The 144,179-nt window shown below is 39.5% G+C and overlaps 1 protein-coding gene and 1 long non-coding RNA gene across 2 annotated transcripts; one reads left to right on the top strand and one right to left on the bottom strand.

Moving 5' to 3' along the window:
* Positions 1–40,422: 40,422 nt before the first annotated feature.
* Positions 40,423–60,324, bottom strand: LOC107973777 (uncharacterized). The gene is made up of 3 exons (XR_001716208.3): positions 60,191–60,324; positions 42,291–42,413; positions 40,423–40,665 (listed from the first exon to the last, which is right to left on the bottom strand). It is a non-coding gene; the product is annotated as an uncharacterized LOC107973777 (long non-coding RNA).
* On the top strand, positions 60,095–143,008 carry DARS1 (aspartyl-tRNA synthetase 1). The gene is made up of 16 exons (XM_001155169.7): positions 60,095–60,304; positions 62,252–62,309; positions 66,346–66,438; positions 84,196–84,298; positions 102,188–102,290; positions 115,648–115,728; positions 116,759–116,818; positions 125,165–125,276; positions 126,741–126,875; positions 129,059–129,206; positions 133,288–133,434; positions 135,176–135,218; positions 137,123–137,203; positions 138,196–138,307; positions 138,479–138,550; positions 142,280–143,008. The coding sequence occupies exons 1-16, from the start codon at positions 60,239–60,241 to the stop codon at positions 142,369–142,371; spliced, it is 1,506 nt and encodes a 501-aa protein (XP_001155169.1). The 5' UTR covers positions 60,095–60,238; the 3' UTR covers positions 142,372–143,008.
* The last annotated feature ends 1,171 nt before the right edge of the window (positions 143,009–144,179 follow it).

Genomic DNA, 144,179 nt, shown 5'->3' with positions numbered 1-144,179 from the left:
GAAAATCCAAAAGAAACTTAAATTGGCTACAACCCTAAAAGCAAGACAAATTAGAAGTCTGGCTTGATTATGCAGATGGGTTAGAATACAGGCTGGTGAGAAAGGTCGTTTAGCCTGAATGGTCCAGATTGATCACTTGTGTGAAGTTGAGTTAATGTGTGCTGATAGACGTTTTCCATTTATGTATAGACAAGGCCTGAGAGGAAGTGAACAACACTCAACAAATTTGTTGAATGTCTGTATGTGGTAGGCTGTGTGCTAAAGGCTACAAATACAGAAATGAAAAAAAGACAAACATCTACCAAAACTACTCTGTAAAATGAACCTAAGAAGGATAGACCAAAAATAAATTAAATATTCAAAAAGATTATGAGTTTTGAGGATGATGAAGCATTTCGAGTTTCATGGACTTTCAACTCCCACCTCCCACCCCACGGACCAGCCTACTTGAAACCAATCCAATCGCCTTAAATGGAATTGAAGACCTTCTACAATTTGAGCTCAGAAAGTACTTTTGCACTCTATCCCCAACCAGACATCTCCAGCCCCACGCCATACCCTCTAGGGTCAGCTCAACTGTTTTCTAATGTACTGTCACTCTGTGGATTCAGTCAAGCCATTCTCTCCCCCCGAAATATCCTCCCCTCCTTCATTCCTCATAACCCCCATTCTTCCTCCCACCAGTCCTTCCTGCCCTGCCATATCTGACTGTTGAAGCCCACTTTTTTAAGCCTAATTAAATGCAAAAGCCTCCATGAAGAACATCAGTGATTCTTCTTAGTCTACAATTACCACGCACTCTCTGGGCTCCTATGACATTTTGTTTATAGCTCCTGCTGGGAGCACATTATTTTTACCTGTCTTTGCAGTCATATACGTATTTCCATCTCCTACTAGTTTGTTATTCTGAAGAGAGTCGTGGTCATATTCATTTCCTTAGTCATGCTAGATATGCACAGAGTAGATATTCAACACGTTCATTACTATATTGAACTGTTGAAGAAGGACAAAGCAAGATGCATGACTGTGTTCTCCTTCCAGAAGCAGAGCCAACAGTAAAGACTAAATAGCCTGCAAAAATTAGTTTGTGAGGTTTCTTTGTATCTTTCGTTATTTTCTATATCAACATGTTGCTTTGACCATGAGTTTCCCCTCCAGACTTCTGTAATTCTTGATATTTTTTGTTTTGAAAACTTATTTTTGTTCTGAGGCACTCTTCCTTTGTGTGTCTATCTGTGCTAGGGAGTTGGGCTACTTCAGGAAAGCATGGACCAATATATGGCTGACAGAACTTCCTTATCATCAGAACACGCCCACATCCAGACTTTTCAAGGAAATGTACGTTTTGCAGGAATGTTCACCACACTTTCAGCTAGAGGGTTCTCTTTTTCTCAACTTTTATTTTAGATCCAGGAGAAACATGTGCATGTCTGTTACAAAGGTATGTTGTGTGATGCTGAGGTTTGGGATACAAATACCCTTCACCCAGGTAGTGAGTATAGTACCCAATAGGTAGTGTTTCAACCCTTGCCCCCTTCACTCCCTCCCTACTCTGTGGTAGTCCCCAGCATCTATTGTTCCCATCTTTGTGGTCATGAGTACCCAGTGTTTAGCTTCCACTTACAGGTGAAAACATGCAGTATTTGTATTTCTTTTTCTTTTCTTTGTTTTTTTTTTTTTTTTTTGAGACAGTCTCTCTCTCACCCAGGTTGGAGTGCAGTGGCCCACTCTCGGCTCATTGCAAGCTCTGCCTCCAGGGTTCACGCCATTCTCCTGCCTCAGCCTCCTGAGTAGCTGGGACTACAGGCGCCCGCCACCATGCCTGGCTAATTTTTTGTATTTTTTAGTAGAGACAGGGTTTCACCGTGTTAGCCAGGATGGTCTTGATCTCCTGACCTCATGATCCGCCCGCCTCGGCCTCCCAGAGTGCTGGGATTACAGGCGTGAGCCACCACGCCTGGCCTTTTTTTTTTTTTTGAGTTGGAGTCTCTCTCTGTTGCCCAGGCTGAAGTGCAGTGGCACAATCTTGGCTCACTGCAACCTCTGCCTCCCAGGTTCAAGTGATTCTCCTGCCTCAGCCTCCAGAGTAGCTGGGACTACATGCATGTGCCACCACATCTGGCTAATTTTTGTATTTTTAGTAGAGACAGGGTCTTGAACTTCTGACCTCAAGTGATCTGCCTGTCTTGGCCTCCCAAAGTGCTGGGATTACAGGCGTGAGCCAGTGCACCCAGCCAAGAATGGATTATTCTATGTCAACAATTAGAGAAATTCAGAATAGAGAGATCAAGAAAAGAGGTCAAGGCAACAAGGAAGGTATTTTTTACATGAACTAAGCTGCTTTTGACCTCATGGACTTCTGAGGTTTCAAGGAAAGGATGGTCATCATTACTAATGACAGTCCAGACAGAGTCATTCATTCAGTCATTCAATAAACATTTATTGAATGTCTAACACATAGCAGGACTGTTCACAGGACAAGGCAAGGCATGATCCCTGTCCTCAGTCTAGTGAGGTGACCAGATCTTAAACTACACAATCAATTGTGAAAAGTCTGACTATGGAAAAATATATGGTGCTGTGAGAATGAATGATGGGTGTGTGCAACCTAGGCTGGAGGTCAAGGAAAGCCTCTCTGTGGAAATGACATTGAAGTTGGGCCCCAAAGGACAAGAGGATGTTTCCCACGTTAGAAGGAAAAAGAGTGTGTTTCAGGCAGAGATAATGTGAACATGGACACAACTAGGCCTGGAAGTCACAACAGGAAGAAAGATGGGAGACAAGAAAGTTAGGATGTGAATTTATATGTAGGGACCCAACCCTGACTGTCCCACTAGGCCTCCTTATTATGTGTTCTTGTAGCACCCGGTCTCTGTCTTCCAGAGTTCATAATTGTGTCTGTGTGTGTTTGCCCAAAGAGACTATCACTCAGTCTCTACCACCTAACTGTAAGACCCACGAGGGTGGAAACATTTTCCATTCCATTCACTATTGCAAACCCAGTGCCTACCCCAGAACCTGGAACATCATATGCACTCAATAAATCTTTGTGGAATTAAGGAATGACTAGGTGACATTCCCTCCATATTGTTTTATCCTACATTGTTATAGTATTTTAAAAAACACTGCAAGGAGTTGGGTTTAATTCTGGTTCCAGCCTTAACTCCCTAGTGATCTTGGATATCTCCTTTAACCTCTTTGGGACCCATATTCATTCATGACCAAAATTAAAATATTGAATGTGATTATCTCTGAACTCTTCACCAGCTCAAAACTCAAATGTGTTCTATTCCTACGGGTTATACTTTTTGTTTCTTTTCTTGTGTTTATATTTCCCACTGGGTCTTGTGTTTTTTCCCTATCATTTATTATTTGCCTCCTCACAGGAAAACCCCAGTATTCCAGGTGCTGCTGTATAAAGTTAGAATTTGTAAGTTTATCAAGCCTCAGTCAAAGGAAGCAAATCCTGAAGAACTGTCCTTTCCTCTATGCACACCCGTGGGGGTTATCAAAAGACTAACATCAAAGCCGATTACTTTACCAAGAGGTTCCCAGCCAAGTAGCCCTTTGACTTGCTTTCATACCTATACACTAAGATGAAGCTAGTTAAAAAACAAAATTCAAAAACACTTCTCATTTATATTTTTGTCTCTTCCAGTGAAACAGATTACTTAAAACTAATTGACCATCAATGGGGTACAATTACCCCTTCTACATCTTGCACTGAAACACACAAATACACACACACACACACACACACACACACAGGATGGATTTCCAGCAAGGTGCATTTTTTCCTGAAAAATTCTTAGAATTATTCTATTTCATTGGTTTATTAATATGTGCTCTTTAATATGCTTGTCTTAAAAATGAATATGGATACAATAACGGCCAGGCATGGTGGCTCACGCCTGTAATCCCAGCACTTTGGGAGGCCGAGGCGGGTGGATCATGATGTCAGGAGCTCGAGACCAGCCTGGCCAACATGGTGAAACCCCATCTCTACTAAAAATACAAAAATTAGCTGGGCGTGGTGGTGCATGCCTGTAATCCCAGCTACTAGGGAGGCTGAAGCAGGAGAATGGCTTGAACCCAGGAGGCAGAGGTTGCAGTGAGCCAAGATCGTGCCATTGCACTCCAGCCTGGGGGACAGAGCAAGACTCCGTCTCAAAAAAAAAAAAAACGAATATGGATAAGATAACATTTATTTTTGTATCTGAAAAAAATCACAATTCATAATTTATTGCCAGTGGCAAGAGTTAAAAATAGCTGATTTTTTTTTACGCTACTGATTATAACAGGAGGAGAAAAGAGGTTAAATGCCTAGTAGTTTGCACTAATCTAGATCACAATAATATCACAAGTAGATTTACAATATATTAAATAACCAATTGACTCTACCTTTTTTGTGAATATAAAGTTTTTTTCAGCAGGTAACAGGCATGATTTTTAAAATCGGTTTAGAATTCCCCAAAACATTGTTCCTATTTCTCTGAGTGTCTCCACCCATGAAACAAAACATAAATCTACTCTAGTTTGCACAAAGACATCTAACAGATAACAATGTATCGGAAGGGGTACGTATTTATATTCAGGAGTGCCTGTCTGGAAAACAGAGGGGACTATATCAGGTCTGATCTTCAAGTCTGTCTTTTAATTAGTTTGCCTCAAGTACTTGTTCTCTGTGTGAGAATCCACCTTATTTAGCTCAGGATGATCACGTTATGAATGCAGGAAGTAATGGCTATTCTGGCTATTTGCAAAGACAAGGCTTGGATAGATATTCTAATAACACAGTATGAAATAGAGTAAAGGAGTGTTCTTAGGTGGGACCTTTATCAGTGTTGTCACAAATGGTAATGAGTCAAAGCTTAATAACGATGTGCCAAAAAGGTTGTCTTAGCAAAAATAGCAAAAACCCATCCTAGTAGAATTCATCTGTTACTCTACAGGCAGATTTGTGAAAGCTTCAGCAATTTTCTGCTTGCCAAGAGAACTGGCTTTGCTGTCCAATTGTTTTCTCATAGAAAGGGATTTTTGTTTTTTATCAACATTTTTTAATATATTGATCATATGTTAAATATTACATATTTCTCTTTGGAATCTTAATTAAAGATATGCCTTGTAAAAAGAGCTTTATTGAGATATTATTCACATGCCACACAACTCACCCATTTAAAGTAGACAATTCAATGGCTTTTAGTATATTCACAGAATTGTGCATCCATCACCATGATCAGTTTTAGAACACTCATTACTCCCAAAAAGAAATACCATACCCCACAGCCACCCTCCCATAGTCTTCCCATCCTTCAAGTTTTAGGCAACCACAAATCTGATTTCCATGTCTATAGATTTGCCTACTCTAGGCATTTCAATAAAATGAAATTCTACAATTTGTGACCCTTTGTGACTGGTTCCGCTCACTTAGCATAATACTTTCAAGGTTCATTCACATTGTAGCAGATATCAGTACCTATTTCTTTTTGTTGGCTAATAACATGCCATTGTATGAATATATCACCTTTTATGTATTCCTTAATCAGTTGATGGATTTGCATTGTTTTCATTTTGTGAATATTATGAATAATGCTGCTATGAATATTTGTATGCAAGTTTTTGTGTGGACACAAATTTCATTTCTCTTGGGTCTGTCTATAGTTAGGAGTGGAATTGCTACAACATATAGTAACTATATTTCACCATTTGAGAAACTGCCAGACTGTCTACCAAAGAATTTACCAAAGCATTTATGTTCCTGCCAGAAGTGTATGAGAATTCTGATTTCTCCACATACTTGCCAACACTTGATATTAACTGTCTTTTTTATTATAGCCATCCTAGTGGATGTGCAGTGGTATCTCATGGTGGTTTTGATTTGCATTTCCCTAATAACTAATTATGTTGAACATCTTTTTTATGTGCTTATTGACTATTTGTAGATCTTCTTTGGAGAAATATCTATTCAGATCCTTTGCCCATTTTAAATTGGGTTGTCTTTTATTATTGAATGGTAGCAGATTTATATTTTAAAAGGAACCTCAATATGTAAAAACTAAAAATTCAGTTAATATATATTGAGCACCTGTTATGTGCAGTGAAGGGCAGTACCATGTGTGCAAAAGGCACAATACGTGTGCAGAAGGGAAAATATGCATTAAGAAGCTTACCATTACTAAGGTGGATGGGGGTGTGAGACAAATAAACTAGTAGAGGAAAATCATATCAGCTTAGAAAATCAAAAGGGCTTTGTAGAAAATTTGGTATTTTTGGTGGGTCTTTAAAGTGGGGAGAATTTTGACAGAGAGATGGGAGAGGACATTTTGGGCAGAGAGAACAGCACAAAAGGGGCACAGGGACACTGGTGTTTAAGGCATGATAGGAGAACAGCAAGTAGTTTTTTGGCTAGAGAATGGAATGAGCAAAAGTCTAGGTGATGAGACTGGGAAAGGTTAGACAGGAACATATTAGGGAGGCGTGTCAGGTTGAAGAGTCTGTGTTCAAATCTCGAAATCAGTAGTTCTCAACTGGGCATAATTTTGGCCCCCAGAGAATACTTCACAACATCTGGGGATATTCTTGATTGTCACAACTGAGGATGCTACTATTAGTGGGTAGAGACCAAGGATGGTGCTAAGCACCCTACAATGCACTTCAGCCCCCTATAGCAAAGAATTATCTGTCCCCAAATATCAATAGTGCCAAAGTGAGTCTGACAACAACCTCAGCTTGCCACTTGGAGAGAATTTCCATGCTGCAGCACATAGAGAGGGACCCAGGCAGTGCCCAGGGCCCTTTTAAAGAAAGTATATTGACATGTTTAGAGAGAAGAGAGGATGGAATCATATAAGATGCTCAATTAATAACAGAGAAAGCAGAAAGGGAAGGGAAGATAAATGGGATGGAAAAAGATACACCATGCTAACACAAACCAAAATAAAGCTGGAGTAACTGTACTAATTTCAGACAAGCCAGAATTTAGAACAAGGAAAGTTTTCAGGAATGAAGAAGGACACTGTGTAATGATAAAGGGGCTAATTCTCCAAGAAGATGTAACAATGCTTAAAGGTATATACCTAACAACACGGCATCAAAATACATGAGGTAAAAACTGATAGCACTGCAAGGAGAAATAGACAAATATTATAATTGGAGACTTTAACACCCTTCTTTCAGTAATTGATAGATCCAGCAGGCAGAAAAACCAGTAAGGACATATTGTAGTTGAACTGAATAGTACCATCAATCAACTGTATCTAATTAACACTTACAGAGTACTGCATCCAACCATAGCAGAGTACTCATTCTTCCCAAATTCACATGGAACATTCAATACAGACCACATTCTGGGCCATAAGATGTGCCTAAGCAAATTTAAAAGAATAGAAATCATACAAAGTATGTTCTCAGACCACAATGGAATTAAACTAGAAATCCATAATAGAAAGATGGTTGAAAATCCCAAAATATTTGGAGACTAAACAACACACTTCTAAAAAGACAAATTGAGAAGAATGAGATCATGTCCTTCGCAACAAGATGGATGCAATTGGAGGCCATTATCCTAAGCAAATTAACACAGAAACAGAAAACCAAATACCACACGTTCGCTTATAAGTGAGAGCCAAACATCAAGTACTCATGAACACAAAGATGACAACAATAGACACTGGGGACTACCAGAGCCAGGAGAGAGAGGGGCAAGGGTTGAAAAGCTAAATGTTGGGTACCATGCTCAGTGTCTGAGTGACGGGATCAATCAGACTCCAAACCTCAGCATCATGCAATATACCCAGGTAACAAACGTGCATGTATACTACCTAAATCTAAAATAAAAGTTGAAAAAGAAAAAAAAATTATACCAATAACTCACAAAAAATAAAAATAAAAAGACAAATCATACCAAATATTAGTAAAGATGCTTAAAACCGGACCTCTGATACCCTGCTAATGAGAATGTAAAATAGTACAACCAGCTTGGAAAACCGTTTCATGGTATCTTAAAAAGTTAGACATGCCAGGCGCGGTGGCTCATGCCTGTAATACCAGCACTTTGGGAGGCCAAGACACTTGAATCATTTGAGGCCAGGAGTTCAAGACCAGCCTGGCCAACATGGAGAAGCCCCAACTCTACTAAAAATACAAAAATGAGCTGGGTGTGGTATCATACACCTGTAATCCCAGCTACTCAGGAGACTGAGGCACAAGAGTCCCTTGAATCCTGAAGACAGAGGTTGCAGTAAACCAAGATTGCACCACTGTACTCCAGCCTGGGTAACAGAGAGAGACTGTGTCTCAAAAAAAAAAAAGAAAAAAGAAAAAAAAAGTTAGACATAAACCTACCACGTGATCTAGCCATTCTAATCCTATGTATTTACCTGGAGAAATAAAAGCATATATCTATATAAAGACTTAGCCGTAAATGGTCATGCAGTTTTATTATAATAGCCAAAAACTGGACACAACCAAATGTCCTTCAATGGGTATACGGACAAACAATTGTGATATGTCCATACAATGGAATACTACTCAGCAATAATGAGGAATGAACTGTTAACGAATGCTACAATCTGGGCGTGTCTCAAAATAATTCCTGAGTGAAAAAAAAGCCAGACAAAACAAGAATGCATGTTGTATGGTTACTTTCATATAAAATTCTAGGGAATGCAAACTAATCAACAGTGACAGAAAGAAAATCAGAGAATGCCTAGAGATTGTTGGGAGGAGGAGGGGATGCAGTAGGGTAGGAGGCAGGGATTAGAAAGGGGAACAAGACAGTGCAGGGCTGTAATGCATATGTCCTTTATCTTGATTGCAGCAGTGGTTTCATGGGTGTATACATGTGTTGAAATTTATCAAATTGTACACCTAAATATATGCACTTTATTGCATGTCATTTATACTTTAAGAAAGCAATTTTAAAATACATATAATGCAAATATTCAAGAAAATTGAATTTTATGTAATACAAATATTTCTTTTGCATGGAGGCAGATTAAGGCATTTTTCAATCTAAGCTTATTTTACTGGTTAGTTCCATTGTTTATCACAGACCACCGAAATGCTAAAAGTATAGTGAAAAACTAACTCAGCACCTTATCTCATTTTGTTTTGTTCCATGAATTATTCCTTTGGTAAATGTGTGTTTTGTTATGAGGGTAGCTGGGTAAGAGTATGTAGACAGAAAAGAGGCTCAAAATAAATGATGATAGGTCATTTAACATTATCTTCTTATACAAAAGACAGCATATTGTATTTCTACAAATACGTATTTTATATCTACACTTTTACCAGGCATCTTCTTGCAAATGTCAGCTTCTAGAGACAGAAATCACATTATTTATGAGTGCTTCATAGAGCATCTGGGGCCTAAACATGCTATTTGATGAGAAAGATGTTTCAACCAAATCTTAATTTTGCTCTCAAAATCTATTTACTTATTTTGCAGCTGCTTAAAACAAGTGTGGACTTTTAGGGCTCTAAAAAAGGCAAACGAGCAAATAGAACCCATTCTTTTATACACCATCTGAATATCATGAGGTTCATTTTGCGTGACTACGTTTTAGATTCTGGCCATGTGGACCTTTATTTACTTTCTTGGAAGCCTTAAGTACTCTCACCTTTGCAGGCTTTCCCTGGAGATCTGTTGATGGCCACTTTAGTTATGAGTTTCTCAACCAAAGGGTACTTTACTCAGGAATTAACGTGCCTCAGCCTGTCACCTCTAGATATCATTAGCTTAGTCACATTTTAAGCTTATTTCACTACATTGAAAGGAAGAGAGGAAGATTAATATGTTTTATAAAGCCCAAGTTAGGTGAATATATTAAACAAAGCAATGCTTCCAAAGGTTTCCATTTTAACAGGTCACATAAATAACTTTTCTCCAATGAACCGGCTTCTTTGTTTCCCTCTTTTATGAGTTGGCTTTTCTTTCTTGACATCTTTGAAATAATCACCCATTGAGAGGTGCATTTGGAGGAGTGCAGACTCTGTTCAGGACAGCAAACACTCTTCACTCTGAACATGGATTTAACACACTGTGTGAACTTCTCATATGGACCTTAGCACCGTCTACTGAGCACTGTTGTTTTTATTTTCCATATATTGAGCCAAAAAATGTAGGTTCCTGGGCCTTTTCTATGATGCAACAAGTCAGAATCTTAGGGGGAGGGGCCTCAGGAAACTAGCTTTGTAAAAACTTCCCAAGTATTTCTAATACACACTGATTTTTGAGAAACTTCAACTAGAGCCAAATTTTTCAGTCTATGGGTAGACCCATTATAGCATATAAAATCAATGCATTCAGTTATAACAAGCATTTTTTGAAATGAAATACAAAAATAGAATAGACTAGAATATATCAGAATGCACCCAAGTTATAAAGATATGGAACTAGGGAAAATACACTTTAGGGTAAATTTTGTGAATACATACATATTATAATATGAAATACATATAACAACATAAAAAAAGTGTATGTGTGAGCACATATATCACATAGTGATTATCAGATATACATGACATCATGAGATTATATATTATAAATATATATTATTATATATAATAAATATAATATATAACATTATATAATAAAATTATATATTAGATCTATAATCTCATGATGTCATATACATATATATATATGAGAAATCTCATGTATTTTTTTCCCATGAAAACCACTAGCTAGAGGAATTCTTCAGATAACCCTCCCATTGGGCTGCTTCTCTGAACTCCAAGCAACAGTGAGTCTGAGGTCATACCTGTGAGAAGAACTCTGTAGCCAGGTAGATGTCATGTGTCCTAAACCATCAGCCCAAGTGGGGCAAAAGTGAGTCACATTTGTGAAGAGCTGAAGAGCTAAACCAAAATCAGAAACTGAACGTGAGACCAGAGATCTCAACAAACTCCCTGAAGACTGGCCCAAGAGTCCCCTCAAGGCAGAATTTGGGCTCTCCCTAGCACAAAGGTAGAATGAACAAGTCTAGGTTCGTCTCTGTGACTGAACAGCACCTCCCCAATCTAACCACTTTCTCTCCCTCTTCTTACATATGACCTCTTCTCCTGCTCAGGAAAAATCTAATCTATATGAGTCTAGGGCTTACAGTTGAGACATCTATTCCCTGCCTTCTCCATCTGAGAAATGCCCATATTACAATTCCAAGCTTAATTTCTATCTCCTTGGTAAAAATTTTCCAAGCCACAGTCAAAGTTCCCTTCTCTGAAGTTCTACATTTTTTAATTCATTATGATGATTTTACTTCTATGAATGTATGCATTCATTCAAAACAAATATTTATTAAGTACCTGCTGTATGTCAGATACTGTGTTGGTAGGAAATTCATCACTCAGGCAAATGACGTACATTGTTTGACTATAAATAAGTCAAACAGAAATTGTTAACTAATTGACTATTAATATGCATTTTTGCTTCCTACCTACGTTTTTTTCGTTTTTTCTCTCCTGTCCTTTTCTTAGTTTTTAAACTGGGTAATAATAGATGCAGTGAAAGAACATCAAAGTTCAGAGCCAATTGAGTGGCAGGTAGTTGTGCTGATTTTCTCATAGCTTTACAATATAGGGCTGCTTTTGTGTAGATGTGATCATATTTAATCAAACTAAAAACACTTATCAGGAATGTATCTGAATATATTCCAAGCATATCTATCCTAAAAAAGCAAGTCCGCTGAATGCATAATATACTTTTTCATTTGTTTCAATTTGATCAACTTGGGATGCTTAAATGAATACATAATACACTCACATCTCCCTAGGAATATCCTAAACCAAAAGCTAAGAACGACTTGCTCCTTTCTTTGCTGCATAAGCTTTAGGAGTAAAAATATTGCCTTTTGCAGTTTTAAACAAGGAACTAAAATAAAATATATTTTGAAAAAAAGGGATAAAAAAGTATACTATATTTCTGTAATTGAGTAGTTTGAAATAGCTATGAAGCTGAATCCACAAACCCTCTTACAATAAAGCTTTTGAAATACACAACAATATATATCAATTACAGAAAAATTTGAAAACAGATAAGTACAAAGAAAAATAGTTTTTAAAATCACCCGTAATCCTACCACCTATGGAATAACACTTGGACTATATCAATAGGTCTTACTGAAGAAGTCTTTAGGTTTTTCTTTTTAATACTGATTTGAAATCTTTGGATTTGCTAGCTCTAAGAATAGAACTATGTCATCCAGCCTTTGACATAATGTTAGAATCAGATAGAAAAAAACCAATATGGAACAGGCAGTATGTTCCAAGAAACTTCCTATGCACCGTTCTTAATGCAGCTATTAAAATGGGGGAGAAAAACTGTTAACAAAAGGTAAATTTATCACCAGGACAAGATATGCTATTATTGCCTTAATAGCCAAATTACTCTGTGATATTACTTTCACTCAAGAATGTTCTATGCTTAATAAGAAGTGTCAGGATGGGATGTGCTTGGCATTTTCACGCTCATTGATTGCAGTGCCTCTGAGCATTATAGAATGTTCAATGGAAATGTAATTTTCCAGCTAAGTTACAGCTCTGCAAAGGATTAGGGAAACTCAAACCCTAGATTTCATCCTACAGATTTTGAAGTTAATGTTATTATGACTATCTCACATGCCAGGGTAAACCCAATAGTGTTAAGTTACACTCATGAGAATAGAGTGAAACTACAATCACCAACTTACAACAGACTTACAAAAAAGAAAAAATTTACACAGACTAACTTCTGCTTTAAAGGAAACTTAACTAATGACAGTACTGCAAAGATGAAAGCAACTTGATCTCTACATATTAATGTCAATATGTCCATGCGTATCCCACTATAATGACAATATAAAAATGGAAAGATGTCAGGATATCTAAGCATGGTGTTAATGTCTAGACAAAATTAAATTTGATCAAAGAACAAAGATATTGTCACTATCAATCTTAACTTCCTTCTGTTAAGTTTAATTATGAGCGTACCCATAATTTATTTCCAAGATCCCCGAGACATTCTGACTAGTACTCTGGAACTTTTTACTTGGCAGTTCAGAGATTGAGATATTTTAAGAACATAAGCCTATAATAGCATATTTATAGATAATTATATGTATAACATGATTCCCTGATCTTTTGATAATGCTAGGACCCGTTGAATAAGAGCTTGAGTGAAAGCAGTAATTCAAATTTCCTTCCTTTGTGATTTTTTTCATCTAAATCTCACCATGGCTTTTTCATTGTTTGGGCCTTATTGTATAAAGGGCAGAGCGAGCCTGATAAGAGCAAAGGAAAGGCTTAACACAGTTTGGAGAAAGCAGTGTGGATTTCCTCCAAAATCAGCACAGGGACCCGCCCTGGGGGCCTGGAACCATGGGAATTTCCTACTGAAGGATGTACCAGACTATAACATAATTTTCACCATAAGATTAATGGGACTTGGACTATGGAACATTCTCTGACTCTGGGTAAAATCAAATACCACAAATTAGAAGTTGAATTTTTCTTTTTTATGGATACCAGCATATTGTCGAGGAGAACCACAGACTACATACAGGGAGAAAAAAAGATTTCTCCTGCATCTCCTATGAACTGTGAAAAATTAAAATTCTATGCTTGAAGACAGCAACCACACAAAGCTTCAGAAGAAGAAAAAACTTTAAAGCCACTTCTGAAAACCGATGAATGTCACATATTATGCTCACAGGATATCCTATCCAAAAGGATTTGCTCCTTTCCACTGTCAGCTTGCAGCTGTGACTGTCACATTCTTGGGGTGAAACTATGCTCCACATCCACTTAAGCCTGATCTGTCCATGAAAGTTACCAAACACAAAAATGCAGCCACTGGAACATCCTGCCCTCCCATCGCTACCGTAAATACTTTGGATACTGCTTGATTTATTAACGTGGTAAGTGATTCTACTAGAACAGTCGTTCTCAACACGGGGCAATTTGCCCTTCAGAGGACATTTGGCAATGTTTGGAAACATTTTTGATAGTCACAACCAGAAGGTGTTTGGGGCTGCTACTGGCATCCTGTGGATAGAGGCCAGAGCTATTGCTAAACATCCTACAACTCATAGAAGAGCCCCCACAGCAAAGAATTATTTTGCCTGACGTGTCAATAGTGGCAAGGTTGAGATATGCTGAACTGGAGTTTTTTATTTTAATTTTTTGTACCACTGCTCCGTGGAAATGATTATGTAGGTGGATGTGTAGGAATGAAATAAGAGTATATTTATTCACTCTGGTATTTCTCCACCCATCAACACCCTACTGTCTACCTTTATATAAGTGGTCACCATTCTGCTTTCACCTAAAGCCATGGCTTCCTACTGAAAGACACAAAGAGTCACTTTTAGCACAAAACAAATGTTTCTCTCTTCTAGGAGCCAAATGGTAAATGCTAACTTTTCCAGTGACTTCAACTATTTTGATGATGAATTGAGCTTCTTCTCTAGCCGGTGATGAAAAACAACATAGATAATAGTCTCTGCAGCTGTTGGGAGGCCTGTCTCTCTCTCTCTCTCTCTCTCTCTCTCTCTCTCTCTGTGTGTGTGTGTGTGTGTGTGTTTTGTCTAGATTAGCTGTCCCGGCTACATCAATTCATGCGCTTTACCAAGCAAAATGTCTCCTTCCTAAAATAGGGTAGTCAAAGAAACCAGATCAACCTGGAAGGAAACATGAAACCATGGGAAAGAAGATAAGGCTGACCACACCACGTAATCATCTGTTTTCAGAAGAATCAAAGGCTTGCAATGCCAAGGCCACCTGTTGAAGTCCAGGAAAAGAAACATTGGAAGAAGACAAAAATGCCCATGAGGATGCAATGACAGGGCAAAGCATAAATAGAGGTTGGGGGACAGAGAGGGCCACATTCTTTTACCAGAACTACCTCAGAACCATGCCCCAAAATCTAGGCATTGCCTGCCTTCTTTTAAAAGTGCCAAAGGATAATATACATCCTCCCTTGATTGCACATCGCAGAGTTTACAGCCCTATTCTGATAAAAGCAGATATCTCTATTTCCTGAGATGTTTGAGTCTGAAAAGCAGAGTGGCCTGATAAGCCCTTATCTGGTATCATCTTTTGACATGGAGCACATTTTTATTCCATGTGCATGGATTATAGAAACTATGATGTGAAGGAAAAGGCCAAGTCCTTGCCAAAAACCAGAGCCCCTTATCGGAGAGAGAACTTGAACTTATAATGAGGCAAGAGCGACATAAAGAAATATCCCTTGCTCAGAATGAGTTTTCCACTGTCTATCACAGTGCTTGAAAGTCACCATCAGTGATTCATTCCTCCTTTCTCCTTACGCTCCAGCTACAGAAGGAAATGTGGGTTTCTCCTTACACTCCAGCTACAGAAAGACACTTCGGGATTCTGTGTCCTGCCCCCATTCCCTGTATCACTCTGTCCCTCACCCTCATCCCCACCCTTGTCTTCTCTTTCATTAAAATAGGCTTAGGTGTCATTTTGATTCTTCTTTTTTTTTTTTTTTTTGAGACGAGTCTCGCTCGGTCACCCAGGCTGGAGTGCAGTGGCGCGATTTCGGCTCACTGCAAGCTCTGCCTCCCGGGTTCACGTCATTCTCCTGCCTCAGCATCCTGAGTAGCTGGGACTACAGGCGCCCGCCACCACGCCTGGCTAATTTTTTCGTATTTTTAGTAGAAACGAGGTTTCACCGTGTTAGCCAGTATGGTCCTGATCTCCTGACCTCGTGATCCGCCCACCTCAGCCTCCCAAAGTGTTGGGATTACAGGTGTGAGCCACTGCGCCCGGCCCCAGGTATCATTTTTAGGTAACTTCCCTTTTGATCCTACCCCACCACCCCCTTCTATGCTTCTATAATAATCAGTTCATAACATCATCATTATACCTAAGATATTTCACATCCATTCACAAATTCCAGTGGATCTCAATTGTTTAGTGAGCAAAATATTCACTTGAGGGAGTTGTTAAAATACAGATTCCCTTGCCCTGTGCAGATTTTGATTTAGCAATTGTGGGGTGGGCCCAGCAGGCAACATTTGTAAATAAAACATTCCTCAGCGATTCCTTTTTTTAAAATGATTTGTTAATCTTTATTGAAGTATAATAACACATTTTAAAAATGTATATATTTAAGGCATTCAAGGTAGTGTTTTGACATAAGCATACCTTTATAACGATTTCCACAATCAAGCTACTTTTGTGTGTATGGTGAGAACACTTGAGGTCTACTCCCTTAGCAAACTTCCAGTATCTAATACATGATTATTAACTAGAGTTACCATGCTGTACATTAGGTCTTCAGAACTTATTCATCTTATAACTGAAAGCTCGTGCCTTTTGACCAACATCTTCCCATTTCCCCCACCCCCTGGCAACCGCTATTTCTCCGTTTCTCTCAGTTCAACTTTTTAGATTTCACATGTAAGTGCCATCATGCACTATTTGTCTTTCTGTGATCCCTAGTGATTCTGGTGCTGGTGTTCGTCAACCACACTGAAGAACCTGACCTTGTCTACACTCCAAGCCCCTTGACCCTCAAGGCTACAAGCCATGTTTAATTTATCTTCATATCCCTGGTGCTAGCCCAGGACCTGACACAAGGAAAGTCCATGCTTGATAATAGCTGTTGAAGGAATGAATCCTGAAACATCTCCAACTGAAAAGGCCAATTAAGGCCAGGCATGGTGGCTCACGCCTGTAATCCCAGCACTTTGGGAGGCTGAGGTGGGAAGATTGCTTAAGCTCAGGAGTTTAAGACCAATCTGAGCAACATAGTGAGACTCCCCTCTTCTCTATTAAATATTTTTTAAAAATTAGCCAGGTGGGTTGGGCTCAGTGGCTCACACCTGTAATCCCAGCACTTTGGGAGGCTGAGGCGGGTGGATCACGAGGTCAAGAGATCAAGACCATCCTGATCAACATGGTGAAACCCCGTCTCTACTAAAAATACAAAAATCAGCTGGGTATGGTGGTGCACACCTGTAATCCCAGCTACTCAGGAAGCTGAGGCAGGAGAATCGCTTAAACCCGGGAGGTGAAAGTTGCGGTGAGCCAAGATGGCGCCACTGCACTCAGCCTGGCGACACAGTGAGACTCTGTCTAAAAAAAAAAATTAGCCAGGTGTAGTGGCATGCACCTGTGGTCCCAGCTACTTGGGAGGCTGGGGTGGGAGGACTGCTTGACCCCAGGAGGTCAAGACTGAAGTGAGCCATGATTGCACCACTGCACTCCAGCCCAGGCGACAGACTGAGACCTTGTCTCCAAAAAAAAAAAAAATGTTGATTGAGATGTCAAAGTCTTAAATGTGGAGTTGCTGAGAGTGTGAGAATAGGAAGGAAACTAGAAAGCAGGGGTGATGGAAAATTCCTAAAATCAAATTTCCATTTGCTTCACATTTTGTCAAGGAACACTGCACCAGTCCCTCCTTCACTTTCAGCATCAACCCACTACTGAGCTTCCCTCGGCCCACCATGCCCACGGTTACACCAGTTAGCTACCCGTGAGATTTTATATCATCTTTCTACCGTAGCCCACACCCTCCTAGTATTGCAGTCGGGAAGTAGGAGCGCTTTAAGCGCCCCCGTGTACTGTCTCAGCATCCTTTTTTTTTTTTTAGCTTTATTGAAGTATAATTGATATACCGAAGTGTGCACACATTGAATGTATACATCTTGATGCGTTTGGACATATGTGTATACCCATGATATTATCATCGAAACCAAAGCATGTAATAGTTCCATCATCTCCAAAAATTTCCTTGTGTTTATTTGTTATTATTATTATTTTGTAAGAACACTTGCAATGAGATCTGTCCTATTAACATATTTTAAAGTGCACAATATAGTGTTGTTAGCTATAGTTACTAAATTGTATAGCAGGTCTCTAGATCTTAATCATCATCCATTCTTAATAACTGGTAGTGCCCAGCCTAAGATATAATGTTTAAGAGCTCAATTTGAAGGAAAGCAAGGAGTAGGTCTCATATCATACTATTTTTGGACAAACATAAAGGAAAGTTTGTATTCACACAACTAGTAAAATCTGGAAAAGGATATAGATCCTGGTTTGTAAATCAAAGTCTTGTGTATGCTGTTTGGCACAGATGTTAGCCAGATTAGAAAACAAAAAGGGAAGTGTGTGTGTGTGTGTGTGTGTGTTTGTGTGTGTCTGTGTGTGTGTGTGCGCGCGCGCGCGCACGTGCAGTTAAAAATAAGCTGGCCAACAATTTTCTAGTTTCCTATTGGAGCAAAAAGTTTAATTCTTTGTTCCAGTGTTCCCATCCTGGTTCATTGTGAGCTGAAACTGTTCGCCTAACCCTCAGGGTCAAAGAGTTCTGTGTAATTGGAACGCTATTTTGTTTTCAGGCTGTTTGATGTTAATGGCTTGATTACCAATACAGTGGTGTAGCAAGGAGTTTCATTTTGGGAGGTCTTAGTACCATATGTCAACAAATAACAAGAAAAACATTCCTTCGTGTCTCCAAAACACACACACACACACACACACACCCCAAATCCTGATTTACTCCCCCAACAACAAATCTCTTTCTAAACATTCCATCTAAAAAGCTTTCCAATTAAATACTTTTTTAAAACCAGCTTTTTATTTTGGAATAACCTTAGATGAACAGGAAGTTGCAAGGAGAGTACAGAGAGTTTTTGTATACCCTTCATCAATTTCTCCTAATGTTAACATTTAACATAACTTTGGTTCATTTGTTCAAACCAGGGAATAACAAACTGCAGCAGCCTGTAGGCCAAATCCAGCCCACTGTCTGTTTTTGTAGGGCCTGAGAGCAAAGAGTATTAAATGTTTAATGGTTAAACAATCAAAAGAAGACTAATACTTCATGGCATGTAAAATTTATATGAAACTGAAATTTCAGTGCTCATACATAAAATTTTAGTCAAACAAGTTGGCTCACATCTGTAATCCCACCACTTTGGGAGGCTGAGGCAGGAGGATCACTTGAGGCCAGGAGTTTGAGACCAGCCTGGGCAACATAGTGAGACTCTATCTTTACCAAAAAAAAATTTTTTTTAATTAGCCAGGCAGTGAAGTGTGCCTGTAGTCCTACCTATTTTGGAGGCTGAGGCAGGAGGATTGCTGGCACCCAGGAGTTCAAGACTGCAGTGAGCTCTGCCATTGCACTCCAGCCTGGGCAACAGGCTGGGCAACAGAGCAAGACTCTGTCTCAAAAAAATAATAATGATAAATTTAAAAATAAACTTTTACTAAAATAGAGCCATGCTCATTCCTTTATATATTTGTCTGGTTGCTTTAGCTCTACAGTGACCGAGTTGAGTAGTGGCACACAGACCATCTGGACCACAAGCCCCAGAGTATCTCCTCTGCTCCTTTACAGAAAAAGCTTGCTGACTCGGGGTCTAAACTAAGAAATTAATGTTGTTACATTACTATTAACCAAAGGACAGGCTTTATAGCACCAATGTTTCCAATTTCACGATGCAATCCAGGAACCACACTACATTTAACAAATGTATTTTCGTATGGTGAGCCTCCATCTATTTATCCACCAGGTGCATGGTAGGTTCTACTTTGGAAAATTTTCCTGACTCACAAATGAATTTCAGCTGGCCACTTGAACAAGGTTTGTTTTTGTTGTTTGTCTGGGGTTATTTATGTCTTTCACACAATAGGCAGACAATGGAATACAACATCTGGGCTAGGAATGCTGTGCGAACTTGAAGATGGAGGAAGAGCTGTATTTGTTCAAGCAGTTCACGCGCTGGGCTAAGATAGAGCACCAATTCAGGGCCTTGAGAAAAGGGGGTTCCCAATGTCCCCCCTCGCACGGTGTGAGGCCTTCTCCTGATCCCACGCAATCCCTGCCTCAGCTCCCTGTCCTTTGTTTCCTGTTCCCCGGGACCGGCCTGTGAACCACGCGGCTCTGCCTTTCAACCCGGCTGCGGCGGCTTTCAGTGCGCTCTGCAGGCGCGATCGGGCGGCGTCCAGTTGCCGGGCAACGGCCTGACAGGCAGCTCAAGTTGCCGCCAGGGCCAAGACATCCGCACCAGCCAGTCTGCACCGCGAGCCTGTGGCCTGATTTCTCCCCCTCCATTGTTGTCGCTAACACAAAAGGCTACAACTCCAGTGTGGTCACTGGGCCTGCATTGAATTACACGCCAGGCCATTCTTCGGGCCGGAGCCTTTGTAGGCTGGGATGCGTTTCCTCCCAGGGCCAGAACTCTGGGCCTCGCCAGCCTTTACGAGTTGTCTGCCTCCCTCCGCCACTTCCACCCACCTACCGCCTTTGTTCCTTTCAGCTGGCAGCCAGGCCCTCGCTTGCCTTTTGGTTGGTATGAGATCACTGGCGGCGGGCTTGAGCAGTCCTTCCCACCCGCTCCCCTCACTCTCAATTAAGCACTGCGCGTAAAATCCCAGGCCTATTCAGTCATCTCTTCTTATCTCTTTCTCAACCATCCCCCCAACACCCATCCCTCTCTCTCAAGTTTCTAAGGCTGCCGTTGCTAGGGAACTCAAACCTGAGGGCTGAAGGGAGGTTTTCTAAGGTGTCTGCCAAACTCCCAAAACTCAGAGGGCGGAGGCAGCACAAAGTCTTTGGGATTCCCCAAACGCTGAAGAGAGTTACATGTAACTCACCACCCTCTACCCCATATCCTTGTGTTCAGCATCATGTTTGGATTCCGGGAAATTCAGTGGTGACGTGGGAAAAGAGATTTCAAATCACACTAAGAAGCAATTGCTCCTAATGTAAAAGCTGGAAGGGGTCTCCTCTCAAAGGAAAAACATCCCAAGGTATGAGTTTATTTTTCTTCAACAGTGTAACATGGACAAAGAGTGTTCTTACATCAGCTATTTGATAGAAATCCTTACTTAATGAGGGAGGAATGCGTGACGATAACAATATGCTATCTGGCTTTTTAAATACCAATACCAGGCTTTACATGGTGGCTCACGCCTGTAATCCCAGCACTTTGAGAGGCCCAGGTGGGAAGATTGCTTGAGTCTAGGAGTTCGAGACCAGCCTGAGCAACAAAGTGAGACCCCTGTGTCTACAGAAAATAAAAATAAAATTAGCCAGTTATGGTGGCCTGAGCCTGTAGTCCCAGCCACTATGGAGGCTGAGGCGGGAGGATGGCTTGAGCCCAGGAGTTTGAGGCTGCAGTGAGCCTTGATCTCTGCAGTGAGCCGTGATCATGCACTCTAGCCTAGGTGACAGAATAAGACCTTCTCTAAAAAAATAAATAAATACTATTACCATTGTGAAATGCCTCCTCAGCTGGGGTCCCCAAGTGTGGGCTCCACTCACAGCGCCATCCGCAGGCCAGGGGCAGGAGTGCATGCTGGCTACAACCAGTGTGGGAATCCAGGTCTACCTTGCTCCTGCAGCCTTCTGCCATCTCTTTGTGTTTCTCCGATTATTCCCTCTACCCTCTGTGTAATATTCTGTTAAAACCTAGGCATAAGGCTGGGCATGGTGGCTCACACCTGTAATTCCAGCACTTTGGGAGGCTGAGGCAGGTGGATCACCTAAAGTCAGGAGTTCGAGATCAGTATGGCCAACATGGCAAAACCCTGTCACTACTAAAAATACAAAAATTAGCCAGGCGTGATGGTGGGCGGCTGTAATCCCAGCTACTTGGAGGCGGAGGTGGGAGAATTGCTTGAACCCGGGAGGCAGAGGTTGCAGTGAACCGAGATCATGCCACTGCACTCCAGCCTGGGTAACAGAGCAAGACTGTAAAAAAAAAAAAAAAAAAAACACCTAGTCACAATGAAGTAAGGTAGGCCATGAGAGGGATTCAAACCATACATTGTAACTTATTCTTAATACACAATTCATATTATGAGGGTGGCAGGGAGAAAGTCAAAGCCTGTATACGTTTCCTCTATTTTAACTTTTTCAGTTGGTCAAGGCTAAACTCCAGTTACCATAAATCAGTCAAGCAGGGGTGATGTGCAAATATTTGTCAACCAACGTGGCACAAGCACTGACCTATCAGAACAGATGCCTTACGGAGGGGCCTGGACCCTGGCTGGTAGCCAGCATGAGCACAACCCAGATGAACAACACTCCTGATACCCACTGAGATCACAGCCCCATACTAGGCAATTGCTGGGCTTCAAAGGGAAGCCCAACAGGCAACACATTGTCTTCTCCTCAAGATATTTACCTTTTGGTTAAAAAATAACTAAAACTAGCATACATGAAATGATACCAAATATTAGAAGAAAATAAAATTTACTTCATAGCTTGGCATTTTCTCATTAATAATAATAGCTAAACTTTCACAACAACCCTAAGAAATTATTAGTATTATTATTACCCCCAATTTACATATATGGAAACTGAATCACTACAGACTTCTTCCCCCAGCTTTGGTATATGTAGGATAGAAGGAAAAAGAAGAGGAAGACACTTATTAACTACTGCGGTGTTTCAGGTGCAGTTCCAGGCAAGATGGGCCATGTCTGCAAATGACCACATTGTAGAAACATAGATTTAGCAGGTATGTGTAGGACAAATAGGAGGAAGAAAAGCTGTGATCAAGAGCACTAATTAGGAGACGATTGGAAGAGTCTAGATCAAAAAGTATAGGAAGGAAACTAAGGGAATCATAGTAAACTAGTTTCAGTTATCTAGCAAACTCAGGGCAGCAAAAACAGAATGCTTTGAGGGAAAAGAGAAAAGAATGTCAGGGCTATAGGGGATCCCTGGGAGGAGGGGCTCCAAGCCTCAACCACAGAGTGGCAGTTGGGTAATAAGGCCTTCCTTCAAGACAAGCAGATGAAGAAAGGAAAGAAGTGATGTAAGAGGCACTTGGGAAAGAATCTTAGCCACTGATTTGTGAGGGGGATGAGACAGAAGAGTAAAAGTGGTGGAGGTTTTAAACATGCAGAAGTTTGTTATAATAAACAGCTAAAGTGCCTAACTCATCTCTGAGTAGCTTACCAGCAGAAAAACTGAACTAATGAATAAATATTAAATTACTTTATGTTATGCAAAACAGTGCTAGGCACACAGTAGTAGCTAATTGAGTATTTATTAATTGCTTAAATAAATTGAGGAACAAAGATATGTGCCAATCCTAAACTTTTCTTCAAATTGATGTGCTTTCAGCTTCTGCCCTGGGTGCAAGGCATGGAGGTACAATAGAAAGAAGCAGAAGACTGGTTTGTATCCTGGTTCTGGCTGTAACTTGTATGTCACACCTTAAGGTCATTTCATTCCTCTGTTCTTGGGTGTCCTTGCCTGTCGAATGCTGAGGCTGGACTAAATAAACTACGAAAATCCAAATTTTACAAACATATATCCACCCAAAGTACTTGAAGAAAAATGAAGCATTTTGCACTGAACAGAGCTTGGCAATTTTCTCCAAAGGCAATAGAAATGCATCTGACTAAATGGTGAAGGAGATGATCATAGGCTCTTTTCCTATAAGAATCCTGGCAATTTTCACACTCTTGGAGGGACTTTCCCATCAATTTTGATTCCCATGATTTCACACTCATGGAAATTTCCTCAGAGAAGCAGTTTCTTTGGCAACTTCATGCTCATGATCATCATAACATCAATAGGAGTGACGCAGACATGTCAGCAGGAGAATAGGCCTCTTCTGAGCAGTGGGAAAAGGCGCTGTCTCCTTTTGTTACCAAAAAAATAAATACACAAGACACAAAAGATTTTTACCACACTTGTCACATACAGTGGCATAAGTGGAAGATAAAGCTAAAATAATCTCCATAAAACAAAGGCTTTGTGTGTGTTTCAAAGACATTTTATGTTGCATAACATGGAATTAACTCTAGCTCTTTGAGCATTACATATATATATGAGCATTACATATATATGAGTATTAATGCTCATATATGAGCATTATATATATATATGTGTGTGTGTGTGTGTGTATAATGCTCAAAGAGCTGGAGCTAATATATTCTGAAATGCAAGTATATTGAATTCTTCCTTATGCTTCCCCTCCCAGGAAAACAGGATGCCACTTAAAAAAAAAAAAAGACTGAAAAGAAACATTGTTTGGGGAGAGCTTATCTATAAACAATGAGTTGTCCTCAACAATAAACAGTTCCACCAAGTGGTACCCGTGGTCACATTCACTATGCCTTGGTTTGGTATATGTTGTACTAAAATCTTGACTTAGCTTTGATTTACTATTGTCTGTTTAGTTGCATGTTCTTCTGATTGTGGTCCGTGGATCAGCAGCAACAGCATCATCTGGGAGTTGGTTGAAACACAGAATCTCTAGCCCTACCCAGGCCTATTGCAGCAGAATCTGCCTTGTAAAAAGACCCCCAAGTGATTTTTACATTATTACCAGAAATAGACTGCTCTATTCTACAACACCCCCTCTATCAGAGATAATGTTCAAAAGTGGTTTGATTATTTTGAAATGGCATTTTCCTTTCTGGGGAAAAAACTATAGAAATCATTGGCTACATCGGTCAAAAATGGCACTAGTACTCCAGTGACAGAGAACAATGAAATATAGCATGCTATCATTAGTGTAAGAAAATGCCAACAGACACCTGTGATCAATGAGGCTTGCATTTGTGGTAATTTTGGGACTCCTCCATCCACATTCTCTTGACCCAGGCTTCCTATGACCAAATGTTCACTTTTGCAAGATGGCTGAGGTTAAGAGTGCAATCTGGCCACAGAAAGGAGAAAAGCTTGCTGACCCATGCTGACCTCTGACCTTGACCTCATTAGCTAACCAAATGAGCTAACCAGCCATGGACATCAGAGAGCATTATGTGTTGATTGAGCCGAAGCATAAGAAGGACCAGTAAAAGATCAGTCATAAAGACATTTCTACCTTGATCACCTATACTTATTAAAATGATATGAGGAGCACATATGCGATTTCTTTTCTATCTTCCTGCATTTTTCCCCATTGTACAGCAGGACTTGAAGACAACAAAAGGTTCTTTTCTTTCATAGCTCTCTACTCTTTTCCTTCAAAGTAATTAAATTGTAATTATAAATTTATTCTTGTCTTTATTCATTTATGATAGTCTCTACCACTAAAACCCCTAAAGGCAGAAATCTTCTTCCTCTGGTTGGTCATCTATACCCAGCACTTATCAAGATCTCCAGTGCCCAGTAGGAGTTCAAGAAACATTTGCTAAGTAATGGACTAAGTGAATAAATGAGTGAATAGTGGGTCAGAGCTCTAAAACCAAATCTACCAAAACTATCCTCTAACATTCAAGAAGCATTGAATATTCTATTATGATAGGGATTGGATATACAAATTTGCCTTCCTTTTTTCCACATTCCTGTGGAAAAGATAGATTTATAATAATATTAACAGCTAATATTGTAGTCACTGCTTCAGGCACGTTACACATATTAACCTTGATCCCAACAGCAGCTCTAGGAGACATTATCTCCATTCTGTAGTCTGGGCCACAGAAAGGTTAAGTAACTTGCCCAAGGCCACACCTCTAGTACCTGTATGTGAATGCAGGCTGGCTGGCTCCAGAAGCCATACTCTTAAGGCACGTTGGTTACTTGCCTTCCAATAAGCCAGCAGCGACTGGATATTATGAGAAGCGGTCAAAGAAATAGACACAGGATCTAACAAAGCAGAGAAGGGACAACTAGTTCCAAACCCAGCCTATGCTCTTCAAACAAATAATCAAAAGCGAGCACTTGCTGCCAAGGAAGAATTCCCTGGCACGGTCTGTGTGGTGGCTGCAATGCGCAGCATGGTGTTCCTTGGGGTTGGAGTCAGCCTGCCGGAGGGTCAATTTCATCTTTCCTCAGCTTGCTCTTTTCAGCCTTGGTAGCAACAGAGATCCCAGTCCAATAAAAACGTGTATTAACCTACACTGTGAGTTTGAGGCAGGAAGCAAGCCCTGGCTTCAACAGTTTAGTGGATTCAGAGGAAGCTGGAACAGGATATCAATGACATCCAGATTCACAACTTAGGGCACAAGAGGATAATCACATACCCAGGCACAACGCGTACAACTGTTTTCCCTCTTGGCCATCTCTCTACCTTTATTCTTCCTTTCTCCCCCGGCCAGGGAGGGAGCTGTCTCCTTCAGTCTTCACATACATTAGGGTCTTTCAAGTAGAATCACTTCCTTTAATTCCTGATAGGTTATGAGCGTGACCTCTGGTTCCACTTCATGTGTTTCAAGCTGAGATACCATCAGAAATCACATTTCCCTTCCAGGGCTTCACAAATTACTCTGGTGTGCAGATGACATAAAAATATACTCTCAGTTCCTCGAAGTAGTTTAACAGAATTTGAAACTTGGGGGAAATTATACACTGTGGCGCAATTTTTAAATAACTTGCTTAAACCAGTTAAGTTGAAAAAGGAAGATGTCATGAATTCAAGTCTTCTCGAAGGCAACTATTTTTGAGTAGCTCCTTGGTCACTGAATCCATAACTCTGGGACCTTTTTCTAAGGAATAAGTTATAAGAAGTAAAATAAAAGAAATCTTTCACTGAATTAAAACTTACTTAAGTCCAGGCACAGTGGCTCACATTTGTAATCTCAGGACTTTAGGAGGCCAAGGCAGGAGGATCACTTGAGCCCACGAGCTTGAGACCAGCCTGGGCAACATAGTGAGACCCCATCTCTACCAAAACAAAATTTTAAACAAACATTTTTAAAGTTACTTGATATAGTCTTGGTCCATTTTATGTCTTTTTACCTTCTGCCTCCTTTTTTGGTTAATTGTACCTTTCAATGTGCTTTGTTTCTTTTCCTATTCCTTTTGTACTTAAAAGGTACCTGCATTTTTTATTCAAAAGAAAATCTCTCTTACAGCAATTCCACTTACCCTTTGGAGTTTGGTTGTACTTCCTCCTTCCCCTTCTTTTTCACCAGCCCCTCCCAAATTCTTTGCCTCTAAACTTCTATTTGCTTGCTTCTCCCACCACCAAATTTATCTTATTTCTCTCTCCCTTACATGCCTGGATGGCACAAAATGAACAGTATAAGGTGATAGTATTTTTATATGTGCTGTTAAATTTATTTGTATTTTTTCCTGTCTGTGCATATATTATCACAGAACTTGGTCATTCCTTGGAAAACATTACCAATGACTTGCAACTCAATACTAACAATTTCTATGATTCCCATCATTATAGAAATATACCAGCTATAGCCATATCAAGTGCAACTGATGACCAGGGTGAAGGCTAGGTAGTGGTGAGTGTTCTCTCCTTCCAAGTCAGTGCCCTCCCTGTAGTGGCCTGGGTGAAGGCGGCCATTTAAGTAAGGGGCACACTGAGTGGGAATGGGGTAGGATGCAATGGTAATAAATATTTTTATTAGAAACCATTCTGTTGGGCCAGGCACAGTGACTCACGCCTATAACCTCAGCACTTTGAGAGGCCAAGGAGGGTGGATCACTTTAGACCAGGAGTTCAAGACCAGCCTGGCCAACATGGTGAAACCCCATCTCTACTAAAAATATAAAAATTAGTCGGGCGTGGTGGCTCTTGCCTATAATCCCAGCTGCTTAGGAGGCTGAGGCAGGAGAATTGCTTGAACCCAGGAGGCGGAGGAGGTTTCAGTGAGCCGAGACCGTGCCACTGCTCTCACTCCAGCCTGGGCAATGAGCAAGACTCTGTCTCAAAAAAAAAACAAGAAACCATCCTGTTGATCTCATTTGCCCTGCGTGGCCTGACAGAAGAGCCTGAGAGCTTTAAACTTGACATTAATAACCACTTACTTATGATTTTCCAGCCATGTCTACTTTCTGAGTAATTGAAATACTTTTCTGTTCCTGATTTTGGACAGGCAGTACTTTCAATGCGCCACTGTCTAAGACACACACAAAAAATAATTTGAAAACTCAATTCAATTAGGTAGAATTATAAATGCAGTCATGTAATGTTTTATTATTAATACCTTATGCAGCACAGAAAGAATGGTTCAAATACTTTTTTTTTTTTTGAGAGGGAGTCTCACTCTGTTGCCCAGGCTGGAGTGCAGTGGCACAATCTCGACTCACTGCAAACTCTGCCTCCCGGGTTCAAGTGATTCTCCTGCCTCAGCCTCCCAAGTAGCTGGATTACAGGCGCCTGCCACCACGCCTAGCTAATTTTTTGTATTTTTAGTAGAGACGGGGTTTCACCATGTTGTCCAGGCTGGTCTTGAACTCCCGACTTCATATGATCCACCCGCCTCGGCCTCCCAAAGTGCTAGGATTACAGGCGTGAGCCACTGTGCCCAGCCGGTTTAAATGCCTTTAACATTTGGGTAACCACTTGCTAAATTTAACTTTTAACTAATGCTTGCTGGTAAGAATAATCCTAAGCTAACTGAAGTTTTCATTACCTTCCTATCTAACAGCATTCACCACAGTTTAACTCTTCAGCCCACCAAGGGAATAAGCAAGACTAGTGGGCAATTTTATTTTCATTGTATAATATCAATTTTATTTACATCCCAAGAAAGTATGGATGAAAAATTACAGTTGAGCGGTTAGACTAATGTGGTATGTAGTATTGCCTAATACATCAAGTTTTCTGCTAATAGTATTTCTAAATCTATTACCCTATTAGAATAGAATTAATAATTTGCTATGCATGCATAACAATAGAAATCAAGTTGGAAGCTTGTTTCTTCCATAGGTCTTCTGCACTGTCACTGTTCAAAACAAGGTCTCTTTCAACAAAATGCCCACATCCGACGAGTGATGTTGAAATGTTAAGTGATTTGTAATTCCTAATAATAACTTTCGTTTTGTTAAGTCTCTTTTTTCTGCCCATTAGCATCCTTCAAAGCTTTAATGATCCATGTAATTAAATTACAACCCAGAATGAGAACTTTCTGGAAACATATAATACGAGAAATATAGATTTTGATTAAAATCAAAGCAATGTAACTTAAAGACAAATGTCTAAATGTCATTAAAATTGGGGGAGCCTGGGCCTAAAACAAGTGCTTCTGATAAAGAAGCGAATTGAAGATGTGTAAGAGGGCAGAGAACCACACCCCTGAGGCCAAGGTCAAGATTAATTCACTTTCTAACTAAGACAGATGAGAATCATTGCACAGGAGCCCACAGAGATGAGGGCCATGCATCAAACCCTGATGCCTATGGATCCCAAATGCTTCTAATAGCCACTAAAAATTCATCAATTCCGTTTCAGAGGAGCAGTCTTAATGAACAAGGAGCAGGGCTCAGGCAATCACATAGTTCAGACTTGGGGGAGTTTCTACCCAAGGAGTAAGTGGTGTCAGATTCCTGCCAGAAACAGAGCTACAAGGGAAAAAGAAAAAAATAAAATAAAGCTGAGTTTCATCATCATGGGAGAACATTTTGCTATTTTGTCACCTGAAAAGAAATAACAGCACAACTGCATAGCTGATACCTTTGGATGAGGCCCTGCTGTCTTCAGAGAAAAGAGAACATCTGAGAGAAAAGCATGGCAAGTTTCTCAATCCAGATCCTCTGCTTTCATGTTTTTTAAAAGGTGAAAAAAAAATATTAAGGTATGAAATGAATGTGAGTGCATGTATGTGTGCACATGTGTGTACTCAACCTTGCTGCTAAATATATTGTGAGATTTCTTATTGCTAGACAAAGCAAATTAGCTATGCTGTTCTAGGTGGTCAGAGGACAAAGGAAAGAGCTCATCCTCCCCGACCCTATCCCTTGTACAGTCCAGGAGAAAATGTCTTCTGTCTATTGTAGTGCACTTTAGAGGATGATTAGCTTGGTCAGGTTCATTCTAGCATAGCATTTTAGTAGAGCACATCTGTTTGAATTTCTAGACTGATGCCTCAATGTCTACTCCCCAGACACTTAATTTAACACATCTACCAGACAGAGATCAGAATCTCCTGATATTACATGTTAGCCACAGATCAAAATAGTTGGCCACATGACAACTCTAGCTCCATCTAGCAGTTCCCACAACAGCTCAGCTCTGACCCATTATCTGCAATGATGAGAACTCACATCATCCTAGAATTGTAAAGAAGTAGCCAAAATTTATATTTGATAGAAACTACCCTTTAGGGTTTTCTTTCTACCCCTTAGAGACTCACTGTATCTTTCTTACACCTTTTTAATTGCACTTTTGAAATTACAACAGTTCATAGCTCTATGACACTTTCAAAATGGTAGGGAGGAGGTTTTCCTAAACACCTTGACTGAATGTGCAGAATCCATAGAGAAGGATAAATAACAATTCACAAATACCAACTCAGTTTTGTTTGGTTTATGTTACCTTTGATTATCCGCACTTAAGCCATATGAGATTATTTCTCTTTGACTCGAAGCTTAGTGATGCTTTTTTTTTTTTTTTTTTTTTTTCTGAGACAGAGTCATTGTGTTGGCCAGGCTGGCGTGCAGTGGTGCAATCTTGGCTCACTGCAACCTCCGCCTCCCAGGCTCAAGTGATTCTCATGCCTCAGCCTTCTGAGTAGCTGGGATTACAGGTGTGTACCACCAAGCCCAGTTACTTTTTGTGTTTTTAGTAGAGACGGAGCTTTTTTTTTTTTTTTTTTTTTTTTTGAGTCAGGCTCTTGCTCTGTCACCCAGGCTGGAGTGCAGTGGTGTGAACATGGCTCACTGCAGCCTCAACCTCCTGGGCTCAAGCAATCCTCCTGCCTCCATCTCCTGAGTAGCTGGGACCACAGGTATGTGCCACCGTGCCAAGCTAATTTTTATTTTTTGTAGAGACGGGTCTTGCCTTATTGCCTAGACTGGTCTCCAACTCTGGGGCTCTCACAATCCTCCCACCTTGGCCTCCCAAAGTGCTGAGGTTACAGGTGTGAGCCACCAGGCCCAGCCTGGTGTTTTTTATTTGTTTGTTTTTTAATGACAGTGCTGCTCCCAAAAGATCTTCCAAGATGATTTATATATTGGACTATCTAAGAATTCCTGAAAGCCAGGGCACTGAAATTCCAGACCTGCCTGTTGCCTAACCCTTTGTCCTCCAAACCTCGTGAGTGCCTTTTCCATACCTCCTAGCTGGTCTTCCCTCTCCTCAACAGGGAGAAATTCAAAAAGAGCGGGGAAGCAGCAGAGTGGGGAGGTAGAGGGAAGCCCAACAGAATGTGCCTGAAGGAGCCTGGAAAGAAAGAAAAATCTGTCAAGCAGAATGCCAGTGAAGAGCTTGCTCTGTGTGTTTGGAATACCAACTAAACAGGGTCCTAAGGAGAAGAGTTCTTAAAATAACTTTTTTGTCTTTATGTAACCACCATGTGATACTACTTAGAGCAGGGAAAAGCCAAGTGAAAGGCAATTATTCCATCTATTCCACATGCTCCAATTAAATATTCCCACTGTAACTTGTTTGTCCTATATTTTATACACAGGAATTTGGGACAATATAGTTCCTTCCTTGAAAAACAAGCATTTTCCCTCCTGGCCACCACATCATAACACAATTGTAACCCTGGTATGCTTGATGGGCCCTGTTGAGCCTGCAGCCTCTCCTTCCTTGCTGCTCTGAGAGCTTCCTCCCCACACTGTGTGTGCTCCAAGAGTTTGCTCTGCCTGAGCCTGTTTATAGCACGGGAGGAGGAAGAAACAAAGCAATTGTGAAGCTTGTTAATAGGCAGTTCATATGATATTAAAGGTGACCTTGCCATTTCCAGTTCTATTTATTCCACTTCCTTCCAAACCGGGGCAAATCCTTCCTTTCAGGGCAAGAGCACCGCTCTGTGGATACAGTCTGTGGGAACGGAGAAAAGTTCAAGCCCTCAGAGGTTATTCATTACCCAAGTCTGGAAATATAGTATTTCCCATTCACTCACATGTTGGGTCTGTAAATCACTGCTACTTGGCAGGAGAGGAACCTTGGTAAAAAGTAGTTTTTGTTGTTGTTTACTGCAAAAAGTATTCATATCAGTGAGGTTTAATTTTATCCCACTAGGGAACTTTTAAAAAAAAAGTAATGATCTCCTTTTTGCCAATATAATACATGCATATAAGAATTTATACATACTTACATACAGTGAAGAATCCATACTACATAGACTCTACATATATATGTGTATATATATGTGTGTGTATATATATATATATATATATATATGACTTTTTTTTTGAACTTGGCCTTAGCACAATCTGCAAATATTAATCACTCAAGTATCTAACCCTGTCAGAGAGGGGACAACAGTTCACAGTTTGGTGTCAGCTGGCTGGCTGTGGTGGTGTTTTGGGTTGTTTGTTGCATTCTTCAGGAAGCAAAGGTATTTCCTGAAGGGCCGAGAAAGCCAGCAGGTGTATTGTGAAGTATAATAGGACATGTAGGTATGAGTTGTACTCAGTGGGGACAGAAAATTCCTTAGCAACACTTAGGCTTGACTATTCTGAACAGTAGTTCGGCTGTTCAGCTTAACTTCCTCATTGACAGTCTCAAGGCATTTGCACCATCAACATAAATGGAGTTTTTGCTGTATATTGAATCTGGGAGGGTAGAAATCAATGTGCGTCATTAAAATGCTTTCAAATTCCTTTTTCTCCACTGAGAACACTTTGTTTCTATTTTTATTTTGCCCCTCAACTATATGGATAGTCCTCATCTCTTCATTTTGTGGACAAATGTGCTGTCGTTGAGGCAGTAAAAGAGCTGATAACTTGACCATAAGCGCTTACCTCGTTGCAATGTCTTCATCAGTTCTCCCTTGGTAAAAACTCTAATTTATCCCTCTTCCACTAAGTATTGGGGTGACAGGGGTTGAGAGTGGGAAAGACTGCAGTTTGGCTTACCATTCTGGTCTCCCCTCTCAGTGGAGAGATGAGAGGCTCCCTTCAATGGCTCAGATGAGAAGTTTCAGCCTGAGGTCTCATGCCACACAAAAATCAAAGAGCATCTTTAGCACTTGTCAAGTTTATTCCATGTCTGCAGAGAATATAAGCATTTGGCTCCAAGTGTATTTTTGCATTCACTCACTCGCTTATTCAGTCAACAATCATTTTCCCAGCATGCTTTATAACTCTGGGGGGTATAAATCTGAACAAGATTGGCCCCTGCCCTCAAGTTGTTCAAAATCTAACAGGAACAAAACAAGACAAAAAATATATACACACACATATACATATATTTCGGTAACTCTAACACAGGACAAGGGTGAGAAGAATAGAAAATGAACAAATTGCTATGAGCATACAGAGAAGGAAGTAAATCCTTCTGGCTGGATGAGGAAGGGGGACATCATAATAACATTATGTAAGGTGGCTTACACAATTGGGTCTTGAAGAGGTGAGACCTCAGAGATTAAGGAAAGCCATTGAGACAGTGGGAAAGCACGAGCAAAGGCAGAGAGGCAAGAAAGTGTATAAGGTCAGTTCAGGACACAAATAGCAAGTTGTCCTATTTGGCAGAAGCACAGAATATCTGAAGAGGAGGAAATGGAGGGGAGGGGATTGACCTTGGGTAGAATTATTAATACTAACTTACCTAAAACACTTGGAAGATTTTTTTTTCTAAGTCACTAGGCTTAGTTTCTAGGCATAGTGGACTGCTACTGTTCCCTTCCTGGCATAATACTTTTAAATTTATTAACCTGTTTCGGGGCATTTCTTTCTTTCTTTCTTTCTTTTTCTTTTTTTTTTAGACGAAGTTTCGCTCTTGTCACCCAGGCTGCAGTGCAATGACACAATCTCGGCCCACTGCAACTTCCACCTCCCAGGTTCAAGAGAGTCTCCTGCCTCAGCCTCCTGAGTAGCTGGGATTACAGATTCCTGCCACCACGCCCAGCTAATTTTTGTATTTTTAGTAGAGAAGGGGTTTCACCATGTTGGCCAGTGTGGTCTCGAACTCCTGACTTCAGGTGATCTACCCACCTTGGCTCCCAAAGTGCTGAGATTACAGGCATGAGCCACCGCGCCTGGCCGGGCATTTATTTCTTTACTCATTCTTCCCAATAATAAGCAAAGCTCTGAGGAATAATTTTGTACACAAGTTTTTGCATAGGTCCATACTATTCCTCTGGAATACATTCCTGGAAGTAGACTTGATGAGCTATTGGATGTGGATTGTTCTCCAGCCATGGTGAGCCAAGGAATATTCCATAGATAGAAGGAGAGAGCCTGTCACTCCTAACCTCCCCAATGCTTGGTGGCCATTTTAAGTCTTTATCAATTTGATAAACCAAAAACAATGATTGAATTTTTATTCTAGTTTTCATTCCTTTACTAATGAGGCTAAACACCTTAATCAAATACTAACGGCCATAGAGCCAACATATAAAATCCTTCAGGTTGGATTTTATTAGTGTGAAATAAACTAGAAAGAATGCTTCAGATTCATTTTCATTTTGCTACCCAAAATGAGATTATAAAACTGTTGATCATGAAACTGCATCTATGGGAAAATAGGAGAGGGTGGCCTGATTTTCCCATTGATTGCACCTGCCCTCAGCTTCCATCTTCGTTTGACTGGGAACAGCTGGCCTTTGAAAATTGGCCATGCTGTAATGCATTGTACCAGAACCCCAGTTCTGTGCCTTATCTTAGGCTCTTTGAACCTTGACCTCTTCTTCCAGCTCTTTGAAGCCTCATTAAAATTTATTCCTCTCTAAAGGCATGTATCATATCATATTTTGCTTGGAATAGGCACTTAGCTTTCCCTTCTACAAAGTGGTAAGTTTTTTAAGAGCAGCTTTGTCATATTCATGTTATCCCCTGCAATTGCTAACATGATGCCTCCAGCATTTTTTGAAAATAAATAAATATAACAGTTTAAAATGTATTTATCTCCTTCTCTTAAAAACAATGACATTTTGTTGTCATTGGGATTTCTTATTCTTAGAAAAACTACCCCCCCCAACATGAAAACAAAATCTCAAAAAAAAAAGATATAACCAAATTAAATAAAACAATGAATTAAATAATACACTTAATACCTAAGTAACACCCAAAAAGGGTATTTCCTCCTTTCTAGAAACTCTGCCCTTCATGGGCCAGCTGTCATTGAATCATTAAACTATATTGTATTCTAGTGGATGCAAATAAGAACGTGTTTTTAAGCTAAATATGGTTGGGTTTTTGGACCCAGTTGTTTTTTCCCTTCGATTCTAAAATAATTTCAGATTTTTATACATATTTAAGGACTGTTTATTTAAAACCCCAGATTGAAGCATTTTCTAAACATAATTCATGTTGTATTTCTCCACTGGAAAGGTTCACCTCCATTGAGCACAGGGACTTCTGAAACAGAACCTTAATAGCATACTTAGCCAAGGAATAGTCACCAGCTGACTAGCTATTGATTTAATGTTCCATCATTTCCATGGTTCAATCACACCTACCATGGTGAATCAGTTGGAACATCCTCAACGAACCAATAAATGAGCAATTTCCCCCACCAAAGGGATACGTTTCATGTGCAGCAGAGGCATACATAACTTATCTCAAACAATGTGAGGATCAAGTGCAGCATTGATTTACCCTGAATCATCCAGCCTTCTGTTTTCAGTAATGGTTTAGTCCTCTAATTGGCACAAACCCCACACACCAGCTTTTTGTTTAAATATTTGGGCATATGATGTATCACTGCTTGAGGTCAGGGACCATTTCTTACATACTTTATCATTTTCAAGACATATATTAGGTGGTCAATATGTATTTGTCAAATGAGAATCATACGTTAAGGTAGAATAGGGCCAGAGTTTGCTATATGCCTGTGGTTCTCAACCCTCGGTATCCATTAGAATCACCTGGGGATCTTTCTGAACAATACCCAAGCCTCACCCTCAAAGCTGTGGGCTTAATTGGGTCTAAGGTAGGGTCTGAGCATTCCATCCAAACCTTACGTTTTAAAAGCTTCACAGGTAATTCTAATGAATTGCTAGGCCTGAGAAGCACGGCTATATTGTGACACAATTAGGCAGGCAGGAAGTATGGTAAATGGTCCGGTAAGTACCACACAGTACCATACTTCTCAAAGTGTGGTCCCTGGACCAGCAGCAGCAGCAGCATCCTGCCACTTGTTAGAAGTGAAAATTATTGGGCCCCTTTCCAGACCTAGAGAATCAGAAACAGGCCAGGCATGGTGGCTCACGCCTGTAATCCCAGGGCTTTGGGAGGCCGAGGTGGGCGGATCACTTGAGGTCAGGGGTTCAAGACCAACCTGAACAACATGACGAAACCCCATATCTACTAAAATACAAAAATTAGCCTGGTGTGGTGGCGCAAGCCTGTAATCCCAGCTACTCGGGAGGCTGAGGCAGGAGAAGCACTTGAACCCAGGAGGTGGAGGTTGAAGTGAGCCAAAATCACACCACTGTGCTCCAGCCTGGGCAACAGAGCAAGACTCCATCTCAAAAAAAAAAGAGAGAGAGAGAAAGAATTAGGAACTGTGGGTGACATCCATAAATTTGTGTTTTTGGGCCCTCCAGATGACTCTGATGCCTCCTAAAGTTTGGGAACCACTGTAATAGAGAAATCTATGTTGAACTGAAAAATGGCAAGGCTGGCACTGTCTTAGAGAAACTGATTTCAAGTTATATTAAACTCAAAACATAAAGCAGGTTATGCTTCATAAAACAACACTTTGAATCATAGTTTTTTCTTTTAAAGAGACAGGATCTCACTCTGTCACTCACGCTGGAGTGCAGTGGTGCAATCATAGCTCACTGCAGCCCCAAATTCCTAGGCTCAAGCTATCCACCCACCTTGGTCTCCCGAGTAGCTGAGTAGCTGGGACTATAGGCACGTGCCACCATGCCCAGCTTATTTTTAAAAAAAATTTTTTAGACACAGGGTCTTGCTTTGTTTCCCAGGCTGGTCTCGAACTCCTGGCTTCAAGTGCTGGGATTATAGGCATGCTGGCCATTCACTGCCCCCACCCATAGTTTTCCTTGGTATTATCCTTTTAGCACCTGAAAACAAAAACAAATTTCAGTATGTATAAGACACTCCACTAATACCAAACCATGAAGATGGCCATGTCGGCCTTCCCTATACAAAGATACTTGGCCTAGAGGGGGAACCAACCACATGTCATCAGCTCCTGCCTTCATTGCTGTATGCTTCGTAGTGGCCCTTAATACTTGGGCAAGAGACCTGTTACTCAACCTCAATTTCCACTCATTGTAAAATCAAAGGCAGCAGGAACCTCAAACCACAGGCCCAACTTTCTAGCCAGGTTTGCAGAGCTTCTTCAGAAGCCAGGGTCAGAATTAGGTGTGCTTCTTCTCCCAGCTGTGGGCTTGTGAATGTAGAATGGGAACACCCTCATCCCGCCTTCCACAGTGGCTTCTTCCTCAAGTGCCCAATGCTGGATCTGACTCAGCTATGGAGGGTGAGGAGCAGAGGGACAGTGGCCGTTGGTGGTGGCAAGGGGGAAGTGACAAAGGGAAACGGGAGGGTTGGTGGCAACAGCAGAAGTGATGACTGGCAGCACATGATGTGGTGAAGGGGTGATGCCGTGACTGTCACACCCCACTGTGACAGGAGGCTTGTTTGCCACATCTTTATCCGGATCCATTCAAGGGACAGGCAGATTAGGGTTGCTGGTTTAAAAGTGATTAAAAGGCCAGGCGCTGTGGCTCACACCTGTAATCCCAGCACTTTGGGAGGCCGAGGCAGGCAGATTGCTTGAGCTCAGGAGTTCGAGACCAGCCTGCCTCTAAAAAAAATTTTTTTAATTAGTTGGGCATAATGGAGCATGTCTGTGGTCCCAGCTACTCAGGAGGCCGAGGCAGAGAGGATTGCTTGAACCCAGGATACAGAGATTGCAGTGAGCCAAGATCGTGCCACTGTACTCCAGCCTGGGTGATAGAGCAAGACCCTGTCTCAGAAAAAAAAAAAAAAAAGTGATTAAAGGCCTAACAGAAAGTAAGGTTGGTGATGCAGTGCTGTGAACAAATCTCTCCAAGTTTGGCTGCTGTGCTACCTGTGTCAAAATCACCAGAGGTAATTGTTAAGGCTGCAGCCTCCTGAACCCCCACCCCAAAACTCCTGAATGAGCATTTCCTTTTTATTATTGTTTTATATTTTACTTTAAGTTCTGGGATACATGTACTGAACATGCAAGTTTGTTACATAGGTATACATGTCCATGGTGGTTTGCTGCACCTATCAACCCATCATCTAGGTTTTAAGCCCCACATGCATTAGGTATTTGTCCTAATCCTCTCCCTCCCCTTACCTCCCACCCCCGACAGGCCCTGGTGTGTGATGTTCCCCTCCCTGTGTCCATGTGTTCTCATTGTTCAACTCCCACTTTTGAGTGAGAACATGCAGTGTTTGGTTTTCTGTTCCTGTGTTAGTTTGCTGAGAATGATGGTTTCCAGTTTCATCCATGTCCCCGCAAAGGACAGGAACTCCTAAATGAGCATTTCTGAGGGGGGACAATCTGTAAATTTGCACACTAAACAAGCTCTTCATGGGATTCTGATACAGGTGGTTCTTAAGATCTCGCTTTCAGAAAACCACCCGAACATAATTTTGTTGCTTGGAAATTTGAAGTTGCTTGTCCTTCAACGTTGACTCTATGCAAAGAACTGCAGAAGACACATAGTCTTAAGATATAGTCCCTTAAAAAGAAATTAACCATAAGTATTATTAGGAGGAGGAGCAGTAGTCGTGATAAACAAACAAATAAACACTAAACTGCAACAAGGTAGAATGAGGGAGGAAAAATAGCAATGAAAGTTTATGGGCATTAAAATGAGAAAAGTTAAAACTCGGGGTTTAGGAAAGGGATTGGGAAGGAGGTGACAGTTCAGACTTCTTAAATAACTTTTTTCCTTAAAACAATATGTGTGTAACAGTGGTTTATGTTCCTTGCAGACATCTGAGATCATTCTTGGACAAATGAAGAGAGGATTTCAACAGGTGGAGCAGGAAGGGGAAAGCACAGGATTCCAGGAGGAGGGAAAAACATAGGCATTGATGTGTGTTGACTAGTATTTCTGTCATCTCAGGAATTTGCCCTTAGTAAGAATCCTCAAGTGCCTTAACGTTAGGACCTTAGGAAATTGTGTTCTCTTTCAGGCTAGCCAAGGCTAATTTACATTTTTGGGGTCCAGTGATTTCTTATAATGTTTCCTGGTTCCATAATGTATACAAAATTGAGGTATTAAATTATTAAATGATGATAAAACACTATGCTGCTTTAGGGGAAGGAGTACAGATGTCTGCAATTCACTTCGAAAGGCATCCAGGAAATAAGGTGATAGAAGGATGGATAGACGGATAGTTAGAAAATAAACAAGTTTAATAAAATATTAACAGTAGAATCCAGGAAATGCATATACAGCTGTGTCTTGTAAAAATCCTTTCAACTTTGCTGTGTGTTTGAATTTTTTCACGATAAAATGGGGGTGGGGATGTTCTGCTTCTGCAGGTCATGTGATTCTGAGCAAATCTCTGCTTAGCTCCCCTCGGCTTCACTTTGCCATTACTTTTAAGGGCAAAAACTGCAATTACTTTTGCACCAACCTAATGGTTAATCTGCAAGGTCCTGTCCAGTTCCCAAATTCTCTCTTATTCCCTCTTCTCAGACAGGGAACACAGGGGTTACTACCACAGAGAAGCAGTCCTCTAACCTACCATGACTTAGCTCTGCCAATAAAGGTAGTTAATCTTCCTTATGGTGTGGCAGGGATGACCTAACTTGGACCCAGACAGTGTCAAACTGCTGTCTGTGGTTCTAGAGCAGGTGCCAGGCGAGTCAGACCTTGAAATTTGTTTTGAAACTGACCACCTGTTACTGTAATTGTGTGGCTGTTTTCCTGGCTTATGGGATTTTATTTCAGCTGTTGTTCTCAGGCGAGAGTTTATTTCCTCTAGGAATCACTCAGTTCACTTGCCCTAAACTTAGAATTTGAGTGTAGGGATCTTCCGGAGACGGAGTCAACTACGCAAATCTGAATCTTCTGTCAAAAATCCTGAAGTTACCTACGGACTTGAGTAACAAATTTTAAGGGAAAAAGTGAGAATCCTCTTTCAAGTCTTTTGTTACAGATAAAACATCTTCTGAATTTTGCAGGGAGAAGGAGCTAAAGGATTAAATTTATGGTTGCTCCTCATTTTTGTTCCTGGCTAACAGACAGCATTGTGCTGAGTCAGCACTTTCCTGGCACTGACCACCTCGCTGAAAATTCTCATGCCCAAAAAACTTTACTGCAAGCTACAACTTAACAAAGAATAAGTCAATTTTTCCCTGATACTTAGAAGAGAATGCCACAATTTTGGAACTAGAGTGGACCTTAGTGATTAACTAGTTCAATCCTTCATATTAGAATTGAAGCAAGTAAAGTTCTGTGACATTATTATAAACAGACTTGATCAAGATCATAAATCTTGTTCAGGGCTGAGATAGAAATCTCCTTATGTTGCAGAATGCACTCGTATAAAGGGAAAAATAATAAAAGCAGCTTAAAAAGCTGTGCTTATGAATATCAAGTTATTTTCTAAAAAAAAAAAAAAAAAAAAAAAAAAGCTATGGTGTTCTAGTTTCCTATTGCCGCCTAACAAACCACCACAAAACAGAGTGGCTTCAAACAACAATTTATTATTCCCTGCCATGGTTCTGTGAGAGAGGATAATACTAGGCTCCTGCAGGCAGTTCTCACTCGAGGTGAGCAGTGTGGTTGCATCAGATGGTAGCTGGGGCTGGGCATCTAGGATGGCTTCTTCACCACGTCTGGTGCCTGAACTGGGGATGGCTGGAACAACGGGGGGCTGGCCAGATGTCTCTCCAAGTGGACAGCTTGGGCTTCATACAGGAAAGAACACTTGAGCAGAATCATGAAAAACAAGTGGGAGTTTGCCATACACAGGAGATGGGAAAAGGAAAATCAATAGAACAGACACAGCATGTACAAAGGCATGGAAGCAGAAACAACACCGAGAAGGGAAAGCAGCTTTAGACTGGGAGTGAGAATGCAGTGCCTCCTCCCTCAAAAAGAGCCCAAAATGGAGTTAATCCTAATGGGGAGAAGAAAGTTGTTGAGGCCAGGTGCGGTGGCTCACGCCTGTAATCCCAGCACTTTGAGAGGCCCAGGCAGGCAGATCACCTGAGGTCAGGAGTTCGAGACCAGCCTGGCTAACATGGTGAAACTCTGTCTCTACTAAAAATACAAAAATTAGCCATGCGTGGTGGTGCATGCCTGTAGTCCCAGCTACTAGGGAGGCTGAGGCAGGAGAATCGCTTGAACCTGGGAGGCAGAGGTTGCAGTGAGCCAAGATCATGCCACTGCCCTCCAGCCTGGGCAACAGAGCAAGACCCTGTCTCGAAAAAAAAAAAAAGCTGTTGAATATTTCAAGGGAAAGCTGAAGGAAAATAATGTTCCTAAGTGAGTACCATCTTGGGGTGAAGTTCCCCTTCATTATTTGAAACTTCACAGTTTTGTTAGAAATTGAAGCTTCTGCTGGGTAGCAACTGAACTCCCTGAAGCTCTCTTCTTTTGAATTTTTCACTTCTGGAGAGAAGGGTCCTTTCTGCCTTGTGAAGGTAATAGAAACTTTCCCAGACCTAACATTGACAAAGATGTGTCATGTGTCTCAGAAATTAAAATGGAAAACTCTTTTTTAAAAAAGTGAAAGCAATTTGACAGCACTGAAGCATAGAGCCAAAAGGAAGGAAGAGGAGAAATGAGGTCAACTAGAAGCACCGACAAAGGGACCATTTTGGAAGCCATCATGACAACCCAAGCAAGAGATGATGAGGGCTTGAACTGGAGTTGAGTAGAGATGAAGGAAGGGGTGGTGATTTGAGAGCAATCTAAGGAGTACAATGAAATGACTGGTTAGCTATCCAGAGACAGGATGGAAGGAATCCAGAAACTGCCTGGATTCCTGGCTAAGATGACACAGTGGGTGATATATGTAGTCATTAGCTGATAGAGTGTAGCCAGGAAGAAGAATGGATGGGGTGGGAAAGAAAGTAATGAATTTGGACATACTAAGATGAAGATGCCCGCAGGTCATCTAGAAGAGAACTGTTCCATATGCAGTTCAATGTATGGGCCTGGAGCCAGGGAAGCTGGGGCAGGAGAAGAGATTTGGGAGTTACTTGCCCATTTGGAGAAGTATTTTTAAAAGTTACTGTTTTTAGGCCAGGCACAGTGGCTCATGCCTGTAATTCCAGCACTTTGGGAGGCCAAGGCAAGTGGACCCCTTGAGCCCAGGAGTTTGAGACCAGCCTGGGCAACGTAGCAAGACTCAGTCTCTACAAAAAAATGTTTTTTAAAAATTAGCCAGGACTGGGCATGGTGGCTCGCACCCATAATCCCAGCACTTTGGGAGGCTGAGGCAGGTGGATCACCTGAGGTCAGGAGTTTGAGACAAGCCTGGCCAACATGGTGAAATCTCATCTCTACTAAAAATACAAAAATTAGCCTGGCATGGTGGCACGTACCTGTAATCCCAGCTACTTGGGAGGCTGAGGCAGAAGAATCACTTGAACCCGGGAGGCAGAGGTCGCAGTGAGCCGAGATCGCACCATTGCACTGCAGCCTGGGTGACAAGAGTGAGACTCCATCTCAAAAAAAAAAAAAAAAAAAAAAAATTAGCCGGGTGTGGTGGTGCACTCCTATAGTTCTAGCTACTCAGGAGGCTGAGGTGGGACGATTGCCCCCAGTGGGTGAGGATGCAGTGAGCCAAGATGGTGCCATCGCACTCCAGCCTGGGCAACAGAGTGAGGCTCTGTCTCAAAAAAAAATTTTTTTTAATAATAAATAAAAACTCCTGTATCACAAACTAATCAGGAAAACCTGCCACCCCTTAGTTGATGTCCAGTTAGTTGGTTCTATACACAACTAAATTATATACAAAGAAACAGTCCATTGTCATGGAGTTTGATTCTCCCTGGTTTACAACAGTAGCAAGTAGGGTTAGGGTCTAATAAAGGTGAAAGAATTACTGCCAGTTTGTTTTAACTATTTTCACTAAAAGATACTAAAGATCAATATCATTCTTTATCATTACTTACTCTTCTCAAGACTCTGTAAGAGCATGCCTTAGGAATGAGGGGCTATAAGTTCTGATATCTATTCCACTGTTTCCTGTTGCAATTGGTTCTCAAACTTTTAGCTTTAGAATGTCCTAGGAGCTTCTTTTTTTTCATCTAGATTCCAGAGCCCCAGCCGCAATGATTCTGATTCAGTAGGTCTAGGGTAGAGCCCAGGTATCTGCAATTTTAACAAGCGTTCCAAGTGATTCTGATAAAGCAAGTATTACCAACACAAATGGAATAATTTCCTAAGGCTCAATTTCTTCATCTGTAAAGGGGAAATAATGACACCTGCCATGCCTATTCTCAGGGCTTTTATGAAGTCCAGAACAACAGCGATATATGTAAGAGAGCTTTGAACACTGTGGGTTCTCCACACTGGTAAGATGTTGGTATTGTGTGGGGCAGTGCATCAGAATTACCTGGCAGGCTCCTTAAAACATAGAATGGTGAACCCTATTGCCAAGATTTCTGATTCAGTAGGTCTGTGGTAAGGCCCAAGAATTTGCCTTTCTATCAAGTTCCTAGGAGATATTGATGCAACTGCTCAGGGGACCAGGCTTTGATATGCTCATCCGGGCACCCAAAAGCACTGGTCTTAGGTCAATCAACTGAAAGCTGTCAGGTTGGTTCAGAGGGTGACATATTTTACCTTAGAATTGTCTGGGCCTAGGTTCTCAATGTTCATGATTCCCAAAACTGTATTCATTTACCCAATAAACATTAACTCAGCACTTTAGATGTGCCAGGCACTCTTCTGAACACTGGACACACAATCCTGAATAAAATAGACCCAAAAATGAATGAATAAAATTACTTCAGATAACAGTAAGTGCCATAAAAATATAAAACAGGGTAATGGAATAGAGAGTAGCTGGGTTGGAGGTAGTTCTTCATATAGAGGGGTCAGGAAAGCATCCTCAAAGGAAGTAAATTTTTTTTTTTTTTTTTTGAGACAGGGTCTCGCTCTGTCGCCCAGGCTGGAGTACAGTGGTGCAATTTTGGCTCACTGCAACCTCAGCCTTCCAGGCTCAAGCCTCCTGAGCAGCTGGGACCACAGGTGTGTGCCACCACACCTGACAAATTTTTGTATTTTCTGTAGAGATGGGGTTTTGACATGTTGCCCAGGCTGGTCTCAAACTCCTGGGCTCAAGTGATCTGCCCACCTCGGCCTCCCAAAGTGCTGGGATTGCAAGTGTGAGCCACCGCTCCCAGCCAGAAGTAACAGTTAAGCTGAAATAAAAGAGTCAGCCATACTAGATGGGACAAGAGCACTCCAGGCAGAGAGAACAGCAAGTACAAAGGCTTGGAGGCCAGAACGAGAAAGACTAGTGGGGCTGGAACTAGTGAATGAGAGGTAGAGTGACATGGGATGAGACTGGAGAAGTATACAGGGCCAGAAATGTAGGATCTTGCAGGTTTTGGGGAGTGTGGGTTATGAGTCAGGCCTATAGGGCAGATCTGTACAGATCAGCCCTTCCCAAACTAACATGCATGCAAATCGCCAAGGATCTTGTTAAAATGCTGATTCTGATTCAGTAGTCATAGGATGGTGCCTGAGATTCTGCACTTCTCATAAGCAAAATGCTGCTGTTCTGCTGCTGGAATCTAGATCACACTTTCAGTAGCAAGAGCCATAGAAGAAGATGCTAGGAAGCAAATAGACTCTGTCTTCCTTCAATCAGGGAAAAGCATGGATAAAAGGTAAAGGGAATGGTGAAAGATAGGGACCAAGGAAAAAAATCATCATATTGAGGGAACCGTGGACACTAAAAATTATCTTTCAGGAGGATCTATAATGTCCTTTTCAGCATACAGTTCAAAGGATTAAAAGATTGTCACTGAAATGAGGAACCTAAATAAAATAATAATTCTCTTGGTAGTTTACTTAGAAGTGGCTGCATAGGTTTCCAAAGTGAGTTTGTCTGCTCACAGTTGAGTGCTGCTGCTTTCTCAAACCCCACCAGAACTGCTTGAAAAACAAATGACTGTTTCCACAACCTCTTTAACCTTCTGTGACTCTATGGCTATTGCCTGCCACTGCCTTCCTCGAACATTCTCTATTCCTGTTAACCAATGTTGCTGGCCCTTCTCCCTCCCTCTGCCATGTAAGGGCCCAGGACTTGGGTGGAGTAAGAGAGAAACATAGGCCTGAGGATAGCAGGGGGAAGAAGGCATTTCAGAGCCTGCCTGTTGCCTCTGCAGTACTGCCTGGAGTGCAGCCATAAAAATATAGCCAGAGTCTGCTTCCCTTCCTCCATTCTCTTCTGGGGGTTGGGGTGGGAACTGAGTAGTCTTACCTTATAAGCCATATGGCTATTTCTTTTAAGGAATGATCTTCCTAGAATGCAGCCAGAAGCCCAGAACGGTAAAAAAAAAAACAAAAACAAACAAAAAAAAAAACTTAAAATCGGATGCCTCTTTGTGTAAACTTCTATACCACACGATAGATCCCTTGTTTGTTATCATAAGCATGTTTCTCCAAAATTTCCTGTTTTTCAGATGATTTGTGAATTGAAAATTCTGTCTGTGGAAGGAAAGCCACATTATTGAAGCCCCAAACAATAGAATGACTATGGCTTTAATCCTTTGAATAAGGCTTTGTTTCCCATTGACTGAAAACTTCCGAAAGGAAGAAAAGCTAGGAACATTCAGGAAGGATTTGTATTTCATTTTACAACAGTTTTGTGAAAGGGGAAAATCATCTGGAGGCCTTAGACTCCCTTTCCTGGTTGATGGGTATCCGAACACACAGCCGTGCTGGGAGCTGGCTGCAGATGGTGGCTCCCGCCCACCAAACACTTCCCCACCCTACTGCCAACTTTGTTTCATTATTGTTGTGCTGACACCAACAGACGTTCATCCTGAGCCAGAGTTTCACATATTCCCTGGGCATGACTAGGAACAGGTGCACCCAGTCTATCTCAATTTACTTGCATGGATCAAAAATGTTTCCCTAATATATTCCACAATGATTATATTGCATACTCCTTAATTTATGAATTTCCTATTAATAAAGAGATATCATAATTGAAAAAATAGTCATCAACCATTGAACTCTTAAATTACTTTCAATTACACTCCCACTTGACTGTGTTTTCATTTACTTTACACATCAATAATTATTTTCTTTTAAAATAAAGTGAAATCAATGAGCTGAATCCTCCTTACAATTTGGGAAAGAGGTCTGTGGATAAAAAAAGCTGCTTTAGTCAGGCACGGTGGCTCACGCCTGTAATCCCAGCACTTTGGGAGGCCGAAGAGGGTGGATCACCTGAAGTTGGGAGTTTGAGACCAGCCTGACCAACATGGAGAAACCAGCCTCCACTAAAAATACAAAATTAGCTGGGCGTGGTGGCGCATGCCTGTAATCCCAGCTACTCAGGAGGCTGAGGCAGAAGAATCGCTTGAACCCAGGAGGTGGGGGTAGTAGTGAGCTGAGATTGTGTCATTGCACTCCAGCCTGGGCAACAAGAGCAAAACTTCATCTCAAAAAAAAAAAAAGCTGCTTTAAATCCCCAAATGCTGATACGGCCATTCCTGCTTTGCACAGATTCTATGCCGGAGGCATAAATTATGGAGCTCAGTTCACGGGGCTGTCAGGCCCCATTGCAGAAGTCAAAAGGGCCTCTTGGACACCTGCCCCTTCTGAGTGATATCATCCTCATTTATAAATCCCTACTGAATGTAGAATACCACACACACCCTCTTACAGCCAACAGCCCTTAGGGTTTTGTCTCAGGTATGTCTCTGGGGACATAATTTAGAGATTCACCATCCTGAGAATTATGTTTCAGGTACCAAATCCTAATTATAGGTCTACTCTATAAGTGACTTCCCAGAGACAGAAGGTGCAGTTGAGGTTAGGCCTAGGTCTTTGTTAGCTGTAATTAGAGAAGGTAATACCTCTTCGTCCACGTGGTCCTATCTTTACCACATTACCTGTACTGGTGGGAAGAGCCAGCCTCACCACTCTGTTAGGGACACATTGGAGAAAAGAGACCAGTCCTTGGCTAAGAAAGACAGGATCCATTTTTCCAGTGCTTTCCAAAGCAGCATCCACTTTAAGTCAGGGAAGGCCTTCAAATTACTTTCCATAGAAGAAGATTTAAAAGAATGTTTCTGTTTAGGGTTTTTCAGTCTTTTGTCCAAGGACTCTTCTATATCTTTTGTCCAACCACAGAATCCTTTGAGAGTCTGTTGACAATTATGAATCATTTCCCCTCAAAAATGCACATATGTGTAGACACAAACAATGTTGCATGCAATTTCAAAAAGTTCACAGACCCCTGGAAACCCATAAGCCTCAGATTAAGAGCATTTAATCAAGATTTAGACACTTTTTAAATTTATAGAAGTTGTGAATTTATAGAAGTTGAAAGCAGAAGAGCTATTAAATGCTCCAAAGCATTTAAAGGACAAAACTAAAATAAGAAAGTAAAAAGAGAAGCGATTAAAATATAGCATTTTTCTAAAATAGATCAGGGTGATTGTCTTTTTTCCTCTGCAAACATTGTACAGCAGAGCATGAAACACCAGCTTTACCCTTTGCTGCTTACATGCTAAGACTGCATGGTATGTTAATGGTCTCATAGATCCACAATATATTCTATGTTTGTAATTAATAGCTACCCTGATGGTTGCCTGGTATATATGAGGCCAAGGGTTTTGACTATAGGATTACTTATTGCTCACAACAAGCACACAGGGTAAATATCACTAACCCATTCTACAGCCAAGAACATTGAGAATCTGAGAAGAAAACAGCTTTCCCAAAGCCACACAGCAATTAAGCAGCAGAGATGGACCTCTGACCCAGGGCTGTCTTCAAAGGCCTCACTCTTAATACAATGTAAGAATGCAGGCCTACTAAATTTTATAATTAGCTTTTAAAATGTTCCTTCAGAGTCCTTGGGGCAGTTATCAGGCAAATAGGAAGCAGAACTTCAAGGGCTGCTTGAAGCAAAATCACAAGCTTTGCAGTGACAGCTCCAGGATGTCTGCCTGGGAGGGATCTGAAGGCCGTGGGGAGCTTGCCTTAAGGCTGCAATTGCAATTGCGTAGCAAGCAAGGAGACTTTCCTCCGCTTCAAGTCAAATGGCACAGTTTTGGCAGCCACAGCCCTTGCTATTGGAAGAAGCTGCCCTCTCCATCAGTGGGTGGTTGGTGAGAGTTAGGGCTGAGCTCCCGCCTAGCTCTCACACCTGAGATGTGCAAATAGCTCCGCCCACCCCTGCCCTGCCTGGGCCCTCCATCAGTTCTGCTTCTCTGCCCCCTCTGCACCCTCAGCCTGTCACTCTGCTGCCCTCTGCGGTGGCCACACAGGGATGAGAAACCTGGGAAAACCAAGCAAACACTCTATCCTACCCTGAACTGTGAATGTAGGAATAGTTAATTCAGACTTCTCTAACATTAGAGTTTCCTAAATGTAACTGCCAGCGTGGGACACAGCCTGGAACCTAGAATAAATGAACGAGGCAATCAAAGCCTTAGAGGATTTTCTTAACTCAAGTAGGGCCAGGCATGGTGGCTCACCTGTATAATCCCAGCACTTTGGGAGGCCAAGGGAGGAGGATCTTTTGAGCCCAGGAGTTCAAGTTTACAGAGATCCATGATCATACCACTGCACTCCAGCTTGTGTGACAAAGCAAGATCCTGACTCAAAAACGTTTTTTAAAAAAATAAAAATAAGCTTGAGATATTATTTACGGGAGGCAGGACATCACAGTAGCTAAGCATGTGGCTCTGGGGGCCGATGCTTGGGTTCTGATGGTGATTCAACCCACTTACTGTTTTACAAGTTATTTTGCCTCTCTGTGCCTTAGTTGTTTTATCATAAAATGGAAATAATAATAGTGCCTAGCTCAAAAAATTGTTCTAAAAATTGTTTAGACTGAAAAACCCTAAACAGAAACATTCCTTTAAATCTTCTTCTAATGAAAGTAATTTGAAGGCCTTCCCTGACTTAAGACAAAGAGAATGCTGCTTTGGAAAGCACTGGAAGTGAATCCTGTCTTTCTCAGCCAAAAAGTTGTTCTAAAAATTAAATGTATTTTAATTTTGTATTTAATTTAATGTATTAAATGTATTTAATTTAATGTATTAAATGTAAAAAATAAATATATTATACTTAAAACAGTGCCTGGCACATCATAAGCATTCAAAAAGTCTTAATTAGTATTGTGATCATCATTTGGCCACTTTCATAGTCATTGATGAGTGAACCACTTTGTCCATGAGCTAAAATGACTGTGAAAACCCAGAAAGTAAGTTGTATTTCCCTGCAGAGGTTTGAGGGTGATGAGGTGAGCAGGTGAACGTGGTGCAAGGCCTCAAAACCAAGCTGAGCAAAGGAGCCCCAGTGTTTCAGTCAGGTATTGCTGCATAACAAACCACCTCCCAATGTACTGGCTTAAAACAGCAGTTTACATTTCTTATGATTCTGCGGGTCAATCAGGCAGTTCTAGTTTGTAGAGTGTGTTGGCTAGGGCTCCAATAGGCTGGAACACTCAAAATGGCCTCATTCACATTCCAACTGGGAGCTCAGCTGGGGTTGTTGGCCAAAGTCCTCAGTTATCCTCCATCAGGTCTTGTCATATGGCTCTGGAGTTTCCTCACAGCTTGGCAGATGGTTCCAAGAAAGAACACTCTAAGACATGAAGACAGAAGCTGAAGACTTCTTAAGGCTCAGCCTTGGAGATTATATTATATTGGTCAAAATAGGTCATAGGCCAGTCTAGATTCAAAGGGAGTGAATCTAGACTCTACTTCTTGATGAGGGAGTGACACAGTCACATTGCAAAAGAACATATGGGATGAGCGATATTGTGGCAGCCATCTTTGGAAACACGATCCACCACAGCTACGGGAAGAGAGAGGAACCAGATTTTCCTACCAAGGTTTGGATTGAGTGACTCAAATAGGAAGACCAATCCGAGTTTGCATCACAAAGTTACCTACTAAAATGAAGAAGTAAATGGAACCAAATGTTTTTAATTTAGCACAACTTGTTTATATGTGACTTAAATAGGATTATTCTTCAGAATATTAAAAATAGTTCCTTTAGGTCAAAAATCACATGGAGAGGTCGAGCGTGGTGGTTCACGCCTGTAATCCCAGCACTTTGGGAGGCCAAGGCGGGTGGATCACTTGATGTCAGGAGTTTGAGACCAGCCTGGCCAACATGGTGACACCCCATCTCTACCAAAAACACAAAATTAGCCGGGAGTAGGGGCACACACCTGTAGTCCCAGCTACTCAGGAGGCTAAAACAGGAGAATCACTTGAACCCAGGAGGCAGAGGCTGCAGTGAGCCTAGATCATGCCACTGCACTCCAGCCTGGGCAAGACAGAGTGAAACTCCTTCTCAACATACATACATACATGCATACATACATACATACATATACAACCAGAACCATAAATGAAAATAGAAAAAAAGACATTAGGTTGGAGAAAATAATTATCAGTAAGGTGCCTTTCTAAAAGTAAAAACTTTTCCTTAAAAGGTAGATGATAAAACCACATACTCCCTGATAGTGACAATGGTGAGCTTGTAGTGAACACTGAAGGGCACTGTGTTAAAGTGAGCAAAGCAGAAAACCATAAAAAGGAGGCTGAGTGATGAATAGGAAGAGTCAGACAAGAGCCCCAGGAGAGTCCTGAAATTGCTATTGCTGAGATTTTTATTTTTCCCTACCTCCTCGCACATGTAGAATTCTTTTTAAAGTGTGATATACTTTATATTTGTATTTTACATTATAATTTATTGGGGTTGGGGGTTAACACCCTTTATAAAATTTCTGGATATGGCTGCAGTCATACATGGATTTACAAAATAAGACTGGAGATAATCTCACCAAATGAATTATGATTTACCTTGAATGTTCCAGTTCACAATTACAAAAAGTATGGTCTTTAAGATTCATTAGAGATGGATAATGTTAAAAAAGGAAAAGGCAGAAAGACTTTGATAGATTTTTGAATGGTGGGGAGAAGAGAAAGCAACAAGAAATGGCACCAAGATTTTGGGCCTCGGTGATAAATGAATGGTTATGTTTGCTAGAGTGATTGAGAAGGTGAGTAGAAGGAAAGAGAATTGCATATTGCAGGGCAGAATTACAAAAAACAACAAGTTTGGGACTGAAAGACTATATTAAGGGAAAGTAGCAGCCATTTAGCATTTTCATAACATCCTGATGTCCCTGGCTTACTTCTATTTGGGAGAGGGGCCCCACTCGTTCTCATTTTATAAGACTATAACTTTTTAGTATTCATTTTACTGTTTGTCATTTATTGAGTTGTTTCTACCCAGTGTGTTTACAACTCACATAAAATACTAAAGACAATCAAATATACAGAAACAAGGCTGGGAAATGCAACTTGCCCAGTGAAAATGTCATTAGTATCTAGTGGCAGCTGCGTACTGTAAAACCATTGGCATCGCCTCAGATAAAAGGCAGATGAAAAACAAGGGAAATGACTATCTAGATGCCTTGATGGAAAACTGTTTTTAATAGAAGGTGGTTTTAAATAGGCTGTCAGAGAAAGAGGATAAGTTGTCCAAGTGAGAAACTAGACAATCCATCAAGAACAGAATGCAAAGAGGAGAAAAAGGTAAAGTTCTCATGGGAACAGGATATAAAGTTGATGACAAAAGGCCTTCACAGGGAATGAAGAGCAACATAACAATGTGTGCCATGTATTATTTGCATAAACTCCAAAGAACTTGGCACAATTTATATTTCCCACATCACAATCATAAACCAGGAAGTAAGAAAAAAGAGTGTCAAGCCGCCAAAACAGGTGGAGTATTCAACTTCACTCAAGGGAGTTAAGGGAGTTCTCAGGTCCTCACTTTAACAATAATTCCAATAAGCTTGACTATCCGTTTCTCCAAACCCAACCATTTCAAGTGAGATGCAGATTCAACATTTACATGTTATGTATCTCAACAGTAGCTCACCCTTGTTGAGCATTAACTACGCATCAGGTACTGTTCTAAATTCTATCTAGATGGACCTATTTATTACCATAGCAACCTAAGAGGTAGGGACTAGAATTATCCCCATTTTACAGATAAGGAAGCTGAAACACAGAAAAGTTTTTAAAACTACCCACCAATCACATAGCTAGTAAGTGGTAGAGTCAGGATGTGAACCCAGGCTAGACAGGTTCCTATATCCTTAACAACTAGGCCAGCCCTGCCCATAATAATCACCTGTTGGGCTTTTAAAACTGTTTGCTGGGCTTCACCCTGAGAGTTTCTGATTCAGTACGTCTGGGATGGGGCCAGAGACTTTACATTTCTAACAAGTTCCCAGGTATATTCATTTGCTTGGACTGCCATAACAAAGTACTGTATACTGGGTGGTTTTAAATAACAAAATTTATTTTCTCACAGTTCCGGAGGCTAAAAGTCTGAGATCAAGATGTTGGCAGGGTTGATTTTTTTTTCCGAGGCCTCTCTTCTTGGCTTGTAAATGGCCCTCTTCTCCCTGTGTCTTCACATAGCCTTCCCTCTTGTCTGTGTGTGTCTGCGTCCTATTTCCCTCTTCTACAGACACCAGTCATACTGGATTAGGGCTTACCCCAATTACCTCATTCTAATTTAATTACCTCTTTTAAGACCCTATCTCCAAACACAGTCACCTTCTGAGATATTGGGGGACTCCAACATATGAATTGGGGAGGTGGAGGTGGGACTACACCTTCAGCCCATAACACCAGGTGATGCTGATGTTGACATGCTGGTCCAGGGACCACAATTTGAAAACCACTGAAATCAGCAAAAGTAGGTGTCATGGACTGTTTTCTCTTTCAATTATTTTTTTTTGCTTTTATTTTTATTTATTTATTTTTATTATACTTTAAGTTCTAGGGTACATGTGCACAACATGCAGATTTGTTACATATGTATACATGTGCCATGTTGGTGTGCTGCACCCATTAACTCGTCATTTAACATTAGGTATATCTCCTAATGCTATCCCTCCCCACTCCCCCCACCCCACAACAGGCCCTGGTGTGTGATGTTCCCCTTCCTGTGTCCATGTGTTCTCATTGTTCAATTCCCACCTATGAGTGAGAACATGCGGTGTTTGGTTTTTTTGTCCTTGCGATAGTTTGCTGAGAATGATGGTTTCCAGCTTCATCCATGTCCCTACAAAGGACATGAACTTTAATCCTTACATGAGAAAACACCATGACTCTTATTTTCTTGACAAAACTGAGGATCCAAGATGTCAAATGACTCTCTTCAGATCACACAGCTAATGTAATGGACACAGCTGGCTATCTACTCAGCATCCATTCTTATCCTTCCTCCATCCTAACAGAATCTGGTTTTATTTAGATGTCCACCCCTCTCCCAGGTATACATGTGCTCCAGTGGAGGCAACACTCCCAACCCACCCCCAAAATTCTGAGGTAGGCCTGATTGCCTATTGATCCCATTTCCCTTACCAGTAACTGGTTTGAACACAAGCATGTTGATCCAATTCTGGCCAATCAGGTGTGAAGGAAAGCTGGCTGCAGAAATTTTAAGGAACGGTTTCTACATTTGAGGGAGAGGCATGGGAAAGTACGAGGTCTGTCTCCTTCCCTGATGTTGTCACAACTGAATGTGATGCCTGAACTTGCTGCAGTTGTCTTGCTACCAACCTCAGGGTGAAGTCTCCAGAGCAGCGAGAAGGAAAGAACTGCTCGGTCCTTGATGACATTGCTGAATGCACGGATCAACCAAACCTGGACTCTCCTCTTTCCCCAACTTCCTACTGGATGAGCAATACATTACTGTTTGAAACAGTCTGAGTCAGGGTTTCTCTTATTCACAGCCAAAGGCATCCCACCTGATTCAGCTGGTAAACAGGGGTGTTAAGATTTGAATTACATCCAGGCGTGAGAGAAGTAATAGCTAAATTCAACATGACAGCAAGGCTGGAGCCAGAATGAATTTGCAATACAAGAACTCAAAAAGCTTGGCAATATACAACAGGACAAATACTATATGATTCCACTTATCTGAGATATCTAAAATAGTCAAAAATCATGATATTAGAAAGTGAAATATTGGTTGCCGAGGACTTGGGGGAGGGGAAATGCCAAACTGTTACTCCATGGGTGCAGGATTTCAGTTTTGCAAGATGAACAATTTCTAGAGATTTATTACACAATGTGAATATAGTTAACATTACTGAACTGTATACTTTTAAAAGGTTAGAAAGATAATTTTTATGTGTTTTGTCATAATTTTTTAAAAAGATTGGCAAACTAGAGTCATTCAGGATAAAGAATCCTACACACTTCAGAGGGCTTAAAGATGTTACCCTAGGTATAGAACATTGGCCTCCTTGCTCCTCCCATCTTAAAGCCCTTACACTGGTTGTCCTCTTCCCTGGAATGCTCTTTCCCCAAATATGTACACAGGCACATCTCTCAGTGCCTTCAAATCTTCGAATGTCACTTTCTCACTGAAGCCTACCCTGACCACCATATTTAAAACTGCAACCACACCTCCCCAGAACTCCTGTTTCTCTTAACTTGCTCAATTTTTTTTCATTTTCTCACGTTACATAATTTACTTATTTGTTACTTATTTTGTTATTTATTATCTGCCTCCATCCTCTAAAACATAAGATCCACAGGAACAGGGACCTTTATCTACTTTATTCTCTGATGTATCCCAAATGTCTAGACTAATGCCTGACACATAGTCGACTCTCAATAAATACTTGCCGAAAGAATGTATGAGCACTGGGACCAGGTGTGGTGGTTCACACCTGTAATCCCAGCACTCTGGGCAGCTGAGGCAGGCGGATCATTTGAGGTCAGGAGTTCAAGACCAGCCTGGCCAACATGGTGAGATCCCATCTCTACTAAAAATACAAAACTTAGCTGGGCATACTGGTGCTCATCTATAATCCCAGCTACTTGGGAGGCTGAGGCAGGAGAATCTCTTGAACCCAGGAGACGGAGGCTGCAGTGAGCCAAGATCGTGCCACTGCACTCCACTCCAGCTGAGACACAGTGAGACTCTGTCTCAAAAAAAAAAAAAAGAAAAAAAAAGTATAAGCATTGGTATAAATTTTGGTAACTACAGTCATCAACCAGAAACTTTGTATACACTGAGGTTATAAAACATGAAAAGTGACTTCTGCACTAAGATGGCAGATCTAATCTTGCTCCTGCCCTTAATGCCACAAAAACTATAATCGAGAGGATGGGAGAACAGGAGAGGAGACAATCCCCCCAAAAATGCAGGAAGCCAAAAAGCAGCAGGTGGGCCAGTGGCAACCTACTTAGCAGATATGAAAAGCTGAATCCTAAGGGAGCAGTCAAGAAAGCTGAGAAGTGACCTCACTCATACCACAGAAATCACAAAAGACTCAAGACAAGCAGCACCAAATACCTCTGGAAACGGAGATGGGGAGTGGGAATGATAATGACAATTTGGGGAAAGTTACACGAGAAGTCTGATCCCTGCAGCCCTCCATACTCTACTCTTTTGGCAAGAGTCCTCTCCTACCCTGACATGATGGATTCTGTAGGGAAGGTAAAAGGTGGGTCTTTGACTTCAGGAACTGGGTACTGTACCCAACTAGGGGAATTCGGTGACCAAATACATGTGGGATGCCAGATATTCCCAGAACACTAGCAGTCAGACCTTTATTCTTCATGCAGCAGATCAGAAGAGCTTTCTCCCTGAACAATCTGACTAGCCAAAGGGAAAGATCTAAAGATACTGACACCCATCAAATGGCCCAACCAGACCATCATGCAGTAAAATCCACAATGGACAAACCCCATGGAAGTGCTCAGAGAGCTTCTAATCAGCTTTTTAGTCTCCCCCTTTTTTTTTTTTTTTTTTTTTTGAGACAGAGTCTCGCTCTGTCACCCAGGTTGGAGTGCAGTGGCGCAATCTCGGCTCACTGCAAGCTCCACCTCCCGGGTTCACGCCATTCTCCTGTCTCAGCCTCCCAAGTAGCTGGGACTACAGGCGCCTGCCGCCACACCTGGCTAATTTTTTGTATTTTTAGTAGAGACAGGGTTTCACAGTGTTAGTCAGGATGGTCTCGATCTCTTGACCTCATGATCTGCCCGTCTCGGCCTCCCAAAGTGCTGGGATTACAGGCGTGAGCCACCGCACCGGGCCTAGTCCCCACTTTTAACATAAGCAGACAATCAAGGATTCACTGAACACCTGAGGTAGGTCTCTAACATGGAAGACAGAGGCCAAAAATAAACAAATAGAAAAGCAACTTGTAAGAAAGGGGTTATGTAGAGAGAACGCTTTTAAAAATTCCCCAAAAAATCACTTTATTAATATGCTCAGTAAGATGAGAAGATATTATATACATTTTAAAAGATCAGGATTCTATTCTTTTAAAGGACCATTCAAATAACAAAAAGAGTGCTTTAGGAAATTATTAAATGATGGCAATAATGGGAAAAACGCAATTTAAAGACTATATGATAAAGTTAAAAAATCTCCCAAAAGCATATCAAAATGCAGTAAGATGGAAAAATGGAGAGAAATTATAAGGAAATTAGACCAGCTCAGAAAGTCCAATACTTAATAAGAATTCAGGAAACAGAGAAGACAAGAAATGGAAGGTAGAGAATCATCAAAGACTTTTTTCAAGAAAATGCCCCAGAACTAACGAGCTTCCAGATGGAATGGCCCAATGTCCAGCACAATGATGAATTTAAACCCACAGGCTGATAAATATTATGAAATTCCTGAGCATTAGGAACAAAGAAGGACCCATGTAGTCTACTTAACAGATGTCCTGTGAGCTTCTTTCTTTTCCAGGGGGAAAAGAACCACATACAAAGGACCAAGAATCAAAGTGGTGGCTGGGCGCAATGGCTCACACCTGTAATCCCAGCATTTTGGGAAGCCTAGGCAGATGGATCACTTGAGACCCAGAGTTCGAGATCAGCCTGGGCAACATGGGGAAACCCCATGTCTACTAAAAAACAAAAAAATTAGCTAGTCTCATAACCCAGTCTTGAAAAAAATAAAGAAATAAAAGAACCACAATGGCACTTCAACCCTCTTAACAGCAACAACTAGGTCCATGGACCTACCCAAAAGTCATTTTCCAGCTCCCTAAATGTATAGTTTGGGATGGATATTGTATTGGAAATTGGCAGAGTCCGACGCTGATTGCTGTCAAGACAGGAACACACAGGACAAGTAAGGAAACGTCAAGGCCTGAATGATTCCATCAGTAAAGCTGTAACATGCTGCTTTTAGATTTAGATGGTTTATTACTTACATAGACAGTGAAAACAAGAATAAGCCCCCAGCCTGGACAACATGGTGAATCCCCATCTCTACAAAAAATACAAAAATTAGCTGAGCATGGTGGTGCACACCCGTAGTCTCAGCTACTCCAAAGGCTGAGGTGGGAGGACCCCTTGAGCCCGGGAGGTCGGGGCTGCAATGAGCCTTGATCGCACCACTGCATTCCAACCTGGGCAACGGAGTGGGACCCTGCCTCAAAAAAAAAAAAAAAAAAAAAAGGCCAGGTGCGGTGGTTCACGACTATAATCCCAGCACTTTGAGAGGCTAAGGCAGGCGGATCACCTGAGGTCAGGAGTTTGAGACCAGCCTGGCCAACATGGTGAAACCATGCCTACTAAAAATACAAAAATTAGCCAGGCATGGTGGCGGGCACCTGTAATCCCAGCTACTCGGGAGGCTGAGGCAGGAGAATCACTTGAACTTGGGAGGTGGAGGTTGCAGTGAGCCAAGATCATGACACTTCACACCAGCCTGGGAGACAAAGGGACACTCTGTCTCAAAAAAAAAAAATTAAATTAAAAAAAAAAGAGAGAGAAAGAAGAATAAGCCAAAGTTGCCAGGTCCCTGTGATTCTTGTCCCATTAAGGACATCACTGAAACAAAAGGCACCAAATGACTGCAACATGAGTAGTGGGACACTCTGTTGCTTAACAGCCACTTCTAGACTCCAGTTAAGCAGTAAGATATTATATACATTTTTGTATTCTGCATTTCCCTTGAGGGAAGGGGGCAAGAAGTCCCACACCTCATCAGAATCTAGGAGGTAGTAAGAAACCATCCCATAACAGCCTCTCAGGGAGACAGGGAAGTGAGTGGGAGATGGCCTTCCACCCTCTCATGTTCCAGCAGGATCACAAGATGTTTTTCCAAGATTCAGGTTAGCTGCAGTTCCCGCCCTTGCCTACATGGCTTATGTGGATCCTGCAAAGCAGCCAGAGCACCATGGCAGAGCTGTTCCCCTATTCTTTGGTCTGTGGAATAGGCTACCATACCGGATAAAGCTAAGAGGAAATCTCTAAAAGTCACTTTCCCAGCCCCCAACTAGGATAGGAAATCATAAACAATAACATGTCCCCAAGGGGAATAGTGGAGATCAGTGCAACCCTTAAAGACCTGATGGTTGGTAGTCTCCATCACATTCCTATTGTCACCGGTGTGGCTCCAGCAAAAACCAGACAAATTCAGGAACTTGACAGTAGACTACTGCAAGTTCAATCAAGTCACAGCCTCAGTTGCAGCTGTGGTATCTTTACTACAGCAGATTCTTAAGACCTCAGGCATATGACATGTGGCCACTGATCTGGCAAATGCTTCTTTTCTATCACTATCAGGAAAGGAGGCCAGAAACAAGAATATATATTTACAGTCTTATTCCAGGACTAAATAAGAATACTTTTATCAAGGCAATGGGGCCAAAGTAAGAAAGAAGTACATGGACAGGCCTCATGGACAGATGGAAAGGTAAGATCGCTACCCTAGCAAAGGGATAATAGATGGGATTTGTATTCAGATTTCTGATAACCAGTCCATACATTAGGACTATACCTGATTGAGGCAATCCAAGTTTTAAAAAAAATTCCAAGATGAAGCAACTTCACAGACCCCCTTCTGTATTCGAATCCCATGAGTATAATGGGATGCCTTTTTTAACGGAATGTGATACTGATCATGAATATTCAGTGTTGCTCCCCAAGGAATAAGTAAATTCTCCTGCCCCCATGAACTCAGGAATGACGATGTGACTTGTTCTCGCCAATAAACTAGGAGAATGTGAAATGTGTCACTTCCAGGCAGCCATTTTAAGAGCTAAATTATCTTCCTGACTCTGTAATAATGGAAGCATGTATCAAGATGGCGCATCTATCAGCCTAGGTACCTGTGTAATATTAAGAACAGGAACTAGGACTTATCTTTTTTTTGCCAGCACCTGATAGAATGCCTGGCACAAAGTAGATGTTTGTAAATAATCTTTGATCAATTAAATAGGGAATAAAATTTCATACCACCTGCAATTAGAAGGAAAGCTACAGGCAAGCAAGGACCATGGCTGTCTTCTCACTACTCCATGGGGGAGCCTCCAGAGACAGCCTTTCACTTGCGCTGGGATCTATGTGCACCCCTTAACACTTTGTGCCAGACTAAGACACTACCAAGTCAGTTGAAACGACGGAGTGCAAACTCTGGCAGGGGAAACAGTATTAAACCAAATCTCCAAATTATTTTCAATTTCGATTCAAAACTCATGAATGATAGCTTTTTTAAAAAATCAGTTTTTTAAAAAAGCCTAACTTGGGGATATTCGCCCATTGGGCAACCAACACTATGCACTGTCCCTAACACTGCAACAGATCCAGGCAATCAATGCAATTGTATGCGTTTCTTGTTGTCGTTGCCACTGTATTTACACCTCACTTACACAGGGACTGGTAACCCATGCTGCCTTGGCAAGCCAACTGCACTCCTCTGTCCCAACAAGCAGGGCAATGGATTGCGAAGAGGCCTCCTCCGTCCCCAAGCAGCTACGTCGCCCAGGGGAAGAGAGAAGGCGGGAAAGTCCAAGAGAGGAGAAACCAAGGCCCGCGCTTAGGTGGGTGTTTTAGTGACGAGTCTGCGGTTACAGCCGAGCGGAGTTGAAAGGGCTGTTAGAAGAATGGAGCAGAAGTCGCAGTTGGGACGAAGCTGAAGAGAGCTGGCATTCGCCCAGGTCTACAGCCAGCCACCTGGTAACCCCGCCCCCGCCCCCGCCCCCAGAGCCAATCCAGCGAAACTACCGCGAATTCCCTCCAACTCCGGGAAAACTCCCGGAGGGGCGGGGCAAGAGTGGGAGGAGACCCTGCGCGCGGCCGCCAGCGCTCCGGGATCTCGAGATAGCCGCAGCTCTCGCGATCTTTCTGGAGCCGCCCCTCCACGCGGAGTCCGAGCGCGTGTGCCGAGACCCGAGGGTCGGGAGGGCGGAGACTGGGAGGGAGGGAGAAGCCCCTTTGGCCTGCCTTACGGAAGCCTGCGAGGGAGGGTGGTGTCCACTGCCCAGTTCCGTGTCCCGATGCCCAGCGCCAGCGCCAGCCGCAAGAGTCAGGAGAAGCCGCGGGAGATCATGGACGCGGCGGAAGTGGGTTTCCTCCTTTCCCGGGCCTGGGAGGACAGACCCCTGGGCCGGGCTGCGCCGAGGGAGGGAGGAGGGGGAGTGGGGCCCTCCAGGTCCTTGTCGGCACGTTCTACGCAGGCTGCGGGCGTGGGGTCCGGGCGCCTAGAGCCCTTGCCCCAGCAGTGGGGCCAGACCCTCTCCGGACCGCGTTTCTTGCGGGGGTCACCTGGGAGTTTGGCCTACTAGAAGCGTGTCCCCGGGGTGGGGAGGACGGGAAGAACCAGCCGCCCCGGAAGTAGGAGCGCGGCGTCACACTTGAGTCTCTCTGGGTTAGGCACGTCCTGCACGTAATGCACAATCCCTGGGAAAATTTTAATAAGCACTAGTAATCGATATGTACTCAGCCCTCGTGTTCCTAATGCTTTAGCAAGTAATGACAGTACTTAGCAAAACCATCTGCCAATATGTTTAATGACCATTTCCCATGTGACAGCTTTAAAGAACACATGTCATTTTTATTTACTTTCTCCCTCTCAGTGACCCGGTAAGGTAGGTAATAGGAGTTACCGAGAATGCATTTGAGGTGAAGTGACCCCAAATCACGTGGATAATTCATAACACCCAGTGATCCTTCGGTGCTTTTCAGAAATCAAAGTTTGAAACCATCCTACAAGTTATGTGTGCTGTAGTACTGTTAAGCCTTAATTTCCGTCTGGCTCCCTAATTTTTCTATAAGGAGTTCTGAGTTTGTGGTAAGCAACATGAGAAATAGGTCATCTTAGAATACTAAATGAGGAAGAGTCACTGAAATATTAATAGTACTAATTATGAATGCAACTTTTTTGTCCTTCACACAATTTAATCTCCTTCTGTTGCCCTCAGGCTTCATTGTGTGACTGTATCTCTCTACTCTGGCCAGGGTTATCTTTTTCTTTAAATTGTTCAGTAAGCGCCTTAAACATGTCTGGTTTTATTTTGGTGTAAACACAAAATCCAGCACCCTCCTGCTCTAAAGGAGAGGATTCCAACAGGTAGCTGTAAAGTGACAGAAACTTAATTGTTTCATACAGATCTTAAGTTACCTTGTAAAAACTAGGGCAATTATTTTTGTGTACCCTTAATCTGCTTAATTACATAAACTATCAGTGTACCCTTACAGATAGTATAGGTCTAGATACAAGGTAGACATTGTGGCAGAGTTATGCCATTTTATAGCTAGAAGAATCTTAGATCATTTTAGAGGTAAAGTAAGATTGAAATAAAGGCCACTTATCTATTTAATAAGTATATTTTGTTAACAGATTGGACCCTAGGTCTTCTGTTTCCTGTTCCTAACTCTAATCTGTAACAAGAAATTTGATATTATTATATTGTCAGTGTCAAACTCCTGTAACCTGGTATCCTGAAGCTGGTTTTTAGAAACAGGAAGCTGGTGAATTTTTTGATGATGTTTTACAAAAGGAAAGTTGTAGTTAGCTTATACCCAGCATCTCCAGTTTCTAAAAACTGTGGACATCTGGTGCTCAGAAAGCTTACCCAAAACGTTGGTTCTCTTTGAACATTTCTTCCTGTAATAGGAAGTTAATAAAACTGTGGTACTTCATCCTACTCCCTTCACAGAGGAAATTTATGTCCCTGCTTTGAAGTAGTTTCATCTTTTTGAAGAAGGTAGTTAAGATGTGTTGTACATATGTGTAAATTTTATCTGAGAATGTTATTAAGTATGGTAAATCCATCTAGGAGTGGTGATCTTTAAAACAAACTAACCAGAAACAGTACTTTTCTGTTTTCTGTAGAGTACATATGTAAATGAATGACAGATTTCCACATTATGAAACTACTGACTTTCTGAATTAATAAAATGATCCTGAAAGTTAAATTCATTTTTATATTCTATTATTAGTATTTATGTGTTTACTGTGCTCTTAGTGTTTACATAAAAAGTCACGATGCAAAAAACTTTTTTTGTAGGATTATGCTAAAGAGAGATATGGAATATCTTCAATGATACAATCACAAGAAAAACCAGGTTAGTAGCTATGTGACAGTAAATAAAGCTTTTTTGCTTTCTAATTCCAGGAAAGCTCTTCATGAAGTTTTAAGTAAGGTTGGCATAAATCTGAAGGTATAATTCTGAAAAGCTTAAATGACATTAATAATCCAAGTAGATGTCATAACCCTGTGTAAACATTGTCAGTTTAGGGTTCCAACTCTAGAAAAGGAAAAAAAAATGTTATTAGGTATTGTAGGTTAAATGGTATGTTTTAAATGGTAGATTATATTTTTTAAATATTCCTAAATTATTAGGTAAGATGTTGTCTAGGAGATAGGAGAGTGGCTAATAATAACTGCCTTCATCACATGTAGCCTTTTTGCATGCTTTAATAAAGCTACCTCTTTTACTTCCCCCAACCCCCACAACTTTACTTCTCTGACTGTTTTTAGCTATTATTTATTCCTATTTTGCTTGACTCTTCCCATTTATATTTTCACTTATTCTCTACAGCATCCTTGAAAAGTAAGGAACCAAAGTTGAAAGATAAGAAACTTGACTTACACAGAGTCTGCCAGACTTGGGATTAGAACCAAAGGCCATCTGACCCTAGAGTCCATGGGTCCTTCCATCTTACATCTTCTCTGGCTTCTTTGGCAGTACTATGATTTGAGTTTTAAAGCCTCCACCCCCACTCCATTTTGTTTACTCTTAGCTTTAGTGTCTGGGAATGAAATTAATTATTCTTAGACCTCAGTCTATCTTTTCTTATAACCGCTCTTTTTTGTTAGTGTATGTTGGCATCTTTATATTTCTTTTGTTTTTTTTGGGAGACAGAGGGTCGCTCTGTCGCCCAGGCTGGAGTGCAGTGGCATGATCTCGGCTCACTTCAACTTCCGCCTCCCAAGTTCCTACAATTCTCCTGCCTCAGCCTCCTGAGCAGCTGGGACTACAGGCGCACACTACCACGCCTCGCTTTTTTTTTGTATTTTAGTAGAGATGGGGTTTCACTGTGTTGCCCAGGCTGATCTCGAACTCCTGAACTCAAGGCAATCCACCCACCTCAGCCTCCCAAAGTGCTAGGATTACAGGTGTGAGCCACCGCACCCGGCCTTATATTTCTTTGAAATTGACCTGACTCAATGTTGTTTCTCTCAGACCTGTAGATTTTTTATTTATAAATGTTTGCCTTTCTTTTACTTCTATTTTATATATGTAATTTCAACAGATTTGTCTTACTTAACTATTTGACAGTAATTTTTCTTTTGGTAGACACTTCAAATTACGTCTCTCACTCTTTGGTGCAGTAATTGTAGACGTTTACATTCTTGCCCATTGGAAGCACTCCTTCCAGTTTAGAGGGCTGCCTATGAATATTATGCTTTGGAAATAAAACACCTTTAGGTTAATTTTATTGTTATATTTGATTTGCCACATGATCACAAAATCACTTTTCTTTCCCAGGCTTGTTGGGAAAGAATACAATAAAAGACCAAAATTCAGAGACTGAGTTGGGAGGATCACTTGAGCCCAGGAATTTGAAACTAGCCTGGGAAACATAGTGAGACCCCATCTCTACAGAAAGTAAAAAAATTAGCTAGGCATGGTGGCATACACCTTTTATCCCAGCTACTCAGGAGGCTGATGGGAGGATCACTTGAGCCTGTGAGGTCAAGGCTGCGGTGAGCCACGATCACACCACTGGACTTCAGCCTGGGCAACAGAGTGAGACCCTGTCAAAAAAATAAAAAATAAAAAAAACAAAGCCAAAATTTCTGAAAATCATTTTCAAAACATAAAGATGAAATAAAGTAATTGAGTACAGGTTGAGTATCCCTTAGCCAAAATGCTTGAGACCACAAAAGTGTTTTGGACTTTATTTATTTTTTTGGACTTTGGAATATTTGCATTATATTTACCACTTGAGCATCCCTAATCTGAAAATCCAAAATCCTCCGATGAGCATCTCCTGTGAACATCATGTCAGCACTCAAAAAGTTTTGGATTTGGGAGCATTCCGGGTTTTCGGGTTAGGAATGCTCAACCTACGTAAAATAGACTATGAGCAATAGAGTATAGGGGATGATATTCCTCTGCCAGGGCAAGCAAGAGGAGACACTTGAGACTTTGTTTTCAGGTTAGGTGTCTTTCTCAACTGTACTTCCTTGAGCTGTAACACAAAGAAGCTCACTGGAGTTTAGGTCTTTAACATAGGCCCAAAGCAGCCATTAACATAATTGCTGTTCTTCTTTTGCTGGCAAATCCACAGACAGTTGCGTTCTTCCACTTAGAGAGAAAGATAACCTATGTATGTAAAATTCGGCCTTTGGTTTTACCTCTGCAGAAATGCCAATTCTTTGCTCAAGGTGGTTTCCTTTCTCATCTGCTTTCATTTCTCTGCATTAATCACTCTGATGCCCGTGACTCTTAAAAGTGCAGTTTTCAAACTGAAATCCTACTACCTTGGTTGTTACTGGTTAGCCAGTCATAGTGATGTGAGTATGGCATGGGCTTCGGGTATGTTCGGGTGTATTAAAGGTTGAGAACCCCTATGCTAGTTAATTGCCATGCCACAAGAAAGAAGAGCCATTACCCTTTTTCTTTTCCAAAGTGCTAGTAAAATTATCCTAATTATCACATATCTCTTAGACTTCTGCTTTTCTGTTTTGTGTGGTTTTGAGTTGTGATTGCTTGGTTAGCCATTGCTTTTTCAGTCTTGGCATTTTCAAATCTGCCTTTTAAAATCTTCTGCTGATGTGTCTGTCTTTTCTCTTTCACGCTTTCTTTTGCCTGAGTTTACACAGCAGACTTGGAAGTTGGCTTAACTCATAAAGTCTGTTGGCAGTGTTTTGCAGAAATCCTCTTGTGATGCCAGTGGCTTTAAAATTCCTCTTTCATTCTCTTTGCTTTTGGCTATGAGAACCGTGTTATTTATTCTCCTGTAAATCAGATTCTCTCTGCAGCTGCATCTTTTCTTCAATAGGCAAATTATAAATACATTTAGACAAATTCGGTAAGACATACAGTATTTATAATTTGACTTTATGTCTCAAAAGGTATTCTCGATATTGTAATGTCATGTCTATTGCTATGTTTAACTAATACTTAAATGTTTTTCTCTAATCAAATGATTGCATTTAGAAGAGTAGCAAAAATGATTGTTGAATGTTGCGTTGTATACACATCTTTACATAACAATTGTTTTGTAGCTGTTTTCCTGTTTAGGAACTCTAGATGAATGTAGTATTTTGTTTAGTGTTAGGAGCATAATAGTTGGGGCTTACTTACAGCCAAAAGGCTCGATAGGGAAATGTATGAGATGACATCAAGCATGATTGGATCTTGGGGCTCAGGAAGCATCTACAGGCCTTTCTCTCTCCAGCTTTTGGCTCTGTTTCCTTTAGGATATTGGCCTCCTTCTCGAATCCTGCAAACATAGCAGGGAAGGTGAAAGCTGCAGCCCTGGGCCTGCACCGTGTCAGCGCAGCAATCCCAGGAAAGAGAGCTTCATTCCCAGCATCTGTATATTTAGTCCCAGAGAAAGACTTTCATTAGCTCAGTTAGAGTCACTGTGTCCTGGGGAATAGGATACTGCGACTGTTCAGACTTGGCAGAGACTAGCTGACTTAGGTACTGTGGCAGGCAGGCAAAAGTTCCATGTCCTAGGCAGGATAGGCTGTGTTTGGCCTTACAAGTCATTGAAGTGTTCAGATTTGCATTTTGAAACTGTCTGACTTCAAAGGAGACTGAATTAGAAGGGGACACAGGGATTGCAGTTAGGAAGCTATTGCTGTAGTTTAGGTGGGAGACAATAGCTTGGTTTAGTATGGCGGCAGTGAAGATGGTAGAGAAATAGACGGATTTTAAAAATATGTTTAGAAAGCACAGTTCACAAAACTTGAGGCAAATTGCATATGGAACATGATAGAGAAGACAGTGTTGTCAAAGATTGAGAGTTATTCAGGATGGTTCCAAGTACTTATGCTAGCTGTCAAAAATAATTATGATCTCTTTGTAAATTCTGAATTTAAAAATTATTTTACTATATAAAAATCGTTTACTGTTATTACAGATCGAGATTTGGTTCGGGTTAGAGACTTGACAATACAAAAAGCTGATGAAGTTGTTTGGGTACGTGCAAGAGTTCATACAAGCAGAGCTAAAGGTAGGATTGGTTTCATTATTAAAGCTCTTTCGGTAAGGACTCCGAATTTTTTGTCTTACATATTCCTCACAGACCAAAGTAAATCTTTAAAAACAAAACAAAAACATGTAACTTTTCTTTCTTAAAAGTCACTGTAAAGTATTAACCCATGGTTAATCAATTTTAGATTCCTATAAAACATCCTTACAAATAATTTGACCCTAAAGACTGATGAAATCTAAGACTTCAAGCTACTTTTCTAGCATTGCTCTAAAGTTTAATTATTTTCAGCTGGAGAAGGAGTAGCTAAAAAAAAAAAAATTGAAAAAAAATAGTAAAGTTTAATTATTTAAGTGAAGAGTGTTTTTGAGAAACTTCCCGTTTGTTAATATTTTTATATTTGTAATTATCTAGATGAGGAGAGAAGTGAACAAAAGATAAGACTGGGCAATTCAATACAGTAACCACTGACCACATGCAGCTATTTACATTTAAATTCAGTAATTCCATCACACTGGCTGTATTTCAAGAGCTTAATGACCACATGTGGCTAACGGCTCCCATTTTGGACAGACAGCACAAATACAGAATATTCTCATCATAGAAAGTTCTTTCAGACAGTGCTAAAAATTTAGCCTCAACAACAGAGAAGAAACGTTAGGATCATTTAGACAGACCTCTGTTCCTTATAGAAAATTGGCCTACTGTAGTGTTCAGAATTGTCTAAAAATATCAATTGACACATTAGTTTATAACTTTATACTTTTCATACTTTTTCACATTTGATCATCCCTGCAAGTCTGTGAAGTAGGCAGAACAAGCATTCCTATTCCACTTTATAAATGAGGAAACACGTTCAGAATGAAGCTACTTACCCAAAGTCTCATAGTAATTGGTGGAGTATAAACAGAAGCTAGAAGCTTTCTAAGACATCTCCGTCTCTTTAGCAGAGTTCTTTGCTTCTGTAGTATTTAATATGTCCCATGATAATAGCATTTTTTAATTGTGTTTTATAATATTTTTATTGTAGAATTAATACATGCCCATTATTTTAAAAATTCTACTTTGCTTCTATAGTATTTAATATGTCCCATGATATATAGCATTTCTTTCCTTTTTTCTTTTCTTTTTTTTTTTTTTTTTTTTTTTGAGACAGAGTCTTGCTCTGTCACCCAGGCTGGAGTGCTGTGTTGCGATCTCGGCTCACTGCAACCTCTGCCTCCAGGGTTCAAGTGATTCTCCTGTCTCAGCCTCCCAAGTAGCTGGGATTACAGGCATGCGCCACCATGCCTGGCAAAGTTTTGCATTTTTAGTAGAGACAGAGTTTCACCATGTTGGCCAGGCTGGTCTTGAACTCCCGACCTCAGGTGATCCTCTCGCCTTGGCCTCCCAAAGTGCTGGGATTACAGGCATGAGTCACTGCACCCAGCTGATAGAGCATTTCTTAATTGTGTTTTATAATTTTTTTATTGTAGAATTAATACATGCCCATTATTTTTAAAATTCCAGCACTTTATACATACATTTCACTCTTAGGGCCACCACTGTTAAGAGTTTGTCTATTCTTTCAGTATCCTCCCCTGATGAATACTGACAGACTTTGAGAAGAGTACTGGTGGAGTTTTAAATTTTCAAATAATGTTGATTTGCCTTCCTGAAAGGTTGGGCCATTTATTCTGCCAATAGTCAGTCACATTGTATTATAATCCTTCATTTACTCGTCTCTCTCCCATTATACTGAGAGCCTTTGTTCTGTCCAAATGGGGCACTTTTTCCTAAACATAGTAATTTAGCAAATTAAAAGATAGAATGCATGCTACAAGTAAGCCTGAACCAAGAATATTTCCCTTCACACCCATCCCTTTATTTTACGACTGCCATGTCTGTTTCTTCTTAACAGTTAAAACTCATGAGTGATACTTCCCAGTGGTTATGAATAAGACCTTTTCAGTGAGACAGATGTGTTTTGAATCCTGGATTTGTGCTTACAATCTGTTTACTCTACGCAAATTGCATAACCTTTCCAATCCTCAGTGTCTTCTCTTAAAACAAGTATATATTAATACCTAGCTCATAAGATGTTATGTAGTAATATTTATAAAGTATTTAGCTCTATGCTTGGTGCAGTGTAAGCCTTCGATAATTGAGTCATGTTAATGAGCATGACAGTTACTTACTTGCCTTCCATTGTAGTTTTTTGTGTGTCTTATTTCCTGTTGTCAGCTCTTGGAAGGTGCTACTGCTTATTTTCTTGCTTTGTTTGGTACACAACACATAATAAGAACCCTACCGAATAATAGATCAATAAAACAGGTGTTTTATACACATATAATAGAGCATTGTCTTCTGGGTCTTGTTCTTGCTGTCCAGTAGCTCACTCTAATTGAGATCAGCATGTAAGTATGAAGCATCACGTAAGTGAAAAAATATACAGGTTGAGTATCCCTTATCCAGAATACTTGGGACTGGAAGTGTTTTGGATTTTGGATTTTTTTTTTTCTTTTTTTTTTTGGAATATTTGCATTACTGGCTGAGCATGCCAAATCTGGAATCCAAAATGCTCCAATGAGCATGTTTTTTGAGAGTCATGTCGGCACTCAAAAAGTTTTTGGATTTCGAAACATTGCAGATTTTCGGATTTGAGAATGTTCTTCCTGTACCATCTGCTAGTGTTTTTTTTTCCATTTGTGACAAATTATTTTAGTCTCTTAATTGATAGTGCCTCCTGCCTCAAAACATGAAACAAATTGCAAGGTGTAAGGACTTTATTGATGATATGAGCTAATCATGGTGGGCGGATAGGGAGAATTTATGAGTGTCAATGTTATGAACAGACTGAACGGTTTAAAACTTTCTTAAGAGTTTTTAATTGAGGAATTTCATAGCACTTTTTATTAGTATATTAACTGTTATTCTATCTCAAAAAAATAAATTATTTATGGGTATTGGGGAATTTTGGAGGGGCTAAATGCTAATTGCACTATTTTAAAACTCAAACAGCACAAAAACTAAAGAATAAAGCAGAAAGTGTAATTCACTTGTTCTGCTCCCAAGAGAATAAAAACACTGTGAAAGTTTGAAATGATAGAAATTGCTTTAAACAAAAATTGATACTTTTTCTTTTACAAAAGTGAGTTCATATGCTGTATCAGTGTTTTATGTAGCTCTACATGATCATTTACAATATTTTTAATTTGCAAAATTGAAAAATTTATTCTAGATTATAAAAGTAATAACCATTTTTTGTTAAATACTCAAGCATTATAGAATTAAATCAGGTATAAAGTGGAAAACTGACTGTAATCCTTCTTTACAGATTTGTGGTGTTTTTTTGGTTTGTTTGTTTGAGGTGGAGTCTTGCCCTGTCACTCAGGCTGGAGTGCAGTGAGGCAATCTCAGCTCATTGCAACCTCTGCCTCCTGGGTTGAAGCAATTCTCGTGCCTCAGCCTCCCAAATAGCTAGGATTACAGGTACCTGCCACCACATCCAGCTAATTTTTGTATTTCTAGTAGAGATGAGGGCTTTTTTTTTTTTTTTTTTTTTTTTTTTTGAGTCAGGGTCTTGCCCTGTCACCCAGGCTGGAGTGCAGTGGTGTGGTCTCGGTTCACTGCAGCCTCCTTAGCTAGGACTACTGGCATGCGCCACCATGCCCAGCTGATTTTTGTATTTTTAGTAGAGACAAGGGTCTCACCATGTTGGCCAGGGTGGTCTCAAACTCCTGACCTCAGGTGATCTGCCTACCTCGACCTCCCAAAGTGCTGGGATTACAGGCTTCAGCCACTGTGCCCAGCCTCAGATTTGTTTTTATGAGGAAGTTGAGGGTCAATGTGAGTGTATATGTGTGTTTGAGCTAAAATTTTTATAATACTCTGTATTATTTTATAACTTGCACTTTTCTTTATCTTTTGGATATCCTTTCATGTCTGTGCGTATAGGTTTTGTTTGTTTGTTTGTTTTTTGAGACAGAGTCTCACTCTGTCACCCAGGCTGGAGTGCAGTGGCACAGTCTCTGCTCACTGCAAACTCCGCCTCCCAGGTTCACATCATTCTCCTGCCTCAGCCTCCCAAGTAGCTGGGACTACAGACACCTGCCACCACGCCCGGCTAATTTTTTTGTATTTTTAGTAGAGACGGGGTTTCACTGTGTTCGCCAGAATGGTCTCGATCTCCTGACCTTGTGATCCACCCACCTCAGCCTCCCAAAGTGCTGGGATTACAGGTGTGAGCCACCACGCCCGGCCGCATCATTGTTTTTTAATGGTTTCATAGTATTTCATAGTACGGCTATATTTTTTTACATATATTTTTCTCATTTGTGTAAAGTTCAGGTTTATCCATTGTTGCTTTAATTTGTGTTTCAGTCATTGGTTAGATTAAACTTCTTTTCCTGATATGTTAACTATTTTGAACTTCTTTTATATATTGTTTGTTCTTGCCCTGTTCCTATTTTATTAAAAAAGAACAAATAATTTTCTCCAAGTCTGTTTGCATTTCAGTTTTTTGAGGCGAAGAGAGGCATTACAAATGATGATCATTATGTCCTTTTCTTTCAGATGTTTGTATCTCATTTCTTGTTTCTCTTTGCAATAGTAGTAGGTTCTCTAGTACTTCAGGGTTTCACACAATGAAGAATTTTTGAAAGAGCAGAAATTCCGGTTCTAAATGAATGATTTTGAGTTTAAGGTTCTACATAAAATGTCATTAGAAAATAAATGGCAAAGTTTTAAAAAGTAGATTAAAAGTAGTTTCCCAGCCAAGTTTTCTGTTTGTCAGGAGGAGATGTTGAATTTTATCAGACCTTTTTCTAGCATTTCTTCCCTTCAAAATATAATTGTGTTATGTGATGTATATGTAGAGAGGTTCATTATACTATTCACTCTGCTTTTGTGTTTGTTGGAAATTTTCTGTGTAATAAAATAAATTTTAACGTAGTTGATCCTCATTATTCGTGGACTGCGTATTCGCAAATTCACCTACTGGCTAAAATGTATTTATAACCCCAGAACACTTGCAGCACTTTTGTGGTCATTCTCAGTCATGCCAGACCTGTACATGTGCAGAGTGGCAGAGTATTTGCGTCATCCAGTACACACATTCCCAATTAAAGTCAAACACAGTAATGTTCTGCCTTCTTGTTTCAGCTCTCATACTGTAAATAAGCGTCCCTTTCACAGTCTCTTTAATGCCACATTTATGCCTTTTAAAAAAGGACTTTTAAAAACTTTGTGTGGGTACATAGTAGGTGTATATATTTTTGGGGTACATAATAGGTGTATATATTTATGAGATACTTGAAATATTTTGAAACAGGCATGCAATGTGTAATAATCACATCATAGAAGATTGGGTATGCATCCCCTCAAGCATTCTTTGCGTTACATACAATCCAGTTATATTCTTTTAATTATTTTTATTTTTTAAATTTTATTTATTTTTTGAGACAAGTATGGCCCAGGCTGGCGTGCAGCCGTGTGATCTCAACTCACTGCACCTGTGGCTCCTAGGCTCAAGCCATCCTCCCACAGCCTCCTGAGTAGCTGGGACTACAGGCACATGTCACCACGCCCAGCTAATTTTTATTTTTTATTTTTTCATTTTTTTTGTAAAGATGGGGTTTTGCCATGTTGCCCAGGCTGGTCTGAAACTCATGAGCTCAAGCTATCTATCCACCTCAGCCTCCCAAAGTGCTTGGATTACAGGTGTGAGCCACCACGACACCCAGTCATTCTTTTAGTTATTTTTAAATGTACAATTATTATTGGCTGTAGTCCCCCTGTTCTGCTATCAAATACTAGGTCTTACTCATTCTTTTTTTTTTGGTACCCATTAATTTCCCCAGGACCCCCTGCCTTCAACCCCTATTACCCTTCCCAGCCTCTGTTAACTATCTTTCTATTCTCTATATCCATGAGTTCAATTGTTTTGATTTTAAGATCCCACAAGTAAGTGAGAATATGCGATGTTTCTCTTTCTGTGCCTGGCTTATTTCACTTAAAATGACCTCCAGTTCCATCTATGTTGTTGCAGATGATAGGATCTCATTCTTTTTTATGGCTGGATAGTACTCCATTGTGTATATGTAGCACATTTTCTTTATCCATTCATCTGTTGATGGATACTTAGGTTGCTTCCAAATATTGGCTGTTGTGAATGCTGCTGCAGTAAACATGAGAGTGCAGATATCTCTTCGATACACTGATTTCCTTTCTTTTGGGTATATACCCAACAGTGGGATTGCTGGATCATGTGGTAGCTCTATTTTTAGTTTTTTGAGGAACCTCCAAACTGTTCTACATAGTGATTGTACTAATTTACATTCCCACCAGCAGTGTACCAGGGTTCCCCTTCCTCCACATCCTCACCAGCATTTGTTATTTGACTTTTTGATATAAGCCTTTTTAACTGGAGGGAGATGATACCTCATTGTAGTTTTGATTTGCGTTCCTCTGAAGATCAGTGATGATGAGCACTTTTTCATATGCCTTTTTGCCATTTGTATGTCTTCTTTTGAGAAATGTCTATTTAAATCTTTTGCCCATTTTAAAATTGTATTAGATTTTTTTCCTGTAGAGTTGCTTGAGCTCCTTATGTATTCTGGTTAGTAATTCCTCGTCAGATGGGTAGTTTGTAAATACTTTCTCCCATTCTGTGGGTTGTCTCTTCACTTTGTTGATTGTTACCTTTACTGTGCAGAAGCTTTTTAACTTGGTGTGATCCCATTTGTCCATTTCTACTTCAGTTGCCTGTGCTTGTGGAGTATTACTCAAGAAATTTTTGCCCAGACCAGTGTCCTAGAGGGTTTCCCCAATGTTTTCTTGTAGTATTATAGTTCAAAGTCTTAGATTTAAGTCTTCAATTCATTGTGATTGATTTTTATATAAGGTAAGAGATGGGATCAAGTTTTAGTCTTTTGCATATGGATATCCAGTTTTCCCAGCACCGTTTATTGAAAAGACTATTTTCCCCCATGTATGTTATTGGCACCTTTGTCAAAAATGAGTTTACTGTAGATGTGTGGATCTGCTTCTGGATTCTCTCTTCTGTTCCACTGGTCTGTGTGTCTGTTTTTATGCCAGTACCAAGTTGTTTTTGGTTACTATAGCTCCGTAGTATAATTTGAAGGTAAGTAGTGTGATTCCTCCAGTTTTATTATTTTTGCTCAGCATAGCTTTGGCTATTCTAGGTCTTTTGTGATTTCATGTAAATTTTAGGATTTTTTTTTTCTATTTCTGTGGAGAATGTCATTGGCATTTTGATAGGGATTGCACTGAATATGTAGATTACTTTGAGTAGTATTTAACAATATTGATTCTTCCCATCCATGAACATGGAATATCTTTCCATTTTTTGTGTTTCCTCTTCAATTTCTTTCAATAGTGTTCTATAGTTTTCAGAGATCTTTCACTTCTTTGGTTAATTCCTAGGTGTTTAATTTTATTTGTGGTTATTGTATGTGGGATTACTTTTTTTTATTTCTTTTTCACATTGTTCACTATTGGCATATAGAAAAATGCTACTGACATTTATATGTTGATTTTGTATCCTTCAACTTTACTGATTACTGAATTTATCAGTTCTGATAGGTTTTGCTGGAGTCTTTAGGTTTTTCCAAATATAAGATCATAGCATCCACAAAAAAGGATAATTTTACTTCTTCCTTTCCAATTTGGATGCCCTTTATTTCTTTCTCTTATCTGATTGCTCTAGCTAAGATTTCTAGTCCTATGTTGAATAACAGTGGTGAAAATGAGCATCCTTGTCGTGTTCCAGATCTAAGAGAAAAGGATTTCAGTTTTTCCTCATTCAGTACAATACTAGCTGTGTGTCTTTCATATATGGCTTTTATTATGTTAAGGTATGTTCCTTCTATGCCCAGTTTTTGGGGGGTTTTTATCATGAAGGGATTTGAACTTTATCAGCTGCTTTTTTAGCATCAGTTGGAAATGATCATATCGCTTTTGTCCTTCATCCTGTTGATACAATGTATTACATTGATTGATTTGTATATTTTGAACCTCCTTGCATCCCTGAGATAAATCCCACTTGGTCACGATGAATGATCTTTTTACCGTATTGTTGAATTTGGTTTGCTAGTATTTTGTTGAGGATTTTTGCATCAGTATTTATCAGAGATAGTGGTCTGTAGTTTTCTTTTTCTGATCTATCTTTGGTTTTGGTGCCAGGGTAATACTGGCCTCTTAGAATGAGTTTGGAAGTATTTTCTCTTCCTCTGTTTTTTGGAACAGTTTGAGTAGGATTGGTGTGAGTCCTTTAAATGTTTAGTAGAATTCAGCAGTAAAGCCATCAGGTCCTGGGCTTTTCTTTATTGGGAGACTTTTTATTACGGCTTTAATCTTGTTGTTTGTTACTGGTCTGCTCAGATTTTGGATTTCTTCATGGTTCAATCTTGGTAGGTTGTATGTGTCTAGAAATGTCCATTTCTTCTAGATTTTCCAACTTATTGGCATATATTGCTTATAGTAGCCACTAATCTTTTGAATTTCTATGGTATCAGTTGTAATGTCTCCTTTTTCATCTCTAATTTTATTTATTTAGGTCTTTTCTCTTTTTTCCTTAGTCTGGCTAAAAGCTTGTCATTTTTGTTTATCTTTTCAAAAAACCAACTTTTTGTTTCATTGATCTTTTATATTGTTTCCTTTATTTCAAATTCATTTATTTCTGCTCTGATCTTTATTAGTTCTTCTAATTTTGGGTTCAGTTTATACTTTTCTAGTTCTTTAAGATGCATTGTTAGGTTATTTGAGGTTCTTTTTTTAGGTAGATACTTATAATTTTCCTCTTAGTACAGCTTTCACTGTATCCCATATGTTTTGGCATGTTGTTTCCATTATCATTTGTTTCAAGAAATTTTTTGATTTCCTTAATTTCTTCATTGACCCACTGGTCATCCCAGAGCATATTGTTTAATTTCCATGTGTTTATATAGTTTCCAGAATTTCTCATTATTGATTTGTAGTGTTATTCTGTTGTGGTCCAAGAAGATGCTTAATGGGCTCCTTTTTTTTTTTTTTTTTTTTTTTTTGAGACAGGGTCTCACTATGTTGCCCAGGCTAGAGTACAGTGGTCATTCACAGGTATGATTGTAGCGCACTGCAGCCTCCAACTCTTGGCCTCATACAATCCTCCTGCCTCACCCTCCCAAGTAGCTGCGACTGTAGTTATGCACCACTGTGCCCAGCTTGCTTTTGCCTTTTAAAATGGCCCCAAGTATGGTTCTCAAATGTTTCTAAAGTTCGGAAGCACAAGAAGACTGTGCTGTTCCCTTAAGAAGAAAATACCTGTGTTTAGATATGCTTTGTTTAGGCATGAGTTACAGTGCCCTTGGCCATGAGTTAAGTGTTAATGGCTCACCAATATATATTAAGGTATCTTTAAACAGAAACACACACAAAATAAGGTTATGTATTAATCAGTTGGCAAAAATATTGTGACCATAAGCGTGAAGAAACCTAACCCTAAACTTCCCTCAGGAGCAATGATTCAGTATGCCCTAATTCAGTATTGTGGCAGCTTTACAGAGCATAACTTCTATAAATAACAAGAATCAACTTTATGTAATTGCAGTGAGTGACAATAATGTATTTTATAACATTGAACCATTTTTAGATTCTTTGAATAAACTCAATTTGGCAAAGGTGCAGGTGGCTTTTTTTTTTTTAGTATAGTGCTTATTTAGCTTACTTTTTGTGGAATTTCGCATTTATAATCTGGTCTTCATCATTTTTAACTGGAAAATTCTATTCTAAGTTATAATACTTAATGTAAGTTACTCAAATAATACATTAATACTTGCACACGAATCTTTAAAAGAATACAGAAATAATGATACTCCTTTTTTTCTTCTGTACTACCTATCCTCTGCCCCAACCTTTTCTATTCATTCTTTTTTTTATTATTCATTCTTAATTTGTTCTGTGTCTTTCCAAATCTTTATAATGCACGTATGTGCACATACACACCCACACACAGTTTGTTTTATTTTGGGTGTGTGTATGTTTAATATGTCTTGTTATACTTTACATATTATTTTTCAACTTTTTAAAATAATTAACAGTGTTTCTTGGAAACCCTTCCATGATAACTAGTTACAGATCTACACGAGGTAGTATTTCTCCAAGATGGGTGTATAGAAATGAAATTGCTGGGTTAAAGGGCATGCATATGCATTTTTAAAATTTCTAATACTAGATCATCCTCCCAAGAGGTTGTATTCAAATATATTCCCACAGGTATGTCACAGTACCACTTTCTCCACATCCTTGCTGCCATGGTTTCGTTATTTTTCCCATGCTATATTGAAACTTAATCCTGGTCAGGCACGGTGGCTCACATGTGTAATCCCAGCACCTTCAGGGGCTTAGGCAGGGTGGATCACTTGAACCCAGGAGTTCAAGACCAGCCTGGCCAACATGGTAAAACCCCATCTCTACTAAAAATACAAAAAATAGCCGGGCATCATGGCACACGCCTGTAATCCCAGCTACCCGGGAGTCTGAGGCATGAGAATCACTTGAACCCAGGAGGCGGAGGTTGCAGTGAGCTGAGATCGCACCACTACACTCCAGCCTGGGCAACAGAGTGAGACTCTGTCTCAAAAAAAAAAAAAAAAAAAAAGCTTAATCCCCAGTGTGGCATTGTTGAAAGGTGAGGCCTTTAAGAGGTGATTGGGTCATGAGGGCTCTACCCTCTTGAATGGATTATCACAGGAGTGGCATTAGTGACTTTATAAGGAGACCTAAACTAGCACACTCAGCTTTTCACCTTGATGCCCTCTGCCACCTTAGGACTCTGCAGAGTCCCCACCAGCAAGAAGGCACTTACAAGTTGTGTCCCTTCAACTTTGGACTTCCCAGCCTCCAGAACTTTAAAAAACTAAGTTTGTTTCCATATAAATTACCCAATTTCAGATACTCTGTTACAAGCAACAGAAAACGTACTGAGACACTTGTCAGTAGTGATTGTCAGTGTTTTTTATTTCTGCCAATGTAGATTATCTTTATTTATTTTTTGAAACAGAGTCTTGCTCTGTTGCCCAGGCTGGAGTGCAGTGATACGATCTCAACTCACTGCAACCTCCACCTGCCAGGTTCAAGTGATTCTCCTGCCTTAGCCTCCCAAGTAGCTGGCTGGGACTACAGGCATGCACCACCATATCCAGCTAATTTTTATATTTTTAGTAGAGTCGGGGTTTCACCATTTTGGCCAGGCTAGTCTCAAACTCCTGACCTCAGGTGATCCGCCCACCTTGGCCTCCCAAAGTGCTGGGATTACAGACGTGAGCCACTGCCCCCGGCCGTAGATTGTGTTTAAGAATAAAATCTTGTGCTCTGAATTTGCAAAAACCCTGATTGCTAGTACCCTCTTCTTCCTATATCTTATGTACGAAAAATCATATCAATAAATATGACTTACTTGGGATCATTTGCGTGCTTTAACCCCAGGAGTAATATATTAAAGCTGGGCTTCAAGAAACAACTCATAGTGGCAATTTCTAGTAGAGCAAAGCCCTGAGAAACTGTGAATAAGGAAATGGAAGTGTCAAAATCCTAGTGTCAAAAGTATGACATTTAGAATCCTATAATGCAAAAATAAGAGTCTCTTCGTATAAAAAAACAAAACAAGAAAAGCCTGTATATTTTTTCCTTAAGGGCAGTGTTTCAGACATTTTTTAAAATGAAAATCAGATTCCTTGTGGTAGGTTTATATATAACATCCCTAAAGTGAAGTGTTTTAAATAGGAGCAAGGAGAAATTTCTTACCTTGATGATATGCTTAAAATTAGTTTCTTTCAAGAGTGAAACATATGAGCATAAGTCTGCATATTGAAAGAGTAATTGGAATGTCTGTCATTCCTTTCAAATTTTATACATACCATGTGGAAGGCACTGGCACAAAATAATTATTTCAGCACTATTCTTCCTAAAAACTTACTTACACTTCCAAAATAACTTCAACTTAAATCTATGCAGGAACATTTCAGGGGAAGCAATAAGTGGAAAATACTTCAGAACGTTGAGATCTTAATTGATTAATACAAATCATGAAGGAAAATATTAAGGTTGGATATTAGGAAGTTAAGGTACATTATCTAAATAATGAATCCAGGGGGCTTAGCAAGCTAAAAGTCAGCAGGAAGAGATGAAAACATAGGATTGCCTCCCATCTTTGATACTCTGGTTCTCCCATGAAGGCCTATTTCATTGCTGAGCCATCATCATAATGGAGCTGAGAAGAAACTTTTTGTCCTAACTACCTACCATGTTTGTTCTTCAGCTCAGAACTAAAGACTTCACGATAAAAAATTTCTAACTTTACATTTTTCTAAAACACTACATCCATATAAATTTAAGAAATAAACTGCTTCTTCTGAAAACTTAATCAAAATGCAGCACAAAGTTTTAAGTGTTAAGAATTTAGATTTAAAATATCAAAAGATAGACCAGGCTTGTAATCCCAACACTTTGGGAGGCTGAGACAGGTGGATCACTTGAAGTCAGGAGTTCGAGACCAGCCTGACCAACATGGTGAAACTCCATCTCTACTAAAAAAATACAAAAATTAGTTAGGCATGGGATTACACGCTTGCAATCCCAGCTACTCGAGAGACTGAGGCAGGAGAATCACTTGAACCCAGGAGGCAGAGGTTGCAGTAATCGTGCCATTACTCTCCAGCCTGGACAACAGAGCAAGACTCTGTCTCAACAAAACAAAACAAAAACAAATAAAATATCAAAAGATAGTTCATTCAGCTATTTTGAACACTGACTTTGTTTTCTATAAACTGTCTTTTTTGTTGGAAAGTTCCAAGAAGAAAGATTAATAATATTTAGCAGTTGATTAATCTGCCCTCTAAAGTTCATATACCAGCTTTTCAAGTGAGAACTTTTTACTAAACTGAGGAATTATATATTTGCTTCTTAAAATAGAAAGTAATTTATGGGTATGGTAAAAATAAAAATTCCAGTAGTAGAAAAAGATATGGAAATAGAGGTCTCACGATTCTCCTCCATCTCACCACAGTCTCTTCCCTGCAAAATAGCCACTGTTTTTTCTTGTGTGTTCTTGCAGGAAAAAAAAAATACATTTACAGACAGACAAAATATACATACAGACATGACCATATTTTTTGTTTTTTAAATTTGCACAAAAAGGATCATGTACACACTGCTCCTATTTATCTCTCAGCATGTGGAAGGTAGTGCCTTGTAAAACATGGAACTAAGCTAATCATGCAGTAAGGTGTGTCACCAACCAGAGCCAAAGAAAGAACAGTTTTGTTTCCTAATACATGACAAGAGCTTGGTCTCAAAAGTACTTCATAGAGAAGTAGTCTGAGTGGACAGTTCTATTTACCAGGAAGCCAGTACTGATGGTTTGTTTGTTTGTTTGTTTGAGTCCTTTAAAAATCATTTTAAGTGGACCATCAAGGTTCTTGTATTTTAAAGTGCTTTGAATGTAGAAAGCTTGAGGACCATAGCATTAGTCACAAGTAGTTCTGTTTCAATTTCCTTAACATATATTCTAAAAAATGTATTTATTGAGTCAAAGATAACGTTTTTAAGCCTTTTAATGGTTATTGCCAAATTGTTCTCCAGAAGCATTACACAAGTTTACCCTGCCTTCAGCAAGTTATAAAGGAACGGTTTTACGATTTTAATTCTCCCAAGCATTGAGTAATAATTCGATTTTATATTTTGTATTTTTTAAATCTTTGCTCATTTGAGAGGTAAATAATCTGTCATTGTTGTTTGCTTCAACTTGCATTACTTGCATTACCAGTAACATTTTTTTCCTTATACGGTATTTACTTACTATGGTTTTTTTCTTGTTCCTTCAGATTCTCTGTTTTGGTCTATTGCCTGTTTATCTATTGGGACCTCAGTGTTCTTTTCTCATAAATCTTTAAGATCCTTATGTATTAAAAAGATTAATTTATATAGGTTATATGCTGTTCAGCACTTATTTTTTCTCAGTGTTATTGTTCCTTTGATTTATTTTGTATATAGATGTTCTTTCATTCTTAAACTTAGAAAGTTTTCCCTTCCTCCGTGATATAGTTTAATATTCAGTTCCATTTTTTACTCTGTTTTTGTATTCGTTGGGGTGTTTATTTAAATTTCGTAATCTCCTGAATTCTGTTTAGAATTAGGATCTCCTTTATCTAATACGGTCTATTATCAATTTTTTCTTATGTTCTATTGATCTGGTTATTTTTGTACTGGCACACTTTTACATACTATATAGGTTTTTGTAAAACAATATGCTCATAGACTGTTCTCACTACTTCATTCCCTTCCTCCCCCATCTGTTGCCTTTTTTTAATAAGAAAAATTTTTTAGAATTAAATCTAATAAGCACAGTAAACATTTAAAGGGTATAGTGAACATTCTTCACTTTTTTTTTTTTTTTTTTTTTGAGGTGGAGTCTTGCTCTGTTACCCAGGCTGGAGTGCAGTGACACAATCTCAGCTCATTGCAACCTCCGCCTGCTGGGTTCAAGCAATTCTCCTGCCTCAACCTCCCAAGTAGTTGGGATTACAGGCACCTGCCACCATGCCCGGCTAATATTTGCATTTTTAGTAGAGATGGGGTTTCACCACGTTGGCCAACCTAGTCTCGAACTCCTGACCTCAAGTGATCCGCCTACCTCGGCCTCCCAAAGTGCTGGGATTACAGGCGTGAGCCACCATGACTGGCCTTCACTTCACTTATAACCGTTGATTTTCTTTCTTTTCTCTAGCAGGCATGCAAATCTTAGGAGGTACATTTGCTCCTATGTTTAGCTGTCTAAAACTTCCCAGGTTCTACTTACTGCTTGTGTTTAATTTCGAGCTTGGCCAAAATTTCCTTTCAGCCCTTACCTTTCTTCTGTACCTACCTGTGAGTGTATAGTTCTCTTAAAAAATTTTTATTCTGATTAGAAAAGTAGTGCATATTTATTGTAGAAAGTTCAGAAAATACAGAAAAATACAGGGACAGAACAATTTCCTATAATTTCACCATTCATTGGTAGCCACATTTTGGTGGTTTTTTCCCCATATGATCAATCTTAATATACTTCTTGCACAAACAAAATTGGGATTACACGTTACATATGGTTTTATCACTTTTTCCTCATGTAAGAGTCTATCATGATTTTCTAACAAATACTTACGTTCGTGTTCCCAGCGCCCTGCATACTTTTTGTATATAGTCATCCAGCTGCGAAAAAGGAATGATAATCAATCATCAAATAAGTAGTCAGTGGTAGTGGTGTTACTAAAAATAGTCATTAAGGCCAGGCGCAGTGGCTCATGCCTGTAATCCCAGCACTTTGGGAGGCCAAGGCTGGTGGATCACCTGGGGTCACGAGTTCGAGACCAGCCTGACCAATATGGTGAAGCCCCCCGTCTCTACTACAAATACAAAAATTAGCCAGGTGTGGTGGTAGGCACTTGTAGTCCCAGCTACTCAGGAGGCTGAGACAGGAGAATTGCTTAAACCCAGAAGGTGGAGGTTGCAGTGAGCCGAGATTATGCCATTGCATTCCAGCCTGGGCAACAGAGCGAGATGCCATCTCAAAAAAAAGAAGAAGTCATTAATAGGCCAGGCGCGATGGCTCACACCTGTAATCCCAGCACTTTGGGAGGCTGAGGTGGGTGGATCACCTGAGGTCAGGAGTTCGAGACCAGCCTGGCCAACATGGTGAAACCCCATCTCTGCTAAAAATACAAAAATTAGCTAGGCCTGGTGGCACATGCCTGTAATCCCAGCTACACAAGAGGCTGAGGCAGGAGAATCGCTTGAACCCGGGAGGCGGAGGTTGCAGTGAGCTGAGGTAGCGCCATTGGACTCCAGCCTGGGCAACAAGAGCAAAACTCCATCTCAAAAAAAAAAAAAAAGTCATTAATAGTTAACATTAATTGGGCTCCGTCTCAACTTTAAACATATTATAAAATCCTTATGATTATGGAAGAAAACCCCATGACTATTACCGTCTCCATTTTCCAGATGAAGAACTGAGATATAAAGTGGTTTAATAATTTTCCCACAGGCCCCTTCATAGGAAGTGATAGGATATGATACCAGGCCTTTTGATTTCAAAGCTTTTACTTTTTTTTCTACCAGACACACTAATTGTTACCCCCTAGTGCCGACCCATAGACTTATCCTGTGCTCAACCTTTGTAAGTCCTTTAGAGTTCTCCATTCTTTCTCCAGGGTCTTTGTGTAGCACTGAAATTATCACTGGACAGCTTTGTGAGGCAGCTAGGTTGGTGCTGCTTCTGTCTGGACTATTAGAGTAGCTAATACACTCTGACTACATTATGGCTTAGCCTAGCACTGTCGTGTGCACATTACCTTCCATTTCACAGTAACATACTTTTCTAAGTGGGGTAACGTGGCTGTGGTTTCAGTAGTAGTTCCTAGGAAAATGTTATTTTTATTCATCTGCAAGTTTCTCTGTGGTAATAACCTTTGTCCTTCCAATATTTTAAAACTCCTTTGAATTTGTTTCCTGTATTAATACAACTTCGTTTTTTAGGATTTTACTTTGTGACTGGATCATCCTCCAAAGCAAAAGGGAAAATTAAGAGTGTTTTTTAGTGGTTAAAAACCTGCCAATCATATATGACTCTAAAGTCAATAGATTATGTCTGTGTTGACACTTCATTTGCAACCTGTCTTTTTTAACTTGTGATTGCTATCTGATTTGCATTTCAAAATACTGTATGTTAAAAGTAGTAACTGTAAGTCTGCTTGCATTTTTGCTTTCCTTTTTCTTTCTTCTTTTGGTTAAGGCCCATTCTAAATGTAAAATATAATGCTCAGTTTAAAAAACAAAATCTTGTGATGTTTTACAAAACAATCTGATGTGTAAAGTGGTCTTGGAGAGATTAACCCATTTTTTATGAAGAAGTAATTTCCCAGAATTTGATCAGAGACTTAAGAAGGATCTGCTTTGGAGGAAAAAGCGATGTCACGAGGATACATAATAACGAAATATATTATGAATAATGTTTTTCAGAAGGTTAAGAATAAGGAGTGACAGTTCTTTATCAAAGAAGAAGGAATAAAGAGGCCCAGGATATGTAAAAATAAAACTGGTTATAGGGCTTGAAGAAAATGACCTTTAATAGACAATAGAAGTTATTTGGAGTAAAAAAAAATGCGAGACTCATAAAATATGAAGGACTAGGAAGGTGATAAAGGAAAAATGAAGAACGTAGAACATGAAAGGCACTAGCCTGTCAATTTAAATGCTCTTTAAAAGGTACTTTGGTAGGAAGAAACTCTGTAGATGGACCACCCCATAGTGTTTGTGTCCTTGTTTTTAAGCACTGTGTTAGCACTTTTGTGGTTGCAGTATTGAAACTTCCATAGTAGTACAGTGCCTTTGCATGTGGAATATACTAACTATTGAATGAATGTTGAAAGTGATCTCAAGTTACTTGAAATTTGTTTAATAAATCAATGCAATGACAAAATAATTTTCTTGATTTAGAAGTTTTTTTGAAATTGGTGATTTGCCTGTGTTCTTATAACAAGTTGAAAGCATTTCTTGTTACTCATCATAGGAACTTGAGTTTCTTTAAGGGTTGTCAGTTGAGTGTGAGTATTTTGTCTGTGGAAGCCAAATGGATAGTATACACATGCGTGCGTGCCTGATGAGTATAGTAAATTTTGGCCCACTTTTAAAGTAGAGAGCATTTTCCTTCTTTGTAAAACCTGAAGTTGCGTGTCCTTAATACATTTGTGTTCTTTCTGTCTTTTTCAGGGAAACAGTGCTTCTTAGTCCTACGTCAGCAGCAGTTTAATGTCCAGGCTCTTGTGGCGGTGGGAGACCATGCAAGCAAGCAGATGGTTAAATTTGCTGCCAAGTAAGTAAGCAATTATATCCTGTTGTCAGAATAAACAATGGTGGGAACCAAGACTCCCAGGGGTTTGGACCATTTTCATACATTAACATCAATGCTTCGTTTGTTTAAAAATGTAGTTATTTAAATTGTCAGTTCAGTGTTGCTGAATACATTAAACTTACAAAAGAGAAAATATGGAGCACAGGCTTAAAATTCATTTGGAACTGCTGAAGCAGCACTCTCTACAGACAAGTCACATTTACTTTCAAGTAGAGTAACAAAAAGCCTGGCAGCCTCAACATAGCAGAGCAACTTTATTTTGTTGTGTTTGTTGAGCTTCATTTCCTCCCTCCTTCCCTCCCTCCCCCAGTTTGAGATTTGCATATTGAGCAACAAGTTTTCTAACCAAAAAATAAAAGTATATAAAATAAAAGAATGTAGTTTGGCAAATGATTGCCTCCAGAAGGAAGTAAAACAAATGTTTTACAACTTTTAGCTTTGACACCAAAAGGGTTTAGGAGAAAAAAGGTAAAACTTGCTTTTTCCTCCTGTAAAAGTCTGGGCTGTCTGGCTCAGAGTTCCCGTAGAAGCAGCACATTGTTTTGTTCAGCTTATAGGAGGCGGATATAGAGATAGAAGTGTGGTTGTGTGTGCAGTGGCTCTAAGGTGATGAGAGCTGTTTTACTTGGTAGTGGTGATGTGGCTAATTTTGTTTCATGTTTTTTTTTCAATTTCATCAGAATTTTATTTCCATGATAATGATCTCAGAAAACATGAGAAAATGGATGGTCTTTGTGTTTTAAGTAATAAAGTAATTTCATAGTGTGTGTTTTTTAAAAGAAAGAATTCAATCAGAGTAAATGATATATTTTTTCTATTGATTTTTTAAATGTTTGCTTTTTAGATGCATGCTTTCTGAGTTAATACAGATGGAATTATGAATTTTAGAATTGGAAAGAAACTTAAAAATTATCTAATTCAATATCGTAATTTAGCTTTCAGCCCTCCCTGACCCTCTAGCACAATGTTATACATATAAAGGATGCTCAGCAGCTGGTTTTGGTTTAGATATTTATCAAATTACGTCATAGTAATACCTGCACTCGGATTTAAGAACTTAAGTGCCATGAATTATATCGATTCATTGATGAGATCAGTAGTATTTTAATACTACTAATACAGTAGCCCCACCTCTCCCTATCTCCCAGTGCTGCCCAGAGATGGCCACTTTTCTTCTACGTGTGTCTTCTGGTAATTAGGTTTGCTTGTTTCGTCTCCTGGTTAGAGTGTGTGCTTGTGGGGTGCATTTGTCTTCCAACCTTTTAAGGTTAGTGTGTATCCTATGAAGTCAGACATAAATGAGCTTGGTCCCTAGAAATTTTATCTGCACAGAGAACCTTCTATAAAAGAAAAAAAGATGGTCCTGGAAACCGCAGACATAGATGCTAAATTCTATTAAATATACTGAAAAATACTGGGAAAAAGTCAACCTCAAATCAACAAACAACTTTTGTCTTTTGTATAATAATTTGGTTTTGAAAACTAATACATGAAGCCGACAGTTACATAGAGAATATATTTTTCCATTAAACTGCATTATAACATCGGCGTTACATTCCTAAAGCTTCCAGTGGAAAAGCCTTTTGAAAATCCCAGTTACCCATAATATTCAGTGAGAGGCATTCTACTGACAAGTGGACAGTTAATCCATGTGATGTGTTTAGAAGCAGACACATTAAAGTACTCCGCAAATAAGTTATTCCTATTATTTTTTGGATCTTCTCAGAAACTCCTGGGACTTGACTAAATAACAGCGATTGACTATATCAGATGTCAACCATAGCTTAATAGCTAAAAGAGCTACTTTCAAATGGTCTCCCAAACAGAACTTAGTTCACTAATGCCCTCATAAAATTAAAGAACATCTTTTTATCATTATTTTATTAAAGGCTTTCATCCAAATGGGATGATATACGGGCGATCTTTTTTTTTTTTTTTTTTTTTTTTTTGAGATGGAGTTTCACTCTTGTTGCCCAGGCTGGAGTGCAATGGCGTGGTCTCCGCTCATCGCAACCTCCTACCCGGTTCAAGCAATTCTCCTGCCTCAGCCTCCCCAGTAGCTGGGATTACAGGCATGTGCCACCACCATGCCCAGCTACTTTTGTATTTTTAGTAGAGACGAGGTTTCTCCATGTTGGTCAGGCTGGTCTTGAACTCCCAACCTCAGGTGATCCGCCCGCCTCAGCCGCCCAAAGTGCTGGGATTACAGGCATGAGCCACCGCGGCCGGCCATGGGTGATCTTTCTTTTAGACAAGGGAAGAATATAGGTAATTTAGCCTAGATTTTTAAATTCCTGAAGTGGAACTCCATAAGGATCTAGATGCAGTTCAGGCTTAACTAAATTGTGACTTGATTTTTTTTTTTTTAAGCAAAGAACATGCAGCTATTTTTAGTCCCTTTAAAAAATGGACTTTATATAAAGTAGCAATGTGTGGGAAAAGGTTGAGCTGTTCCAAATTATAAACCTTGTCACTGGTTATATGTAAGTGAATGGAGCCAATTTTATACAATAGGTTCAACATGTGGTACATAGATAACTATTATTAAACTTTTGGCACTAGTATGTTAAGGAATCGAGCCTGAATAATTACCAGTAGGTGGGTTAATGGCTTTTGCTATCTTGCGAAAAAGGAAAATTCTTATGGCTAAGACTCGTTGGCAAAAAATGATGAGTTTTTAGGTTTTGTAGTTGGTTAAGATAATTTTCTTAGGAACATGATTTTATGTTCCAGATGGGTCAGTCAGTTTGTCCTTTCTGTGTGATGTAACCTATACTTCTAAGATAGTTCAGAAATCCTGATCCTTCTTGGTAGGAGAAGTCTACTTTTAGACTTCAGCAAGAACTTTTTAGAACTTTTTTAGGGAAAAGATATATGGGGTTTTTCTTTGTCTTTTAAAATCCTATTCCTAAAAATTGTTAACTGTGTTTTAGCGCATAAAATGGGTATGCGCTAAAATTGTGAAAGCAAAAATTAAGGTAGCTTTCATACATTTATCTTTGAGGTCACTTGTTTAGGCAGCAGATCACTAATAGTATAACAGTTGGATGCAAGGAAAAATGTTTCTATTTCTAGTTCCAGTTAAGTTCAGATACTTGATAATTCATTTGATACAAATTTTAACTAACAATGCCACATTAACTTTCACATAAGTAAGACAGTTTTATAAAATGATTGACTGATACTTTATTTAAATTGTCATTCTTAGATTACTCTTTGCAGAATTTTGGTTAATTGTGAAGCTGAAATATCCTGACTCTACCTCAAAGTTAATGTTTTAGGTAACTGAACAGGTATTCTTCCCATTACTAGTATTGAAGTCAGAATACAGAAACAAATTAATTATGGAACTGGCTCTAAGGCTACAAGCTTCATACAGTAAACCAAATGTCAGCAATTTAGTTTTAGTGAAATTAAAAATTAATATTACTTATTAATTTGAATTTTGTTTTTATTTAAAAATTTATTTCTATTTTAAAGTTAAGGGCTATAAGCATAAGCATTTACACTAGTTTGGTATTTGTAGGTCTTTAAGTAACATGACAGAACTTATTTAAGTGATTAATGGGGTTTGCTGACATTTTTTGTTCCACTAAAGAGAACCTATAGAGTAGTTTTAGAACTGCTGGTCTGTGCCTTATTGAGTAGTGCGTACTTCTCACCACGCTTATTTTGGATCAGCTGGGCATGGTGGCTCATGCCTGTAATCCCAGCAATTTGGGAGGCCAAAATGGGCCGTTCACTTGAACCCAGAAGTTTGAGACCAGCCTGGCCAACATGGCGAAACCCCATCTCTACCAAAAAAAAATTTTTTTAATTAGTCTGCCGGGCGTGGTGGCTCATGCCTGTAATCCCAGTACTTTGGGAGGCCGAGGCGGGCAGATCACGAGGTCAGGAGATCAAGACCATCCTGGCTAACACCCGTCTCTACTAAAAATACAAAAAATTAGCCAGGCATGGTGACGGGCACATGTAGTCCCAGCTACTCGGGAGGCTGAGGCAGGAGAATCGGTTGAACCCAGGAGGCGAAGGTTGCAGTGAGCCAAGATTGTGCCACTGCACTCCAGCCTGGGCGACAGAGCGAGACTCCGTCTCAAAAAAAAAAAAAAAATTAGTAGGACATGGCTGCATGCACCTGTAGTCGCATCTACTCTGGAGGCTGAGGTGGGAGAATCACCTGAGCCCAGGAGATCCAGGCTGCAGTGAGCTGTGATTGTGCCACCACAGTCCAGCTTGGGCAACAGAGCAAGACTCTGGCTTAAAAAATAAGTTATCACAGGCCGGGCGCGGTTGGTCACACCTGTAATCCCAGCACTATGGAAGGCCAAGGTGGGTGTATCATCTGAGGTCAGGAGTTCAAGACCAACCTGGCCAACATGGTGAAACCCCGTCTCTACTAAAAATAAAAAAAATTAGCCAGGTGTGGTGGTAGGCGCCTCTAATCCCAGCTACTCGGGAAGCTGAGGCAGGAGAATTGCTGGAATCTGGGGGATGGAGGTTGCAGTGAGCCGAGATCACACCATTGCATTCCAGACTGGGCGACAGAGTAGGACTCCATCTCAAAAAAAATAAATAAATAAGTTATCATGGTTTAAAGAATGATTTAAATCTTTAATTTTTGCAAAGCACCAGTGGACAGATGGGTGTAATAGAGGTAGAGAGAACGCAAGGATTTAGTTCCCTACTAACTAGTGACAAAGAGTCCCTCATTGACCAAACTCTCCTCAGATTCCTTTGAAAGAACTTTCTGCTCCGGTAAGCCTTGACTTTTTTACTTCATGTTTATGCCTGCATTGTTCAGTTTTAGTAAGAATCCTGCTGAGTTGCTTTAACTATAACCCCTGTCATCCCCCCTCAGTATCTGATCACCCGCCATAGCTAATTGGGTTCCTTCTCCTCCACCGTCCCTCAGGTGATGTCTGATCACCCTCGCCTGCCTTCAACAAGAATCCTGTTAGGTCATTTTAGCCAGAATCTTCCGTTTCTCCTGATGGCTCCTCTTAGTAATTTTCCATCCACTGACTCTATATTCCCATCTTTGGGCCTAAGTTTCCACTTGCCAATCGTGTATTCAAAGTTAAGCCTAGTTCTATACTCAGATCTCTTTTCCCCTATTGCAATAATCTTGAATAAAATTTGTTTTTACCACTTTAAGTATTGTCCATCTCTGGTTTTCCCTGACACAACCATGTGACTTCTTACATTGTTTACTGTTTGCTTATCTTAACTCATTCTTCAAAGCTAAGATGCTGATTCAAACACTTATTTCTACTTGCGTGAGAAATATAAAAGTCTGAGGTCTAGTGTGGTACTAATTCACTATAATTGAAAGAAGTGCTTGACCTATAAATGAAGCTTATGCTTACCTTAGAATTGAAACATATGGCTGGGTGTGGTGGCTCACACTTATAATCCCAGCACTTTGGGAAGCCAAAGCAGGCAGATCACTTGAGCCCAGAAGTTCAAAACCAGCCTGGGCAATATGGTGAAACATCATCGCTACCAAAAAGTCAAAATAATTAGCCAGGCATGGTGGTGTGAGCCTGTAGTCCCCAGCTACCTGGGAGGCGAAGGTTGCAGTGAGCTGAGATTGTGCCACAGCACTCCAGCTTGTGTGACAGAGCGAGACCCTGTCTAAAAAAAAAAAAAAGATTTTTATTTTCAAAAGGTGGTGGTTTTATTATTTTTTGAAGTACTTACCTAATTTATTTTTGTTCTTTTGATGCTGTTTTAATTAGCAAATACGTGGTTTCTTGTGTTTGGGCATTTTGTACTTCTTTGCCTCAGTGAATTGTACATTTAATTTATAACATTGAAGCATTTTATGTTGGTGCATTATTTGAAGAACTGGTGTGTGACAACTTTATGGCATGCCTCTTTTCTAACTAATCTTTTTTCACCCCCCTTGCAAAGATTTAAAAATTACTCATTTGAATGTGGGTGGTTATGTAGATCTGTAAGTATATTTATCATTGAGTATATAGTAAGATTTAACACATTATTTCTGACAACCAGAAAGCTAAAAAATGTATCGGTTTTGCTGAAAATCTTTAATAGTCAAGTTTCTGTGTTAAAAATTTTAGTAGTTTTTGTTGATATAAGGATATATAAATATGCAAATGGAAAAACTGTTAATGTACATAGTGTCTCTTTCACCATTATTGACTTTTTTTTTTTTTTTTTTTTGGTGGTGGTAATAAATGGAAATAGTTTAGAAAAATATGAGCCGATGACTACCCAAAAATAAAATTTGGTCATCCCCCAGTCTCTACCAACTCCCAAGTTTATCCCTACTATTAACAAGACAATCAGAATACATCAATATATAGGATTTCTGTTATATTTTAGGCCTTTATTGAGACTATCTAGTATAATGAAATACTTCAAGGTGCTTAAATCTGTGGTACCTAGAATGATGAGAAATAAAAGGTAACACTATTAGTGTAAAGGTTATGCTGCCCATCTTCTGTCATCTTGGGTTTATTGATAGATTATGTGAATAATGATGGGCTACTCTTCCTCGACCTCTGTAGCAGGTGTCATGTATTTTTTAGATGAAAGGTCATGGAAAACCCATCCCCCACCACATACCAGACTCGTTGCATGTGAAATATTATTTTTAATATTTAAGAAGCTTAATCTGAAATTAAAACTCAGTATAGTAACTACACTTGCTTTATTTTGCCACCTTTCCAGTGTCTAGCATGGATTTTTATGCTTATTTGGATGCCTCTTCTCTGTTAGTCCCTGTACCAGACCCAAAAGTTACAGTACAGTGGTCACCAGCATCTTCCCCAGTTGATGTACAGGGGAAATAACAGGTTCCCTTATAATAACTGACTCTTATTCTATACTAAGCGTGGAGCCACAAAGTGCCAGATTTTTTTCTCACTTGATCCACACAACAGCCCCATGAGGTGTAAATACTGTTTTTGTCTTTTTTTGTTTTGGGGCGGAGAGGAGGTTGGTTCTGTTCTCTCTCTCTCTCTCTTTTTTTTTTTTTTTTTTGGTTTTGTTTTTTTGGTTTTGTTTTTGTTTTCAGATGAGGAAATCGAGATGTGAAATATTAAGTGTCTTGACTAAGGTCTCTTAGATTCTGGATTCACACTCTAGTCTCTGTGTCATCCTGCCTCTCTGAAATAGTGTGTAATGGTGTTAGATCAAAACCCTCCACATTATAGCTCCACTTAGAATACAGTTTGTTAGCTAGACACTGCTCCCAAGGTATTACGAGTCAAAACTAAAGGGAAAAAAGTTTAGTTTAAAAAATAGAACTGGGCCAGGCGTGGTGACTCATGCCTGTAATCCCAGCACTTTAGGACGCTGAGGTAGGAGGATCACTTGAGCCCAAGAGTTCAAGACCAACCTGGTCAACATGGCAAAACCCTGTCGCTACAAAAAAAAAAATTAAATAAATAAATAAAAATTAAAAATAAATAAAAAGTGGATCTGATTATAAAGTAATAAAAAATATTTTTATGTTTGAGTGATAAATTCCTGCTAAAAATTCCAAAGGAGGAATTTATTTTTAACCATTAGTAACACTAATGAGTTTGTCTCTTCCACTATAAAGCAGTAGCTGCCTTCTAAGGAATCACCCTATTGTTAAAAAGCATGCTCTAAAAATAAGGGGGAGGGACAGGGAGTTGGAACCTAGAGAGTTTCATGTTTTCAGTGACAGTTATTCTTCCTGAATAATCTCAATAAGAAAAATTTTGATAGTTAAAAACATGAAACCTAACACCACTAGAGGCAAATCTAATAATCAATTGCATCTACTTTTGCTTAGGCTTTGGGCTTTTTTTTCTTATCAGCACTGCCATTAACACAACACAATACATTTTGCACCTTTGTATCACTCTCTTGAGAAGTAAGGCACAAAGTCACTCAAAAAAGCAGCTGTGTGGTGTATGCCACTGATGTTGAAAATAAAACCACAGACTCAGAATTTAAAATAAGAATTTATCTTTTACTAAAATTGTGGATGCAGGAAAGAATTGAAAGGATTTGGCTGAATAACTAATACTGTTCCTTAACACATCTAATTGCAGGCGCTTTGTTAGACACTTGTACCAACTAAAGTCCTTTCCTAGAATTGCTCCGTCAACAGCAAGGGAGAAGAGATCTTGGAACATTTAGGTATGGGTGTCCTTTTAGATTAGCTTTTTGTAGAGTGTGCTCATGTACTGTCAGTTCTGCTATGTAACATACGCATTCCTAAAAATAACCGTCCTATGCAAAATTGTGCAATAAAAACCACAGTGTTTATGGAGAAAATGGGATTAATGGCATAACACTCAAAAACTTGATGTGGAGAAAGGGAAACCCCTCATACACTATTGGTGGGAATGTAAATTAGTATAGCCTCTATGGAAAACGGTATGGCGGCTCATGAGAAATTAAAAATAGAACTACCATATGATCCAGTAATGCCATTATGGGGTAATTATTCAAAGGAAATGAAATGATTATGTCAAAGAGAGATACATATTTGCACTCCAATATTTATTGCAGCACCATTCACCATAGCCGAGATATGGATTCAACCTAAGTTTCCTTCAAGAGATGAATGGATAAAGTGTGGGATATATACACTCTAGAATACTATTCAGCCATAAAAAGTGAAATCTTGTCATTTGTGGCAACATAGATGAACCTGCAGAGCATTATGTTGAGTGGAATAAGCTGGACACAGAGAAATACTGGATGATCTCATGTGCTAAAGATGTTGATCACATAGATGTAGAGAGAATAGTTGGTGGGGGGCAGAGGGGGATGAGGGAGAGATTGGTCAGTCTGTTCAAAATTACAGATAGGAAGAAGAGTAAGTTCTGGTGTTCTCTTGCACAGTAGGGTAACTATGGTTAACAATATTGCATATTTCAAAACAGCTGGAAGAGAGGATTTGGGAAGTTCTCACCACAAGGAAGTGATAAATGTTTGAGGTGATAGATATGCCAAATGCTCTGATTTGATTTTTACGCGATGTGTACATATATGGAGACATCACACTGTACCTCATAAATATGTACAATTATGTGTCAATTTAAAAAAAAAAACTTCATTAATGGCATACTTTTTGAAAAGATGAGACAGAGTCTCACTCTTGTTGCCAAGGCTGGAGTGCAGTGGTGCAATCTCGGCTTACTGCAACCTCTGCCTCCCAGGTTCAAGCGATTCTCCTGCGTCAGCCTCCTGGGTAGCTGGGTAAATTACAGGCGCCCACCACCACGCCCAGCTAATTTTTGTATTTTTAGTAGAGACAGGGTTTCATCATGTTGGCCAGCCTGGTCTTGAACTCCTGACCTCAGGTGATCCACCCGCCTCAGCCTCCCAAAGTGCAGGGACTACAGGCATGAGCCACCACGCCCGGCCAGTAACCTAACTTCTTAAAGGTAACAGTTTTATACTCGTTGAATGGTTAAGAAATACATAAATACTACAATAAATATAGCATTTTACCTTGAAAAAAATGTGCAGTTTGCTTGTGGAAGTGGGTATCAAAAGAAAGGCAGTTTGTAAGTTATTTTGAAGTGATGGAAGGAACAGTGTCTGAAATCAGAGGGAAAGTTGTAACACCAGATGTGGATGGGTATGGCTCATAACATGAGTTACAAGTAGATGTTTAAGGTGTGTGCATTTTGTATATTCCTGCATGGCCGAGTGCACCCAAGTGTTGTTGTCTGCATTGACCAAGTGTTCTCACTGATGAAATCTGGCATAGGCAAAAGCAAAATTCTCATTATACTCAAATTGTTCCCTAATGTGTCAACGATGTTGAAACATTCACATTTTCAAAACAAGCTTTATAGCAAAACTGTACTCTTGAAAGTGACAACGGGGTTTGCTAGTGAATGGATAAAACATGAATCTTAGCTGTTTGCTTACTACTTATGTGTGGGGGTAAGGAAAATAATGAATTAGAAAATTACTGGTTTGAGAAACTAAGTGGAAGTGACACCATTAATCTGGAATAAATTGCCAACATGGACTGAGAGTATACATGACCCACTCTTTGGAACTGAGATGGGCTCATCTTCCCATATGGCACTTGGCCAAATAAAGAGTAGACACCAAAGAGGAGTGAAGCTAGCCCCTTTAGCAAAGGAGGAGGGAAGTCCATTGGGCAGGCAGCCAGTAGTGTTTCCTAAGCTTAACTATATCGAGTTAATTGAAGAGAAGTTCCAGGCTTTTGAGTTTAGAAAAAGCCCAACAGGTTGTTTTACCCAGTAATCCTCTGATTATAATTTCCACCAATCTGCCTCCCCCAGGCTGCCTCATTTTCCGTTGGACCTCATCAAGACTTCTAGTCTTTTTATCCATCTCCACATTCTCTCCCAGTCTTTTCAGCCTCCTCCTGACCTCTTGTGGCCCCATGCTCCATTCCTGAAACTACTCTCTGCACCTTTATCCACTGTTCCCCGCCCCTTTGTTTCTCTTGCCCCACAAACACCCTACAAACTCCCCTGTCCCAAAGACTCCTGATTCCATCATCTAACACCAGGCTAGAGTATCCTGTGTGTTCATGGCATGACAACTGATTCCTATTCCTCAGCTGGGCCCACTAGTGTATATTCTACTTTATAATGAAAATAGAGGTTTATGGGCTGTGCCTGTGTTTTCGTTGTTTCACTGACCTCTTCAGGATCTCATTCCTCTTTATCTCTTAGTTTCTAAGTATAATTGGAAAGGCAAAATTTGGAAAGCACTGTGAGTTCCATTGCTTAGTATTCTACCACCCTTCTGTTATTATTAAAAACAGTACATCACCAACATCTAAACCAATTCTAGTGAGTTCTGTTGCTTAAATAAAACAAAAATCTTTACTTAGAAACTTGAGGATCAATGAAGCATGAGATAATTCAGAAGAATATTTAGTTAGTAACACATTCTCTTTGGGAAGCTAGCAGCTCATTTAGTGGACGAGCTAACTATTCTGCCAGAATCTGGTTTGGAAAATAGTATGGAGAGAAATATGTCTGTGAGGAAAAGGCCATTTCTAATCTCCATTTAATTTTAATTCTGTCTTAGATCAGTTGTTATATATAAAATGCTTGGAGCTAGAGGAGTGCCTTAGGACTATTTGTTTATTTTCAAGATGTTTCGTTTCCATTTTGAATGTTACTGCCCAAAGAGACTGGACGTGAACTCATACACAACAAAGTGGGAGAAACAGTGGTATTTATATGTTAATTCCATGAAGCCCTATATTTAATTCTATTCCCTCTGGCCATATACCAGGTGGAAAAAAGCAAGGACTGTGCTATTAAAAATATCAAATCAGATAGTTCCAGCTGGGGTTTCTTAATCATTTAAAAGGCAAAATATGAGGTCACTTTTAATATCTTAAGTAGATAACGATCTTAGCATTTACTTTAGATATTAAATCTGAAGTGCTTATCTTTTGCCTTACTGGCTAGACAATACTACTAGCAGTTTCTAGCTTTGGAGTATTTTCCTTAAAAGAAACATTGGAATTTAATACGGAGCCAACTATTTTGCCTCAAATTGTCTGTCTTAGGAATATCCAATTCATCAATAGAGTAATCTAAAAAGTTGATTCACTAATTGGATTTAAGTGCCACAGGACTCTTCACACATTATTTTAATCAATTTGTTGGAAAGATCAATATTCTCATGGATGAATGCATATAAAAATGAAGCAATTGAATGAGTTACATAGGAAGGTTGGCACATCTAATTCCCTAGAGGTTCTAGGAACAGGTTCTTAATTATATATCTGAAATGGTTTGAGGTTTTTAAATGAAATTTGTCTAGAAGCAGGAAGATGCAATACCCATCTATCCAGGCCTGTATTTCTGGATCCCCATCTTATCTAATATTTAATAGTTGATCCTGAAGTTGAGATATTATCCCTTTATTCTTTTTAGAAAAATTTTTTTTGTATGTGTGCCATTTTAAAGTAATTAACAGAGTAGTTTGTGTTAGTTTTGGTTAAGTGTTATAAAGCCAGTTTTTTTTTAAAGGAAGTCCTGGAGGCCTTTTTGTATTGACTGTTAGAGAGGACAGTGAGTGTAAACACAAGTTTTTAAAGTTTAAAGTTACAGTGCCCGCTATAAAGGACTACAATTAATGTGAAAAGTAGTTTTAAAGTTAAAATTTATATATCGCTGTTTGTGCTTATATAATACTTCCCACTTTCCCCAAACATAGAGGTATTCTGATTCTGAAAATAAGCCTTTTTTAGTACCATTATGTGTATACATATATATTTTATTTTATTTTTCTTCATATTAGTCATTGTGGTTAAATGATTTATTGGTAGCTGATGAGTCACAAGTATGTTTCTCATTCTCTAATGAGTCACCTAGCTACCTACAAGTTTGTTTATTTTCTTTCCTTTCTAGATCTTTCACCTAAAATAGGTGTTTTACTAGTTGGTAGGTTAAAATTTCAGTTTGCTACATTAACTTTTTTTTTTTTTTTTTTTTTGGAGACGGGAGACGGAGTCTCACTTTGTCACCTAGGCTGGAATGCAGTGGCACAATCTTGACTCTCTGCAGCCTCTGCCTCCCAGGTTAAAGCGATTCTCTGCCTCAGCCTCCCGAGTATCTAGGACTACAGGCACACGCTACCACGCCTAGCTAAATTTTTTTTGTGTACTTTTAGTGGAGACGGGGTTTCACCATGTTGGCCAGGCTGCTCTCAAACTCCTGACCTCAAGTGATCCACCCGCCCTGGCCTCCCAAAGTGCTGAGATTACAGGCATGAGCCACTGTACCCAGCCTACGTTAGCTATTAGATCTGGAAAATACCAAAATAATACTCAGAAGAAGTCTCATTGATTTTTACAAACTTGTATTTAGCACGTGCTCTGGTCCAGGTACTCTGCTGGGCTTGAGTATGCAAAGATTTATGTGTGTCATATATATCTTAGGAGAAGCTTAATTTTGGGAGAGGGCAAGGGAGATAAACAACTGCATGCAGAGGCAGGGTATACAGGTGCTGTGATAGGAGTGTATATTGTCTGTAGTTGAGGCCCAAAGAGAGGTGTGCATGTGGATACCCCTTGAGCATCCATATGGATAAGTTGGTGAATGTAGGCAAGGCCATTATACTGTTGTGTATTGCAACTCCTTGAACAGTTGCACCTACATTTTATACCTCTTTGTTGGAACAGGGTATTTATCTGTTAGAGGAAAAACAGCTTCTATTTTCAGTCCTGTCCACTGCAACATCTGTATTGAAAATTTGGATAATGCTAAAGGTGTGCTAAGAAAAAAAATGGGTCTAAAATCTGCTGTCAGAAATTTTCAGATCGTTTGTGGGATTAATTCTCCTGGGCTAAATATAACTTTGTATAAAACAATATGAAATTATTATTTAAAGATTTTGCTGAATTTCTACTAAGGTTGGCAACAACAGCAAAACATCAAGATACATCAGTGTTACTGGGGAAGGTAGTATGATTCCTGGACATTTGGGAAACTATTACTAAAGGGCCTATTATTTTCAGTTGTTTTTTTTTTTTTTTTTTTTTTTCACAGAAACTATAAAGCAATCTAGCAGCTCATGAGCTTCTAAGAATGAAAATGTATTATTTCATAGTGAGCTAATGATGCATTCTGAGATATTTAAATTTAGTTCTAATTTGTCAGTCCGTAACAGAACTGTCTAGTGCAATAATCATTAAATGATCTTATTAGCTATGTGATGGTAGTCTAATTACTTAACCTTGTAGAGTCTCAGTTTTCTCATCTGTAAAATGTTGATAATACCTACCGTGTAGGCCTTTGTGAAGCGCAAATGAGATAGTGTCTACCTAAAGCACTTCACACAGAACCTGGAACATAAAAGGGAATTGCTAAAGAAATAATAGAAATAATACTTTAGGGATTTAGTTGTTAAATCTCTTTTCTTTTTTCTCTTTTTTCTTTCTTTTTTTTTTTTTTTTTCTGAGATGGAGTCTCGTTCTGTCACCCAGGCAGGAGTGCAGTGGCACAATCTCTGCTCACTGTAACCTCTGTCTCCTGGGTTCAAGCAATTCTTCTGCCTCTGCCTCCAGAGTAGCTGGGGCTACAGGGCCACGCCACCACACCCAGCTAATTTTTTTGTATTTTTAGTAGAGACTAGGTTTCACCATGTTGGCCACGCTGGTCTTAAACTCTTGACCTCAGGTCATCCACCCACCCCGACCTCCCAAAAGTGCTGGGATTACAGGCATGAGCCACCGTGCCTGGGCTAAAATCACTTTCATTTGAGCTATAAAAATAAAAGTGTGTTTGTCAGGCATGGTGGCTCACGCCTGTAATCCCACCACTTTGGGAAGCAGAGGCAGGTGGATCACTTGAGCCCAGGAGTTCGAGACCATCCTGGGCAACATGATGAAACCCTGTCTCTACATAAAATACAGAAATTAGCCGGGCGTGGTGGTGCCTGCCTGTAGTCCCAGCTACTCAGGAGTCTGAGGTGGGAGGGTTACTTGAACCTAGGAGATGAGTTTGCAGTGAGTTGATCCCAGTGATTCTTCTCTATATGCTCAGGAGGACTCGTCAGAGTCAAAACCTGATACTGGGACCCAGCAGCAAGAGATAAACTGCTTTTTCTCCCGATTTATGTCTCCATTTATTTGCAAGATGGTGACCTCTTTGACTGGAGTTGTGTGCTGTTAAATATTTTTTCACGTATCTCCTATACAGAAATTATACCTTCACCCTTGATTTTCAGATCATCTACGGTAGCCGTTTCTCAGGGTTTATGATTCTTGTTCTCTACCCCAGTGCTCTCCAAAGTGTGATATGCTCAAGATTACCCATTGAGGGAAAGAAAATAATTCAACTTCCTTCATTCCGCCTACCCTTTCTTCCCTGCTTTTTTCTTTTATCTAAAAGGATGAGAATGAATTTGAGTTTTTCCAACAGTTAATTTATACATAAACACTGGACCCATAACTTGGATTGCTTCTCAGAAGGTTACATATCACCTATAGCATGTGAGGTTTCTGAAGGAAGATTGTGGGATTCCAGTAATGAAAAGAAGCTAGCAGTGGTACCCTCATTCTCCTCTCTCCTCCCTTCTTTCTTCCCCTCCCCTCCTTTCCTCTCCTGTAGATATTATGCCATCTTCATATACAATGTCAGTTAAAATCATATAATCAGACTCTTTCTACAGTCAGTAGAATTTTATTCTTCTACTGGCAGTAATGTACGCAAGTATTCCTGTCTCTCTTGTTTTGACTCTATTTTATATATACACACATAAAACCCTCGGATAGTCTGACCCTTTTTCACAAATGGAACCTTTTTGATTTTAATGTTTTTTCTTCTGAATTCACTCATGTCTACAGTAAGACAAAAATAGATGTAGATACAGATGTAGCTGTATAGAGATAATAGGGCTAAATTGTCCAAAATCATGGAATAGTTTTACTAATGTCTAAATAGGTTATGATTTTTAACAGCTGCATATGATAAGGGGAAATACTGAGATTGGAAGGGTTAAAAAAAATTAACTGTTCTCTATGTCTGATTAATCCTGCCTTCTTTCCCGTTGATTCAGTAGAACAATTTGTAATTGCAGAAATTTATAATAGCTTTGGCCCTAGCTTAAGAAATAGTTTGTGGTTTCAGAAGTTAATTTGTAAGTTGTTTCGTCCTGGAAACAATGTTCTAAGTGGTAGTTGTTTTCTAGACTAGCTGATCTAATATTTTAGCACTCAGTACTACGAAATTAAAGTACTAAAGGTAGATATAGTTCCATGTTTCAGGTCCTGGGTTAAAAGAGTCATCTGGTACTTTTGAATGAGAAAGAAGAGGGAATTTTTTTTTTGCTTTAATTGGACCTACAGCCAGCCCTGGGCAGAGTATCTTTGACTACATTCCACCTTCTTTCTAGAAGGATACTAGCATGACTCTCAGTCCTTAAAAGTAGATGTGTTTGGGCCGGGCGCGATGGCTCATGCCTGTAATCCCAGCAGTTTGGGAGGCCAAGACGGGTGGATCACCTGAGGTCAGGAGTTCAAGACCACCCTGGCCAACATGGTGAAACCCTGTCTCTGCTAAACATACAAAAATTAGCCAGGCATGGTGGCACATGCCTATAATCCCAGCTACTCAGGAGGCTGAGACAGGAGAATCACTTGAACCCGGGAGGCGGAGGTTGCAATGAGTCAAGATGGAGCCACTGCACTCCAGCCTAGGTGACAGAGACAAGACCCTGTCTCAAAAAAAAAAAAAGTAGATGTGTTTGACTTGAGTTGGCTTGAAGAAGACTGTCTGATAATGGAAGGTGCAGAGGGCCAGCAAATGCCTTCTAATAGGAGTCAAAGTTTGTGAGATGAGGGGACCAAGGGGTCAGGGATATAGAAGAAAGGTAGCAGAGTGGACCTCTACTTGGGACAGGTCAGGTTGCTTGATGAAGCAGTACATTGATCGATACAGAGGAGAAAACCTTCCTTGTGAAGATGTGTGAGATAAGCAATAGAATTCTCACCAGGCCTGAGTATACACTCATTTATCACATTTACTGGTAGGTGGCAGTCAAATTGAAGATAGATTCAGTTCAGTGACACTAGATTGCAAGTATTAGAAAACTTTATAACAGTCCACTGGAGCCTCTTGATCCCTTCAAGCCTCAGAAGAGCCTTATCTTAGTTCACCAACTACTTCTTTTGCCATAATAAATTCTGAGTTTCTTCAGTAGTCAAGATTTTAGCTAGGTATTAGGTGATAGCCCCAGTGCAGGAGACTTACGAGAGTACAAGAGATATGCATGCTGTTGATTTTTTTTTTTTTTAAGTTAGTTGGTAACAGACATACAGATTTCTAGGCAGTGTAGCCAAGTGACATAAACAATTTTCTTTCTTAACTACTCTTCACCTATTATCCTCATTTTGATCCTTTTTCATTGAAATGGATTCTGGTGTTCTCTTGTTTAAAGTAAGTACTGTCTGGTTTCTGGAATGTCTAATTGCACCACAACTACTAAAGACCCAAATCCTCATCAGAATGAATAGAATTTTTCCATGAAAATTAAATCTTATCCTTTTCATCAACTATATTGTGATATACTTTGTCAGTACAAGAATATACACAAAAGTAAAACTGGTACATTTTGTATGGGAATCACCATTTTGGAGTATACATTTTCTTCCTTGGTTATGTACTAGTGATTAAAAAAATAATCATTGTGTTTAATAAGCTACTTTATAAATTTTGTATTTTAGAATTTCAGTGTCTGGTGTTCAGAATTCAAGTTATTATAAAAATAAGCTGTCCAGGAGATGCATTTATTTTACACTCATCATATATTAAACTTCATATAGGCACCCTTTTAAATGGGAGTACACAATCCAATAATCATAAATCCGATGACGGAGTATACTCAGAAGCTAAAGGTAGTGAGGATTTAATTGCAAAACAGCACGCTAATGTCCTCTTATTACCTTAAAATCTTTTCAGTTGACCGTCTTCTATTATTTAATTCCATCACATACCAGTAATTGCATTTATTGAAGCCAGTATTTCTCATTATAGGAAATGCTGATCTTAGTGATTCTCAAAAATAGGGAGGGAAATGTTCTTTAATAAATAATTAAAAGACTTTTTACTACTTTTCCCAATTCGGTACTGGTTTTATTACCTTTTATGTCCAGAGTATTTTATAAGTGGTAACTAAATTATGGCATCTAAAAAATCATCTCTTCAAGGAATCTCACAAGGTATGCTACGTAATAGCTTATTCTAAGTAGGTTAAATAGACTGGCTTTATCTCAAGTGGCTTACTATATTAAAAAAGAGTTTAACATATTCAGCTTTACTGCTGAAACACCAGAGGAGTTCTGACACCTCTGATGAGATGATTCAAGTTGGGAATTTTTTCTCTCGACAGCATCAACAAAGAGAGCATTGTGGATATAGAAGGTGTTGTGAGAAAAGTGAATCAGAAAATTGGAAGCTGTACACAGCAAGATGTTGAGTTACATGTTCAAAAGGTAACTTTTTTCAAAATATAAAATCGCATATAGAAATAGATTTGGGTTCTAATAGTTTTCATGTCAAATTTATATGTTCTTACTAATTAATGTAAAATACTGAGGTTTATAAATTAGTTACTGAATCAATTAGCTTTTGTTATATAACAAATCACCCCAGTACTTAGTGACTTGAAACAACAAACGTTTATTTGCTTACAATTCTGTGATGCACCCAACTGAGATAGCTCATCTGCTCCATGCAACATTGGCTGGACTCACTGATAAATCTGGCACATCTCTTTCTGTGGCTTCCTCTCATCCAGCAGGCTAGCCCACATATGTTGATATTCAGGTACCAGGAGGGTTCCCAAAGGCAAGAGTGCAAAACCCTAAGAACAGACACTTTTCAAGCTTCTACTTGTGTCACATCTGCTAAATATTCCACTCGTCAAAGTCACACAGCAAAACTTAGATTTAAGGGGTAGAGAAATAGATTCTAGCCCTTGATGGGAGGAAAAGCAACATGATTGCAGGGGAATATACATGGAGGAGCAAGAGGAAGTATTGCAGCCATTTTTGCAAACAGTCTACCACAGCCACATAGGGAAAAATACAAAACACATCTGAAAAACTACTCACCAATATAAGTGAATAATAATGGACCTATCTTGCTATAAGTTTTTTGATGATGTACTTTTATTTTATTTTTCAGTTTCCATTTTTTACTTTTTCTTTATTTTTATACTTTAAGTTCTAGGATACGTGTGCACAACGTGCAGGTTTGCTACATATGTATACATGCGCCATGTTGGTGTGCTGCACCCATTAACTCGTCATTTACATTAGGTATATCTCCTGATGCTGTCCCTCCCCGCTCCCCCCACCCCACTACAGGCCCTGATGTGTGATGTTCCCCTTCCTGTGTCCAAGTGATCTCATTGTTCAATTCCCACCTATGAGTGAGAACATGCGGTGTTTGGTTTTCTGCCCTTGTGATAGTTTGCTGAGAATGATGGTTTCCAGCTTCATCCACGTCCCTACAAAGGACATGAACTCATCCTTTTTTATGGCTGCATAGTATTCTATGGTGTATATGTGCCACATTTTCTTAATCCAGTCTATCATTGATGGACATTTGGGTTGGTATCAAGTTTTTGCTATTGCGAATAGTGCCGCAATAAACGTACGTGTACATGTGTCTTTATAGCAGCATGATTTATAATCCTTTGGGTATATACCCAGTAATGGGATGGCTGGGTCAAATGGTATTTCTAGTTCTAGATCCCTGAGGAATCACCACACTGACTTCCACAATGGTTGAACTAGTTTACAGTCCCACCAACAGTGTAAAAGTGTTCCTATTTCTCCACATCCTCTCCAGCACCTGTTGTTTCCTGACTTTTTAATGATCGCCATTCTAACTGGTGTGAGATGGTATCTCATTGTGGTTTTGATTTGCATTTCTCTGATGGCCAGTGATGATGAGCATTTTTTCATGTGTCTTTTGGCTGCATAAATGTCTTCTTTTGAGAAGTGTCTGTTCATATCCTTTGCCCACTTTTTGATGGGGTTGTTTGTTTTTTTCTTGTAAATTTGTCGGAGTTCATTGTAGATTCTGAATATTAGCCCTTTGTCAGATGAGTAGGTTGTGAAAATTTTCTCCCATTCTGTAGGTTGCCTGTTCACTCTGATGGTAGTTTCTTTTGCTGTGCAGAAGCTCTTTAGTTTAATTAGATCCCATTTGTCAATTTTGGCTTTTGTTGCCATTGCTTTTGGTGTTTTAGACATGAAGTCCTTGCCCATGCCTATGTCCTGAATGGTAATGCCTAGGTTTTCTTCTAGGGTTTTTATGGTTTTAGGTCTAACGTTTAAGTCTTTAATCCATCTTGAATTAATTTTTGTATAAGGTGTAAGGAAGGGATCCAGTTTCAGCTTTCTACATATGGCTAGCCAGTTTTCCCAGCACCATTTATTAAATAGGGAATCCTTTCCCCATTGCTTGTTTTTCTCAGGTTTGTCAAAGATCAGATAGTTGTAGATATGCAGAGTTATTTCTGAGGGCTCTGTTCTGTTCCATTGATCTATATCTGTTTTGGTACCAGTACCATGCTGTTTTGGTTACTGTAGCCTTGTAGTATAGTTTGAAGTCAGGTAGCGTGGTGCCTCCAGTTTTGTTCTTTTGGCTTAGGATTGTCTTCGCAATGCAGGCTCTTTTTTGGTTCCATATGAACTTTAAAGTAGTTTTTTCCAATTCTGTGAAGAAAGTCATTGGTAGCTTGATGGGGATGGCATTGAATCTATAAATTACCTTGGGCAGTATGGCCATTTTCACAATATTGATTCTTCCTATCCATGAGCATGGAATGTTCTTCCATTTGTTTGTGTCCTCTTTTATTTTGTTGAGCAGTGGTTTGTAGTTCTCCTTGAAGAGGTCCTTCACATCCCTTGTAAGTTGGATTCCTAGGTATTTTATTCTCTTTGAAGCAATTGTGAATGGGAGTTCACTCATGATTTGGCTCTCTGTTTGTCTGTTATTGGTGTATAGGAAGGCTTGTGATTTTTGTACATTGATTTTGTATCCTGAGACTTTGCTGAAGTTGCTTATCAGCTTAAGGAGATTTTGGCCTGAGATGATGGGGTTTTCTAAATATACAATCATGCCATCTGCAAACAGGGACAATTTGACTTGCTCTTTTCCTAATTGAATACCCTTTATTCCTTTCTCTTGCCTAATTGCCCTGGCCAGAACTTCCAACACTATGTTGAATAGGAGTGGTGAGAGAGGACATACCTGTCTTGTGCCAGTTTTCAAAGGGAATACTTCCAGTTTTTGACCATTCAGTATAATATTGGCTGTGGGTTTGTCATAAATAGCTCTTATTATTTTGAGATACATCTCATCTATACCTAGTTTATTAAGAGTTTTTAGCATGAAGGGCTGTTGAATTTTGTCAAAGGCCTTCTCTGCATCTATTGAGATAATCATGTGGTTTTTGTCTTTGGTTCTGTTTATATGCTGGATTACGTTTATTGATTTACATATGTTAAACCAGCCTTACATCCCAGGGATAAAGCCAACTTAATGGTAGTGGATAAGCTTTTTGATGTGCTGCTGGATTCGTTTTGCCAGTATTTTATTGAGGATTTTTGCATCGATGTTCATCAGGGATATTGGTCTAAAATTCTTTTTTTGTTATGTCTCTGCCAGGCTTTGGTATCAGGATGATGCTGACCTCATAAAATGAGTTAGGGAGGATTCCCTCTTTTTCTATTGATTGGAATAGTTTCAGAAGGAATGGTACCAGCTCCTCTTTGTATCTCTGGTAGAATTCAGTTGTGAATCCATCTGGTCCTGGACTTTTTTTGGTTGGTAGGCTATTGATTATTGCCTCAATTTCAGAGCCTGTTATTGGTCTGTTGAGGGATTCAGCTTCTTCCTGGTTTAGTCTTGGGAGGGTGTATGTGTCCAGGAATTTATCCATTTCTTCTAGACTTTCTAGTTTATTTGCATAGAGGTGTTTATAGTATTCTCTGGCGGTAGTTTGTATTTCTGTGGGATCGGTGGTGATATCCCCTTTATCATTTTTTATTGCGTCTATTTGATTCTTCTCTCTTTTCTTCTTTATTAGTCTTGCTAGCAGTCTATGAGTTTTGTTGATCTTTTCAAAAAACCAGCTCCTGGATTCATTGATTTTTTGAAGGGTTTTTGTGTCTCTGTCTCCTTCAATTCTGCTCTGATCTTAGTTATTCTTGCCTTCTGCTAGCTTTTGAATGTGTTTGCTCTTGCTTCTCTAGTTCTTTTAATTGTGATGTTAGGGTGTCAATTTTAGATCTTTCTTGCTTTCTCTTGTGGGCATTTAGTGCTATAAATTTCCCTCTACACACCGCTTTAAATGTGTCCCAGAGATTCTGGTATGTTGTGTCTTTGTTCTCATTGATTTCAAAGAACATCTTTATTTCCGCCTTCATTTCATTGTGTACTCAGTAGTCATTCAGGAGCAGGTTGTTCAGTTTCCATGTAGTTGAGTAGTTTTGAGTGAGTTTCTTAATCCTGAGTTCTAGTTTGATTGCAGTGTGGTCTGAGAGACAGTTTGTTATAATTTCTGTTCTTTTACATTTGCTGAGGAGTGTTTTACTTCCAACTATGTGGTCAATTTTGGAATAAGTGCAATGTGGTGCTGAGAAGAATGTATATTCTGTTGATTTGGGGTGGAGAGTTCTGTAGATGTCTATTAGGTCCGCTTGGTGCAGAGCTGAGTTCAATTCCTGGATATCCTTGTTATCTTTCTGTCTCATTGATCTGCCTAATGTTGACAGTGGGGTGTTAAAGTCTCCCATTATTATTGTGTGGAAGTCTAAGTCTCTGTAGGTCTCTAAGGACTTGCTTTATGAATCTGGGTGCTCCTGTATTGGGTGCATATACATTTAGGATAGTTAGCTCTTCTTGTTGAATTGATCCCTTTACCATTATGTAATGGCCTTCTTTGTCTCTTTTGATCTTTGTTGGCTTAAAGTCTGTTTTATCGGAGACTAGGGTTGCAACCCCTGTTTTTTTTGGTTTTCCATTTGCTTGGTAGATCTTCCTCCATCCCTTTATTTTGAGCCGATGTGTGTCTCTGCATGTGAGATGGGTCTGCTGAATACAGCACACTGATGGGTCTTGACTCTTTATCCAATTTGCCAGTCTGTGTCTTTTAATTGGAGCAATTAGCCCATTTACATTTAAGGTTAATATTGTTATGTGTGAATTTGATCCTGTCATGACGTTAGCTGGTTATTTTGCTTGTTAGTTGAGGCAGAAAAGCTGAAAATTCTAAAAATCAGAGTGCCTCTTCTCCAAAGGAACGCAGCTCCTCGCCAGCAACCCAACAAAGCTGGACAGAGAATGACTTTGACAAATTGAGAGAAGAAGGCTTCAGACGATAGATAATAAACTTCTCTGAGCTAAAGGAGGATGTTTGAATACATCACAAAGAAGCTGAAAACCTTGAAAAAAAGATTAGATGAATGGCTAACTAGAATGAACAGCATAGAGAAGAACTTAAATGACCTGATGGAGCTGAAAACCATGGCACAGGAACTACGTGATGCATGCACAAGCTTCAGTAGCCAATTTGATCAAGTGGAAGAAAGAGTATCTGTGATTGAAGATCAAATGAATGAAATGAAGCAAGAAGAGAAGTTTAGAGAAAAAAGAGTAAAAAGAAACGAACAAAGCCTCCAAGAAACATGGGACTATGTGAAAAGACCAAATCTACGTCTGATTGGTGTACCTGAAAGTGACAGGGAGAATGGAACCAAGTTGGAAAACACTTTTCAGGATATTATCCAGGAGAATTTCCCCAACCTAGCCAGGCAGGCCAACATTCAAATTCAGGAAATACAGAGAACGCCACAAAGATACTCGAGAAGAGCAACTCCAAGACACACAATTGTCAGATTCACCAAAGTTGAAATGAAGGAAAAAATGTTAAGGGCAGCCAGAGAGAAAGCTCGGGTTACCCGCAAAGGGAAGCCCATCAGACTAACAGCTGATATCTCGGCAGGAACTTTACAAGCCAGAAGAGAGTGGGGGCCAATATTCATATTTATTTATTTATTTATTTATTTATTTTCTTTCTTTTTTTTTTTTTTTTAATTATACTTTAAGTTTTAGGGTACATGTGCACATTGTGCAGGTTAGTTACATATGTATACATGTGCCATGCTGGTGCACTGCACCCACTAACTCGTCATCTAGCATTATTTTCATCATTCTTAAAGAAAATAAATTTCACAACAAAGGAGCTCTCTCCTCTCTCCTCTCCCCTCTCCCCTCTCCCCTCTCCCCTCTCCCCTCTCCTCTCTCCCCTCTCCTCTCTCCCCTCTCCTCTCCCCTCTCCCCTCTCTCCTCTCCCCTCTTTCCACGGTCTCCCTCTGATGCCGAGCCGAGGCTGGACGGTACTGCTGCCATCTCGGCTCACTGCAACCTCCCTGCCTGATTCTCCTGCCTCGGCCTGCCGAGTGCCTGCGATTGCAGGCGCGCGCCGCCACGCCTGACTGGTTTTCGTGTTTTTTTGGTGGAGACGGGGTTTCGATGTGTCGGCCGGGCTGGTCTCCAGCTCCTAACCGCGAGTGATCTGCCGGCCTCGGCCTCCCGAGGTGCCGGGATTGCAGACGGAGTCTCGTTAACTCGGTGCTCAATGGCGCCCAGGCTGGAGTGCAGTGGCGTGAACTCGGCTCGCTACAACCACCTCCCAGCCGCCTGCCTTGGCCTCCCTTAGTGCCGAGATTGCAGCCTCTACCTGGCAGCCACCCCGTCTGGGAAGTGAGGAGCGTCTCCGCCTGACCGCCCATCGTCTGGGATGTGAGGAGCCCCTCTGCCTGGCTGCCCAGTCTGGAAAGTGAGGAGCGTCTCTGCCCGGCCGCCATCCCATCTAGGAAGTGAGGAGCGCCTCTTCCCGGCCGCCATCACATCTGGGAAGGGAGGAGCGTCTCTGCCCGGCCGCCCATCGTCTGAGATGTGGGGAGCACCTCTGCCCTGCCGCCCCGTCCGGGATGTGAGGAACGTCTCTGCCCGGCCGCCCCGTCTGAGAAGTGGGGAGACCCTCTGCCTGGCAACCGCCCCGTCTGAGAAGTGAGGAGCGTCCTCCCTCCTCGTCCGGGAGGGAGGTGGGGGGGTCAGCCCCCCGCCCGGCCAGCCGCCCCGTCCGGGAGGGAGGTGGGGGGATCAGCCCCCCGCCTGGCCAGCCGCCCCGTCCGGGAGGGAGGTGGGGGGATCAGCCCCCCGCCCGGCCAGCCGCCCTGTCCGGGAGGTGGGGGGCGCCTCTGCCCAGCCGCCCCTACTGGGAAGTGAGGAGCCCCTCTGCCCGGCCAGCCACTCTGTCTGGGAGGGAGGTGGGGGGGTCAGCCCCCCGCCCGGCCAGCCACCCCGTCCGGGAGGGAGGTGGGGGGGTTAGCCCCCCGCCTGGCCAGCCGCCCCGTCCGGGAGGTGAGGGGTGCCTCTGCCCGGCCGCCCCTACTGGGAAGTGAGGAGCCCCTCTGCCCGGCCAGCCGCCCCGTCCGGGAGGGAGGTGGGGGGGTCAGCCCCCCGCCCGGCCAGCCGCCCCATCCGGGAGGGAGCTGGGGGGGTCAGCCCCCCGCCCGGCCAGCCGCCCCGTCCGGGAGGGAGGTGGGGGGATCACCCCCCCGCCTGGCCAGCCGCCCCGTCCGGGAGGGAGGTGGGGGGATCAGCCCCCCGCCCGGCCAGCCGCCCTGTCTGGGAGGTGGGGGGCGCCTCTGCCCAGCCGCCCCTACTGGGAAGTGAGGAGCCCCTCTGCCCGGCCAGCCACTCTGTCTGGGAGGGAGGTGGGGGGGTCAGCCCCCCGCCCGGCCAGCCACCCCGTCCGGGAGGGAGGTGGGGGGGTTAGCCCCCCGCCTGGCCAGCCGCCCCGTCCGGGAGGTGAGGGGCGCCTCTGCCCGGCCGCCCCTACTGGGAAGTGAGGAGCCCCTCTGCCCGGCCAGCCGCCCCGTCCGGGAGGGAGGTGAGGGGGTCAGCCCCCCGCCCGGCCAGCCGCCCCGTCCGGGAGGGAGGTGGGGGGGTCAGCCCCCCACCCGGCCAGCCGCCTCGTCCAGGAGGGAGGTGGGGGGGTCAGCCCCCCGCCCGGCCAGCCGCCCTGTCCGGGAGGTGGGGGGCGCCTCTGCCCAGCCGCCCCTACTGGGAAGTGAGGAGCCCCTCTGCCCGGCCAGCCACTCTGTCTGGGAGGGAGGTGGGGGGGTCAGCCCCCCGCCCGGCCAGCCACCCCGTCCGGGAGGGAGGTGGGGGGGTTAGCCCCCCGCCTGGCCAGCCGCCCCGTCCGGGAGGTGAGGGGTGCCTCTGCCCGGCCGCCCCTACTGGGAAGTGAGGAGCCCCTCTGCCCGGCCAGCCGCCCCGTCCGGGAGGGAGCTGGGGGGGTCAGCCCCCCGCCCGGCCAGCCGCCCCGTCCGGGAGGGAGGTGGGGGGATCACCCCCCCGCCTGGCCAGCCGCCCCGTCCGGGAGGGAGGTGGGGGGATCAGCCCCCCGCCCGGCCAGCCGCCCTGTCTGGGAGGTGGGGGGCGCCTCTGCCCAGCCGCCCCTACTGGGAAGTGAGGAGCCCCTCTGCCCGGCCAGCCACTCTGTCTGGGAGGGAGGTGGGGGGGTCAGCCCCCCGCCCGGCCAGCCACCCCGTCCGGGAGGGAGGTGGGGGGGTTAGCCCCCCGCCTGGCCAGCCGCCCCGTCCGGGAGGTGAGGGGCGCCTCTGCCCGGCCGCCCCTACTGGGAAGTGAGGAGCCCCTCTGCCCGGCCAGCCGCCCCGTCTGGGAGGGAGGTGAGGGGGTCAGCCCCCCGCCCGGCCAGCCGCCCCGTCCGGGAGGGAGGTGGGGGGGTCAGCCCCCCACCCGGCCAGCCGCCTCGTCCAGGAGGGAGGTGGGGGGGTCAGCCCCCCGCCTGGCCAGCCGCCCCGTCCGGGAGGGAGGTGGGGGTATCAGCCCCCCGCCCGGCCAGCCGCCCTGTCCGAGAGGTGAGGGGCGCCTCTGCCCGGCCGCCCCTACCGGGAAGTGAGGAGCCCCTCTGCCCGGCCAGCCGCCCTGTCCGGGAGGGAGGTGGGGGGGTCAGCCCCCCACCGGGCCAGCCGCCCCGTCGGGGAAGTGAGGGGCGCCTCTGCCCGGCCGCCCCTACTGGGAAGTGAGGAGCCCCTCTGCCCGGCCAGCCACCCTGTCCGGGAGGGAGGTGGGGGGTCAACCCCCCGCCCGGCCAGCCGCCCCGTCCGGGAGGTGAGGGGCGCTTCTGCCTGGCCGCCCCTACTGGGAAGTGAGGAGCTCCTCTGCCCGGCCACCACCCCATCTGGGAGGTGTACTCAACAGCTCATTGAGAATGGGCCATGAAGACAATGGCGGTTTTGTGGAATAGAAAGGGGGGAAAGGTGGGGAAAAGATTGAGAAATCGGATGGTTGCCGTGTCTGTGTAGAAAAAGGTAGACATGGGAGACTTTTCATTTTGTTTTGTACTAAGAAAAATTCTTCTGCCTTGGGATCCTGTTGATCTGTGACCTTACCCCCAACCCTGTGCTCTCTGAAACATGTGCTGTATCCACTCAGGGTTGAATGGATTAAGGGCGGTGCAAGATGTGCTTTGTTGAACAGATGCTTGAAGGCAGCATGTTCGTTAAGAGTCATCACCACTCCCTAATCTCAAGTACCCAGGGACACAAACACTGCGGAGGGCCGCAGGGTCCTCTGCCTCGGAAAACCAGAGAACTTTGTTCACTTGTTTATCTGCTGACCTTCCCTCCACTATTGTCCTGTGACCCTGCCAAATCCCCCTCGGCGAGAAACACCCAAGAATGATCAATAAAAAATAAAATAAAATAAAATAAAATAAAATAAAATAAAAAAAGAATTGGTTAGCAAACCTTGACAAGGGCTAACAAAATTTGGAAAAACAGCAATGATGAAAAAACAAACGTCAAAAGGTATTAGCAGATTGTTTAGTTTTGTTTTCATGTCATTTTCCTGTTAATTATACCCAAAAGACATGATTAAAACATACACCTGTTTCCTAAGATTTAAAAAAAAAAAAAAAAAAAAGAAAATAAATTTCAACCCAGAGTTTCATATCCAGCCAAACTAAGCTTCATAAGTGAAGGAGAAATAAAATCCTTTACAGACAAGCAAATGCTGAGAGATTTTGTCACCACCAGGCCTGCCTTACAAGAGCTCCTGAAGGAAGCACTAAACATGGAAAGGAACAACCAGTACCAGCCACTGCAAAAACATGCCAAATTGTAAAGACCGTTGATGCTAGGAAGAAACTGCATCAACTAACGATGATGTACTTTTAAAGAATGATTAATTAACTAATTCTTAGTCTTATAATAATTACTTTTCTGATATTTTTTACAACATAGAGAAGTCAAAATAAATAGTACCTTATTGGTCTTATATTCCAACAGTAGCTTCCTTTTTTTTTAAACAAGACTTATCTCTGATCTGTTTTTTTCTCAGGATTAAAAACTGAAAGAGCTCATTATCATTGACTTAAAATACCATAAGTGTCACTTGAGGTCAGGAGTTCAAGACCAGCCTGATCAACATGGCGAAACCTTGTTTCTACTAAAAATACAAAAATTAGCCAGGCGTGGTGGCAGGTGCATGCAATCCCAGCTACTCAGGAGGCTGAGGCAAGAGAATTGCTTGAACCCAGGAGACAGAGGTTGCAGTGAGCCAAGATCGCACCACTGCACTCCAACCTGCGTGACTAAGTGAGACCCCATCTCAACAACAAAAAAAACTATAAGTGAATTCACACATATTTAGTACTATTGAAATAACCCTGCCAGTTTGAACCTACAGTGCTCAGATTTAGGTCTAGATTGTATCTACAATATACATCACTAAATTTCTCTTAAGGAGTAGTCTTTAAGACAGCATGGCCTCTTCCCGCCCTGATCCGTGTGCACATGCATGACCATATGTAAGAGTCAGGCAGACCAACAGGCAGACAGCTTCAGAGATAGGCCTATATGTACTTACTGATTTAAGAGTAACATTGTATTTAACTGGAATCTGTTTTCACGGAACTCTTCAAGACTTACAAAACGTTGTAATTTTTACTGACCTAATTTGACAAATGACTTTGTTGTCTTTGTGTAAGTCTCATCTTGAACCAACCCCACCAGGAAGTTTGTAACCTAGTAAAGACAAACTGACCAAAGAGTAAGAATAAAGATAAATGAATAAACCCATTTATGTTGACCAAGAAAGATAACTCCCACATCTTCCAAGTAATACATCTTTTTCAGTACTTGAATAAAGAAAATTTGGCCAGATGTGGTGGCTCACACCTGTAATCCCAGTGCTTTGGGAGGCCAGCGTGGGAGGATCACTTGACCCCAGGAGTTGGAGGTTACAGTGAGCTGTGATCACACCACTGCACTCTAGCCTAGGTGACAGAGCAAGACCCTGTCTCAAAACTAAAAAAAAAAAGTGTATGTGTGTGTGTGTATATATATTTCTGTTTTTTTACTAGAAGCAAATGTAGTTTTAAGATATTCTTATTGTCTAGATGTATGCAATGCAACATTAATAAATATTAGTAATAAATTTTAAGCCAGAAGAGCTTACAGAATTTGCCATAATAAAAATAATTATGAAGTATTTCACAAAGCATGAAGTATTACCTACTAAGTAGAATCTTATATAAGTAGTGACTTTGCTTTATCACTTATTTATTTATTCAGCCAGCAGTTACTGTTGATAGGTACTTTGTGCCAAGCACTATGTGAAGACTCTGGGGTCAGAGTACTCATGGTCTAGTAAAGAGGATGATGAATTCCCACTAGTTATAAAAGTAGAAGTAGCAGCTCTTCAGCTCTCCAGTTTGGATTGGAGATCAAGTTTCTGTTAACTTGTCAAAGGGAATCCTAGAATTTGGGTTTAGGGAGTGGTGACAAATAATTCTATTTTATAATAAGGAATACTAGAGTATCCTACACTATTTCTTGGAGTATCTAAGCTGAATGCCAATATTGATCTGCCAACTAGAAGAGTATAATTCCCTTTCCTGAAGTAACTAAATAAGGTATTTTTCCCGTTTGTGCTTTAGCAGGTTTTCCAGACATAGTTTGGGTTAACTAATATGGTAATATGGTTTTTAAAGGTAGCCAGAAAAACAAAAAGCAAAAAACTCTAGTTCAATCTTTATGACCCAGTTGCTTTTTATCACTAAAATGTGAAATTAGCGTGAGTGAATATTGATGGAATTTTTATTTATTTATTTATTTATTTTTTCGAGACAGAGTCTCGCTGTGTCACCCAGGCTGGAGTGCAGTGGCGGGATCTCGGCTCAGTGCAACCTCCACCTCCCAGGTTCACGCCATTCTCCTGCCTCAGCCTCCCGAGTAGCTGGGACTGTAGGCGCCTGCCACCACGCCCCACTAATTTTTTGTATTTTTTTTTAGTAGAGATGGGGTTTCACTCTGTTAGCCAAGATGGTCTCGATCTCCTGACCTCGTGATCCGCCCGCCTCGGCCTCCCAAAGTGCTGGGATTACAGGCGTGAGCCACCGCGCCTGGCCTATTGAGGGATTTTGACAACATAAAGGAACATCCTCTAGGGCATTTCCTAACCAGGAGACTGGCAGGAAATGAGATGTTTGTAACATGTTTGATGAGAGAGAGCAATGAAGGGGTACTTGAAAGGAGAAAGAATGAGAAAAGAAGTGTAGCGGAGCTGGACTGAATTTGGTCCTAGTGGTGGCAGTGGCAGTGGCGCTGGCCAAATGCTGTTAAAAATAACAAGATGGCCGGGCGTGGTGGCTCATGCCTGTAATCCCAGAACTTTGGGAGGCCATTGCAGGTAGATCACGAGGTCACGAGTTCGAGACCAGCCTGGCCAACATAGTGAAACGCTGTCTCTACTAAAAATACAAAAATTAGCTGGTGTGGTGGCACGTGCCTGTAGTCCCAGCTACTCAGGAGGCTGAGGTGGGAGAATCGCTTGAACCCGGGAGACAGAGGTTGCAGTGAGCCAAGACCACACCATTGCACTCCAGCCTGGGTGACAGAGTGGGACTCCGTCTCAAAAAAAAAAAAAAATGATAGCAAGTCATATGTTAATTGCTCCTTCACATGAGTAAAGTGTTTTCACATTTATTATTCTGTTTGATTCTTATAGCAGGCTTTATTTTAATTGAAGCTCTGAGATTAAGTGATTTCCCTAACAATAGCTTTTTTGTGTTTATGTTTGTTTTTGTTTCTGTTTTTGTTTTTTTGAGACAGGGTCTCACTGTCACCCAGGCTGGAGTGCAGTGGTGCGATCTTGGCTCACTGCAACCTCTGCCTCCCAGGTTCAAGTGATCCTTGTGCCTCAGCCACCCAAGTAGCTGGGATTTTAGGCACGTGCCACCATGCCTGGCTAATTTTTGTGTTTTTTGTAGAGACGGGGTTTCACCATGTTGCTTAGCCTGGTCTCGAACTCCTGGGCTCAAGTGATTAACCCACCACAGCCTCCCTAAGTGCTGGGATTATAGGTGTCAGCCACAGCACCAACCCCTAACCATAGCTTTTTTGACATAGCTAGACCGTAAGCCAGTGCCTACACCCCAGTCATTACTTATTACATTGGTAGGCATCTTAGAATTTACAAATAATTTTTATATATGTTATCTTATTTGACTGTTCTAACAACCATAAAGGTAGGCAAAAAATATTATTATCCCCATTTTAAACAAATCATCAAGGTGAAAAAACCTGTATCATCTTGTTTGATTTCAGCAAGTAGTTTCAATTAAAGATGTATGCAAACATTGCTTCATGCTTAAGTCAACTGTAGATTGTTTTTTAAGCAAAAGATGCAGATTTTGTGTGCCTTCTACTATTTTTGGTAATCTCTCACTTACAGATTTATGTGATCAGTTTGGCTGAACCCCGTCTGCCCCTGCAGCTGGATGATGCTGTTCGGCCTGAGGCAGAAGGAGAAGAGGTAAAAATTATACTTATGAAATATTATGCTTCCTCTCTAAGGGTGTCTGTGAATTGATTTTGAGCTCCATTGTTATTTAAACTTACTCTTAAAATCAGCAATTCTCAAACCTTTTGGTATCGAGTTGCCTTTTACATTATTAAAAATAATTAAGAACCCTACAAGCTTTTGTTTTTATTGGTATATATATCAATATTTACAGTATTGGGAATTAAAACATTTTTAAATATTTATTACTTTATTAAAAATTATATATACATTGCATACATGTTTGCATATGTAGTATTATGTAAATAATGAAGCTAATAACATTTTATGAAAAAATTACAGTTGTCCAAAGCAAAAAATAATTATTGTTAAGAGTGACATTGTATTTAGCAGTCCATTGCCTTAACCACTCAGCTCCCTCATCCTTCGGATGACATTCTGTTTATATAACCACAATTCTTTGTGATTTCTGGCTTAATAGACAACTAGATTCTCATATTGCCTCTGCATTCATTCTATTGTGATAATACACATCATAGAATCTTTAGCAGACTGCTCAGTATACTCATGAAGAGTGAAAAACAAAAAGTATTATTATGAAAAAGTAAGTTTGACTTCATCAACTTCTGGAAAGTCTCAGGGACCTTCACTGCTCCCCAGACCACATTTTGAGAACCACTACTCTATGTCAGCTTTTATCTGTTCCTTCAACCTGGGGCTAGCAGGTTAAATCCAGGAATCAATGAAGAAGTGGGTGGTTAATTTTTCTTATATCCCAATAATGAGGCAAGGCTTTGAGGGGTGGAGGAGGGAAAGAACCATTAATATCTGTTCATTCTTTGTCTTCTTTCCATCTCTCTTTTAACGCTAACTTCTCTCTGGCCGCACTTTGTGTTTCTACCATTATCTGATTTTCGGGCATAATATTAACGTACACACATCCTACTCAATTAAAAGTAAACATGGCTTCTAAAAGTATTTTTTGTGCTCTTCAAAATATTAGTAAAATTTATTTTTTTCTTTTCTTTTTTTTTTTTTTTAGGAAGGAAGAGCTACTGTTAACCAGGATACAAGATTAGACAACAGAGTCATTGATCTTAGGGTATGCCTCATTTATTTATTAAGTGAAGCAATTATGCCGCATTAGAGAGGGGCAGGGATACCATACCTGTCTCAGGCTTATAAAGCTAAATGGTATTTGCCTGACTGTAAGTATGATAATACAGGAAACAATTTCCTTTTCTGACTGACCCTTCCCCTAAAAAGAATTGCAGGCAACAGGAGCGATTAAATACTAGTTAACAAGATATTGACTTTCTTTGTTTTAAAATGACAAATGAATTTGAAGCCAGTAAATGATCTTGCTTCCAGGTGATATCTTTTTTAGACAAGTTATTCAGCAAATAGAAACATAACCTTTAATATCACTACAAAGTTATGAAAAAAATTACATGCACATTTGAGATCAACCAGGTGGAGATGAGTAATTAATGCTTCAATCCTTTGAATTTGATTGGAGCACCAAATTAAAAATATAGAAGCAGTTGGCTCTGGTGGTTTATGCAGTAGTCTCATGGGTCTTCTGTTTCCCTTTCTGGTTTGGTTGCAAGTGAAAGACAGTTTAGTGGTTTCATCATTATTGTAGTAAAACCATTGCATCTTTCTTAATATTTTGACCACATCTTCCTTTTTTACTTAAATATTCTACTCAAGCTCAAATTTTTTGTCACCTTAAGAGTTCTTCTTGGCTATTCTACCATCATGTGAGTCTACCCTTATTATATACTCATGTTATTCCTAATCATTTGCTTTTTGTCTTTTACCTTTTCCATTTTAATTTGTATAGGAAAAGCAAGCAGTAATCCAAAGTCCTCTTGATACTACCTAGAAACCTCAGGTTTTTCATGTATGTTGGCCACAGGAGTGAGACATCATTCTTTATTTATTTGCCCTTGCTAGTTGTTCACACAAGTTATTATTGGTTTGTGCCTCTAGAATTTGACCTGAGGAGTTTTTGGGTTTTGGGTTGTATTGTTTTGTTTAAATTCATTGCCACCATTGAAAAATGGGTTTTCACATTAAAATGTGGATGACACTTCTTAAAAAGAGGAGAATCTGGAACATGAGCTAGCATGCTAGATGGGACATATACAGGATTCTTACACTGTCTTTTGCTTTGCCCTGCACCACCCAGCAAATATCATTCATTTCTTTCATTCATGTTATTTGGCCCTTGCAAGTGTTCACATGCTTAACTCCTACTTTGACTTTACATTTTGGGAGATGTTGTGTACATTAGTAACTTTAAGTTTTTAAGCACCTTAGTTTCCTTCTAAACTACTGTCTTGGTTTGGTGCAGTGTCTCACACCTGTAATCCCAACACTTTGGGAGCCTGAGGTGGGAAGAATGCTTGAGCACACGAGTTTAAAACCAGCCTGGGCAACATGGCAAGACCCCTGTCTCCTTAAAAAATGTAAAAATTAGCCAAGTATGATGGCCTGCATCTGTGGTCCCAGCTACTCAGGAGGCTGAAGCAGGAGGATTGCTTGAGCCCAGGAGGTTGAGTCTGCAGTGAGCTATGTTTGTACCACTGCACTCCAGTCTGGGCAACAGAGCAAGATCCTGTCTCAACAAATAAAAAATAAACTACTATCTAATTTAGTCCCCAACTAGCTCTTTCATAGACTCTCAGCAAAGTCAAGGGTTAAAGAATTTGGAAATAAAAGGCAAAATTGCCATTCTTCTTCTATAATACAAACGTTCTAAGATATATCCTCCGTCAGGTTCTAGTGTAGCCTAACTTTTTTCTCGTATATGAATTGTTTTCTCTCTGAACTTTACAGGCAGGTGCCCTGATTAAAAATACTTCACCTTCCAGCCCCCAAGAAGGTTAAAGCAATTTTCATTCCTAGAAAAGTGAATTAAAATGTCTTTGGCACCCTTTTCATACATAGCACTCACATAACTCATATTCCAGATTGGCACGGCAAATTAGCTTCATCCTCATAGGTTAGCAGGTTGTTAGGAGGGTTTTCTCAGAACCTATTCAGGAGAGTTCCCTTTAGATCAGAATTGTCCCCTTTATTTCACCTCACTCTTAGGTACAGGTGAAGGTTGTCCTAGGAGTAAATGTTAGTCTTCCCTCTTGAGAATCATTGTTTAAGTACTTTTCCCAAATACAAATGGATTCGTTGGTTCAAAATTAGTCTATTTCTTTTATTTCTTTATCTAGACCCCCTCCCTGTACTATAGCTAGTCTACAAAATATTTATTATGTTCGTATTACAGGTTTCTTATACTGTGGAATATGTATTGGTCATCTTCAAAGAACACATCATTTTGTTGGGGAGATAAGACTAGTAGTGTGAGGTCTCCTTAATAGGGATGCCCTCCCTTGGGTTGCCAGGTAAGCATAGAAACTGAGCCATCTTTAAAGGTGAATCATCAGCTCTTTTTTGCTACTTGGTTTCACATGCCAAGGGGATAGACAATTCAGGACTCATGGGCATCCTAACCCTTGAGACCCCATGGCGTTCCTAAAGTTCTCTTTGTTTGCTAATACACCACATTATCCTCAGTGCTACCTCTGAAATCACACTATCAAATAGCCCCTACTATGTAATTCTGTAACTTTTTTTCCTGAATGTTTAGGTCTATTTTGGCATGCAGGGATTAAGAAAATAGCTATCTGAGCATATATTTTATAGTTCACTAATGAACCCTACTTTGACCCTGTGGGTTAATGAATGAAAAGTATCTGCTATTATGGTGTGGTTTCATCTTATCAATTACATATTTTTGTTTTGAAATTTGTCACCTTTGTCTTCACCATTCTTTTCTCTTGGACAGACTGTTAGCCCCTTAACTCATGCACTTGCCTTGACTTAAGTTACCAGTCTGTCCAAGAGAAAAGAATTACATTCATGGCAAATGCCCCCAGTCAGGCACAACATACCATATACATAATATTCTTGATGAGCTTAAAGTAGCCACACAGCACTCAGGGCAGCCTCCACTAACTGATTGGAAATAAGCCTATTTGCCATATCTCCCTGAAACTTTCTATTAACAAAGCCACAAAACGCTTAAACAAAGAAAAATTAGATAATATCAATAGCCCATCTTCTAACACATTGCCTAGCTCATTACTTTCAATACATATTTTCCAAACTAAAAATTAAAATCTCAACTCTTTAAGAGAAGTTTCGTAATTTTGTAGTATAAGAGATTATCCTGGCAATGTAGTTTTGATGCCAATATATTGAAACTTATATGACATTTCAGTGGTTTTGCAGTGTTTTCCCAAGTATGGTACCTTTACCACTGAAGGTACACAGTGATTTCTGGGTGTTAAACAGATGAACATTTTTTATTTTAATAGCTATACAATATAACCAGCAAATAAAATCCATGTTTTCATGGATACTATTGCTTAGAGTTAGTTAAGTTTTAAAATGTGATTTAAAGGAAAATATTAAGTACTAGTACAAGAGATACCCAGTATGACAGAAATGATAGTAGAAGGCAAAAGACAAGTTTAAGAAATGCTGGTTTGTGTCAGCAGTGGGCAGAAAATTGGGGACTCGGGGCTGCCATGAGAATGATAGGTGTTTGATCACCACAGCTATAGGAGTTCTTTGAAAGTAGATCTGGACATTTTGAAATAGTCAAGGGGAGGTGTCCTCAGGGATGTCATAACTGTTGACCTCAAGACCAATGCATCAGTTAGAAAAACATTTTAAGGATGCTCAGCACTGCTATGTATCACAGGGTCCCTCCATAGGACATACATACTTGATCTGCTAGCGTTTTTGTCATACGTTAGAATGAATGAATATGTGTTGGAATGTCTTGACACAGTTAACCTGAACACATACAGCTGGAATCCCCCTGTTGCAGTTGTTATTATATGTAATATAATAGCAATTGCAGACAGCTTGGTTTCTTTCTCACAGATATTCCTTTTGTTCAGTTAGAAATTCTACATAATTCTGGCCGAGCACAGTGGATCACTTGAGGTCAGGAATTCAAGACCAGCCTGGCCAACATGGTGAAACCCCATCTCTACTTAAAATACAAAAATTAGCCAGGCGTGGTGGCAGGCACCTGTAATCCCAGCTACTCGGGAGGCAGAGGTTGCAGTGATCCAAGATCACGCCATTGCACTCTAGCCTGGGCGACAAGAAAGAAATTCCATCTCAAAAAAAAAAAAAAAGGAAAAAGAAATTCTGCGTAAATCTGGCCAGGCATGGTGGCTCATGCCTGTAATCCCAGCACTTTGGGAGGCTGAGGCAGGTGGATCACTTGAGGTCAGGAGTTCAAGACCAGCCTGGCCAACATGGCGAAACCCCGTCTCTACTAAAAATACAAAAAAATTAGCCAGGCGTGGTGGCATGTGCCTGTAGTCCCAGCTACTCAGGAGGCTGAAATCACACCACTGCACTCCAGCCTGGGCAACAGAGTAAGCCTCCATCTCAAAAAAAAAAAAAAAAAAAAAAAGTTCTACATAAATCTGATTTTTTAAAATAATAGTTCCCTTTGGAATTAAATCAGGTATCATTTTAGAAATGTCTTTCCCACTGCCTTTTCTACTATCTCTCCTGACCCCTAGTCCAGCTTCACAGTAGTATCTCTGTAACCTGATAAACCATAAATGAACAGGAATTCTCTACAGCCATTAAAAGCAAAAGATATAGTGGGTATCTTAACTAAGATGATAACTTAAATAGGTATTTTTAAAAGCTACAAGTCTAATACAACATGGAAGTAATTTGTTGTGAGGATTGTAAGGCGCTAAGTACTATTAAAGATTGCTGTATAAAGTTTGGGTTTGTTTGAATTTTTGTCTCCTATCGAAATTCTTTCTCTCAACACCCTTACTTCTCTCCGTGTACCTGCCTCTCTTCTCCACAAAAGATATAATTTTGCTTTTTAGTGCTATGAGGACCTCAGGGAAAGGAATTCTATAAATGCAGAATATTGTTTTTCCCTTTATTTCAGATCTTTCACATAATACAGAATAGCAGTGTTTTAATTTTAATAACCATACTTTTGGGAAGTTTGCTATAGAATTTAAAAGTACTATTTTAATATAAGGAATGTCAAGCTTTTTTAGAACTAAAGTTCAAGGACTGGGTTTTTCGTTTTGCTTTTCTAAAATTAATTTTTTTAAGTGTAGAAAAATTAGTTTTCTGCTTTCTATTTAGTTTATCTTCTACCTCATGCACTCTGTAATCACCGTTATCATCTAACACCTAGCTCAGTACTAGGAGGCATATAATAAATATTTGTTTAATGAGTGAGGAGGAAGTATTTTTTTTTTACATATTATGGAATCATTAAAATATTTGTTCGACCCAAAACAATTTTTAGATTTAAACATTAAGGAAACTAATATTATTAGTATGGTTTATAACTTAAATGATAAAGAAGGCCTTTTTCCTGTTCATTTAGGTATCTTAAGGTAAGGGTAAGTATAGTAATGATAAAGTAAATATATAAGGTATTTGTACATTCCTTGTCAATTGAAAATAAGGTTGTTATATATTTGCATTGAAATTAACATATGTTGCATTCATTTTATGTACTATAGTTTAGAAGCATTTAATTTGAGATAGATTTAATATAATTACCCTATTAAACATACTTTTCTTTTGTTATATACACTCTGTAATCTTACTGATAAGTTGGATCATTGTTGATTTTTACCTTAACCGTCAAATTCTTACACACGTGTAGAAGTCAGTTGTAGTAATCAATATGTAATAGGGAAACAGTTTTAAAATGAGTCTATAAAAAACCGATTTTGTTTCTCTTTAGATGTGTTCTACACAAGAGTGTCTTGTCTTGATCAGGAGAAGAAAAAATACCATTACCATTTCTTATTTTAACTCTATTGTGTTGTTCTCTCATGTAATGATAATGCTTTTTGAAGGAGGAATAAATGTAGAAAGACAACCCAGCAGTAGGTACAAAAAGTTTCTCAGACTCTGATGCAGTCTGCTTAGTACTCTTCCTCTGCTAAATTAACTGACTAACCTGGGCCTGAGGACATTATTTTCCTCTGAGCAAAGTCAGAGAGTTTACAGGATACTAATCTTACCCGTTTGTCTTGTTCCAACCAGCAGAGATAGCTAGTCTGAATTCGCTCGCACAATGTGATTCTGTTTGCAGTAATGGGTATTCTTGCTAGTAAGATACGTAATCAAAATAGTTGAAGATGTATTTTGAAATATTTGTTTTTCTTCCTTGTTATTTACTTTTAAAGAACATCTTATATTTAGTAATTCCTTTTTGTTTAATTCTTTTCCCATCTACCCCTGTGATTGGTGGTTTTCAAATTAAACCATTTAAAAGCTAGAATCTTCTAGAAAATATTCTCCAGTATGTAAATCCTAGGTGGAAATTAGGATGTATTAGAATTGTCATGTGAATAACTGTTCACTGTCTAATCAAGTAGGTGCCGTCTTCCTATTAGCAAGTGCCTTGAAGAAACTAATGAGAAAAAAATCATTTTTCTTATATATGACAGATCCCCATAAATGTTACACATTAACATAGTTGTTTGTACAATCAGGAAGTGAAGAAGTACAGTTTTTTAAAAACATAATTGGTGAAATTTCTATTCATATTAAATAATCTATGACAACCAGTTCAAAACATAATTGGTGAAATTTCTATTCATATTAAATAATCTATGACAACCAGTTCATAAGTTTAATTTCCATTTAGCAAGATGTTGAAGTGAGTTTAGGCCAGGCGTCGTGGCTCACACCTGTAATCCCAGCACTTTGGGAGGCCGTGATGAGCAGATCGCCTGAGGTCAGGGGTTCAAGACCAGCCTGGCCAACATGGTGAAACCCGGTCTCTACTAAAAATACAAAAATTAGCTGGGCGTGGTGACGGGCACCTATAATCCTAGCTACTCAGGAAGCTGAGGCAGGAGAATCACTTGAACCCAGGAGGTGGAGGTTGCAGTGAGCCAGGTTTAGTTGAACTAGCTAAGAGGCAAGCGGCAATAAAATGTATTCAGTGACCCTCTTATAGAATATATTCTAAATGAAATACATCTCTGTACGTTTGTCAGTAACAGTGAAACAGCTTTTTGCTAAATAGGTCACTAGGTTTTTGAAAGCAGAAGATTATGCCATTTGTTTTGATTGGATGAACCAGACGTTTCACTAAACCACATAATGTGAAAAAAATGCAAGTCTTTTTCTATAGTTTAAATGTAGACATCTTGAAAATGAGTAAGTAAATAATCTAATAAATTATAAAGACCTTTGAAATGGTTTTGTTTTATGAGAAACTATTGATTTGTAACTTTGAATGTAAGTTATAAAATAATGTTACTTAAATATGACCAGTTTACATGAATGTTTTTATCTGATCTGCAGAAATTCAAGATTATTTAAATATCATTCTTTAGAGTGAAAGAAATGTAATCATTCCATTAACAGTGTTTTCACAGGGTACTACTGTGTAAATGCAGAAGGGGTGAGCCCTTTGATATGGGAGAAGTAATTGAAATTCTCGTAATGAGACTAAGAAGACACCTTCTTCACCTAACTCAGTTATTCACAGCTAACTTAGTGGTTTGAGGTCACATGTTTTACTAAACACCTACCTAGTCATAGGATAGCTATTTTTTAAAAATATAATAAGCCAGGACCTAAAGATAAGAAGTCACTTCTTTTGACCAGAGAAGTGGACAAAAGTTAGTCTAAAGTAGAGATAATTACCTCTAGAGCTTTCTGGTCACCATCACAACTGATTGAGGCTAAAAGTAAATAGGAGGACCAGAGAAACTGAGAAAGAAAGGAGGGAAAGAGAGAGAATAGAAAGAACAGGCAACTGTGCTGCACAGTTGGAGCGCTACTATTGTTTTATGTACCACATTGGAAATCAGTGTCATGGGATGCCTACCCCTTTTATTGTATTTTTTTCTTTTTAATTTCTTAATCTAATTGAACAAATACACAAGTATCTGCAATTGTATTGTTGTAATGGTTAAAATAAAAATACATGGTTTTTATTCATTTATTGTCAAATACCAAAATCTTACTTAGAACATTAGTATGCTGCACAAACATTGCTATGTCTCACTTTATGGGTTGGTTGCCTTTAAAAAAAAAACAGACCATTCACAAGTAAGTTGTTTCACTAATTGTTAAGAAACATTTTTCTTTTATGGAATTCCTACAAATTAAAACATCTGCTCACTAAGGATTTCTGGTGAAATACCTTTATATGATCATATATAGTCATTGTATTCCAGCATGCCTTTTTGCCTTGTATTTATTCGTGTCCTTTTGTCTTCTCTCCAATTATTAGAATTTTAAAATGTTGAAAGCAAGAATTGTTAGGTTTCCACAGTGCCTAGCCCACAGAGTTAGTGCTTAGTAATTAAGTACGTTGATTTAATTAGATTTTATTACTGTCTTTTAGACATCAACTAGTCAGGCAGTCTTCCGTCTCCAGTCTGGCATCTGCCATCTCTTCCGAGAAACTTTAATTAACAAAGGTTTTGTGGAAATCCAAACTCCTAAAATTATTTCAGGTATGCTTCAAAATATTTCTCTTTAATTTTTAAAAATAAATTTGCTCTCCCCAGAGTTGCTTTATATTAATAAAATTTTTAACTTGAGAATCCCAAGTGTCCATTAAGGTTTATTGCCATGAGACTACTATTTTGAAGACCATCTTATATAGCAACAATCATATATCACCAACCTTAATAAGTACATTTTCTTATTCCAGGAGTCCTTTTGTGATAATGATTGTAATGTGAGGCAGTAACACACAAAGCAAGATTCTTGTTACAGAACTTACACCAGGAACTACTTTCATTATATAGATTTCTTTTGAAATTAGTATTGCAGTTTTGTTTTGTATAAACTGCATTGTAAAATCAGTAAATACTAATGATGGGAAAATTTCCTTAATTCTTGTTGCCCAGGCTGGAGTGCAGTGTTGTGAATTCGGCTCACCGAACCTCCACCTCCCAGGTTCAAGCGATTCTCCTGCCTCAGCCTCCCGAGTAGCTGGGATTACAAGCATGCACCACCACGCCAAGCCAATTTTGTATGTTTAGTAGATACAGTGTTTCTCCATGTTGGTCAGGCTGGTCTCGAACTCCCAACCTGAGGTGATCCATCTGCCTCAGCCTGCCAGAGTGCTGGGATTACAGATGTGAGCCACCACGCCTGGCTAATTCTTATTCTTGTATGAGAATCTTGTCTTAATCATTTTACCCTTTTTAGATTTGTTTAACACTAGAAAGTGTGTTACAAATGGCATTTTGTTACAAATTCACAATTGAACATTGCATTCTTAATAATTAGAAAAATGATTATTCCAGGCTGGGCGCAGTGGCTCATGCCTGTAATCCCAGGAGTTTCGGAAGCCGAGGCGGGTGGATCACGAGGTCAGGAGTTCAAGACCAGCCTGGCCAAAATGATGAAACCCCGTCTGTACTAAATATACAAAAACTAGCCGGGCGCGGTGGTAGACGCCTGTAGTCCCAGCTACTTGGGAGGCTGAGGCAGGAGAATCGCTTGAACCTGGGAGGCAGAGGTTGCAGTGAGCCGAGATCGTGCCACGGCATTCTAGCCTGGATGACAGAGCAAGACTCCATCTCAAGAAAAGAAAAATGATTATTCCAGCTCCTGGGGAAATTTTTTTAAAAGAGGAAAAATGATGAAGAATATCTTTTTTCATTTTAAAAAAAAATTTTTAACAACTCCAAAGAGGCTTTAATAGTTTTGAAATTGATGCAGAAAGGGAGCATATATATCCACAGAAGTGAAATAAAAGCATAGCCAAAGAAGTAAATCTGGTTTAAATATAAACTATTTAGAATCACATAGAAGACGATGTATATAGACTATGATTTAGCCACAATTCTTCATTTTCCAGTTTTTGTTAAAGTGAGTTACCTGAGTATAAACTTTTTAACTAGAGGTTTGCATTGATAAGCTTACAATTGATTATAATAATATAAATATAAATGTTTACCTTTCAGCTGCCAGTGAAGGAGGAGCCAATGTTTTTACTGTGTCATATTTTAAAAATAATGCATACCTGGCTCAGTCCCCACAGCTATATAAGCAAATGTGCATTTGTGCTGATTTTGAGAAGGTTTTCTCTATTGGACCAGGTAAGATTTTGGCAGTTATGTTTTATCCAAGTTAATTAATTATACAGCAGTTATAATTTTAGAAACATTTTACTTATATAATGTACAGACACTTTGAAAGCTTAAATTATTTTATCTGCTGACTACACAAATGCTAGACTTTGAGTTAGAGATAATATATTTGGGTAGACATTTTCTTAAAAGTAATAATAATAATAATATGGTCAATAGTACTTTAAACAGTTGAGCATCATTCCATGTGAATACAATTATAAACATATGTATTCTTACAGAGGAATGCTGAAGAAAATTTTTATCTTGAGAATATGTCATTTTAAAAATGCGTTTTTTGAAAATATACACCATCTGAAATATACCTAAGTATATATTTTAATATACCTCAGTGCAGTTAGAACAGAATTAGCTCCCATTTGGACTCTTTTCAGCTCCCTATCAGCACTGAAGAGCAGGTAGTTGCAGTGGTCAAAGAAATATATGTTTTTGTCCTTTATAATTTCTTACTCCTGTAAGTTTACAGTGTACCTCTGTCTAATTTGCTATCAATTTTATTCCAGAGCTGTTCTGTTTCACTATTTTGTTTGTATTGTCCTTACTATTGGTAATGTGCTGATGTCCATTAGAAACTACTAACAAATATGTTATATTTAATAAATTATATTAATATGGTTTTTAAGAAATGTTTGCTAAAAGTCAAGCACAGGCACATAATCATGTGGCAAATTCTTTTTTGAAGCTAATTGTAAGTGAAAAGCCAGCGTTACTTTATTTAACACTTACCAAGTTATTTTATATATGTTTTTTGATACCTTAATAAAAATTAAATACTTGCTAATAGAGAAACTGGCAAGATCCTTAAGGGTCTTAATTTTCTGAATTTATTAACTAGTTATTTGTTGAACACCTGCTGCTTATATAACCTTGTGCTAGGTACCATGTACATAAAAGAAGAACCAGCCAGCACTTCTCAAATGTTAATATGCACACAGATTACCTGGAGATCTTGTTAAAATACAGATTCTGACCAGTAAATCTGGGGAGAGGTCTGAGATTCTGCAGTTCTCACAAGTCCTGGGTATTGTTGATGCTGCTCATTTCCAGATCATGCTTTGAGTGATAAGGGAATCAGTATTGTGCCTGCTCCCAAGACTAAGACATACATACATATCACAGTCATAGGGAATAATCAAATAATTTTCACAACGAATGATCAGATTGTCCTATACCATCAGCAAATGGGTGTTAATTATGTAGTATAAATAGTAACTGTAAAAAGAGAGAAAATGGAGTTTGCTAGAGTCACCATAAAAGAAAATTCAAACTGAGATGTACTTTAAGGACAAAGTAGGATATATAGACAACAGAGATGGAGTTCTAGACAGGAAGCAGAGTAAGTAAAGAGCAAGAACTACACAAGAAAACAAAAATAAGACAAGTTAGTATTAAGAAGTGAGAAATATAGGTTAGGATTAACTTACGAAAGCATAAAGGTTTTAGGGTTTTTTTGGTCATTTTATGTCTTACTACAGTAGTCATTTGGGAACCATTGTAAGTTTCTGAGCAAGGATGTATTATAGGAATATTAGTGAAGTGAAAGATGAGTCGAGCTAGAGTCAAAAAGACTGGACAGGAGGAAAAGGCACTGAGGATATTAAGGCTGGACTGGATATTAGCTGGACTGAGCTAATGGCTCTTAATATCCTCAGTGCCTTTTCCTCCTGTCCAGTCTTCCTGACTCTAGCTCGACTCATCTTTCACATCACAAATATTCCTATAAATGACTACTGTAGTCAAATGGAATACGTATGTTACTTTATTGGTAGAGTTTCACTTAGTTTGAGTCAGGTTTTAATAAAATTGAGAAGAACTCACTATCTTGGTCATAATTGAATATATTTTTAAATATTGAGAAGACACCTCAGGATCTTGCATTCCCCCAGGGTTCTCATGAACCTCTCTTATTAATTTACATTTGGTACGGCTTTTATTGCACGACCGTAGGAGTTTATAATGAACTTGCTGTCCAAGAGAATGCTCAAACAGATGGTTCATCAGAGGTCCTTCCAGCCCTGTAATATGAAAATAATACCACTGGAATCCAACTAAATAAAAGTTTGTATTTAAATCCCAATTTATCCAAAATTGAAATCAGTGTTTGCTCTCTATTTCTTTTATTAACTTCACAGTATTCAGAGCGGAAGACTCTAATACCCATAGACATCTAACTGAGTTTGTTGGTTTGGACATTGAAATGGCTTTTAATTACCATTACCACGAAGTTATGGAAGAAATTGCTGACACCATGGTACAAATATTCAAAGGACTTCAAGAAAGGTAAAAAGTATTTTACGCACCTAGATGGACTTAATTTCAAATGTTTGGGCCCTTTAAAAAAAAATTCTTCAATTTAAACATACAAACTTAAGTTTCTATGAACATATATATAAAGATTTACCAGTTAGATGATCCATTTAATTGGTTGGAAAAATCTACACTCAGAATACTGCTTCTGGATCCAAATCATTTGGGGGCTCAACTAATTAACCTCTATTGTGCTAGTAAATTTACCACATTGTGAACAGTCCAACTGTATTTTGTTGTTGTTCTTTTTGTTTCCTTTATACTGACATCCCGAATGTCTCAAGAAATACAGCATGTGTTTCTTTTAACAGTTTATTTGGGAGACAGTATGAGGGTAGTGTGTAAGAGGTTGGATTCAGCAACATCCAGATAGCCTGAGTTCAAATCCCAGCTCTGCTCCTTCTCTGTGTGGGCCTTGTGCAGGTTATTTAATTCTGTGCCTCAGTTTCCTCAGCCATTAAGTGGAAATAGCATTATTACCCACCTCAGAGGCAAAAAGTTCCTTCAGTCAACTGAATCTGTCGACATGTAAATTAAGCCTGGTCAAATATGGTTAATTCTTAAATCAATTTATATTTACATTAAGTGCTCAGTAAAGATTAGAAACTAGTAGACTGAACGGATATTTAAATCTATTTGGATCTGATGAATTAACATTTATAGAAATATTAGATGTGTTCTAGATGTTCAGAAAATTGAATTATGTAGAATGTCCACTTCACCTACACCCTCTAAACTGGCAAAGAGCTCTTCCCTTTAAAGGTCATTGAAAGTTGTTTATTTATGATGATGTTTAACATAGAGAAAATAGGAAAAGAAAATAGAACCGAGTCAAGTTGATTAAGAAAGTCTCTATTTTTCCCTCTTTCTGTATTTGTGACTGAATTTCAAGTATTAGGTAAGCTATAATAGTCTAAGCTAGCATTTTAATAAGTGACAGAAGATCATATTTAAAATTTTTATTTGAAGACCAGCAATTCAACTATTCCTTGTTGATGTATTTGATATGTTTCATTGGTATTTTAAAAGAGTTCAAAAATACGAATTTTATTTACTGCATTGCAGGGCTAATGAGTATGTTTAAGAATGTAGAAATTGGCCTGGCAAGGTGGCTCACGCCTGTAATCCCAGCACTTTGGGAGGCTGAGGCGGGCGGATCACTTGAGGTCAGAAGTTCAAGACCGACCTGGCCAACTTAGCGAAACCCCATCTCTACTAAAAATACAAAAATTAGCTGGGCATGGTGGCACGCTCCTGTAATCCCAGCTACTTGGGAGGCTGAGGCAGGGGAATCACTTGAACCCAGGAGGCGGAGGTTGCAGTGAGCTGGATCACGCCACTGCACTCCAGCCTGGGCAACAGAGCAAGACTCTGTCTCAAAGAAAAAATAGAATGTAGAAATCAATCACTGATCTTAAGAATACTGTAGCATAAGTGCCAGTATTTCCAGGCATTCTCTGCAGCTTTGTACCTTTGATAGCTAGTTAATTGCAGACAGCCTTTTTCTTTTTATATCTTTGTTCTCTAAAACATTTTGATGCAGTTTATTTTTATCAGTTTTCAATGGTTCATGGAACAACTGATAACATTTTCCTTATAAGACAAAATATACTTTAGAACTACAATGAAGGAACACACACAGCTTTTCTCATTTTCTGTTCGCATTTATAATCCAAGAAAGTTTCAGAAACTCATTTTTTAAAAATACTGATAGCTTCTCTATTAAATAATAGAGTTTGACATTTCCACTTTGATTTTTATAACAACAGACCAAGCATGAATTTGAGTCCTTGGGATTAATCAAATCTCTACTTACAAATTAGACTCAAACGCCATTACTGCTGAACTTTTTCAGTAGAGTTAAGGTGGCAATTTGAAAATAAAAACCTTCTTTGTATGTTCTTCAAGTCATTTAGGAATTTTAAGTTTTGGTGTCACTTGTTTATTGGGTTATCTGACCTGTGTCATGTTCCTCTCGTGTTTATCATTAGTATTTACCTCTCATAGAAAAATACATATACAAATGTATTTGTATTCTATTGCATGTATATGTATTGTATATATATCCAAATATGTATATGTGTATAAAATACATATATAAATGTATTTTAAAGTATTGATAGTCATATTTTTGTACTACCATTGATGGACATGATGAATGGGAGTTGATATATAAAGCAAAGAAAAGCTATTTAAAAATCATTTGGGAGCTGGGCTCAGTGGCTCATGCCTGTAATCCCAGCACTTTGGGAGGCTGAGGTGGGCAGATCAGGAGATCAGGAGTTTGAGACCAGACTGGCCAGCATGGTGAAACCCCATCTCTACTAAAAGTACAAAAATTAGCCAGGCATGGTGGCACACGCTTGTAGTCCCAGCTACTTGGGAGGCTGAGGCAGGAGAATTGCTTGAACCCGGCAGGCAGAGGTTGCAGAGAGCCGAGACAGCTCCACTGCACTCCAGCCTGGGCAACAGAGCAAGACTCCGTCTAAAAAAAATAAAAAATAAATTTTAAAAAATCAATTATGGGGTCTTTTTAACCCTTCTTACATCAAGATTTTAATAAATCAATGGCTAAGCTTTATTATTCCCACGAAAGCCTGTAAGACCAATCAAGAAATGATAGTGTTTTAATTTCGAGAATATAAATTCTAGGCCAGGCATGGTGCACATCTGTAATCCTAACACTTTGGGAGGCCGAGACGGGCAGATTGCTTGAGCCTAGGAGTTCAAGACCAGCCTGGGCAATATGGTGAAATCCCATCTCTGCAAAAAGTAACAAAAAATTAGCCGGTCATAGTGGCACATACCTGTAGTCCCAGCTACTCAGGAGGCTTCAGGTGGGAGGATCGATTAAGCCCAGAAGGCCGAGGTTGTGGTGAGCCAAGATTGCACCACTGCGCTCCAGCCTGAGCAACAGAGTGGGACCCTGTCTCAGAAATAAAAAAAAATAAAAATAGAATGTAAATTCTAGGTAAAGAATTCTATATATAAAATACAAACATACTTTTTTCTGTATATAGAATATAAACATACTTTTTTCAAGTCTGTTAATTATGGAAAAATTTCAAACACATACAAAAGGATGTGCAATAGTCTAATGAGCCCCCATGAACTCATCAACCAGTTTCAGTCCTTGTCAACCTGTGGCCAATTGTGTTTACCCATTTCCCTCATTCACTATTATTTTGAAGCAAATCCCAGCCATCATTTAATACATAAATACTCCAGCAAAAATAGACATTTTTTTCTTTTTCTTTTTCTTTTTTTTGAGACGAGTCTTGCTCTGTCGCCCAGGCTGGAGGGCAATGGCCGATCTTGGCTCGCTGCAGCCTTCACCTCTCAGGCCCAAACAATTCTCCTGCCTCAGCCTCCCGACCACACCCAAATAATTTTTGTAGTTTTAGTAGAGATGGGGTTTCACCATGTTGGCCAGACTGGTCTTAAACTCCCGACCTCAAGTGATCCGCCTCCCAAAGTGCTGGGATTACAGGTGTGAGCCACTGCGCCCGGCCAAAAATAGACCTTTTAAATCTCAATAAAATATCATCTTCCATAGCAGAAATTCAGCTCAGTGCAGTAAACATTGTCCTGTACCTTCTATATATATAGGGTAGGCATTGTATTATAGAGATTATCAAAATGGGAAAGAAACTGGCACTCCCCTGAACATACAGTGTAATACTGTTGGGGGAAGATAAGACAAATACTCATTAATTTGGTCTTCCTCAGTGATAACAAGAATTGTTAAAGGATTAAAAAGTCAGATTTTTGTAATGCTTCATAAAATGGGCATTTTATATTTCTAACCATATTAACTGATATGAATTATAAAGAAAATTTTTAATCCTTTGATGTTACTGTGGTTACAAAAATGAGATTGAAAAATGGTGTTAAATATTTTAAGTATTTAAATTTCATTCTTTAATAATTTGATAATGCTTTTCCTGGTGTATATACTGATTCAAAGATTGATTTTTGTATATTGCCACAGTGACCTCTTGTGGGGGAAACATTTATCTCATATATTTTATTAACTAAATCATTCTGCAAATAGGTTTCAGACTGAAATTCAAACAGTGAATAAACAGTTCCCATGTGAGCCATTCAAATTTTTGGAGCCAACTCTAAGACTAGAATATTGTGAAGCATTGGCTATGCTTAGGGAAGCTGGAGTCGAAATGGGAGATGAAGACGATCTGAGGTTTGTCTTTGTGGCTTTTTTTTTACTTTAAGTTCCAGGATCCATGTGCAGAACGTGCAGGTTTGTTACATAGGTATACATGTGCCATGGTGGTTTGCTGCACCTATTGACCCGTCCTCCAAGTTGTCTTTGTGATTTTTAAAACCTTGGTAATTTGGTTTAAGATAAGAAAAAAAGAAAATATTAATAAATGATTTTTTTCACCTGATACACTTACATTTTATTAACTTTGGTATACAGTATGATGCTCTTTTATATAATGTGTGATCTGAAATAAAAATGTTTACTATAGTTTGCCTAAGTTTTCATAATTTTGTTTATAAACAGCATTTTCCATTATTTTCCTCTCATGTTTGTAACTCTTTAAAGAGTATAGAGAGTTTTGCCTGTGATTTTATCTTCTAATATGTTACTTCTCTTTCCAGATTAGTGGTATTAGAGAAGGTAGACAGCAGTCTAAATCCATCCCCACACAGGATCGGGGTATAAACTGTTAACATCCAAAAGTTATAAAAGTCAATATTGTTTATATAGTATCATACATACTATATTATATATAGTATTTGGTATAGTATTATCTAAATTTAGATCATACGACTTATAATTTTGAAACAAATTATGTAGTTTAATAAAGATTGAGGCTGGGCATGGTGGCTCATGCCTGTAATCCCAGTACTTTGAGAAGCCAAGGTAGGAGGATCATATGAGCCAGGATTTCGGGACCAGCCTGGACAACACAGAGAGATGCTGTCTCTACAGAAAAATTTAAAATTTAGCTGAACGTGGTGGCACACACCTGTAGTCCCAACTACTCCAGAGGCTGAGGCAATTGGATCACTTGTGCCCAGGAGTATCAAGGCTGTAGTAACCCATGATCATGCCACTGTACTCCAGCCTGGGTGACAGAGTGAAAGCCTGTCTGTAAAAAATAAATAAATAAAACATGTAAAGGTAATTTCTATCTACTTATATTTTATTCAAGACTTCCTTGAATGATTCCTTTAAACCATCACAATACATACGTATTTAGGAGGGAAAGGAAATGATTATTGTCACTTTTTAGGGTTTCTCAAAAAACAATTCACCCAAAACCCTTTATTTTTGTTTAACAAATATTTATATATATATATATATATATGTATATATATATATATATATGGCTTTAAATATTGCCTACATTGCTAGATGACATTTTAAGGCAAAATGAAAATCCTATAAGCTTAGGTAGTATTTTTTTAAGTATTTTAGAAATTGTTTTTACATAAGATAGAAGCTGAAGTAGCTACCTCTTGGCTATAGAAATGTAACGTGTTTATATAAACACTTTTAAAACCTTGGATAATACTAATTTTTATTTCATAAACCATTGATAAAGAGTACCAAAAAGGAAGATTATTTCATGGCAAGACTAGCCCATATTAGTATAGCGAACTTTTATTATGTGTAATTGTAGGAAATTACTTCATCCATGATATTTCTGAATCAATGAATTGCTATATTCTGTTTATTGCTTTAATTAAATATTTGAGCAGCATCTACTAAGCACTGAGTCACTGTACCAAGGTATACTCATAAGTGATTTTCAATAGTACTTGCCTTTTAAGATAAGAGCAGAATAGACAATTGCGTGTTCTGGCCAAATTTTGTAATCCCTTGAGAAACTCAAATAGAAGAAGTTCCTTATTAATGTTTTTAAGTTGCCATTTGATCTTCAAACACTGATTTCACGTTTCTTTTTCAGCACACCAAATGAAAAGCTGTTGGGTCATTTGGTAAAGGAAAAGGTAGGACTCTTGTATATGCTGGATTTCTTTTCCTAATTCTGAAATGTCTCTTGGGACTAAAAACAATTGCAGAGGGGTCTGAGCTTCCTAGAATGGTATGATTCTGGAATAAATAAAAACCGAAGAAGGACAACATTAAAAAATTTTTTTCTTAGAAAATTGAGAAATACTCAGACAGCCTGCCTTTCTCCCAGATGATCTGATTAACTCAGTATTTAATATTTTTACGAAGTTGTTCTGAGGTGTCTCTAAAAGTGATACCTATGTCGGATTAGTTGGAAATGACCTCCAAGTTATTTGAAAATTATTTAGAAATGGTCTTCCCTGTGTACCCCTGCTGTCTCATGAGACTTCAAGATGAATGAGGTTCCTCTCTCCCTCTTATGTAATAGCTACTTTCCAATCTCATTTTCTAAAACCAAGACTCCAAAGAGGATAAAAGCTAAACTTAGTATGATCTTTTTAAAAATTTTAAGATAATGATATAATGAAAAGGAAAATTAGTCCTTGAGCTCCTCCTACTGGTGGCAGTTGAAACTGTTAGACTAGAGAACTGATATTTCTGAAGTCATACAATATTCAGTTTATACCTTTAAAATGCTGTTTCAGCAGAGCCAATTTCAGTTTGTCAGCTATTAACATCCTCATCTCAAGTTTTATCAAAAATGTTGAAAGTCAAAAACTGTTGAAATGTAATTTTTTTTTTTTTGAGACGGAGTTTCGCTCTTGTTGCCCAGGCTGGAGTGCAATGGCACTATCTTGGCTGACTACAACCTCCACCCTCTGGGTTCAAGCGATTCTCCTGCCTCAGCCTCCCGAGTAGCTGGGATTACAGGTGCCCACCACCACACCCAACTAATTTTTTGTGTTTTTAGTAGAGATAGGGTTTCACCATGTTGGCCAGGCTGGTCTCGAACTCCTGACCTCAGGTGATTCACCTACCTTGGCCTCCCAAAGTGCTGGGATTACAGGCATGAGCCACCGCGCCGGGCCCTCAAATGTAATTTATTTATTTTTAATTAAATCTAGGTCACATAGTAAGCATTCTCTAAAAAAAGTCATAATTTCAAGTTAATGTCATTTATTTCTTTCAGTTGTAGCATTCATTTGAAGAAAACTACCAAAATCTCATGTATATATCTAGATAAAAATTTAAATTCTTGGGAAGATAATCCGTGTTTTTCAATGATGGATATCGTAAAATACATCAAATTTCCCAAAATAATTCATGGACTTAATATAGTTTCTATAACAATCAAAAGGATTTGAGATAATTTTTTTCATTATAAAATGCATCAGAATGACTAGATGAACTAGAATAACAAAGAAAAAAGTAAAAATCAAAGATGTTTATCAAAGTGTAATTTAGAATGGGGGAGAAATTAGAAAGGGCTTACATGTTCAAAAAAAAAAAAAGGGAAAAAATGAATATTTAAACCATAGGCCTGGCACTGTGGCTCATGCCTGTAATTCTGGCACTTTGGGAGGCCAAGGTAGGAGGATCATTTGAGGCCAGGAGTTCAAGACCAGCCTGGGCAAACATAGCGAGATTCCATCTCTACAAAAAATTTTAAAAATTAGCCAGGCTCCTGCTTAAGCCATGATCTCATAATGCACTCGAGCCTAAGCAACAGAGCAAGACCCCATCTCTTAAAAAAAAAAATTTAAAAACTATGGATAATAAGTAATGCCTAAAAATTAGGTATTGCAAGAATTTATGACACCATGGCAAAATGCTATAGGATAAAAATGTTACTGAAAAAAGGCAAGATATTCATTGTATATACAATATAATTAGAGTAATTACGAAGAACCAAAATTTTTGTATAAAAAAGTTAATTACCAAAATGTTAGCCATTTTACTTTTTAAAAATGTATTTTAATTGCATTTATTCTCTTTATAGTATGATACAGATTTTTATATTCTTGATAAATATCCATTGGCTGTAAGACCTTTCTATACCATGCCTGACCCAAGAAATCCCGTAAGTAATTTGGTTTTAAGTAACCCATTTTGGGGCAGAAGGGAAATTTTATTGTCACTGTCAGATTGTATAATAGGAATAATGGTTTTCATTAATAATTTGCAGTTTTGATAGACATACGTATTACCACTGATGTCTGTCACCACTGGTCAAAATGATATTGTAAAATTTGAATATTCTAGAAAATTAGTTTTAAAAACCTGTGTTAAAATCATTTTACTTGGTCATTTTTCTGAAGATTTATGAGAGAGAAAGACTATGTAAATTATAAATAGTACTACTAGATTTGCATACTTTAGTAAATCATCCTGTCATTGACCTTAAACTGGGAATTCACATTGTATCCTGGGAGTTAATAATCTAAATAATGTCTTATGGTCTTTTACCGTTTTTCCATTGCAGTGGTTTCTAAACTTTACCATGCATCAGAATCACCTGGAGGGCTTTTTAAAACACCAATTGCTGAGGCAGAATTTCTCATTAGTTGCTGTGGAATGGGAGCCTGATAATTTGCAGGCCCCACTCCAGACCACCTAAAAAATTTCTGGTAATACTGAAGCTACTGGTCCAGGAATCACACTTTGGGAACCACTGGTTTATTGAAAGACAGGGGATTAAAGTAAAAATAATAATAATTTAAAGACTCACACCTGTTAATAACTTGGAGTTCCAAAAGTCACCCCAAAATAATATCATTCTTAAAAACATCTCAGATGATAAAGTGAAATAAGGATCAGCACTGCTTCTTAAAAATTAGATGTGGTGCTCTGATTTGTTATTGGGGGGTGTGGGAGGAGAGCACAAAATCTGATATAAACAAAGAAAAAGTTATTCAGCCCTCAGTAGTTTAATTCTACTTTAGAGAACAAGATTGCATTGTTAATTGTAGGAAAAAATGAACCTGCTCTTCATGCAGCAGAGATTTTTTTCCGTATATATGTAATAGAAATAGGATGGTAGTCACTTGAGGACTGGTGTTTTTTCTCTTGCAGAAACAGTCCAACTCTTACGATATGTTCATGAGAGGAGAAGAAATATTGTCAGGAGCTCAAAGAATACATGATCCTCAACTGCTAACAGAGAGAGCTTTACATCATGGAATTGGTAAACAACTTAAAATAATTTAGGAGAGTGTATATTCTGAAAATAATACATTGTAAACATTTAAAAGACTTCTCAGTCTTTTTAAAAATCTCCATTGAACAGTAATTGCTTTTGTGACCTTTTAAGATAAATAAGATGATAAATTATATTTTGTTTTGTGTCTTTTTGCAGATTTGGAGAAAATTAAGGCTTACATTGATTCCTTCCGCTTTGGAGCCCCTCCTCATGCTGGTGGAGGCATTGGTAATATTCTGTTATTGCTTACAAATAAGTTCATAAGTTCTAAGTATAATACAAATTTGAATTACAAGAATTTTTAAAAGTGAATTACGACATAAGTAAAAATTTGATTTCCAAGAAACAAAATAAACAGCTAACTTGTGTGTTATAAAATATTATTGTCATAAAGTTCTAGCCATTTTTTTCTCTTAAGAATTTAGAAGCCAAATGTCTTGTAAGTGGAGTATCCTGTTTTCTCTCTGCTGCTGTGAGTTCATTCGCATTAGCACAAATTAAAGCTCTACCTTAAAATAGCTCAAAGAGCTGCTAAGTGTTTTTATTGAGATGCCGCACTTGATTCACTTTAAGATCACTTCTACAGTATATGTAAGGGACTGCTCTGCAATTTAAAATGAGTAAATATTTAACTCATCTTTGGATGTCCATATCAAACACTCTTAAAAAATTTTTTGAATGTATAGTTTCATTGAAGTTTTTATTTGTTGTTTGTTTTGGGGTTTTTTGGAAAATACAAAATGTACTTACAAAATTTTCAAATTAAAATTGGTCGAGAGACAGTTTTTTCAACAGATGGTACAGAGAAAACTAATGTCCATTTGCAGAAGATTGAAATTAGACCCTTACCTAACATCATATACAAAAATTAACTCAAAATGGATCAAAGGCCTAAATGTAAAACCTACATATAAATGGCCAATAGGTATATGAAAAAATGCTCAACATCACTAAACATTAGGGAAATATAAATTAAAACCTCAATGAGATAACCATCTCACACCTCTGGCTGTTAGTAAAAAGGTAATGGATAATTGTTGGTAAGGATGTGGAGAAAAGGGAATCCTTGTTTGTAAATAGTTGATGGGAATGTAAAATTGGTACAGCCATTATGAAAAACAGGATGGAGATTCTTCTAAACATTACAAAGAGAATTACCATATGATTCAGGAATTCCATTTCTGGTCTTACATACCAAGGGAAATGAAATCAGCATGTTGAAGAGATTTGTGCACTCTCATGTTCAATGCAGCATTATTTACAATAGCCAAGATATAGAAATGACCTTAGTGTCCATCAGTGGATGAATGGATAAAGAAAGTATAGATTGAGTATCCCTTATCCAAAATGCTTGGGACCAGAAGTGTGTCTGATTTTGGATTTTTTTCATTTGTTATCACATTTGCATTGTGCTTACTGGTTGAACATGCCAAATCTAGAAATCTGAAATGCTCCAATGAGCATTTTTTGGTTTTTTTGTTTATGTTTTTGAGTATCATGTTGGCACTCAAAAAGTCTCAGATTTTGGAGCATTTTGGATTTTCATATTAGGAATACTCAAACCTATTTTATCTATACAATGAAATAACACTCTGCCTTACAAAAGAAGGAAATCCTGTCATTTGTAGCAATGTGGATGAACATAGAGGACATCATGCTAAACAAATTAGCACATCAGGCACAGAAAGACAAATACTGTGTGATCTCACATATATATGGTACCTTTTAAAAGTTGAACCCATAGACAAAGAGTAGAATGGTTGTTGGAATGGGGAGAAGATGGTCAAAGGGTATAAAGATTGACTTAGGATGATTAAGTTCTGGAGATCCATTGTTCCACATTGAAAATTGCTAAAAGAGTAGATTTTAAATGTTCTTTCCACAAAAAATATAGGTATGCAAGATGATAGATATGTTAATTAGCTTGATTTAATCATTTCACAGTGTATCAGAGTGTCACATCGTACACTGTAAATACATACAATTTTTGTCAATTATAACTCAATAAAGCTGGGCAAAATTTTAAAAATAAATAGCACCAGTTAAGGTCGTTACATATGGTTTTTTATTTTTTGTTTTTTTAAGTTCTGGGATACATGTGCAGGATGTGCAGGTTTGTTACATAGGTAAACATGTGCCATGGGGGCTTGCTGCATCTGTCAACCCATCACCTAGGTATGAAGCCCTGCATGCATTGCTCTTTTTCCTAATGCTGTCCCCCACCCCACCCTCCCGACAGGCCCCAGTGTGTATTGTTCCCCTCCCTGTGTCCATGTGTTCTCATTGTTCAGCTCCCACTTATAAGTGAGAACATGTGGTGTTTGGTTTTCTGTTCCTGCGTTAGTTTGCTGAGGATAATGGCTTCCAGCTTCATCCATGTCCCTGCAAAGGACATGATCTCACTCCTTTTTATGGCTGCATAGTATTCCATGGTATATATGTACTACGTTTACTTTATCCAGTCTATCATTGATGGGCATTTGGGTTGATCCCATGTCTTTGCTATTGTGAATAGTGCTGCAATGAACATACACGTGCATGTATCTTTATTACTCAGAATCCACAAGGAACTTAAACAAATTTACAAGAAAAAAGCAAAACAAACAACCCCATTAAAAAGTGGGCAAAGGACATGAACAGACACTTCTCAAAAGAAGACATTTATGAGCCAACAAATACATGAAGAAAAGCTCAACATCACTGATCATTAGAGAAATGCAAATCAAAACCACAATGAGATACCATCTCACGCCAGTCAGAATGGCAATTGTTAAAAAGTCGAGAAACAACAGATGCTGACAAGGTTGCAGAGAAATAGGAATGCTTTTACACTGTTGGTGGGAATTTTAAATTAATTCAACCATTGTGGAAGACAGTATGGCGATTCCTCAAAGATTGAGAACTGGAAATACCATTTGACCCCGCAGTCCCATTCCTTTGGATATAAACCTGATTTTTTTTAAGAGTTATAGAGATGAATGGCAGTGATGATTGCACAATGCTGTGAGTGTATTTGGCACTACTAAACTGGACACTTAAAAATGGTTCAGATGGTAGATTTTATATGTATTTTAACGCTGTTTTTTAAATTGGAGGAGGAAAAAGAATAGTGCGTATTCGCCTCCCTACAGGAAAGCATTGTTTCTAGTTTTCAGCTTAACCTTTGCAAAGATACCTTTTCATATACGAAAAGACACACACATTTCTTTAAATATTTTTACACAAATTGTAGCATACTATTATATATAAACCATTTAGTACTTTGCATTTTTTACTTAATGTATCTTTTTTTAATATGAGTCCGGATGGAGAAGAAATACTTTAATGTATCTTGTAACTTGTTTCCTATCAATACCTGAAGAGCTTTTTCATTCTTTTTACATCTCTACATAGAATCAATTGAAAGGAGGGACCATAATCTTGTTAACCACCTTCCAAAAATCAGTTTCTTCTTTACAGTCAAAACACTTAGTATAATAATGTACTCCAGAGCTTTTTATCGTAGGGTCCACCATGTTAAATGTCTATAAAATTAACAGTAAATTTTCTCATACTTCTATTATTGCTTAAGCAAGTTTATGGCTCTCATCCTCATTGCCTGGACTGTATAATCAGAGTGTGGTATCATTTGAAACGTTCAAGCTTATGAAGTCTTTTGTTTTGTTTTTCTTATTGTTACATCATAGATTTTGTTCATTCGTATAGATTTTTGTGGTTCACATTTTAGACTCCATACCACTCAAGGATATATTACTTAGTCCTTTTCATTTATAGCAGCATCTTTATTTCTGAATCAATACTCAAAACAGTTTTAAATAAACCCAAAATAATAAGAGTCATTTTCTTTCCTAACAAGGAAAAGTATTTAGTTTAACAATTACATTTATGTTTGTAGTTCTAAGTAAGACCCTGAGAGATTTTCAAAAAGGAATTAATGATTATTTTTGTCTTCCCCAGGATTGGAACGAGTTACTATGCTGTTTCTGGGATTGCATAATGTTCGTCAGACCTCCATGTTCCCTCGTGATCCCAAACGACTCACTCCTTAAATTCACACTTTGCCACTTAACTCCAGTGTGGATGACAGAGCGAGACCCTGCCTCAAAAAAAAAAAAAAAAAAAAAAAGAAAGCCACACTTACTCTTTTCAGTAACCTGCTAGTGCACAGGCTGTATTTTAGGTACTTAAAATATGCACTAGAATAAATTTGCAAGGCCCTAAAATATCACTGTTATTTTTGGAGTAATTCAGTATAGGTTCGTTTAAAAGAGATTTTTATAACTTCAGACATGCATCAGTAGGAAATACTTGAGAAATTCATATGGTTATGTTACAAATTCATATTCTGTTACTACAGTAAACGTTAAGAGTTTTAAACAGTTAAGATTGTACAATTTTTTTTCTTTTCTATATTACAAGGGCCCCAGTGTTAATGTCTTAGATTTTCAGTATTTGAACTTATTTTTTTAAATTCTGTCATTGAGATAAGAATAATTCAGGTAGCATCTGAAATTTTAATGAATGTATAATTGGCATATCATGGAAAATTAACCAGAAAGTATCAGTTCTTAAAAGTTATGCCTAGAAATTATGTAAAGCTAAACTACTGGTTAGAAAGTATTCAGTGTAATATTGTATTAATTTGTTAAATTCTAAACTTGAATTTCAATAAAATTTTAAAGCTAATTGTAGTTTTTGTGTAACTTTGTGGCCAACTGATTTTGTAAGTGGTGCTAGGCATTTATAATTTGGTAAAAGAAAAAATACACAACTAGTTTATATAAATAAAGACTAATATGTTGTCAACATGTATTCATTTCAGGATATTAGTTTAGATGGGTGTAGGGATAGAGCTCTTAAAGTTGACAGCTTGGGTCGGTTGACAGAGTTCATTTCACATGGGTTAAAATATATTGCAGAATTTTGTTTGATTTTTAACTGGAATGGTACTGATACTTAGTGAATGTCAGTAAAAATCCAGTCCCATCTTATCCGTCAAAAAGAAATTTTTGTGTAAGAATTAGTTAGAAACACTTTCCCTCTAGATTATTACAAATGTTGATGCTAATGTTAATTTTACATGACCACAAATATTGGGGAGGAACAAAACATAACATATTTTTGTACAGGAAGAAAAAATTACATGCAGAAAAATATGAGGGTCAAAAAGTTAGGAAGTTACCCCTGGACCACGAACATCTGCCCATTGTGTTTGAAAGTTAAAGGGGGTGTTTACCATCTAGATTGTACAGTCTTTGAAAGTTTAGATTCAGTTCTTATTTTTTTCTTTCATATCCTACCAGAATACCTTAAATATAGAAGGCACCCCAAAAGTATTTCATAATTTAATCCACAGCAAGAATAAAATATCCATCTTCTATAGTGTGTAATTGCTAGACCCTAAAATAGTACAATAATATTGGCCCTAGAGCTCTTCTTAATTTCATGTAATTATAGCTTGTTTCAAAATAAAGTTTGTAAAGTCTTAGAATGATGTAATCTTTTTTATTGTGAAGGTTTTCAAACATGCTGACCAAATTAGAACATGATAAAATACACTTGTACCTATTATCCAGTCTTATCAAATCTTAACACTATCATATTTGCTTCAAATATTTTTTTTTATTTTTATGTATTTGTTTTGAGACCGGGTTATGAGACTGGCTAATTTTTGTATTTTGGTAGAGATAAGATTTCTCCATGTTGCCCAGTCTGGTATTGAACTTCTGGCCTCAAGCGATCCACCTGCCTTCACCTCCTAAAATGCTGGGATTACAGGTGTTAGCTGCTGCACCTGACCTTTTATTTATTTATTTTTTTGAGACAAGTCTTGCTCTGTGGCCTAGGCTGGAGTGCA

This window comes from Pan troglodytes, chromosome 13 (assembly GCF_028858775.2).
Source record: "Pan troglodytes isolate AG18354 chromosome 13, NHGRI_mPanTro3-v2.0_pri, whole genome shotgun sequence".
Lineage (NCBI taxonomy): Eukaryota > Metazoa > Chordata > Mammalia > Primates > Hominidae > Pan > Pan troglodytes.
The sequence above is the reverse complement of the archived record's forward strand: the minus strand, read 5'-3'. Positions and strand labels throughout refer to the sequence as shown.

Bases quoted from the DNA above. Each gene is read 5' to 3' on its own strand.
- DARS1 (XM_001155169.7), top strand. From the start codon at position 60,239: ATGCCCAGCGCCAGCGCCAGCCGCAAGAGTCAGGAGAAGCCGCGGGAG. The intron at 62,310-66,345 runs GTTAGTAGCTAT...CTGTTATTACAG, and splicing joins ACAATCACAAGAAAAACCAG to ATCGAGATTTGGTTCGGGTT. The intron at 66,439-84,195 runs GTAGGATTGGTT...TGTCTTTTTCAG, and splicing joins TCATACAAGCAGAGCTAAAG to GGAAACAGTGCTTCTTAGTC.